A 106936-nucleotide genomic window follows, 5' to 3' on the forward strand; every position below is an offset into this window, starting at 1 on the left:
CAAGTCTTCGACTCGCACCACAGCTCACGGCAACACCAGATCCTTAACCCACTGAGCAAGGCCAGGGATCAAACCCGCAACCTCATGGTTCCTCGTCGGATTCGTTAACCCCTGGCCACGACGGGAACTCCAGAACCCAAAACATTCTTTCTGTTCAGGTAGCTGCTGACAACCTGGCGGTCTTCTCCGGCACCTGAGACTGCATTTCATGTGAGCTGTCATCTTTGTATATTAACCGTTAGGATTTAGTGATCAGGCCACAGCTGGTCGTCTGTAGGACCTGCTGGAGCTGCGCCTAATGAGGGTAGGAGCCTGCTAAGCCCTTGGGCCTGCCTCGTCCCCCTCCTCTGGTGAGAAGGGAGTGGGGCCCGGGTCTGCATTTCCCCTAACACGTGGAGCTGCTTCTGATGGGCGGTGGGCGTTTCCCTGAAACACAGATTCACGTGCTTCATTTCAGCTCCCAGCAGACCATCCTGAGCTCAAGTCCCTCACATCTTCCTGTCTCCAGACTTTCAGCCTTATTTGTGCAGAGCCCTTGTCTGGACAAGTTTTTGCCACAGCCCCGGAGGCCACTTCTCCCACAGGCATGAACAGAGGAAGAGGCATCGGTTCAGCAAAGGTAGGAGACAAGGGGGTCTGAGCCTCCTGTTTACACACCCTGTGACCTCTGGATGGCTCCGGTTGCTCGAATGACCAAATTCATATTTGATACAAATCACAGTGGTGCAGTGTATGTATCAGGGAAGGTGGGGACAGATTTTGAGTATGAGCGTTATTTTGAGAGGCACCTGCCTCGGGTGAGATCTCGGCATGGTCTCCAGGCAGAAAGAGGCTCCTGCATCAACCGGGAGGGAGATGCTTTTGTGAGGTCAGAGGGCTCTGGAGAATTGAGGGTTCCAGGCACACCCACACAAATGTCACATATCAGGATCTCAGTCATTCCCAATCAGGGCCCCAAATTTTGGCCTAAACAAGGCTTTTCATTCAGCCACGTGTACGGTCCCGCCACCTTTACGATGAAATCCTGCTCCTGATCCTCAGGCCAGTCACCTCGCACAGAAGGTGAGGTTCTGTTGAGACGCTGCCCTGGAGGACTTCCGGCTTTCAGAGCGTGCCCTGAATTGATAGTTAGCTGACTTGGGCCTATCATTTTCTTTCTTCTGACCTTGAGAGAGAGAAACTCTTCAGCCCTTAGAATTGCCACCATCCCAGCAGCGTTCAGGTTATAAACCTGCTGCATAAGCTACTGCTTCCCCTACGCCTGCACGTCACGTCTTGCCATGGGGTGGATGCCGGGGCTCATCACCACCCTGCCCTTATCACCAGGCACGTGGGTTTTTGGTTGGTTGGTTGTTTGTTTTTAACCGCCTGTTCCAGAATCCCAACCTGAGGGCTTGATTTCTAGAGCCACTTCCAGTACCAACTGTCATTGTGTGTATTTTCCCTGAAGCAGAGTCTGGGACAAGGTTGTGGAGGCAGATCGTTTATTTAGGGGGGGTGATTAAAGGGAGCAGGGGTAAGGAAGCAGGGAGAGGAGAGAGGAGGAAAAGCCGTAACAGATGCATTATTGAGCAGGTTCCTTAGGCAACTAGTGCTCAGTTCTGCTGGGAACCCTCAGACATCAGGGACAACTAGGGAAGCTGGTACACCTGAGCTCTGCTCTGCCCACCTTATGTGGTTAGGAGGCCAGTGCCTCCAAGAGAGTGGTTGAGGACCCCTGATGACTGGGAAGGACACTGTCCCCAAAGGGCTTTGAGGCTGGCTTGATCTGAAGACACTTGCGTCGCCTTATATATAACACACACACTTATACACACATACTACATACACATGTACACTGGACCCCTGGCTAGGGCTGCCAGATTTAGCAAATAAAAGCACATTTGGGGAGTTCCCATTGTGGGGCAGGGGAAATGAATCCGACTACTACCCATGAGGATGCAGGTTTGACCCCTGGCCTCGCTCAGTGGGTTGTGGATCCAGTGTTGCTGAGAGCTGTGGTGTAGGTCACAGATGCAGCTTGGATCCCACGTTGCTGTGGCTGTGGTATAGGCTGGCAGCTACAGCTCCAATTTGAACCCTAGCCTGGGAACTTACATATGCCTCAGGTCCAGCCCTAAAAAGCAAAATAAATAAATAAATAAATAAATAAAATTTGAAAAGCACATTTGGATTCCAGGTAAACTATATATTTGGAACACATTTCTTATACTTAAAAAATTACTCAATGTTTATCTGAAGTTCAGCTGTAACTGGGCGTCTTATCTGGCAATCCTACCCCCAGTGTGTGTGAGGAAGCCGTGCCTCCACCTCTCTGTCTAACCGAATACAGGTGCCAAAAGTATAAAGAACTAAAGGAAAACTAGATAAATGACATCATCAGTGCTGCAAAGGACGCCATCAAGAAAGTGAAAAGACAACCCACAGAATGGTAGAAAATTTTTGCAAATCATGTATATAGGAAACGGCAATTTTATACTGAATATATTTTACAACTGAGTAATAAAAAGAAAACCAATTAAAAGATAGCCAAAGGATCTGAATAGACATTTCTCCAAAAAAAAGATATAGAAATGGGAGTTCCCTTCATGGCGCAGCAGAAAAGGATCCGACTAGGAACCATGAGGTTTCGGGTTTGATCCCTGGCCTTGCACAATGGGTTAAGGATCTGGCGTTGCCGTGAGCTGTTGTGTAGGTCGCAAGCTCAGCTTGGATCCTGAGTTGCTGTGGCTCTGGTGCAGGCTGGCAACTACAGCTCCCATTTGAACCTCCATATGCCGAGGGTGTGGTCCTAAAAAGACAAAAGACAAAAAAGAGAAAGAGACTAGTATTCAGCCATAAAAGGGGGGATATAGTACAGATTTATATTACAACATACATAGATGAAACGTGACATCATTGCACTAAGTGGAAGAAGGCAGACACAAGAGGCCACATATTGTATGATTATGGTTCCAGTTATGTGAAATGTCTGGAATAGGCAGACTTGTAGTTGTCTAGGGCTGGGGCGTGGGTGCAGCACGGGCGGGATGGGGAGTGACTGCCCAAGGCTATGGGGGTACTTTTTAAGGTGATGAAATGTTCTCTAGTTGTGATGGTTGTTTACACAACTGTGGATGCTGAAATCCACTGGATCACCCCCTAAATAAGTGAATCGCATGGTGTATGAATTAAATCTTAGTAAAGTTGTTTTTTAAAAAACACACCCACACTGAAGCAAACAAATACTTGGGGAGCACAAGGCGCTCAGAGCCTCTGCCAAGGAGGGGGTTCATGCTGAGGACACCCCATGGGTGCCCACAGGCCACTCCTTAGTAGGAGAAGCGGCACCGGGAGTCCGATGTGGCCCAATGTAAGAACATTCATACTAGCGGTGACCCTTGCATGTAGCAAGTGTAGGGAAACTTCCCATCAGAGTTTCAACAGGATTGACAGTGGAGGATTCTGGGTGAGAAAAGCCCTCCCATCTGATGCACTGACTGTGAAAGAAAGCAGCCCTCCCTAGACGGCGGTGCCTCATTCCTCCCAGAATGTGGCAAACACAGCCCTCTCCAGAGCCCTGTGCAGCTGCTCTTCCTTCTGCTTGGAATGCTCTTTCCCTGATGGGGACAGACTAGGGTTTTAGCAACCAGAGGAAGGAGGGGAGGGCACTGCAAACAGAGGGAACAGCATGAGCATAGGCAGGGCGTTGAGAGTAAGTGGCAGCTCATGAGAGATGCTGATGGGTGCTCGGAAGGCTGGAGAGCCGAGGGGCTTTTAATGGCAGGTCATGGAGGAGGGGATGGACATCTGTGACAGGGCCGTGTGACAGTTCCTGAACAGTGTGTGACATGGAAAAAATGGGGCAGGGGGCTACCCGGGGGGGAACCATGTGCAGCTGCTGGGATGTGGGGTTTCTATGATGTAACCAGAGCAGATAAGTTTTACTAAGAAATTATATGTTTAATTCAGCATACAAGACAGGTAATGCAAACAGCTTTAAAAGCAATTGTTTTGTCATTTGTTACTGTTTATGATTCTAATGGTGCATCAGCTCCTTCCTACAGAAGAGACGATGTAAACTTTCTTTTCATGGGAACTTCTCATCTGGTGTCTGCAGTGTACTGAAGCAGACAGGGAGGGAGGGGCGATAGTCTTAGTGTTTCATGTCACAGGACAGCTTTGTCTTGACAAGGCCTGCCTGCCCCCTCCTCAAGTATCATACCACATAGAATGACACGCAGCCCCCAAGATCCTGTGTGGGGGTGGAGGTGGCACTGGCTGTAATGTCGAGATCATCTGGGGCAGGATCAAGGGAATATGTTGGAGTCTTGAGGGGAAGAGAAGTCACACACATGTGATTAAAAGGAATGGCTGGGAGTTCCCTGGTGGCGCAGTGGGTTAAGGGTCCAGCGTTGTCACTACTGTGGCTCAGGGTTCGATCCCTGGCCCGGGAACTTCCACACGCTGTGGGCGAGGCCAAAGAATAAATAAAGAGGAATGGTTGGTTGTATTTTACGATCTGTGTTCTCAATTCAGCTTTAATGCCATTTCTTCACTGAAGCCTTTTGTGACCACCACGTGCCTCATCCCTGCCCAGGCAGAACACAAGCTAGCTTTTTTTTTTTTCTTGGCAAGAAAACTTTTATTTTTTTAAATGATTTTTATTTTTTCCATTATACGTGTTTTACAGTGTTCTGTCAATTTTCTACTGTACAGCATGGTGACCCAGTCACACATACGTGTACACATTCTTTTTCTCACCTTCTCATGGTCCATCGTAAGTGACTAGGTATAGTTCCCAGTGCTGGATCTACAAGCCAGCTTTCTGTGACTTCTCCTATTTCATTTGTAGAGAGATGGTGCAGGGGTGTGATGAAGAGCCCAAGCTCTCGAGCCAGACCACTTGGGTTCGAGCCACTGCTCTAACTCTGTGTCACGGTTTTCTCGTCTCTACAAAGAGGGATGTGAATAGGCCTAAGAGTACACATGACTGTGTGAAGACAAGCTAATCTGTGTTGTGAAGGTAACACTGACTGTACAGAAGCCTCGCCCTGCTGATGTGAGCAGTCAGTAAAGGCCAGCCATGGGGAGTTCCCTGGTGGTCTAGTGGTTAGGACTCAGTGCTTTCACGGCTGCAGCCCCGGTTCAGTCCCTGGGCTGGGAAATGAGACCCCGCATCAAGCCGCTGCATGCTGCAGCCAAAAAATTAAAAGTAATAAAGGCCAGCTAGCCTTATGGTTATGTGCATGCCCCACAGCACCCACTGAGCTGCTGGCCAAGAGCTTAAGAGGATCAGGGAGAGGAAGGGGCTGGACGAGGGGCTGGGGTCCCCTGGTGCGTGGGGAGAGCGTGATGCGGGAGGTCACCCGCTGCCTGAGTCTCACGGCACCACTTACGGCGCCTGGAGATTTCCCCTCCTTCCTCCCTTTCCTCACTTCTTTCCGAAGAAAAGGGAAGAAAAGTGGGGACGATGATAGTACCTACCTCCCAAAATGGTTCTGAGGATTACACGAGTTAACACATAAAGCGATTGTGACAGTGCCTGACACATAGGAAGTGCTCCAGGGGTTTTATTTCTACTACGCTTCTCTTTGTCTTGATATATTTTTTCTGGTTATGAATGCAAGACTTATTTGTGGTTGAAAATGCAGGAAAATGCCCCACCACTGTGAGGGAGTCAGAGGTATGAATAAATAAAAGATGGAGGTGGGAGGAGATAAGCACAGGAAAGGAAGTGCGTTCAAGATCAGAAGCGGTTCAAGGAAATGAACGTGCTGGGGTGGAAGGTGGCATCCACCCCACCCTGGGAAGGCTCCACAGAAAAGGAGAGGCTTGTGTGCAAAGAGATTTTCAAGGATGAACAGGAGTTTGTTAGGTGGATGCAGAGCGGAGGCAATGAGCAGCATTTGCGCTGCTGGGACCGTGGTTCTGCGTCGGCCGGTGTGATGGACGTGGGAGGGGAGGAGGGGAGGCGTTGGGGTGAGAGGGGTGCTAGGAGGTGGGACAGAGCGGGCGGGGCAGGAAGTAAAAAGCCCTGTGTCATGAGGAAGAATCTGGACTCTGACCTAGGGGATAAGAGGCCACTGGGAGCCTTGCAGGTGCTCCCACCTAGTTAGCATTTAGGAGCGAGCGCTCAGGTGTCAGCGTGATGAAAGGAGCGGAGGAGACTCGGAGCGAAGAGGCCTTCTGGAAGGTTGGTGCTGGAGCTGGGGAGCGAGTAGGCCAGTGCGGGAGTCCCAGGAATGGGCCAGGTAGGATGGACTAGGAGACGGAGTGGAACAGTGCAGCCAGAACAACGCTCAGGTTTCAGGCTTGGCTGCCTGGGAAGTTGATGATGTCAGCAACCAAACTGGGAGATACACAAGGGACACCCTGCCTGCAGGGGAGGTTAGCAAGGATCCTGGGTCGTTCTCAGAGGAACCACTCTGGAGACCATATTTATCTGTGTATGTGGATAATAGTCCATGGGAATTTTGATTCATTTAAAAAAATCTGTTCTTCATTGTTGGTTTGTTTATTTATTTATTTATTTACTGTCTTTTTGTCTTTTCTAGGGCCGCTCCTGCGGCATATGAAGGTTCCCAGGTTAGGGGTCGAATCGGAGCTGTAGCCGCTGGCCTACACCACAGCCACAGCAACGCAGGATCCGAGCCGCATCTTCGACCGACACCACAGCTCACGGCAAGGCCAGATCCTTAACCCACTGAGCAAGGCCAGGGATCGAACCCTGGACCTCATGGTTCCTAGTCAGATTCGTTAACCACTGAGCCACAACGGGAGCTCCCATTGTTGTTATGTTTAAAATAATGCGCTTGACTAGGCTTTATTTTTTGAAGTGGAAAAAACCTTCCACTCTACAACTTATGAAAAAGAAAAAAGAAACTATCTTTGGGAGCTTTTAAAAACAATCTTTTAATTAAAAAGAAACTAAGATGCTCTTCTCCACGGAGGGGGCTCACATTTCTGTCAGCTGAAATGTTCCGGTAAAACCAGGCTTTTCCTTTACTTGGAAACATATCCCATGGTATGTGACTCAGGTGAGTTGGAGCTCAAAGAACAGGCATGGCTTGATGAGCAGGAGGCATCAGGGATTAAGCTGCTTTTGCTAGAATTGAGGGCGTCCTTGGAAACGGTTGTACCGGTGAGAAGGCAGAAGCTCACAAGGAGGCCGAATTCAGCTCAACCTCATTTCCAGCAATCAGGATGCTCAGCACTGGAATCACCTGCTTTTGCCCGGGGCAACACGGCCCCTGGTGCCTGAAGATACCGCCACGGGAACTGCTGAGGTGCTTGCGCTGAGCAGGAGGTTGAAGATGGACCTTCTAGGACTGATTTTCCTTGGCTGGAGGTAAGGCACTGGAGCAGGACGTGGGAACACTGTGCGAACACTGGCCGGCAAGAGGCAGGGTATCTGGGGCCTCGTTATCATCTTGCTATTTGATGTCACAAAGATTCTTCTCTCAAGCAAACCTTATGCAGGCTCCCAAACCTTTTCTTAGGCCCATCTCTGCGCTTCTTTGTAAAACCTAGTTTTATTTATTTTTTTGGCCAGACCTGTGGCATGCTGAAGTTCGAGGGCCAGGGACTGAACCACAGCCGTGACCCGAGCCACAGCCGTGACAATGCCAGATCCTTAACTCACTTTGCCACCAGGGAACGCCTGTAAAGTCTAGTTTCAGAAAGAGTCCCCCATCCTTCCTATCCAGTCCCCCTCAATATCTCATCAGAAACTTCATCCTGAAGCTCCCATTGTGGTGCAACGGGATCATCAGCATCTTTGAGTGCTGGCACACGGGTTCGATCCCCAGCCCGGCACAGTGGGTTAAGGATCCGGGGTTGCCGCTGCGACTCAGATCCGATCCCTGGAGCTCCATATGCCAAAGGGCAGCCACAAAAAAAAAAAAAAAAAGCTCATCCTGCACCATCTCCCCACGGTGACCTCTGATCACCTGGCCGTGGCTTCAGCAAGAATCCTGCTAAGTCAGCTTAGCCAAAACCCCTTACCCCTGATGCTTCCCCTTGGGAAATTTCTATCCACTGACCCCCATCCTGCTCCCTAGCAGTAAGTTCCCATGAGACTGTGCTTGTATTCAAAACTGAACCCAGTTCTCTACTAAGGTCTCTCTTTCCCTATCACAGTAGTTCTGAATAAAACGTTTTTACCCCTCTATCAGCCCTCGCCGGTTTTTCAAACATTTGGTTTTCAAATGTGAAGAGCAGTAAGGGAAAAGGCAATACAGATTTTACGTAGAGACCAGCTCAAGAACAGCCCTGACTGTAATAGCAAAGGAGTTTGAATTTTATCCTTTAAGAAAGGAGAAGCCACTGAAAACTTTTTGATAAAGCAGTGACAAAGATGGGTGTATTGCAGAGTTCTCACTGTGGCTCAGCAGGTTACAAATCCAACTAGTAACCATGAGGTTGTGGGTTCGATCCCTGGCCTTGCTCAGTGGGCTAAGGATCTGGTGTTCCTGTGAGCTGTGGTGTAGGTCACAGACTCGGCTCAGATCCTGAGTTGCTGTGGTGTAGGCCAGCAGCTGCAGCTCTAATTCAACCCCAAGCCTGGGAACCTCCATATGCCGTGGGTGTGGCCCTAAAAAGAAAAAAAAAAAGTAAATAAATAAATAAAGTAAAAATATAAGATGGGTGTATTGCTTTGGAGAGATTGAGAGAAAATAAAGACACTCATTCATCAGTAGAATACGTAAGCCGTGGAGAAGTGGAAGGACCTGAACTCTGGGCTTTGCAGCAACGGAAACGAAGGAGGAACTAGGAAGGATGGTAGACTCGTAATTGGCAGGACAATTGCCTGGATGAGGTTTACTCTTCGCACCTGCCTCCTCACCTCCCGTCCAAGGCATCTAGTGGTCCTGCCTCCCAGCAGCCCAGGGGTCTTCCATACTCTGACGGCAGCGTCATAGCTCACTGGGCAAGAGCAATTGTTTCTCACCTTAAGATGGGGTTATACTGACACCTGCCTCGCACACAGGCTGCTGTGAGGAGTGAATGATTTCATGTATGAAACCACTTGGGAAAGAGCCACGAAGAGGATATGCCATGTGCCAGGTGCTGCCGTCACCCTCACTTGAAAATCCCACCTCCTCCATGACCTCAGTTCTGAAACCTTCCCTTCTGACGAAAGTCTCTCCACCCCACGCTTACTGAACCTGCCCAGGACCTGACCCTGCTTAGATGCAGAATTAAAGATAATTGAGGGAGTTTCCTGGTTGCCTAGTGGTTAGAATTTGGTGCTTTCACTGCCGTGATCCGGGTTCAACCCCTGGTCTTGGAACTGAGATCTCAGAACTGAGAATCTCATATCAAGTTACTGCATGCCCCGTGGCCAAAAAGAAAAAAAAGAAAAAACTTAGGAGTTCCCATCGTGGCTCAGTGGTAATGAAGCGGACTGGTACCCATAAGGATGAGGGTTTGCTCCTTGCTCCTGCTCAGTGTGTTAAGGATCTGGCGTTGCTGTGAGTTGTGTGTAGGGTACAGGTGCGGCTTGGATCCCGCGTTGCTATGGCTGTGGTGTAGGCCAGCAGCTGTAGCTCTGATTCGACTCCTAGTCTGGGAAGCTCCATATGCGGCAGGTGCAGCCCTAAGGAAAAAAAAAAAGTATTTGGTTTGAGAGAAACCATTTGAAACTTCCACAGGGTCAAGTGTAAATGCCCCACAGTCGGCTAGAGACCAGAGACTGGAGCTTGGGAGAGATCAGTACACAGGCAAGTTTGAAACTTCCTTGAACAGAGGTAAACAGTTGAGGCCATGGAGTAAACGGGGTCCGGGGATAATGGCATAGAGACGCACTGATAGCATGACCGAACATTTAGCCTCAGGTAGGAACTGAGAAGAATCACTGAGAAAAAGGAACAGATAATCGGGAGATTTGAATGTTATAGCTGTTTCAAAGATATTTTAAAAACAAAACGTGTTTTTTATGCAATACCCTCACTCCATCTCAGGTCCCCGAGATCCTCTGAGGAGTTAACAGTCATGGTCCAACCTGTTTCTGGGGTCAGGGGTCTTTCCCAGAGCTTCACAACTGAACCTGCACACCTGAGTAGCCAGGCTCAGGCCTGCCCCAAACTGCCCTGCCTGGAACCCCCTCAACTTCAGCACACAGAATCTGTCTTCAAGTTTATCTCCTCCTAGTATTGTCTCTATTTCATTACTGTCTTTTCTTCTCAGGGTCAGTGTTTAGGCCCTACTCTCAGAAAATACTTTATAGGTCTGACTTGGGGCTCAGACACCTGCATTACTAACCAGCTGCTTAGCAGCCCTGCTATGGATAGTTCATGGGCTACCCTGGAAGAAACAAAGTCCATCTGCAAGCCTGTGGTGGGCATCAAAGAGCCAAAATGAGCTTCATTATAGTTTTAAGAAATTAAAAACATACTAGGGAGGAGTTCCGGTCGCGGCTCAGTGGTTAACGAACCAAACTATATTCCATGACGAATTGGGTTTGATCCCTGACCTCGCTCAGGGGGTTAAAGATCTGGCGTTTCTGTGAGGTGTGGTGTAGGTCGAAGACGAGGCTCAGATCCCGCATTGCTGTGGTTGTGATGTAGGCCGGTGTCTACGGCTCCAATTTGGCCCCAAGCCTGGGAACCTCCGTATGCTGGGAATGTGCCCCCCCCAAAAAAAATACTAGGGAGTTCCCTGGCAGACTAGCAGTTAAGGATCTGGTGGTGTCACTGCCATGGCTTGGGTCACTCCTGGGCGCAGGTTCAATCCTTGGCCCCAGAACTTCTGCATGCTGTAAGGTGCAGCCAAAAAACAAAACAGTAACATATCAGGGTGGTCATCACAATATATGATCCAAAATTTCTGAGAGGCCAGATTCCAGATGTTTTCTCATCTCCTCCATCAGGCTTTCATCTCAACCTTCTCCATGAGAATAACCTCGAACACCAAAGCAAGAAAACTCAATGTGCCTGTTGGGTCTCAACATACACGTCCGCTCTGGTCATGGACCCCACACTCAGAAAGCACCTGTGAGCTGCTGGTATCAAGTCTGGCGCCACAGAGAAAGACGTGCAGCACATGAGATCCTGAAGGTGGGTACGAACTTGGGAGCAACTGTGTGACTGAGACAGTCAGTGGCTGTGTGCAGAGGAAATGATGGAGCTGAGGGGCAGAGGTTCCCTGTTGGAAAGAGAATCTTCAAACAGGGCCGGCTGGAGAAAGTTTTAAAGATTACTTTTTAAAGATTCTGTTCACAGCCACTGATGTTGTTTGTTTGAACTAAAATAAATTTGGCCCCTGCACAAAAACACACTCAATCTGTCCTTCTGGAAAACTATTCTGTTTAATAGTGTACTTCATGGATGCTACAGGATGAGCATGGTTGGGAATATGTCATGAGAGGTCATCTCTTCAGATGGAAAAACTCGGGGTGCTCCATCTCAGCCCAGCAAGGAGCCCTGAGCTTCCTCCTCTGGGCTCTGCTCTCTGCATTCATACTTGGCTGCCGAAGTCAGAGGTGGGGTCAAGAGAGGTCTGGCTGCGGGGCAGATGCCATAGGTTACAGTATCAGAGGGCAGGGCAAGCTGGCTGTGCGAGCTCTGTAACAGCATCCTTAGTAACTAGGGCTTTAGATGAAATCACCTTCCATCACAGGAGTCAGAGGAGGGAGAAGGAAAGAGGACAAAGGAACCAGAGGCCAGTGCTGAAAGCTTTTGATCCTTTCCCCCATGTCGGACTCACTGATCAGCTGGATTTCCCAATTAGTCCTATCAAATCAGGAAAGAGTGAGTTCACCCAACTCGTCGGACTGCTCTTGGAAACTTGGTCTCGCTGCTCCAAGAGCCCTGAAGGGTACAGTCACCAAAAAAACCTCTCTTAGGGTCTTTCCCCACGCCCAACAAAATAACAAATGCCTCGGCAGCCAATATCCATAATTAGTGGAGTCATGAAACAAAATAGCACATTCCTTATCAAACTTTATAGCTGGATTGGAAGCAGTGGCTTTGAAATGCAGCTTCCATTTCCCCTTCCTAGCAAAAACATGACCCAGAACATTCTTTCCACTTTCTTCTGTGCTGACTATACTGACTCCAACTAGAGGAATCCTTGGAATTTTATTCCTACTGTGCTTCCATCTCCACCTTGGAAAGAAAGGCTCCTCTGGTGTGAGAAAAAATGGTCTAGTGCAAACTCCCTTCCAAAGCGGAAGGAGACTGGTCCCCGAGCTCCCCACTACTCCCGGCAGTTAATCCGCCGCCTGCATCCTAATCTCTCAAGGCTGGTGTCATTGCTGGGGAAACTGACTAGGTTACTAATCACTGCACCAGGATGATCTGCCCAATCTGCCCCATTCTCTAAGGTCAAAGGTCTGAGTCGGAAGGGACACGCCTGAAGTTGTCCGTCCTATTATGGTAAGGCAGGAGCTCTTGAGACTCAGAGGAAGTGAGGAAGATAGATGTGTGGCTCTCTTTCAGGTAGACTCGCCGATATTTAATTCAGCAGTAACTCTGAGTGAACTTTTGCTCACTCCCATTACATTCAAAGGCTTCTCTCCAGTGTGAATTCGCTGGTGGCGAACAAGAGCTGAGCTGTACCTAAAGGCTTTCCCACACTCGCTACATTCATAGGGGTTCTCCCCTGTGTGGATTCTTTGATGCTGAATAAGGCCTGAACTATAGGTAAACTTCCCTCCGCATTCCATACATTCATAGGGCTTCTCTCCAGTGTGGATCCTCTGGTGCTGATAGAGGTGTGAGCTCTGGCTGAAGGCCTTCCCACACTCGTTACATTCATAGGGCTTCTCTCCAGTGTGGATCCTCTGGTGATGAATGAGGGTGGAGCTCCTGCTGAAGGCCTTCCCACATTCATTACAAGCATACGGTTTCTCTCCAGTGTGGATTCTCTGGTGATGAGTAAGGGTGGAGCTCCAGCTGAAGGTTTTCCCACACTCGTTACATTCATAGGGTTTCTCCCCGGTGTGGATCCTCCGATGGAGGATGAGAGCGGAGCTGCAGCTGAAGGTCTTCCCACAGTCATTACACTCGTAGGGCTTCTCTCCAGTGTGGATTCTCTGATGCTGAATAAGATGCGAGCTCTGGCTGAAGGCCTTCCCACACTCACTGCATTCGTAGGGCTTCTCCCCGGTGTGGATTCTCTGATGCTGAATTAAGTCCGAAGTTCGATTAAAGCTCTTGCTACATTCATCACACTTATGGGGTCTGTCTCCCCCAGGAAGTCTCTGATGGGAAACAAGAGTGGGACTCACAGTGAAGCTGCTCCCCAAGTCACTGCATTTCTCACTTCTCCCTCCCACGGGAGTCCGCTTTTCCTCAACGGTCACTTGACCAAAATCCTGTATCTTCCTATTCAGTCTCTCTCCAGAGGAGCTCCCCAGCTGCCTCTTCAGACGGACTTCTTGTTCATAGGCTTCTTCAAACTTAAGACCCTGAGAAATATCCTTTTGGAATCTTCCCAATAGCACCCCGTGTGGTCCTGAATCTTCAGAGATTTCTGGATCATGCTCAGTTCTGGTTTCACCATCTGGCACAATACAAGACACAAATGTCACCTGCTCCTTGTGGGAGAACGAATCAAAACCAGAGGCAAGATAATCACATAATGTTCACAGGCTGAGCACAGGCCTCTTATCCATGTGCAAAGAGGGCTGCCCAGGCTGCGTGTAGCTAAGGCAGAAGAAGAGAACCAGGCCAAGGAAACAGGGAAGGAGGAAGGCAGGCAGGAAAATCGAGAAAAGAGCTGGAAGTATGGGAAGGTTGGATTTGTTAAGGAGAGGACGGAGCAGGCAGAGGCAGGGAACCAAAAACTAAAGAGGCAGGACGTGCTATTGAATGAAGTAACAAAAGTTCTACAAGTTGGACTGAAGATGAAATCGGGGATTGCGAGAGAATGAGGGGAGAGCAGGTACAAGAGACTAAACAGATGGGTGTGGGGAGAAGCGGGAAGGGGATGAGACGCAGTAGCAGAACAGGAAGGAGCGACAAGGGTGAAAGAACCATCTTGGCTGTGGTCGTGTCACGTGTGCCACGTCCATGAACAGGGAGAAAGAGGTCAGTGCCCCTAGGCCTGGGCAGCTACACTAATACACAGGATACGTCAGCAATTCCTGTGTCTGACTTTGCTATTTCCGCCGCTCTGGGGTTTCTAAAGGGAACTTCAGGCACAGAGGACAAGTGGAGAGGGTCTAGACTGTGGGCATTTCTAGTCTGTCAATGTTTGAAGGAGTAAAGGGGAGTGAGCGGTAGGGACAGAAAGAGCTGCTGCTCCCTCATCTGAACAGATACCTCTCAAGACCTCTCTCTTCTCAGTTCCCTTCAAACCCAGAACCCTCGGCTCTTCCTCTCACTCCAGCCCAGAGATTATGTCATAATTCAGAAATGGGAGACCTGGAGTTCCCACTGTCTCGCAGTGGAAACAAACCCTACTAGTGGAGTTCCTGTCGTGGTGCGGTGATTAACGAATCCGACTAGGAACCACGAGGTTGCGGGTTTGGTCCCTGGCCTTGCTCAAGGGGTTAAGGATCCAGCATTGCTGTGAGCTGTGGTGTAGGCTGCAGACGCAATTCGGATCCCGAGTTGCTGTGGCTCTGGCGTAGGCAGGTGGCTACAGCTCTAATTCGACCCCTAGCCTGGGAAACTCCACATGCTGCAGGAGCGACCCAAGAAATGGCAAAAAGACAAAAAAAAAAGAAAGAAAAAGAAAAATCCTACTAGTATCCATGAGGTTGCGGTTCCATCCCTGGCCTTGTTCAACGGGTTAAGGAACCCACGTTGCCGTAAGCTGCGGTGTAGGTCACAGACGAGGCTCGGATTTGGTGTGGCCGTGGCTGTGGCATAGGCTGGCAGCTGTAGCTCCAATTCAATCCCTAGGCCTGGGAACCTCCATATACCATGAGTGTGACCCTAAAAAAGCAAAGCAAAGCAAAACAAAACCTATGAATCCTGCTGATGAAAAGACGGGGGATGAGGTTTATCCTATTCATACCCAGCAGTCCCGGAGCTCAATCCCTAACCCTCCCTAACCTGGATCTGCAGAGCACAGAGCGGGGAGGAGGTACGGGGAGGTCTCAAATGGGAGTCAGGAAGACACCCTGGCCTTGCTCAGAAAAAGTCCTCACTGAAAGTGGGTGAGGGTAGAGGCATGACTGGTCCGCTAACTGCTGCTTAACACAAGCTGAAATTTCCACAAGAACAGCAGTTATACTAGGTTTTCCACAAAGCAACAGGTCTCTAGATAAAGTGCAACAGAGAAGGGGAGGAGACAGAGTTCCAGAATGTTCACATGGGCACAGAGCAGAACCTCACATGTTTAAGGATCCCAATATGCTAACCTTTTGGGAAAGTCTCTGGATTATTATTATTATTATTATTATTATTATTTGGCTTTTTGCCTTTTCTAGGGCTGCACCCGCGGCATATGGACGTTCCCAGGCTAGGGGTCTAATCGGAGCCATAGCCACCGGCCACAGCCACAGCAACGCTGGATCCGAGCCATGTCTGTGACCTACACCACAGCTCACAGCAATGCCAGATCGTTAACCCAATGAGCGAGGCCAGGGATCGAACCCGCAACCTCATGGTTCCTAGTCGGATTCGTTAACCACTGAGCCATGATGGGAACTCCAGGAAAGTCTCTGGATTATAATAAATGCTTAGTCCTAAGAAGAACACAGGGAAAAGTATCAGATTTAGAGCTAAAAGGCCAGGGCTCGAGTCCTGCCAGTCGCTAGCATTTGCAAAGCATTTAAGACCCCTGACCTTGCTTTCCTCACCTATAAAAGGAGGATAATTCCAGCTGCCTCAGTTGCTGCACAAATGTGAGGATTAACTGAGAGAATCTATGTCTACAAAATTCCTGTGAGTAATGGGAGTTACTATCATTGTTGTGATAATTTGCTGATGACTGTCAGTGACTCAATTGTCTTAGCAAACAAGGAAGGGAGGAAATGCCAAAGGAGCTTTCCTGAGGAAGGCCTGCTCCTTACCCAGCGAGAACACGTTCCCGTAATTCTCCAGCATCACATCCCTGTAGAGGTCCCTCTGAGCTGGCTCCAGACGCTTCCACTCCTTCCGGATGAAGTACACAGCCACATCCTCAAAGGTCACCAACTCCTGAAATGATACATTCTTGCATGCAGTTGCAGGGGGAGGGACGAGAGGGGCAGAGCCAAAAGCTAGTGCAAGGTAGGGGCGAATAATGCATGTTGGGGAGGCGGGAGAGGCGGTCAGGGCAAGAAGAGAGGTCCGAGACAGGAGGTGAAGGTCCGCTGTGCAGCAGGAAGGATGGAGGCCATCGGGGTTTAGGCACTCAACGGGATGTCGCTGCAGGAAGCATTTCTGAAAAATCGGCAGGGAAAGAAGAGGGATATGGAAATGCCCGGCTCACCTGGGCCTTGGCCTTAAGGAGCGCGGCTGCCAACATCTCATCCCCCAGGCTGTCCTTGTCAGAAAACGCGGGAACTTTTGAGGAAGGAAGAGCTGAGGACAACAAAAGGGTCTATGAGCGCATCCACCTGCTCTCTGGCCTCTCAACCTACAGACAATCACGGATCCCAGGACAAGCGAGCATCCCACCCTCTTAGATTTCTAAGTCCCCCTGCAGCTTTGAAAGATGCTTACCGCAGGCTGTCCGGCGTGGGCCTTCCCGCCGAGGAGAGGACCAGAGCCTGAGACTCGGCTCTCCCGTCTGCCCCCGGCCCCCTCCTTTCTCTCCACTCCCCCTACTCTCAAGGACACTTGTCCAGAACGACTGTGAGTGATTATGATTCTCGTCCATCCTCCCACGCTCGGCCAGCACGCAAGCTGTTCTGTCCACGTCCCCTCCATCATTCTCCACATGCCAATTCCGATCTCTCGGACAGACTTCCTGACCAGAGGAAAACTAGCTTCACCCCAGTCCTGAATGAAGACACAATGCCCAAACGCTTTCTTCTTCTCTAGCCCCAGATTAAATCTGCACCCTACCAATGGTTCCTGCTTCCATGCTTGATCATGTAGCTTTTCCTGTAATTCTTAAGTTAACATATTTATCCCTTAGAGACGCGGAACACCCAGAGATACTTGATTCGGGAGAATCACGTGGACCAAAATGTCTTTAAATGCTTTTTCCTGATACGCATGGGCACACTCCTTAGGACCAAAAACCGGCTCCAAGTCAGTAGCACAGTCTATGAAAGAAAAACACAACCACCTCCTGTACCTTCCTATCCCTTTTTCTACTCTTTTTCCTGGAACCTACAAAATAATTCCCAAGAGCTCCCTGAGGCACAGGCTCCTAAAGGGCACATCCCAGGGCTCTGAAGTTGGCTGTTACAAAGTGCCTGGAGAACGAAACTTGGTGATGGTCACAGCTTTCTTAATGCTGCATGTGGAGTCCACGGGCCTCGAACACGTCTCAACTGTAAAACCTATCAAACTGTACTTAACTAATGGCTGCAGTCAGCCTTCCCCACTAGGCTGGGAGCTACTGAAAGGCAAGGACTACGTCCTACCCACGTCTGGATCCCAGCAGTTGCTGGCCACCTGGTAGGTGAGTGCTGAATCCGAGGATGAGCGAACCCTCTTCCTTACCACTCTCCAGCAGGGCCTGAGGTTCCTGAGATACACGATCCGCCTGAGTTTCCATGGGTAGGGCTAGAAGCTCGGATTTCTGGTCTCCTATGTGCAGAGTCAGCAGGAAGCAGGTTCTGAAGGAGAATGAGGAAGCAAAAGTTCAGGGTTCAAAGATAATTTTGAAAAACCCTCCTGAATATAGAAAGAGGGGAACTGGGATTTCAGTCCAGACCAGAACAGCCAGAAGAAATGCAGCCACCGTGATTAGTCTTTTAGATGCTGGTGAATAGAGACACTCACTCCCTGTGAGCCACACAGAAGGGCCCAAGTTCCTGGACCCTTACCTTAGGCGCCCTCCCTACACTGAGTGATGTGTCTTTCTCTTTTTTTTTTTTTTTTTTTTGTGCTTTTTAGGGCCATGCCTGAGGCATATGGACGTTCCCAGGCTAGTGGTTGAATCTAAGCTGCAGCTGCTGGCAATGCCAGATCCAAGCTGCATCTGCAACCTGTACCGTCGCTTGTGGCAACGCTGGATCCTAAGGGATCAAACCTGCGTCCTCATAGAAACTAGATGCGTTCGTTACCTCTGAGCCGCAATGGGAACTGTACTCAGTGATACTTCTAACAAGCAAAAACTGGGGAACAAGGGTCCCAAATGATGCCATTAATGGAACAAAATACTGAGCAATACTGCAATAAAAAATGTCAGAGTAAAGTAAAAAAGAATTTTACACATAGACTGTAAAATGTGTAAGTATCAACATCAACTTTTAAGAATACTTGAAATAGGAGTTCCCTAGTGGCCTAATCCGTCATTGCCACTGCTGTGATGTGGGTTTGACCCCTGGCCTGGGAACTTCCACATGTGATGGTCATGACCAAAAAATAAATAAACAAAAAAAGAATATCTGTAATAATGGATAAAGCTAATGTACACAGATTTTTCTTAAAAAACAAAACAAAAACCCTCGTAAACATTAGAACTAGTAGAAGGGAAAAAAATCTTAACTTTGGTAGGTTTTTAGCTATTACATAAAATGTAGGTAGCAGAGTTCCTGTCGTGGCTCAGTGGAAATGAATCTGACTAGTATCCATGAGGATGCAGGTTCAATCCCTGGCCTCGCTCAGTGGGTTAAGGCCATGAGCTGTGGTGTAGGTCACAGATGCGGCTTGGATCTGGTGTTGCTGTGCCTGAGGCGCAGGCTGGCAGCTGTAGCTCCGATTCAACCCCTAGCCTGGGAACATCCACATGCCGCAGGTGCAGCCCTAAAAAAGAAAAAATGAAACGTAGGGGCAATCTTAGAGAAAAAGAGGCCATGAAATAGCACCCACATAACAGCTATCAGAGAAGGTTTCCATAAGTTCTCTGTCTCATTTTATTTATTTATTCATTCATTCATTTATTTTGGCCTCCCCAGTAACTCCCAGTCTAGGGGTCCAACCTGCACCACAGTAGGACCCAAGCCATAACTGTGACAATGTTGGATCCTTAACCCACTGAGCCACCAGAAAGCTCCTGTCTGTCTCATTTCAAAAAACTTGGGAGGAGTTCCAGTAGCGGGGCAGCAGAAATGAATCTGACCAGGATACATGAGGACTCAGGTTCGATCCCTGGTCTTGCTCAGTGGGTTAAGGATCCAGCGTTGCCGTGGGCTGTGGTGTAGGTCACAGACGAGGCTCAGATCTGGTGTTGCTGTGGCTCCGATTAGACCCCTAGCCTGGGAACCTCCATATGCCACAGGCACAGCCTTAAAAAGATTAAAAAAAAAAAAAAAAAAAAAAAAACCAACTTGGGAAAACCATACCTATCTCACAGAACTAGAGCAAATAGCTCAGATCTATTGAATTAAAATAAATTCTTCCTAAGATAGTTTTCTGCTTCTAGTCTCCATCAAAGGTGGGGTATTACTGAGGAATCTGGGCCCTTTTTGTGGTCCTGTGTAGTCTCACTACAGGGTGTGAGTGTGTATGTTTATCAGGCTCTAAGAGACTAGTCCCAGTTGCTGTGTTTCCTCTCTGCAGCCTTCTCGTTATCTCCCTTCTCTCAGAACAGACTTCCCTGGATCAGAATGAAGGCACTGAAGCAAGAGCAAATGCTTTTTTAAAAACATGAGATTGTTTATTTCTCTGTTTTTATCCCTATTAAGGTTCCCCGCTCCCCAGTTGCTACGACAATCAAAGGGGGTCTATTTTCTGTGGCCCTGGTAAGACATAACATTAGTACCTAGAATAAGGTTGCGATCTCAAGCACCAGGTTGTGTTTCACAGCTTAATGCTGTGGCAAGAATCAGCAGATAGAGAACAGGTGCAGCAGCCACCAGAGCATCCTTCCACTTTGACAAGAACACAAAGGCAACCCCTGGATTTTGTCTACCCCTTTCTCTTTATTCATCTGCTCATGTAACATTTATTGAATGCCAATTACACTGCAAGGCACTACTGGAAGAAGTAAAAAAAATCAGCAATGCAAAAGCCATTTGCTCCACCACTAAAGATGCTTGCATTCACATAAGGCATAAGAAGGGGAGGGGCCCCAAGAGTCACTCAGAGCTCAGAGAACTCAGAAAAGCAATGAATCAGGCAAGAGCCAGGCCACCGACAATCACAGTGACACCTTCTTGCCTCCATCACTCTCTTGGCTGGGGGCCTTCAGCGCTTTCTCAGAGCCAGCCGTCTTTTCCTTCCTATCAACCAAGTTTACCATCTTCAGGGCTGTTTATAAGCAGAAACCCCCAACAAATCAGCTCTCCGTCCAACCTCTCCATAGAAAGGAAAGTCAGAGGCTCTGACTTCAGAGAAAAAAGCAGTGCTCCCTCCTCCCAGCTGGGTAAGCCGAAGCTGGAACGCAAAGGCATATTGTTGAGAACAAGTCCCCAGTGCCTGGATCAGTAAACAATGTTTCTCCCAGAAAGAAAAACCTCCACTGTGCCCCCACAGCATCAAGTCCAAGCAGGGCCCTTCCCCTGTGCCACTGCCAGCCCCACTCCTGGGAGACTTCCTGAGGACTAGAAAAGGTGACCTGGCAGTGACAAATCATGGAAAGCTTTACCTGCTGGATCTGTTCCTTCCTTCTTTGGAATTAGTCTCTGGAAGGCCAGAGTGGCAATTACTGGGACCTTGGCAGCCTCTGTTCAAGTCCCTGGGAACTGTGACTTAATTGATGCCAGTGCTGTATGACTAAGGGGAAAAAAAGAAAAAGGAATTTTAAATGTTTATGTCAGAGTTCCCTCATGGTGCAGTGGGTTAAGGATCTGGTGTTGTCACTGCTGTGGGTCTGGTTACATCTGTGGCAGGGGGTTTGATCCCGGGCCTGGGAACCTTTGTATACAGCGAGTACAGTCAAAGAAAAAAAGAAAAAGACCACGACTGGCATTTGTGTTGTGGCTTTAGAGCTGAAACAGAAGTCAGGGTTCTCTAGGTCAACCTCCCACCCAGTGCAAGAAACATCTTCCGAAGTTCCTAACGTTCTGTCAGCTAACTTGCTGGACACACATGGCTACTTCAGCGGGGAGTCTGTTCCACTGCTGCACAGGTTCGCCACTGGAGAGGTCTTGAGATGTCAAGCTAAAAATCTGTCCCCTGGATCTTCAACTCTTCAGAGGCCTCATGCCCTACGAAGCTTTAGTGATAGAATCTTCTCCTTCCATACCACTCTCCACCAAACACTTGAAATCAAGTGATGCCTGCACCCCACGAATTTCACTTCTCCGAGAAAAGCACCTTTAGTGCCAATAATTATCCCACAGATTGCAGGCTCATCATCGTGCTTTATCCACTCCTGGAGTTTACACATACCCTTCAGAACTTAAACAACGGGCTGTGTTCGATCCCACTTTGAAAAGCGAATCAAATAGGGGATCTAATACAACTGAAAAATGGGACACAGTGGTACCACTCCCCGAAAGAGACTCGACTGACTGTGCGCCTGGGAGATTATTCCGGAATCTGAGCAGTTCTAACTGCGCACTCTTCGTAGAACTCCTCGTTCTTTGATCTTCAGATCCAGCCGGAGTAAAAACAGACCCTCCCTCCGGCCGCGGGCGCGGAGAACTGTTAACATCAAATAAAAACGTCTCGGAGAACTACCAAGTTAGGGTCGCTGTCACGAGCTGTCTGAAGGCGCGGGACGCCTCTCCGGCCATACTGGAACTTTTTAAGGGCTCGAGCTGGGCGCTGTGCAACTCACAGAACCACAACAGCTGCTCCTTTCCTCCCCGATGCAGGGCGCGCTGGGGGGCGGGGTCCCTGGGGAAGCGAGTCCTGACTGGCGCCTCCCCGCACCCTGCTCCGGGCGGGCCTGGGGACCCCGCGGGCCGCAGCGGCACAGACACCACCCCTTTCCCGGCGACCTCTGCTTCCGTCCCACCGCGAGCCCCAGGGGCGGCCGGACTCACCCTGGGGGCAGGGACGGGAGATTTGGGGGGCTGGACACCGACCAGGCCCCGCTGGACCCTGTCACAGAGCCACACACCGGGGACAGAACAAAGAACGGAAGTTCCCTGCGTTTCGCTTCCGGGTCAGTCCGAGTCACCCCCCGCTACACACACACATACACACAACGCTCCGGGTCCCCCACGTCCACTTGTTCTCTCTAGGAAAATGGGAGGTCTGCGTCTCTCTGTGGTTTGCTGACTGGGCTCCGGCCCCAGCGCGGATGCCATGCTCCGCGCCTGCTGCCCCCGCCCGCAGCGCCCCCTGCTGGCCGGGCGTGGCGGGGCGCCGCGCACCTGGTCCTCACGGCGCATGCTCGAGCGCGGCAGGCGGGGGAGCAGAAGGCGCGGTGTCTGGGGTAGAGGGTCGCTGCTGCGCTTCCACGAAGTGGAGTTTTAAGCCCTAAGGTCGCCTACAGACGGACGCTTGAAGGATTCAATGGAGAAAATGTATCTTCATCTGAAGTTTCCAAACAAATCAGGTTTTGTGTTTGTTTCATGTAAAATGCCTCCTTTAAATTACCAAAATCTTTTTTTTTTTTTGCTATGTTTTGCTGGGTCCGCTGCACCCAAGCCTCGGCAATGACAATGCCAGATCCTTAAACTCCAAATTACCAAAATGTGAAGAGAACGTTCTGGCGCAGCAGAGAATGCATGTGAGGACAAAACCTGCTGGGAGCAGAAAAGATGTGGGGAAGTTATCCATCTAGATCCATCCGGATCCGAAGAAAACAGGTGAGGCCCCATCAATGTGGAGAAAGTATGAAATAGGTGAGATGCTTGAGGAAATGAAAAGCAAGCTTCTTGGTTCACTCACTTTTATGCCCTCACAAGAGGAATCCTTGAAGTGTCAGAAACATCCTTCAGATTATATACAAAAGGAAGTTTTGTGATCTGATTCCCCTTATGGCCCTGCCTCGCATTTGATCGCAGTTTTTCTGCTTCCAGTATTTATAGTGCATCCATTCAGTTTTGCAGTGCAACAGGCCTTACTCTCCAGTGACTTCAGTCTAAGGACAGGAAATATGTGCTGGGGAAAAGGTGACAAAGAGCAGGGCCCTGTCAGGAGGTGACAAGACTTTCCAGTAGCGATGCAGGCCAGTCGGGAAGATGGAGTGTTCTCTGCAGAGTCAGCAACCAGTGCAAAGGCCCTGAGGCATGAGAGAACAATTAACAGGTAACAAAACTGGAGGGTGGCCCAAGAGGTGTGGGTGTGTGACCCATTTCCAGTCCTTCTGGACCCCAGCGAGAATTTGAGCAAATGCTTGGAATGGCCAAGCCGCTCAGCAAACTCCACTCCCCCCCAGGAAGGCATTTTTCCTTTTTCTCTTCTCAATTCCTTATAATCCCACTTGTCCCTCCAGGACAAGAACAGAGATGAAGGAGGAGGCAGTGGCAGGAGAGGAGGGAAGGGTGGAAGCAGAGTGAGGCTCCTCAGAGTGGGTTTGTGTGTTTGGTAAATGTTCACCTAATGACAGTCCTCAGAAAACAGGCCATCAATGCAATCAGCTCTAATACCCTGGGGCTGAGAAGTCAGTTTGCAGTTTACCATTAGTGTTTGCCCCAGAACCCAGCTGCCTGGTTAATTCCCAGCCAGTTCTCAAAAGCTGTGCCGTTAATGATTATTCATCTGAGTCCATGGCCTCCTCGTGCCATGAGTCACCCAGGGGCTGCCCAAGACAGCACTCTACCATGGGGAAGAAAACATTTGAATTTCCATATAGCTTTTATCTGAAAGAAAGAACAAAATAAAGTTTAAAAAAAAAAAAAAAGTAAGCCTTCGTAGGCACAGCCTCTCAGATTCCATTGGCTCTGAGTAGAAGGCTCCTAACCCAGCTGGAACCTGGGGGTCCCCACTAGCCCTGCCTTTGTCGTGTCCCATGGCCAGGATCAATGAAATGACCAGTAAGAAGTGGATGCCCAGATGCAAAACTGATGAGTCAGTTTGTCCTAAAGTGACATGCACCTGTGGCTTTTCAACTAGATTAGAAAAAAGTTGTATCTATTTTTCCAGAGAATTCCACAAGAATTCATCTCTGAAGCTATTTGAGCCTAGAATTTCTTTTGTTTTTGTTTTGTTTTGCTTTTTGTCTTTTTAGGGCCACACCTGCAGCATATGGAGGTTCCCAGGCTGGTACACCACAGCCACAGCAACGTCAGATCCGAGCTGCGTCTGCAGCCTACACCACAGCTCACGGCAACGCCGGGTCCTTAACCCACTGAGCAAGGCCAGGGATCAAACCTGAAACCTCATGGTTCCTAGTCGGATTCGTTAACCACTGAGCCACAACAGGAACTCCTAGAATTTCTTTATAGGAGGATTTTTTTGATTCCTGAAGACTTTGTATTTTTATTTCTTTTTGCTTCAGATTTGGGTTTCTTTTGTTTTGTTTTAGGGCCACATCTGAGGCATATAGAAGTTCCCAGGCTAGGGGTCGAATCAGAGCTTCAGCTGCTGGCCCACACCACAGCTCACAGCTACACCAGATCCTCGACCCACTGATGGAGGCCAGGGATTGAACCTGCAACCTCATGGTTCCTAGTTGGATTTGCTTCCACTCTGACTAACACCCCTAGCCTGGGAACCTCTGTATGCTGTGGGTGTGGCCCTAAAAAAAAAAAAAATACAAGAATGTCCTTGGAATTCCCATGTGGCTGAGCGGGTTAAGTATCCGGCCTTGTCACTGCAGTGGCTTGGGTCACTGTTGTGGCGTAGGTTTGATCCCTAGCCGGGGAACTTCCATGTGCCACAAACACAGCCAAAAACAAACAAAAAGAATATCCTGGATGAAGCAGTAGAAATATTAATTTTATTTCTAAAATGGTAAGCCTTATCAAAGATCAGCAGAAGGGAGGTGGCCTTAGGTGGGTCTTCTTTCAGACTGCAGCCTGCAAACAAGGATGTGAGGAGCCCAGGGCAAGGGAGGGTTGAGGTTTGGGGTGTTGTAAGAGGGAGAACACACACATCTTCCCAAAGAGTGTGGAGACAGCCAGTTCTGGGAGATTCAGTCCCACATCTGTTCACCTTTAAAACTGCTCTCCTGGGCAATGTCCCTGTGGCCAGCGCACCCTCTTTCTCTGTCGCCTTCCCCACCTGGAGAAGATAGGCGTCTCACAAATCTTACAGTTTGGGGTGTCAGAACTTCTGGGGTACCAAACAAAAGCACTCATTGGAAATCTTGCTGCCAGTATTGAGCAGGTGAATAAATCCTTTATGACTCAGGGGTTTCCCCTTGTGGCTCAGCAGTAATGAACCTGACTAGTATCCGTGAGGACACAAGTTCAATCCCTGGCCTTGCTCAGTGGGTCGGGGATCCGGCATTGCCCTGAGCTGTGGTGTCTGTCGCAGACGTGGCTCAGATCTGGCGTTGCTGTGGCTGTGGTGTAGGCTGGTGGCTAAAGCTCTGATTCAACCCCTAGCCTGGGGACCTCCATATGCAGCGGGTGGGGTGTGGCCCTAAAAAGACACACACAAAAAAATTCTTTGTGATTCAAGTGATTTCTTATTTCTCTTCCCCCAAAATGAGGAGGACAAGTCCATTTCCAGTGACAGATCACAGTGTGATTTTGGCAGGTGAAATTTACATTGCTATAACGGTATTCCTTTCACCTCACTATCCAATCAAAATCTCTCGAGTTCCCGTCATGGTTCAGCGGAAACGAATCTGAGAATCTGACTAGTATCCATGAGGACGCAGGTTTGCTCCCTGGCCTTGCTCACTGGGTTAAGGATCCAGCTGTGGTGTAGGTCGCAGACCAGGCTTGGATCTGGTGGTGTTGTGGATGCGGTGTAGCCCAGCAGCTGCAGCTCCAATTCGACCCCTAGCCTGGGAATTTCCATATGCTGCATGTGTGGCCCTAAAAAAACAAGAGAAAAAGATTTCTCAACATTTACATTTAAGAAAAAACATGTGGGAATAGATGTAATACTTCATTCCAGTAACAAGTAATGCCCATCGATTGAGAAAAACAAAGCAGTCTCCCCTATCTCACTGAGATAAATTCTAAAAAATAACTTTTTTCTTTTTCTTTTTTTTTTTTTTTTATGGTCACACCTGCAGCCTATGGAAGTTCCTGGGCCAAGGACTGGATCCAAGCTGCAGCTGTGACCCACGCTGCAGTCAATGCTGGATCCTTAACCCACTGTGCTGGGCTGGCAATCAGACCTACACCTCTGCAGCAACCCACACCACTGCAATCAGATTCTTTTTTTTTTTTTCCTCTGATTTTTAGGGCACATCTGTGGCATATGGAGGTTCCCAGGCTAGAGGTCGAATTGGAGCTACAGCTGCCAGCCTACACCACAGCCACAGCAATGCCAGATCCAAGCCGAGTCGGCCACCTACACCACAGCTCATGGCAACTCCACATCCTTAACCCACTGTACGGAGCCAGGGATGAACCTGCATCCTCATGGATCGTAGCTGGGTTCATAACCTGCTGAGCCACAACAGGGACTTCCATGCAGTCAGCTTCTTAATGACACTTTGCCACAGTGGGAACTCCAAAAATAACATTTTATGTTTGTTAATCATAGGTGAGATTTGTTATACATTTCTGTTTTGATCCACTGTGAAGTACTACTTATAAGGATAACCCAATCCAGGAGAAATTTTTTGCATACTTAAAGCCTTATATTCATAGAAAACAAAGTTAATTAAATTTCAGTTTATATACAGTTGTTTCTGCAGAGAATGCTAAGTCAATCAGTTATCCATAAAGTCCCAATTTTGTTTCATCTACAGCCCTGCTTATCCTCCTCCTGGTTATTTTGAAGCAAATCCCAGACATAACATCATTTTTGTGTGTAAATATTTCTTTTCTCCCCACACTTTAAAAAAAAATTGAATAGTTGAGTTACAATATATTAGTTTTGGATGTGCAATATAGTAATTCAGTATTATTTAAATATTTCTTTTACAGAATAATTACAGTATAAACAAATGTCTGTGTGATAAGGACTCACGAAAAATGGAACTATGAAACCAAATCTCTGAAGGGCAAAATCGCCCCCCAGTTGGGAACCACTGGGTTAGGGTGAGAAGGTCTCTCCCTGAAATTGGTTAGGACGGCTACCCTCCCTCAGAAAACTGGTGAGGATGGGGAAGGGCTGTTGGGCTCTGGAAGTAGCAGCTGGAGCCGAGTACCAGCAACTACGCCCACCCTCCAAGCATGGCTTCGGGGCTAGCGCTGTGACTGGTGGAGGTGTTGTGTCTCTTTTGGGAGAGATTCAACCAGGTTCCTTGGCTGCCTGACCTCAGGCTGCAGCCCCACCCCTAAGGGGACAACCCACAAGGAACCTGCCCCATCTTTGCTGCTCCAGGGCAGCCTGGCTCCCAGGATGTAGAAAAAAAATGTAGCCTATTTGTCTGAGAGCTGCCCTCACCAAGTGATACACTGCACGGAGAGAGCTGGCCTGAAAGAGCTGCTGGCCTGAGGGCAGGACCCTCACCAGCTCCAAGGCCAGACTGGGAGCAAGGTCCTGCACGCCACTCTTGTGCCTGAGAACCACTGCCACCAGGCCAGTTTCTTCCCATCACCTGGCCCCTCCTGTCCAGCATCCCAATGGGGGACCCAGAGGGCTCAAGACAGGCATCTGAGTACACGGAATCCTGGACAGGAGGAGGGAGTGGGCTTGAAGCAATGGACAGGGACAGACAGGGTGTCCAGATGTCCTTCTGTTCCAGCTCTGTGGGTGTGAGCATGCTTCGGGGATCCACCAGGACCCCAAACTGAGTTAGAACGGACACCCCCGTTCGTTTTTTAGTGGCCATTATAACGGATGCACGATTCCATAATTCTCTTTCACCAAGTGTCCCAAGATTCTGTATGAGGATGGCATCCTCTGCACCCCTGGCATAAGAGGCCTCTTAATCCCAGTCTTCCGGTCAGAACTGCAGTGCTAGTGCCTGCGGATCAGCCTTGACACCGCGCAGCCCTTGGCAGCAGCACCTCCGGGGGGCTTCCCACCTGTAAGTGCTTCCCGCTCAGTAATTGGAGGTTCTTGGCGTCGGAGAGGTGTTAGCGCTTCAGTCCGGTGCTTCATCGCGTTTATAATCTAACCTCCGCAGACTAACTCCTGAGACGTGGGGGAAGAAGGGTGATGAAGGGCCACAGACAGCTCGCAGAACCCAAAGGCAGGCGCCCCCTCAGACCTGGGGCTCTGCGAAGTTTGGGGGAAACAGCCGCTCCCTAAGGGGTTGGACCAGCCCCCTCCGCTTACTGATGCGCATGCGCACGGGCCCCCAGGCGCCCTTTGGAGGCACAATTAGGGGCTCAGCCACACCTTCTCGTCTGTAATGAAGGCTTCGCTGGGGCCGGAGGAAGGGAAGAAATGCATTGTTTTATAGCCAGGAGTGGGTCCCCTTGGTGGCCACAGGGAAGGAAGGCCTCACCTGGTGGGTGCAAAGCTCTGGCCGGGCTGGCCGGGGGAGTCAATGCGTTTGTCAGATGGTTATTTTCAGCTGTGGCCAAAAAAAAAAAGGGTTTTATGCAAATGAAGTTTTCAATTTTGGTAAATAGCCAAACTCCTGGCTGGCACATCCTGTGAACGGCTAATCTGTGCAGCAGTGGCTGAGCTGGAGCCCAGAGTCTGCTTCCTGTGGGTGGAGGGCATTGCCCACCTGCGCCCGCAGTCATCGCCTGCTCCTTCGAGCAGGTGTGCCTGTAGTCCTCGCTTCTGCAAGCTGTTCCGATGAAACTCCAGGTAAGATTCATCCTCAAACTACTGGAGTTCCCTGGTGGCTCTGTGGGTTAAGGATTTGACACGGTCACTGCAGCAGCTCGAGCTGTGTTGTGAGTTCCATCCCTGTCCCGGAATGTCCATGTGCTGTGGGCTCCGCAGAAACAAGCAAAACACTACAGGTGAGGAGATGGAGAGAGCTGTCTATACCCCGTGGGATTGGTAGAGATCAGGCAGTTGAAGTACAGCACACCAGAAAGCCTACATTTCGTGGGAAGCAAGAGGGCAGGGTGAGAGCGGAGGGGTCAGGGTTGTGGAGACCACACCTTCTGACCAGGTGCCCCAGCCTGGGTGCCTGGGATGAGTTACAGGTGAGCAGAGACATCCTCTGCCCTTGAGGTGGCCAGCAAGCTGAGTGGTTTTGGGGGTAGCATCTCCAGCAACAGGGAGGAGGAAGATGGTGTGGGAGATGTCACTGAGGTAAAAAGAAGAGCACCTGGCAACTGATGAAAGACACTGAGGACCAGAAGAGAGAGGTTTGTGTTTGGTTTTTTGTTTGTTTTTTGTTTTTTCACCGTCCCTGGAATCAGCGCAGAGTCTAGCAGTTCCTGGGACATCTGAATATACTCACTCTCCTTTTCCAGAATATATAACTCCAGGGGGGAGACATGCAGCAGGTTTATTTTTGTACCCCCACCAGAGCCTTAATCAATTAGAAAATCAGTGATGGTTTATTTCTAGATTAAATACTTCTGGTCATCTCCAGGCCTGGAGAGAGGGTGAAGGCCTTACCCCCTCTTGGCTTATCTTCCTGGATAAAGAGCTGAGGTGTGGGTGTGGGTTTGCTGTTTGCCACTGGAAAGTCGATAAAGAGACAAGTAGGAACAGAAAAGTTGCCTTAATCAGAGCACTGGCTGTCAAAAGAGAAGGCAGACTCTTGTCCCCAAACCAACCCCAGAGATTCTTTTCAGCCATGAACCGTCTTTAAAGGGAAAAGGGGGAAGTAGTCTCAGTTCATCATTGAGATAAGGGGTCAGATTCTGCTGGGTGCAGGCGTGTCACTTCCTCTTGTGATCTTTCTGTAGATCCCATCTTGATCCCATCTTGTGTGTTCGCCAGATTACTGAAGGGGAAGTTGGGGAAAAGATGTGGTCATCTGTTTATTACTTATTCTTCATTTTTTCTTTTTAGGGCCGCACCTGCGGCATATGGAAGTTCCCAGGCTAGGGGTTGAATCAGAGCTGCAGCTGCTGGCCTAGGCCACAACCATAGCAGTGCCAGATCCAAGCCATATCTGTGACCCACACCACAGCTCATGACAATGCCAGATCCTTAACCTGTTGAGCGAGGCCAGGGATCGAACCTGCATCCTCATGGATTCTAGTTGGGTTCTCAACCCACTGAGCCACAATGGAAACTCCTAGTCTTCCTTTGTATTTCTTTGATGTAAGGAAAGAACCAATGGATTAGGTGAAGCATTTTGTGATCAAAAGATTTGAAAGATGTGCTTGAGCTGGAGATTAGTTAAAATGTAGCTTTGCTAGAGATCTCTGGTAGGGCACAGGTTAAAGATCCAGTGCTGTCACTTCACCAGCTTGGGTCATTGCTGTGGCATAGGTTGGATCCCTGGCCCAGGAACTTCCACATGCCACGGATGTGGCCAAATATATATGTATACACACACGTATATAATATGTATGCACACACACATATATACATATATGTATAGTTATATATATATAGAGAGAGATATTATACTATGTATATATATACACACATACACACTTTTGCTAAAGTGACAAAAGGGGCCCTCCTGCCAAGAGCTCTTTCCTGCAAAGAGTTCTTATATCCTTCCTCAGCTGGAGGATTAGCATGCTGCTAATCCTGCTGCTGGTGGTTGTAGCCCCTGGCAAACATGTTAGATTTCTTAGTCTTTGTTCCCATAAGGGAAGAGGTGTCTGAATTCAACTGATGCTTCTACACCTCTGTATGTAGCAGGAATCCATTGCTTATATGCTTGCACTTTTCCAGTCCCTTCAATATTAGGAGGATTTTCCCATTCAGGGACTGGTGTATATAGAGGGTGACAGTGGGACACAGAGATCACCCCTCAAATTGCCTGCCTTTTGCCTCCTGGATGGTCAGTCAAAAACCATCAAGACTGCTAAGTGAGGAGTTCCCCATCGTGGCTCAGTGGTTAATGAATCCTATTAGGAACCATAAGGTTGCGGGTTCAATCCCTGGCCTCACTCAGTGGGTTATGGATCTGGCATTGCTGTGAGCTGTGGTGTAGATCGAAGACAGGGCTCAGATCTGGTGTGGCTGTGGCTGTGGCATAGGCTGGCAGCCACAGCTCTGATTGGACCCCTATCTTGGGAACAAGCTCCATATGCTGCGGATGCCAGCCCTAAAAAAATTTTAAAAAGACTGCTAAGTGAGAAAAGGAAATCACAGCTTTACTTAAAAACCAAGCTGCTTCACACACCATGCATGAAAATAAACTCAAAATGGCTTAAAGACTTAAACATAAGACAAGACACCATTAAACTCCTGGAAAAGAACAGAGGCAAAACATTTTCTGACATCAACCTTACACATGTTTTCTCATGTCAGTCTCCCAAAGCAACAGAAATAAAAGCAAAAATAAACCAATGGAACCTAATCAAACTGATAAACTTTTGCACAACAAAGGAAACCAAAAAAACCCCAAAAAGACAGCTTATAGAATGGGAGAAAATAATTTCAAATGATGTAACTGACAAGGGCTTAATCTCTAAAATATGCAAACAACTTATACAACTCATCAGCAAAAAAGCCAACAACCCAATGGAAAAATGGGCAAAAGACCTAAATAGGAAGAGATATATAGGAAGATATCCAAGGAAGATACACAGATGGCCATCAAGCACATGAAAAAATGCTCAACATCACTGATTATTAGAGAAATGCAAATCAAAACTACCATGAGATACCACCTCACACCAATCAGAATGGCCATCATTAATAAGTCTACAATTAACAAATGCTAGAGGGGTGTGGAGAAAAAGGAACCCTCCTTCACTGTTGGTGGGAATGTAAACTGGTACAACCACTGTGGAGAAGAGTATGAAGATAACTTAGAAAACTATACATAGAACTACCATATGACCCAGAAATCCCACTCCTGGGTGTATATCCAGACAAAACTTTCCTTGAAAAAAACACATGCACCTGCATGTTCATTACAGCTCTATTCACAATAGCCAAGACATGGAAACAACCAAATGTCCATTGACAGATGATTGAATTAGGAAGATGTGGTATATATACACAATGGAATATTCAGCTGTAAAAAGAACAAAATAATGCCATTTGCAGCAACATGGATGGAACTAGAGACTCTCATACTGAGTGAAGTAAGTCAGAAAGAGAAAGACAAACACCATATGATATCACTTATATCTGGAATCTAATATAAGGCACAAAAGAATCTTTCCACAGAAAAGAAAATCATGGACTTGGAGGATAGATTTGTAGTTGCCAAGGAGAAGGGGGAGGGAGTGGGATGGATTGGGATCTTGGGATTAGTAGATGCAAACTATTGCCTTTGGAATGGACTAGCAACAAATCCTGCTGTGTAGCACTGAGAACTATATCTAGTTACTTATGATGGAGCATGATAATGTGAGAAAAAAGAATGTATACATGTATGTGTAACTGGGTCACCATGCTGTACAGTAGAAAAAAAATGTATTGAGGAAATAAAAAAAAAATTAACAACAACAAACCAAGCTGCTGCCTATGCTCTCAGAGGCCACCTCTCAATGCAACAGCGCCATCTGCTGACACAGCCAGTAGGTGCATCTCCCACTGAGGAACTCCAGACACTGGAGGCTTTGTAACTCTCTAACCCGACACGCCCATTTTAGGGTGACTTTTTTTTATTTCTTGCTTTTTTAGGGCCACACCTGCAGCATATGGACATTCCCAGCCTAGGGGTTGAGTCGGAGCTACAGCTGCCGGCCTACACCACAGCCACAGCAACGCCAGATCCTTAACCCAATGAGGGATGCCAGGAATTGAACTCACATCCTCATGGATCTTAGTTGGGTTCATTACCACTGATCCACGACAGGAACTCCCATTTTGGGGTGACTTAAGTCAAACCTGACAATTAACAAGATGGAAAGAGCTTAAAATGCCTCACTAATCAAATAGAAGTTGTAGGAAGTGCTTCTTTGCCTGCCTGCTTGTAGCCTGTCTTAAAAAAATCTATTTCTTGCCTAAAAAACCAAGTTGTGTGTGTGTGTGTTTGTATTTATAATTTTATTGAAGTAGAGTTGGTTTACAATGTTATGTTAATTTCTACTGTACAGCAGTGATTCAGTTATACATTGTGTGTGTGTATATATATATATTCATTTCATACTCTTTTATCACAGGATATAGAGTATAGTTCCCTGTGCTATAAGTATAATCTTATTGTTTATCCATCCTATATATAATAGTTTGCATTTGCTAATCCCAAACCTCTACTCCATCCCTTTCCCACCCCTCTCCCCCTTGGCAACCATAAGTCTGTTCTCTATTTCGGTGAGTCTGTTTCTGTTGCATAGATATGGTCATTTGTGTTGTATTTTAGATTCCACATATAAATTATATCATATGGTATTTGTGTTTCTCTTTCTGACTTACTTAGTATGATCATCTCTAGGTCCATCCATGTTGCTGCCAATGACATTATTTCATCCTTTTTATGGCTGATTAATATTCCATTGTGTGTGTGTGTGTGTGTGTGTGTGTGTGTACACCACATCTTCTTTATTTATCTGTCAATGGACTTTTTTTTTTTTTACCACATCTTCTTTATTTATCTGTCAATGGACTTTTTTTTTTTTTAGGACTACACCAGTGGCATATGGAAGTTCCAAGGCTAGGGGTCAAATCACAGCTGCAGCTGCTGGCCTACACCACAGCCACAACCATACCAGATCCAAGCCATGTCTGCAACCTTCACCACAGCTCATGGCAATGCTGGATCCCCAATCCACTGAGCAAGGCCAGGGATTGAGCCTGCATCCTCATGGATGCTAGTCAGATTCGTTTCCGATGTGCCGCAACAGGAACTCCTGTCAATGGACATTTAAGTTGTTTCCTTATCTTCACTATTATAAATAGTGCTTCTATGAACATAGGGGTGCATATATTTTTTGGAAGTATAGTTTTGTCTGGGTATATGCCCAGAAATAGGATTGCTGGGTCATATGGCAACTCTATTTACTTTTTTGAGGACTCTCCATACTGTTTTCAGTAGTGGCTGGACCAGTTTACATTTGTACAAACAGTGTTGAGGAGTCCCTTTTCACCACACCCTCTCCAGCATTTATTATTTGTAGATTTTTTTAGTGGTGGCCATCCTGACCAGTGTGAGGTGGTACCTCATTGTCGTTCTGATTTGCATTTCTCTAGTAACTAGCAATGAGGAGCATCTTTCCATGTGCCTGTTGGCCATCTATTTTGTCTTCTTTGGAGAAATGTCTATTTAGGTCTTTTTGCCCATTTTTAGTTTTGTTTTTGTGTGTGTGTGGTTATTGAGTTGTATGCGCTGTTTATGTATTTTGGAAATTAAGCCTTTGTTGGTTGCATGATTTGCAAATATTTTCTCCCAGCCCATAGGCTAAGCTATCTTTTCATTTTGTTTATGGTTTCCTTTGCTGTACCCAAGCTTTTAACTTTGATTAGGTCCCATTTGTATGTTTTCTATTGCCTTGGGAGACTGACCCAAGAAAACATTGATATGGTTTATGTCAAAGACTGTTTTGCCTATATTCTCTTCTAGGAGTTTTATGGTGTCATGTCTTATATTTAAGTCAATCCATTTTGAGTGTGCTTTTGTGTATGGTTTGTGGCAGTGTTCTAACTTCATTGATTTACATGCAGCTGTGCAACTTTCCCACCACCACTTGCTGAAGAGACTGTCTTTTCCCTGTTGTATATTCTGGCCTCCTTTGTTGAAGTTTAATTGACCATAGGTGTGTGGGTTTATTTCTGGGCTCTCTACTCTGTTCCATTGATCCATATTCTGTTTCTGTGCCAATACCATGCTGTTTTTTTTGTTTTGTTTTGTTTTGTTTTTGTCTTTTTGCCTTTTCTAGGGCCACTCCTGCATATGGAGGTTCCCAGGCTAGGGGTCGAGTTGGAGCTGTAGCCACTGGCCTATGCCAGAGCCACAGCAACTCGGGATCCGGAGCTGCGCCTGCGACCTACACCACAGCTCAGGGCAACGCCGGATTGTTAACCCACTGAGCAAGGCCAGGGGTCAAACCTGCAACTTCATGGTTCCTAGCCGGATTCATTAACCACTGTGCCACGACAGGAACTCCTACCATGCTGTTTTGATCACTGTAGCTTTGTAGTATTGACTGAGGTCTTGGAGGGTTATGTCTCCTGCTTTCTTCTTTTTCCTCAGGACTGCTTTGGTAATTCTGGGTCTTTTATGGTTCCATATCAATTTTAGGATTATTTGTTCTAGTTCTATGAAAAATGTCCTGGGTAATTTGATAGGGATCACATTAGATCTGTATATTGCTTTGGTACTATGGCTGTTTTAATGATATTAATTGTTCCAATCCAAGAGCATGAAATAGCTTTCCAAGAAATTGTATACTTTTTTTTTAATAATTTTTTTATTTTCCCACTGTACAGCAAGGGGGTCAGGTTATCCTTACATGTATACATTACAATTACATTTAGAAATTGTATACTTAAAAGCACAGTCAGTAGTTCCCACTGTGGTGCAGTGGGTTGAGAATCCAGCTGCAGTAGCTCAGGTTGCTGCAGAGATGCAGGTTTTATCCTGGCACAGTGGAGTGGGTTAAAGAAGCCAGTGTTGCCACAGCTATGGTATAGGTCACAGCTGTGGCTTGGATTTAGTCCCTGTTCTGGGAACTTCCATATGCCGTGGGTGAAGCCATTTAAAAAAAAAAAAAAAAAAAAGCACCGTCAGGAGTTTCCATTGTGGCTCAGTGGCTTAAGAACCTGACTAGTATCCCTGAGGATGCAGGTTTGTCCTTGGCCTCGCTCAGTGGGCTAAGGATCTGGCACTGCTGTGAGCTGTGGCATAGATTGTGGATGTGGCTCAGATATGGTGTTGCTGTGGCTGTGGTGTAGGCTTGTGGCTATGCCTCCAGTTTGACTCCTAGCTTGGGAACCTCCATATGCTGCTGGTTGGGCCCTAAACAGAGACAAAAAACAAACACACACACACACACACACACACACCTCCATCAGCTTGGCCAAAAAAGTGTTTTATATGAAAAAGTGGCAGCTACCACCTGAAGCAGTCATGGACTGGTGAGGCCCTCAAGTCTCAGAGGTTCCCCTAAATGCTTGGTTCACAGATAGCTTAACCATGTGAACCCCGATGGCCTGATGGGACCACTGTGTGACTGCTGCTGTCCAGGGTCAGCTGTGTAAAACCGAAAGTGAACATCATTGCTCTGCTTAGTGGGCAGAAGTTAAGGCTGTTCTTGTCTTGAGTCTGGCCAGCACTCTACCCCCATTTGTTTTTTCATTTTTTTAAAGTTTTATTGAAGTATAGTGAATTTACAATGGTGTGATCATCTCTGCTGTGCATGGCCAGCACTCCCCTTTTTAGAGTTCACTGACTATAATCCTTGGCATAGTTCACTGACGTGGGCTGCTGGCCAATGGCCTGGCACCTTGGCTCACTTGGAAGATGACGGACGGATAGGGAAAATTAAAGACACACCCTTTGGGGCAGTGAACTGTAGAATCACTCCTTGGTTTTATCTGACACTGGGTCATTCACATGGATGTCCACAGCGGGGACCTGGTCTCTAAGACTCCCTGGCACCAAGCTGCTGATCAAGCCTGCACCACCCAGAAGCTCCCTCCTGTTCCTGGTAAAGTGACTCCTAGGGGCTCTGTTGGTGCTGGTCCAGTCCCATCGGCTGACTCGGGCACATCATTATGGCCCTTGAAAGAAAGCTGTGTCATGTGTTAGGCTTTGCAGACCTACAGTCTGACCTTGGTGCACCTTTTGTTACAAAGGCCACTCAACACAGGCCAACAGTCAAGGTGTCAGATGGACATTCCACGCTCCCTTCCACCCACAGCATCTGGGTACCAAGCCCTGGAACAGCCTCCTCCAAATCAGCTCTGCTCCCCTCACCTCCTCCTGTCCACATGCCTTAGTAAGGCAGCCTGGGCCCTGCATGCGGCTGCAGCTCTTGGGTAATGATCAGGATGAAAGTGATGGGGAGCTCTCTAGACTTATCTCAAAAATTAAGAATTCTGCCCTATTTGTTGGTGTGACACTTTTTTTGGGGGGGGGGGACCAAATAGGGCCGCACCTGAAGCATATGAAGTTTCTAAGCTAGGGGTATAATCAGAGCTACAGCTGCCAGCCTAGACCACAGTCACAGCAACACAGGATCCAAGCCACTTCTGTGACCTACACCACAACTCACAGCAACACCAGATCCTTAACCCACTGAGCAAGGCCAGGGATGGAACCCACATCCTCATGGATACTAGTCGGGTTCTTTACTGCTGAGCCATGGTGGGAACTCTTGGTATGACACTTCTTTTCTTTCCCAGCACAGTGGGTTAAAACATCTGATGTTGTTGCCACAGCTGCAACCTGTGCCTGACATTGGGTCATTCACGTGGATCGGCATAGATCGCAGCTGCCACTTGGATTCCGTCTCTGGCCTAGGAACTTCTTTATGCTGGGGCTGTGGCCATTTAAAAAAAAAAAAAAAAGGAGGTAGAGAGTTTACTGCAGAGGACAGTATGCCAGTGGGAACAGAGGGACAGAGGGGGTTTGAAGACGCTGCTAAAATACTGGATTTGAAGATGAGGAGGAGGTCAGCAACCAAGAAATGCAAGGAATGCCATTCTAGAAGCCGGAGAAGATATCAGAAAGGATTCTCCCCTGGAAGGAATGTGGCCCTACAGACACCTTGGTTTCAGACCAGTGGGAATGATTTCAGGCTGCAGAACCGTAAGCCAATAAGCGTGGGATATTTTCAGCCATGAATTTATTTCAGCAACAGTAGGAAACGAAGACATGCACCCACGTGGAGGGTGTGTGGGGTCGTCGTAAGTTCTGTAAAAATGCCTTGTCACTCACACTGGACCCTTCTGAACAAAAGTTTTGGCAATAGGCGATCACTGGAGAAGAGGAGAGGTCACGGTGAGTGCCATGTGATGTACCCATTTTTGCGGCCACAGACAGAGAACAACTCAGCACCTGGAGAGGGGACATCCCAGACCCAGGGAGGCTAAGGGAGGGGAGCGGCCCTTGGTGTTTGCTTTGTCATCTGGGTGCAGCACCGCAGCCCGGGGGGCCCTCCTCAAGGTCTCCACGAGGTAAGCAGCAGTGTGGCCCCCGCAGGGCCTGCCCATCCTGAGCTGTTCGGCTGTGCCCGGGGCTGGCACCAGGATGGAAATGCAACATGCCCGCCTGCCTCCTGTCCTGTGTGTGCAGACACTTGGGCTCACACTACCTTGGTTCATGCAAGTACCTGATAGATGCTCATGTGCTTCTCCTGAGGCCCAAACGCCCTGGAGTCGGCAACTTCTGTTAAGTCTACCTTCAGAATGTACCCTCCATCCAGGGCAGCTGGGTGAGGGGACCAGTGGGGACTAAAACCCAGCCTGAGCTCAAAAATGGACATCTTCTTCCTTTGTCTTTTTTTTTTTTTTTTTTGAGACCTGTTAAGATTTGTTCTCTTGGCAACTTTCAAATATGCAGTGCAGTTTTATTAACTATAGTCCTTCCTTCCTTCTTTTCTTTCTTTTTTTCCTTCCTCCTTCCTTCCTTTCTCTTTCTTTCGCTTTCTTTTCTTCCTTCCTTCCTTTCTTTCTCTGTCTTTCCCTTTCTCTCTTTCTCTCTGTCTTTTTTGGCTGCCCGTGGCATATGGAGATCCCAGGCCAGAGATCAAATCTAAGCAGCTAGTGACCTAAGTCGCAGCTGCAGCAACTCAGGATCCTTAACCCTCTGTGCTGAGCCAGGGGTTGAACCTTGAGTCCAATCATCTCCTGCCCCTGTTCAGGCTCCACTCAGACTGATAGCCTTTGTCCTAGTAATGGCCAAGGAGGCTTTCGGTGGTCCGAGCCTGTTTCCTCTCTGATCTCATTTCCTGTTCCTCCCTCATCTCTAGCTATTGACTTTCTTCCTGGAACACACCCCGCAGTCTCCTGCTGGACGCGCTCTGCACCATTCCCTGGGCTTGGAATCCTCTTCCCCGGTAACCTCATGCTGTGCACCTTCACTGCCTCTGAGTCTTCCCCGCCTCTGATCCTTCTTCATACCTGACTGTATGCTCTTGTCTGCTTCCTACAGCGGAAGTGTGAGCTCCATGAGGTCAGAACTATGTCTTGTTCAGTGATGTCTCCCCAGCACCTGGCATTGTACCTGCTGCATCATAGGCAATTGTAAATATCTGAAGTGAATGAATGATGGATGGATGGATAACCACTGACCTCAAAGAGGTACAATTCCTTGATGCCACAGACTCAAGGCAATCAGTGAGCCAGCCTGGGCTCTCTCCTGGCAGCCCATATTTCAGTCTTCAGTATCTTCTCTTTGCTTCTTTTTTCTTTTCTTTTTTTTTTTTTTTTTTCTTTTTTTTTTTTTTTTTGCTTTTTCTTGAGCCGCTCCCATGGCATATGGAGGTTCCCAGGCTAGAGGTCCAATCGGAGCTGTAGCCACCAGCCTACGCCAGAGCCACAGCAACGCGGGATCCGAGCCGTGTCTGAGAACTACACCACAGCTCACAGCAACGCCAGATCCTTAACCCACTGAGCAAGGCCAGGGACCGAACCCGCAACCTCATGGTTCCTAGTCGGATTCGTTAACCACTGCCCCACACAGGAACTCCTCTTTTTTCTTTTCTTATGGCCATGCCTGCAGCACATGGAAGTTCTTAGGCCAGGGACTGAATCTGAGCCACAGCTGTGACCTGCACTGCAGCTGCAGCAATGGCAGATCCTTTAACCCACTGCTCTGGGCCAGGATCGAACTCATGCCCCCGCATTGACCAGAGCCACTGCGGTCAGATTCTTAACCCACATTGGGAACTCCCTTTTCTTTCTTTTTAAATTGAAGTATAAGTGACCTATAGTATTATATTAGTTTCAGTTATCTGACATAATGATTCAATATTCATATATATTGCAAAACTGGTCCCCAGCATCAGTCTAGCTAACATCCACCCCATCCATAGTTACTTTTTCTTTTTTTTGTGATGAGAACTTTTAAGATGTACTCTTTCAGCAGCTCTCGTATGTGCAGTACAGTCCCCATGCAGTATCTTCTTTGCAGGTTCTCTGAGCAGACCCTCTGCTCTATGCCCCATCAGCCCAGTCACCTCCACCCTCTGGAAGGAAAATTGAACAAAACAACAGAGTGATGTATTGTGTTTAGTTTTGTTGGAAGGAAAAAAAAGAACAGTGGGATAGCTGCTTGAATTCCATCATTTCAACCGGAAGGTTTTGTTTTGTTGTTTTAGCCACGCCCATGGCATGCAGAGGTTCCTGGGCCAGGGATGGCCACAGCAGTGACAACCCTGGATCATCAGCTGCTAGGCCATCAGGGAACTCCCAACCTGAGGTTTTGGTGGTAGTTTTCATGCATGTATAAACCACTGATTCAATTTCAGCGTTATCTTTAAATTTCACAGTAACCACTGTTTTATGGGTTGTTATCTGAAAAATGTTTCAAAAGCGAAGGAATTCTTTAACAATTGAAACAGCAACACAGACGATCAACTTTAACACCAGCGTAATTCTTTTTTTAGCCTTCAAATCTGGCTGAGAAGCATTACACTCCTTAGCAGCTGCCTATTATTTAAAAGAGACACATATTTCTGACCTTATTTTTCCTAAGAGAAGTGAGCCGTATATAGAGAAGTGAGGTTCTTCCATAACCCTCTCAGTTGCCTGGGAGTTTTTTCACTCGTTGGGGATTAGAATGAGAGCTCCTCTTTCTTTATTCTTTCCTTTGTTTTTTGTGTTTGCTTGTTGCTTTGGAGAGGAACGCTTTCTTAACTTCCCTTTGGCCAGGAGATCTCCCTCCCTGCAGGATTTCTCAGGCCTTTACTTTGAGAGTTGCTGGTCGTTTAATTTCCCTTTATGCAGGCTCTTAAATGGAGAGATAGCTTAATTCGCACCAGTCACTATTATCACCAGAAAACATCTCTGGGCAGCAGAGTAGGCTCCGCAGGTAAAGGTACAGGTCTCTACCTGCTTTTTAGGAGCTAACACTTGGGTGTGTTACAGACACACCTAAAGAACCAGCCAAATTGTAGGGGCGACAAGACAGGGTAAAGGCAGTGTACACAACTTGCTCGGGTGTAGGGGTGGGGAGAGGGCTGGAGTGGGCTAGGTTTGCCGGAGGTGGTTTTTTGTTTTTTCTTTTTAGGGCCGCACCCTTGGCATATGGAAGTTCCCAAGCAAGGGGTCGAATCCGAGCTGCAGCTGCTGGCCTATGCCACAGCCAATGTCAGATCTGAGCCCAATCCGTGACCTCTGTTGCAGCTTGTGGCAACGTTGTATCCTTAACCCACTGAGCAAGTCCAGGTATCGAACCCACATCCTCATTGATACTAGTTGGGTTCTTAACCTGCTGACCACAACGGGAACTCCCAGAAGTGAGTTTTGAAAGACTAACGGAGACGGAGGGTAGAGGGAAGTTGGGAGGGGTTAGAAAATGCCAGGGATGTTCTCAGTGCTGTAGGTAATGAGGTGGAAGGAGGAAAGAAAGGATGTGTAGACCAAGGCACTCAGGACCAGGCTCCACTGGCAAACCATTCATTCACTCAAAAATCATTTATGGAGTTCCCCTGTGGCTCAGCGGGATTTGAACTTTTGTGGCTCTGATTACAGCTGTGGCGTGAGTTCCGTCCCTGGTGCGAGTACTCCTGCATGCTGTGAATGCGGCCCGAAAAAGAAATCATTTAGGTGCCCATATGTCAGGTAGTTTTGATCACGTGTTACAGTGATAAAGGCGACAGAACGCCCTTCGGTGGGGATGAGTGAGACGTGTGCAAGGAACAGACACGAGAGCCAATGTGGCTGAAGCACGGCGATCAAAGGGCAGAAAAGCAGAGGCCAGGGCTGGCTGGCGGGCAGGGGTCTGATCTTACAGGGTCTTGCAGGTGGTTAGGAGTGTGGCTTTTACTCTGAGGGCAACAACATGAAGTTTCATTCATGCTGCAGCAGCCTTACAAAGTAGGCAGTCTAATCCCAGTATACTTTAGGACGATCAGGGTGCGGTTAAGTAAGTTGTTCAAGGTCAGAGGCAGGCGAGAGGGCTACTAAGACCTGCCGGCTCTCCCCGACCCAGGGCTGCCTGCGCGGGTCTGGGCAGGCGCGCGCCACGGCCGCACTGAGCATGCGCTGCTGCCTACGGAAGCCGGCAGGGAGGGGGCGGGGCCGACACTGGCGGGCGCGGGGGAAATGGCGGCGGCGGCTGCGGCGAACGGGACCGGAGGGAGCAGCGGGATGGAGGTGGATGCAGCAGGTAACCGACCGGGAGGGAGCGGCTTCTGGAGACGCCCTTGGGGCGCGTCAAGGCCTTCCTGGACTCCCGGGGAAGTCGGGAGGGCGGGTCAGCGGCGCGTTCCCTGGGATAACTTGCGGGAGGGATGTATGGCCCGGCTCTGCTGGCTTCCCCTCCCATCTCCCGGGGGGAACGTGGGACCCGGACTCTCACCCTCTCTTCCAACTGCTTAGTCGTCCCCAGCGTGATGGCCTCCGGAGTGACTGGCAGTGTTTCAGTCGCCCTTCACCCCCTCGTCATTCTCAACATCTCAGACCATTGGATTCGCATGCGCTCCCAGGAGGGGCGGCCTATGCAGGGTGAGTGTTCGGCGTAATTCTCTGGCCTTCTTTTCCTGGTCATCTCCCCCAAACGGTGGTCCTTCCCTTTCCTTTGCTGAAGCCAATTCTTCCGCCGCAAACCACCCGTTTCCCTAGTACTGGGTTCACTTGACCTCAGACCCTCAGGCTATACTGATTTAACTAAGTTTCAGGATTCTTTACCCTCACCTCTTGTGTCCTCTCCTCCAGTGATTGGGGCTCTGATCGGGAAGCAGGAGGGCCGAAATATCGAGGTGATGAACTCCTTTGAGCTGCTGTCCCACACCGTGGAAGAGAAGATTATCATTGACAAGGAATATTATTACACCAAGGAGGAGCAGTGTGAGAGGGGAATAGAGGTGGGGGAGAGGAGTGGGAGTTAAAAAAAGAAAGAAAATCAGAATAGGGAAGGTGGAGAGGGTTGGGGGGAAAAAAATAAACAGGAGATGAGCAGAATGGAGGCCAAGTGACGAGAAGGTAGCTGTAGAGATCTTTAAAAAAGAACATATTTGGGAGTTCCCGTCGTGGCTCAGTGGTTAACGAATCCGACTAGGAACCATGAGGTTGCGGGTTCGATCCCTGGCCTTGTTCAATGGGTTAAGGATCCAGTGTTGCCATGAACAGTGGTGTAGGTCGCAGGTGCAGCTCGGATCCTGCATTGCTGTGGCTGTGGTGTAGGCCGACGGACACAGCTCCAATTGGACCCCTAGCCTGGGAACCTCCATGTGCTGCGGGAGCGGCCCTAGAAATGGAAAAAAGACCAAAAAAAAAAAAAAAAAAGAACATATTTGGTTACTTCCCACAAAGTAAGGAGAAGATAGAAGAGATGACTTACTCTAAACTGAGCCGGGATGGGATGGGGAGAAGCTGGTTAAAATCCACCAGGAGCTTCAAATTAAAGAAGCGATATTTAAAAAAAAAAAAAAAATACTCTGTGCTCTGGCCCTTTCCTCCTCAGTTAAACAGGTGTTCAAGGAGCTGGAGTTTCTGGGTTGGTATACCACAGGGGGACCGCCTGACCCCTCTGATATCCACGTCCATAAGCAGGTATACACACTTCCGTTTGCACGTTGGGGCGGAGGACAGAGGATGAGCGGGAGAAAAATGGGCCCTGGCACTCAGGTGCATCTGCCCCCTCTTCCAGGTGTGCGAGATAATTGAGAGCCCTTTGTTTCTTAAGTTGAACCCTATGACTAAGCACACAGATGTGAGTAATACTGAGCCCGTGGCTACTTTGTCCTGCTTGTCCATTGCTATGCCTACCCAGATTTTAATTCTCATCCTGTTTTTTACTGTATCGCCTCTGTTGAATTGACTCTCCCTTCTCTTTACCAGCTGAGACTTTGGGTGTCATTTAACCTCTAAACTGCATTTCCCCCATGTACTAAAATGGGATAATTCCTACTTGTAACTTGGGGACATAGAAAAACGGAATGCGAAAGGGCCAAGCCTGGTTTGGGGCCCTTCAGGTACGTGTGCTGTTACTAAGAGCTCTTCGCCCATCTCCTCTTTACAGCTTCCGGTCAGCGTCTTTGAGTCTGTTATAGATATCATCAATGGAGAGGTAATGCCATACCCTTCAACTCTCAGACCCTGCTCCCGGTGTTTCCTGCTTTTGACTCTCTCTCTGTGCCCTGTAGGCCACGATGCTTTTTGCTGAGCTGACCTATACCCTGGCCACAGAGGAGGCTGAACGCATTGGTGTAGATCATGTGGCCCGAATGACAGCAACAGGCAGCGGAGAGAACTCCACTGGTAATGCAGGCTGGAGGGGTTTCCTTCGCAGCGGGGGGTGGGACGTGTTGGCCCCATGCCTTCTCAGCCTTGGCCTGACCCTGTGTAGTGGCGGAACACCTGATTGCGCAGCACAGCGCCATCAAGATGCTGCACAGCCGCGTCAAGCTCATCTTGGAGTATGTCAAGGCCTCTGAAGCAGGTAGGACAGGTGTCCCCCTGACACTTGAACCACTTTTTCTCTCCTTCCTGGGGAAGCAACAGTATCACATTAATGCAGCCCTTTGCTGTGCCTTTAGGAGAGGTCCCCTTTAACCATGAGATCCTGCGGGAGGCTTATGCTCTGTGTCACTGCCTCCCAGTGCTCAGCACTGATAAGTTCAAGACAGACTTTTATGATGTGAGTATAAAGCCCAGGATCAGGAGGGTGGGGCTCATGCCACCATTTCTGCATGCAGGACATTGGAGCCAGAGCCCCTGGGAAACTGGTTCTTTGTTTCCTTGCAGCAATGCAATGACGTGGGACTCATGGCCTACCTAGGCACCATCACCAAAACGTGCAATACCATGAACCAGTTCGTGAACAAGTTCAACGTCCTCTATGACCGACAAGGCATCGGCAGGCGGATGCGGGGGCTCTTCTTCTGACAAGAGGGTACTTGAAGGGGTGATGCACCAGGGTCGGACAACTGTCAAGGGGAGGGGTGCTCTACTCCCTTTAGAGAAACCAGTCACTAATAAAGGGGAGCAGCCCCTCAGCACCCCTTCTGGTGGCTCTGTCCTCTCTGTTAGGTACCACACAGGTCTCTCATCTTGGATCTTGAGGCCTTGACCCTGCGGGCACCGTATTGCCAAGGGGTGGCTTCTCTCTTACTGCAGCCTTGTGTGCTCCCTACAGTGTGATACATGCCTGAACCCTAGGAGGCAGAGGTACTAGTGGCCATACCTTTTTTTGAGACTAAGTGGCTGGGTAAGACAACTATGAGTAAGGTGAATCTTGAAAACTTGCAAAATTCTGTTTTAACAGAAGGCAGCAAATCTACACACTTTATTAGCAAAAGGAATGAATACAAGTGCAGCTGGGCCTCTCCCCACCCCCCAGGGCATCATTAGGCCTTTAAAGGAAGGGGGGTTAGCACGGTAAGCCCAGTAGACAGACCCCAGTGTCTCAAGAGGTCGGAATCAGACAAAAGTGATCCGGGTCCGGGCGGTATTGACCTGCCAGACGTTTAGCTCCTCATACTCATCTAGGGCTGCCTGGAACTGAGCAGGTGTGAAGCCCCGAGATATGCAGCGCTGCTCTGCCTCAGAAAATCGGACACTTCGGCCCTCTGAAACCAACTCACGGACAGTGGCAAATATCACATCTGCCGGTCTCTGAGTCCTGGAGGAAACAAGCATGGGTGTGTAAGGCCAGGGTGTAACCAGAACAGCCAGTATCTGAACAGCGGTGGTCAGTGTTAGGGGTCTAAAGACCTGAGACCAGCATCACAGATATGGGATGCAGAAGTCACAGGATAACTGTTCTACTCAAGGTCAAGGCAACTCCGGACATCCTGCACTAAGCCACTCACCTAGCTGTCTGGCCCTTGTCACCCAGAAGCGAGTCCTTGGACATCTCCATCAGCCTTATGGCTTCGTTCACGTCTTCCTTCTCCACAGTGTCCACCATCCGCAGACGCGCCTAAGGGGAAGGTAGGGAGAGATGGGAACGGAGGAGGTGATGGAACAAAGTCAGGGACACCCCCCCCCGACTCCAGTTTTAAGATTGGCAACCCACATGTTCCCGCTCATAAATGCGTAGAGGCTCTGCCCCTCCCGCCAAACATCCGCAGTGTGGGGCCGGCACTGTCAGACCGAGACAAGTGCAATGCCCAGGGCAGCGTCCAGCAATTGCCCAAGTCTCCGCCTCTCAACACTGGCCAGTCCCGGTGTTCAGCTGTCCTGTGAGGGAGACCAGACCCTTCGGAACTCCACTGGGCTCCCCACCATGACAGATGGAGCTTGGGAGCTCAGCCAAGAAGGCGATGGGCAGAGGTTGCGCCCCTGGGGCTCGGGAAGTGCTAGCTCAGCAGTAGGTTAGGTTATCACACTACCTGCACGAACAGCACTTTGGAGCCCCCAGGACTAAGGTCCAAGGTGAGGGTGGGTTTCTAGCACAGGATCTAGGACACAGGGAGTGAAGTGAACCCCACCCGCCTCCTCGGTGAGGTCTGAGAAGCAGGGAGAAGGCCTTTCCCTCCAGGACGCTGTGCGTGCCCTGCTGGAGCAGCAAGTACCCACAGTGCGGTAGCACGGAGAGGACCACTATCTGCACTGTCAGCACTTTAGCCCCGGCAGGGCCTGGGAGGGAGGGAGGAGGCAGCGAGGGTGCGTTAAGGCAGGCTGCCCAGTAAGAGCCCAAACAGACCATCCTCCAGTGCAAGAGAGACGGCACTCACCAGCGCCGTGGACAGTCGCAGGATAGCCAGCAGGGTCCGGGCGGAAGTGTACGTGGCATCCTTACTAGCCCAGGCCTCTCGCCGCATCTCCACGTATGCGGCGGTGATGTAGTCAGCCAGGGACTCGGGCACGGTGGGCTGCTTCTCCCGGCACATGGCTATGTAACGCCTGTGGGAAAGGAGAGATGGCAGGGTGTGTTTTTTCCGTATTAAGTTTTACCTTTAAGAAAACTCTTGGGGGTAGATGTACTTATAAGTAGGAAAAACAAATTAATGTTGCTTGCTTAAAAATCACTCGTTTCTCCAAGTGTCACATTTCAAATTACTCCCAACTTAAAATTAGGCCCTGCCCCTCCTGCCAAACATCCGCAGTGTGGGGCTGGCACTGTCAGCCAGAGACAAAAGTCAGGAAGGGCCCAAAGGAAAATGGTTTTTGCGTAAGACAAATCCACCTGTCTTAAGAGATGGTGAAGTCCTCTCCTTTAGCCATGTCACATGTTAACTTCAGGAAAATAGATAAAATACCTAGAGCTCTTGGGCAGACTCTGTGGAGAAAACAGTGCTATCAAGTATCCCAAGTTCCCACAGTGGTGCAGCAGGTGAAATGATCTGTTGTGTCTGTGGAGACACAGGTCTGATTCCCAGCCCCTTGCGGTGTGTTGCCACAGCTGTGGCTTGGGATTTGGTCTCAAGCACTTCCATATACTATGGGTGTGGCTCCCAAAAGAAAAATATCCATGCAGCAGGATCCAGCTTTGCCTAAAATCTGAACCCCTCTCAGCCCTGAGACAGGTAGGTGATGCAAGTGGTAGGAAAGGCAAGCTCTATGCGATGGTCTCCTGTGGCCAAGCAGGGGAACCCCAGGACAGAGAGAGATGCACACACTGCCACACACACAGCGAGTGGGGAACGACACCAGTCCTCACCCAGCTCTCCTACCTCATAAGCTTCATATCCAAAGGTTCAAACTGGGCAGGGGGCTGCCGGCTGTGCTGGTGCACGTAGGTGATGTGCTGGGCCAACCTGGAAGAGGGGAGGCAAGTATGAACACTTTTTTCGGTGATCCGCACTGTACCCCAAGCCTACATCTTACTCTCTCAGCTCTGTGTGTCACAGCCCAGCAGAGACAAACTTTCTCAGAAAATGATCATCTGCATTTCAACCCTGACCCACCCTGAGAACTGGACCAGCCCCTTCTGCAAGAGGGAAATGCTCCAGTTTCCATGGGCTGACGAGGAGGTTTCCAATCCCCCGCCCCCAGAGGGTGTAACTGAGGGGTGGCTCCTTGGCTGTTGTGCTGCGAATATTCCCCCGCCCCCAGAGGGTGTAACTGAGGGGTGGCTCCTTGGCTGTTGTGCTGCGAATATTCACCTCAAGTCATTGTCTCGGTCAGGCCGGTCCTGGATTAGCCAGAGGAGGTCAAATCGGGAGAGCAGAGCCGCAGGAAGCTGTATGTTCTGCTCCAGGCTCCGGCGAGGGTTGTAGCGTCCGTAGGCAGGGTTGGCAGCAGCCAGGATAGAGCAGCGGGCATTAAGTGTTGTGAGAATGCCTGCCTTGGCAATGGAGATGGTTTGCTGCTCCATGACCTCGTGGATGGCTGTGCGGTCAGCTTCCGCCATCTTGTCAAACTCATCAATGCAGCAGACGCCCTGGTCGGCCAGCACGAGGGCGCCACCCTCCAAGGTCAGCTCTCCACTCACGGAGTCTCTCAGCACGGCGGCCGTGAGCCCCACTCCCGAGGAACCTCGGCCTGTTGTGTACTGGCCTGAACAAAAGGGGCAGGAAGAGAGGAAGTTAGCAGCTGTGTTTAAGAAGAGGGCAAAGGAAAGAAGGAAGGGGGCCAGTGAGGCGAGGCCTGCCCGACCGCTCCGCTGACCCAGCCAGGCCTGCCCGAGGCAGCTGCAGATCCGCGACGTGGTGGCGCTGATCACATCTCCACCCCCCAACCCCTCCCAGAAGAGCACAAACACGGAACGAGGTGGTCCTACTCCTGTCCTCGGGCTTGCCTCCCAGGGTCTGAGAACTCACTGCGGGGGGCCAGGCGATCAATGTAAGACAGGAGCTGAGACTTGGCCACTCCAGGATCCCCCATCAGACAGATGTTGATGTTGCCTGGAGGAAGGAGGCCCCCGAGTGACTTTTCTTTCAATCCAAGTTGTCCGAAAACAACACTTTCAAGGTCTGCCCCCCATGCCCCCCGTGCCCGTGAAGCCGAGGCAGGCTTATTCTATGGCCTGTGGACGCTGGAAGGTCCTTACCCTTCTTCCTCCCAAATGCCTCCACTCACCCCTGATCTTCATGCCTCGAGGAGACTGGTCCACCCCTCCCACCAGCAGGAGCAGCAGTGCCTTCTTCACGTCTTCATGGCCGTATATTTCCGGGGCAATGGAGGCTGCCAGCTTTTCATAGAAATCCTCCTCTGTGGGAAAAAGAAGACTAAGTATTTTCTGGGAGAAAAAAACTGCTAGGGAGAAATTTGGATCCCAGTCTTTCCCCTGACCCCTCACCTGCGATTTGTCTCAGTTCTTCCCTGCTCAACTCTCCAGCCCCAGACTCATCATCCTCACTCTTACTCATCTTCACAATCCGATGGGCTTCCAGGTAAGTTTCTGAGAGTAAACCCTTGAGCAGGAAAACACCAGGGTATGAATGAAGCGCCTTTAACTTGCCCTTCCATGTGAGTCCCTGAGGAGTTCCTGACAGAACCCTCTGTTCTGCTTTGTTTGGTATTCTGTTGCTTGCTGTCACTCTTCTCTGTGGGGCTGTTAAAGAGTGAGGAGATGAGAAAAAAGGAACCACCACCTCATTTTCAACTTTCTCACCTGGACCACCTGTCGGAACCCGGTGCGCAGGATCGGCAAGAAGATACCGGTGACACTGACATGATCCCCAGGCTGGGCGATCCTCGTGTTCTCTCCTTCCACCAGCACTGTGATGCTGCGAGGGATGTTTCCCACGGGCACTTGGTCACTCTGGGGAAGAAGGGTCCATGAGGCCTGCCTTTCTCTCCTTATACACACTATGGCCACTTCTTGGTCTGCTTAGCCTCAAGCAAGCTGACAAGAGGAAAACTAGGCTTTTTTTTAAAACTCTTCCCAACTCAGAAAGTTCCAGTTAAACCCCGTCCTGCTCTCACTGACTTCTCTGCCTCGACTCTCCCCTTTTGTTCTACTTTCTTTCTTATGCTTCTGAACGACTACAAGAATCAAACGGACTCCCAAGCTCCCCCTTCCCTGAGCCCCAGACCACATCCCCCAAACTCACATGTTCTTGCATCTTCATCTCCTGGAATTTGATGAATTTGGAGCCACGTGTCTGAAGATACAGTCGCCCTCCTGAGCGGTTGGTCTGGCACTCCTGGCTTGGGCACATGATCAGAGGCATGAAAGTGGGAGACTGGATCTAGGATACAAAAAACAAAGCACCAGAGGAAATGAGAAAAAAAAGGGCTCCTTAGAGTTAGTCACCTAAATGACGTTTCTTCTCTGTGATAGAAAACATGGGATTGCTGAGTACACCAAGAACACAGAATGGATGGAAAGGCCATCCCATGCTGGAAAAAGAATGAAAACACACAGGTGTGTTTTACAATTAACAGACCAGTAATGACAACATATAATCATCACAAAACAAATTAATTCATACAAAAACCGCTGACAAAAGTAAACACATTCCCATTCTTTGCTCTATACATACCGGCTGGTAGGTCTCTGCCCCACACTGGTCACAAGTGTAAGTGGCCACCACCATTCTGGGTTTGACTTCAGAAACGCGAGTGACAATTCCACGCACAGTTACCAATTTCCCCACAGAGTCAGCCCGTACTTCACGGATCACACGAGGTTTGCTACTGCTCGGGCCTTGAAAATACAGCTCGCTAAAGGGGGAAGAAAGTGATGAGCAAGGTGCTGGGGATCAAACCCCCACATACTTCCCCCTGAGCCCACTCACAATCTGCGCATCAGTTCAGGAGGGTACTGGTTTTGGGGACTCCGGGCTGCCCCTGGGTCCCGGCTGCGCTGCTCCATCATCAGCCGGTGCTCAATGTAAACATCCAGGACATCTTTATTTACCACCTGAAAGGATAGGAAAATAAGAAAACTAAGTGGTAAGATAGGGAAAGGAGACAGCATAAAAGGCTCCAGGCAGCAATCACCACCCTTTTTGCCAGCTCAGAAAATACCTGAGTTCTCTTGTGGCACAATGGGTTAAGGATTCAGCGTTGCTGCTGCTGTGGCTCAGGTTGGATGCCTGGCATGGGAACTTCCACATGCTGTGTCAGGGCCTAACAACAGCAATAGAAGAAAATACCCGAGTAGCTTCTCAACAGAAACCTAAGTTTCTTGCCCTGCATTTTCCTCACCTCCCTCTCCTTGTACTGAGGCAGCAGCTCTTGCACAGCATCAGCGAAGAGCCTGGCATAGCGCTTGGTGTTCTCACAAATGGAGTCCACCAACTCAGGATCATCCTCAGTGACGTCGTCTAGGTCTATGTACATTGCCACTTGCTCCCGATGAGCCAATCGAACCTGGGGGTGGGGGGAGACGGCAACAGAGCCAAGTTCACAGGCAAGAACCCATCACTGTGGCTCAACACACAAGTTACCAAGCCTCCAAAGGACAGAAAGAGCACTGTGAGACAGAAAAAATACTCACCTCTCAGTTAACTCCTAAAAATACCTTAATTATTGTGAATATAGTACTGTTAACAGGTATGATGCTAAACTTGTCACTTAAAGAGAAAAACAGCCTTGCTAAAACAAGTCAGGCCACTTCTTAGTAGCTCCTTAAGCCACCATCCCATTTCTTCTACCTAACCTTAGACTTACCAACTGGTTCCCATACTTGAACTGCTTCTTGCCAAGTTCGTCATCTTGGTAAAACTCCTGTAGAAACTTCTTCACTTTTTCTACAAGGAAAGTGTAAAATCGTGACGATCAATCTTTCTTCAGATACCTTACTCCAAACTCCTCTGATTCACTTTCACTTAAAATGAGATCTCTGAACTAATTAGATAAATGAAGATTTATTTAAACAAACCTACAAACTCCTTTTCCAAGTCCGTTTTTATCTGGGGGAGCAGAGGGACCCCTGGCAGTTGCGAATATTACCCAACACCCACCCCCCAAGGGAATTCCACTCTCAGCCTTAGTTAGAAATCTCGGAACCCTTTTCCAAGGGCCTCCCACACCTGGCAACACACCCAGATCTCAAGACTCTCAGCTTTTCTTCCGCGCGAACGCTTCCCCTTTTCTTTCTGTCTCCTAAATCGCCGCTCTCACCGGGACCTCCGCCACCAGGCCCGTCCTCCGCCCCACCCCCTCTCCCGCCACTGCTTCCGCTCTTAGTAAACAAAGAAGCACATGGGCCCAGATGATGCCGCCGCCTCACAGCCCGGGATTCCTCCGCTCAGGGCGGGAGACCGTCCAGCGATTGGCCAGCTCCTCGAGGGCCACTCCGTCCCACCCCACCACTTCTTCCCTCGGTCTTCCTCTAAACTCCCCCATCCCAGGCACGCCCCCATCCTCAGTAGTTCTCTCCGCGGCCACCGCGCGGAAGGACACTGTTTACACACGACACCCTCCAGCGGTGTCGCGCAACTTCCGCTCGCCTTCACTTCCGCTTGGAGGTTAGCCTGACGCGACCAATCCCGGCGCGCAGCGGCTCAGGCCTGCCCGCCCCCGGGGCTTCGGCGCGTCGCGGGAGGACGCGGCTACTCTTGAGTGCCTAAGACCGTGGAAGGAAGCGGGCCCGCGGGTGCCAGACCCTGAACCTTACGGCCCCTGGAAGCCTTGGTCTAAGGCGCGACCGTTCCTTCTGGAGCCTCCAGCCGGGGTGTCCGCCCCCCACCCCACGATACCCACTCCTTTCCCGGACCCGGTTACCAGCTCTTCCCCGACCCTGGCGCCTCGTACGCCTCCCAGTTACCGTAGGCCTCAGCCCCGACGCTTCCCGACCCTACCGTTGACCTTGCGCTCCGGGCCAGGCCCCTCAGGAACCCAACCCACCACCAACAGGTGTTGGTCAGGAACCTTTCCGCGCAGGACGCCCCTCCCACGCTTGCAGACCCTCACCTTTCTCGAGAGCGTAGTCCTTAAGTGCCATTGCTGCCCAGGGCTGCGCGGCAGCAGTTGGCGGGCTCAGACCTCTCACTGCCTGGGCAGCAAAAACCGTCTGCGCCGTGGTCCGCAGCCGACCAACCGAAATTGGCGCGAAACGTCGCCCCCCATGTGACCAGCGCCGCTGTGTGCGGGCCAATCAGAGAGGAGGTCCTCCGCCCCGCCCACTCGCCACAGGCCCCAGCGTCAACCAATCACCGGGAGAACCTGGGGTGACTGACGGGGAAATGGCGCGGGTACTGAGAGGGAAAGGCTGAGCGAGGCGGGGCAGGCGCCAGGTTTCCCGCGGTCGGAGGAGAAGCCCTCTTAAAGGGCCAGCCCATTCCCGTCCTTTTGTTCCGGGGCCGCAGGGCGGGGCAGGCCCAACTTTTCGCTGCCTCCTGGTCTACCCTCCAGAACGGCCATGATTTCCCAGTTCTTCATTCTGTCCTCCAAGGGGGACCCGCTCATCTACAAGGACTGTATCCTTGGCTTGCGGGGCGGGGTTGGGGCTGGGTGGGACTGGTGCCTCCGAGCTAGCCAGTGTCGCTGGCTCCTTAGCTGTTCTTCTATCCCGTCAGTCCGCGGAGACAGCGGCGGCCGGGATGTGGCAGAGCTCTTCTACCGGAAGCTGACGGGACTGCCCGGAGACGAGTCTCCTGTTGTCATGGTAACCACTGGCGGGGGTGGGGGGTGGTGGTGGAAGGGATGCGCTCAGCGCTCCGAGGCGGCGGGGGCTGGGGTGGGGAGGGCAGTGCGGGGATCTTCCCAGGGCTCTTTCCCTGAGAGCTTCTACTTGGGAAGTGCAGTAGTCCAAATGTTAATGGCAGTTTATTGAGCAGCAACCGTGTTCCAGGCACAGTTCCTTACACATCTCTGTCCTCAGCTACTCAGTTAGTTGGTACTGTTATTAATACCATTTACACAATAGGAAGCTGGGCTCTAGGGAGGTTTCATATGTGGCCCCAAATCACGTTGCTAGTAAGTAGGGGAATCCGGATACTAGCCTGTCTCACAGGCCAGGAATCATTACAACTCTCGTTTCCTAATGCTTTTCCCCCTGCCTCTACCTCAGCACCACGATGACCGTCATTTTATTCACATCAGACACAACGGCCTCTATTTGGTGGCCACGACTTCAGAGAACATTTCTCCCTTCAGCCTCCTAGAGCTGCTCTCCCGGTGAGGAGGACAGGGCTGGGCACATGGGCGTGGGGGTGGGAGAGGAGGCCGATATGCACACTCCATTGTGTTTCTGCAGGCTAGCCACTCTCCTGGGAGATTACTGTGGCTCCCTGGGCGAGGGGACCATCTCCCGCAACGTGGCTCTGGTCTACGAACTCCTGGATGAAGTGCTGGTGAGGTCTGAGAACGTCCTTCCCTGTCCCCTATTCTCTGAAGATACATCCCGTGGTTGGGAGACCAAGTCCACTCATTTTCACCCCTTCGCCCCACTGACCACCCAAAAAATGTCCTTCCTCTGCCCGCAGGACTATGGCTACGTACAGACCACATCCATGGAGATGCTGAGGAACTTCATCCAGACGGAGGCCGTGGTCAGCAAGCCCTTCAGCCTCTTTGACCTCAGCAGTGTTGGCTTGGTCAGTCAAGGGACAGAGGAGGCCAGCATGGATGAGGGTTGGTGGGGAGTGTCGGACCTGAGGATTGATTGCTTTGGGTGCTTTCCAGTTTGGGGCCGAGACACAACAGAGCAAAGTGGCCCCCAGCAGTGCAGCCAGCCGCCCTGTCCTGTCCAGCCGCTCTGACCAGGTAAGGGTGGGGTTGACGGGTGCAGATCAGAGTCCCGGAGCCCAGCTTGTCTTTCCATCTCCTCTAGACATAGGTGATCTCGTCCCTTCCCTTTCCTGTGTCCCCATCCCAGAGCTCCAGCCTCTAGTGACCTGTCCTTTTTTGCCTGTCTGTGTTAGAATAATAGCCAGTCAATCGCCACCCACCAAATCCCCCTCTCTTCCTCAGAGCCAAAAGAACGAAGTGTTCTTGGACGTGGTCGAGAGACTGTCCGTACTGATAGCCTCTAACGTAAGTGTGGGCCCCCAGCCTTGCTGCTGAGGACAGGTGACGTTTGGGAGACATGTCGGGGAGGTCCCTTCTGCACATGAACCTTCCTGGCGCTTTCAGGGCTCGCTGCTGAAGGTGGACGTGCAGGGAGAGATCCGACTCAAGAGCTTTCTGCCCAGCGGCTCCGGTGAGCAGCCTGCAGGCTAGACCAGGGTGGCGTTTGGGATTGGCTCCTTGGTGATGTGCGTGGTGTTCTTTGGCGGCTTTTTCTGATGTTCTTTTCTCTGACAGAGATGCGCATTGGCTTGACGGAAGAGTTTTGTGTGGGGAAGTCAGAACTGAGAGGTGAGGGTCTTTCCAAGGCAGTGGTCACTGCCACAGGTTTCATGGAGGCAAGTTAAGAGTCAGATCCCCTCCCTGCCCTTTTCCCTCAAAATATGGGTTAGGAGAGGAGTCTTTCTCTTTTTCCAGGTTATGGGCCAGGAATTCGGGTGGATGAGGTCTCATTTCACAGCTCAGTGCATCTGGATGAGTTTGAATCTCATCGAATCCTCCGCCTGCAGCCCCCTCAGGGTGAGGTCAGGATCGGGCCAGCCTAGCATGTTCCATCTCCCGAGGGGAAGGGAGGCAGTTCGAGTGGGAGGAGACCAAACTCGTCTCCGTTGCTCTCTGCTCTCAGCTGACGGTGATGCGCTACCAGCTCTCAGATGACCTCCCCTCCCCGCTCCCATTCCGGCTCTTTCCCTCTGTGCAGTGGGACCGAGGCTCTGGCAGGTGAGACCATTTCTCTTCTTTAGAACTTCCCTGGGGGCCCCAGTTAATATAATTGCACACATGTGTTTTATACACACATCTCAAGACTGATTACATAGGAGGGTGGTAGTCACAGGCTCCAAGTTGCAGAAGGCATACCCCCCCACAAGTGGCATGTCGTAGCTCACAGAGTTGGGTGGATTTCAGCCCTTCTCTCCTTCTTGGGGCACAGCTGACACAGCCACACCTGGCGGCCCTGCATGGGGGATGGTGCGATGCCAGCAGGCTAGGGCCTGAGTAACAGTATTGTTCCCTCTTACCCAGGCTCCAGGTTTATCTGAAGTTACGTTGTGACCTGCCCCCAAAGAGGTACGAGTCGGGGTAGCCAAGCCTGGTTTATCTCCATAAGCCAAGATACCTGCCATTTCCACCTTCAGGTGCAGGCACCAGCCTCAGAATCCAGTCTGGCGGCTCTAGAGTTTGGCAGGGGGTTGGGGTGGCACTTGTGCGGAACTCCAGTTGTGACATTAACGAAGTCAGACACGTCACTGCCTTCCCTGGGCTGACTCTGCCCCTTTCTCCCTTGCAGCCAGGCTCTCAACGTCAGGCTGCACCTTCCGCTGCCGCGAGGGGTGGTCAGGTGAGCGTGTGGGCACCATGAACCCTCACAGAGTGGCTTTACCTGCTTCGCTGGACAACAGGATGGCACTGGGGGAGGAGAGTGGGCTGGCACTGGCCTGCCCCACCCCAGGAGACCAGGGGCTGGTCTTAGCGCCTTTCCTCTCCGGCCTCCAGCCTCTCTCAGGAGCTGAGCAGCCCAGAGCAGAAGGCAGAACTGAGGGAGGGAGCCCTTCGCTGGGACCTGCCCCGGGTGCAGGGAGGCTCGCAGCTCTCAGGCCTCTTCCAGGTATCAGCCGCTGGTTTTCGGAGGCCCTCTCCTTCCACTTCCATTTCCAGCCCCTGGCGCTTGCCTCTGAGTGCGGTGGGTCAGCGTGATTGGCTTCCTGGCCCCTCGGCTCCCCCGCCCTCCTTCCTCTCTGGGCCTTCAGCACCCTCCCCTACCTCTGCCCCTCACAGATGGATGTCCCGGGCATTCCTGGGCCTCCCGGCCCAGGGCCCTCCGGCGCGGCTCCTCTGGGGCTGGGCCCTGCCAGCCTCTCCTTCGAACTTCCCCGGCACACGTGCTCCGGCCTCCAGGTTCGCTTCCTCAGGCTGCCGTTCAGACCCTGCGGCAACGCCAACCCCCACAAGTGGGTGCGACACCTAAGCCACAGTGATGCCTACGTCATTCGGATCTGAGGCTCCCGAATAAGGACTCAGGCGGCAAGAGCGGGTCTGTGTAGCAGAAGGACGATGTTTTCTCCTCCAGTGTCCTGGCCTCTTGCTGTGGGTGTGGCTCGAAGAGTCCTGTGTCCTAGAGACTAAGGGAGCTCGGTGGGTTCAACCCTCCTGTGGGATCTGCCCTGGGAAGGACTGGGGGACCACACCTTAAAAATGAAACTTTTATTCTGAGGAGCTGGCTGTACAGTATCTAAAGAGAAGGTCACGCGGAGGAAGCTACGCCTTCCTTCCATCTAGCGTGCGCGAGCCTGTGTGTGTATGAGTGTGAGTCCGGGGCAGAGAAGGTGGGCAGGCCTGTGACAGCATCAAGGCGCAGGCTGAGGGGAGCCAGATCCGGGGGGCTGGGAGCCATTAGCCTTTGGAGTCCCCGGGGCGGGAGGGGGGCTCTCCCCCGCTTCGGGCTTCCCCCCACAGAGGGCGCTGCCCCCAAGCGGGGAGGGGGCGGAGGGCAGGGAAGGGGCTGGAGAAGGATGGGAGGTGGCGCCTCCCTTGCCCTCCCCTGTGGGGGGAAGAGAGACCACAATGTACTTCTGGACACTGCCGGGACCAGAGGGGGCAGTGCTGGGGGGCGCGGCCGTGGCGGTGGAAACCAGCTTGACGATGGGCTGCACGCTCGGGACGGTGGTGGTGACGGGCGAGGTTGTGGTAGAGCCTGAGCCGGGGGCCGAGGTGCTGAGGGACAGGACCTGGGCGGGAAGACAGGCAGTGCGTGTTCCCTCCCCACACCCCAGGCCTGGGAGATACTCCCCTCGCTCCAACCAAACAATCAGTGACACGGCGACACTGCCCACGGTCTCTGCTTCCCCATGCTCCGCTTACCTGCTGGGTGGATGAGGCGCTGGAGGACGATGACATTACAATAAACTTGGTTGGGGGAGGGGAAGGCTGAGGTGGGGCAGCAGCTCGTGCAGACACCAGTGTCTGGACAGGCAGTGCGATGGAGCCAGGGACCTTCAGCAAGCCAGGGGTCCGAGGGCCAGGCTGGGGGGCCTGTGAGAGGGTCAGCGTGGGCCGGGGCTATAACAAGAAGAAGCAGGAAGAGAATGTTGCCAAGAGTTCCCACTGTGGTGCCATACATTAAGACTCCAACTGCGTTGGCTCAGGTCCCCAGTTTGGTCCCCGGCCCAGCACAATGGGTTAAGGATCGGGCGTTGCTGCAGCTGTTGGCGTAGGTCACAGCTGCCACTGAGATTCCAGCCCTGCCTGGGAACTTCCATAAGAAAATGTCTCCATCTATGAAAAACATTCACCAGCTACAGAAAGAAGGGCTCCTTTTGCTCCTCAGTGGGTCTCACTGGGGTTCGGCCATTGTCAGCAAGGGGGCCTAGACTCCCCCAAGACTGCTGGCTCGGGGGCCCTGTGTCTTGTGCTAGTGAGCGTGTGCTTGTGTGTCTGTGCCAGGACGAGAACCACCCTGGGTTCTCCACTTCGCCTCACCCTCGTCTCCCCCTGCTCACCCCCGCCCCACACCGCACCGACCTGGGTGATGGTCAGGGTGGTCCTGTTGACCTGCTGAGCCTGCAGAGCAGCCTGGGCCCGGGCCTTGACCACATGGGAGCAGAGGAGGGGCCCGAGGGACCCAAATTCTGCCCGATAGGCATCTTGGTTGTCAGGTGGCGGGCGCAGCTTTGCCAGAACCGGGGCACAGTGTTTCTGCAGAAAGAAGGCAAAAAACAGCCAGGTAGAGGGAGGGCTGGGACTCAGAACCTTGACGGGGAAGGGGCGGCAAAGGAGGCCACCCACTGTTTCAGTGTGTTCCTGCTGGAGGCCAGTTGGCACTGGGGTATCAGTGTGTGTAGAGAACACGGGCGCCAGCTGGTGTGAGAGAAGAACATGCTGACTACACTGGTATCATCTAGGGCCCAGCTGGTCCACTGGGCGTAGGCCTTGTGCAGAATAGGCTAGGGCGACACAGAAGCATCAGGGGCCATGCAGTTTCCAAGTCACAGGCTGAGTCTTAAGACCTTATTTCTCTGCCTTTTTTTTTTTTTTTTTCTTTTTCTTTTCACAGCTGCACCTGCAGCATATGGAAGTTCCTGGGCCAGGGGCTGAATCGGAGGAGACCTCGTATTTCTTTCTTGACTCCTCAGTGCCTCAGTCTTTCCATGTGTAAAACGATATGGGACTCGGAGGTGTGCTCTGAATGTATGAGGGAAGACTGGCAAAGGGAACAGAAGATGCTATATATACCCTTGCTAAACCCTGTTGTGTGTGTGGCGGGGGCGGAGGGGAGATTTGTGGGAAGAAGTGGGGGAGGGCAGGGGCGGGGCTTTGTCACCAGGAGGAGGCTCTGCACGTGGTCAGCCCCGATGCGGTCAATATTGCTCAGCACCGGGCCATCCAGGACCCCGCGGATCCGCTCCCCCTCCTGCTGTAGCCTTGGCAGAATTAGAGTCTTAATCACCTGTTGGAAAGAAAGGGGAGAAGCCAGGGCCCTGGGGTCACCACAGGGTTTCCTGGGTCCGGGGGTGGTGGCCCGCTATGACCTCCCAATCCCTCCCCTCCCCCAGTGCTCCCCCCAGCGTCTAACATCGTGTCCCAGCTCTGCCAGGCCTGCGATGGAGCCGTAGCGCGTTGTCCACGGGGTCTTCTCATCCACCCAGCTCTGTAAGGGGCCAGAAAATAAACCCAAATAAAGGGGCATGAAAAGCTAACTGGTAAGGACCCCAGTCTGTCATAAACACGCTTTCTTTGTAAATCATTAAGACACGACAGATGTGGCTCAGGTCCCAGTTCCTATCCCCCTGCCCGCTGCCCCTGGTTTTCCATGTTGTTTACCGCAGCCGCACGGGTTTGGGTGAAGCTCTCGTCGTTCTGGTGACGACCCCCGGCAGTGACGTGAGAGGGCCCCTGCACCTCCAGCTCACCTTGGTAAAGGTCTTGGTGATTCGAGACTGGATGTTGTTCGTGGTTGTGCTGAAGTGCTTGCAGATCTGGGCCACCAGGCGGGCGGCAAAGTCCCGGAGCGCCCAGTGATTGTCCACGTCTGGCCGCAGGCACAGCTGTCTGCTCACGATGCAGGTCATCACAGCTGGGATCAACTCGTGCACCTAGGGGAGAAGCCTGGAGTCAGCCGGTGCTGACAAGTGGTCCCCTGTTGGTGGCGGCAGGGTCCCCAAGGACGGGGATGGCGGCAGGGCAGGCAGGTCCACTCACATATTTCTCTAGATACAGAGTGGGGTTGTCCATCAGCGCCTTCACCATGCGCATCAGGTAAATGAGCAGGGCCAGGTTGTTCTGCACGACATTCACGCGCACCTGGGGGGCGGGGCAGGGAGAAGGGATCGGGGATGGGACCCCTCACACGAGCTGCCTCTTCCACCGCCTCCCCCCTGAACCCCGGCGTAGGTCCTGCGTCCCCCTCCCCCGCGTCCTCTCACCCCTTCCGAGATGAAGGTGCTGAAGCGTGGGAGCATCTGGTAGAGCCCGGGGTCCGTGGCGATGCTCTGCAGAGCCTCCTGTGGTGGGGCGGGGCGGGGGGGGGCAAGTGAGGAGGTGTCTGTTGTCTCGGGGCCTCTAGTGGGGTGGGGGGGGAGCCCAGGGCTGTGGGGCCTCACCGCTCTCTTGGCCTCACACGACCCTACACAGGCTTCTGTGATCTCTTTGTAGTACAGCTGCTGCTCCACAGACAGCTCGTGGATGCTTCGAGGCTTCAGGCGCAGAGGGGCCCCCTCCAGCAGGGGCGGCGCCTTCTTCTCTTTCCCTGTGTGAATCAAGTTTGGAAAAGAAAGCTCTAGAGGAGGCCGCAGCACCGCACCGTACAAACCCTGACCCAACCCTCCCTGCCCCAGGGAGACCCAGTCTCCTTTAGGCTTCCTGATCCTTCTTGGGGCTCCTGGCCTGAGGTCCTGCCCCTTGCCCTGACCTCACCCGCTTCACAAATGAGCATCTGGCTTTGGGGCAAGAGCAGGAGAGGCCTGGCCCAGCAGGACTGACCTTTGCCGTCAGCTGGAGTGGCCCCCTGACCTTTGCCTTTCAAGGGGCCGTCTTCCTCCTGGCCCGGCTTGGCTGACTTCAGGGGCTCTGTGGCCTCAGCCTTCTGCTGCTCTTTGGGAGCTGGCGGGAAAGCAATCAGGGCAGCAGACGTGAAGGGAGGAGGAGGGGGAATGGGGGCAGGGTGGGCACTGGGCATGGAGGTTACCTGGAGGGGGGTTCTCTGGTATAGCCGGCTGGCAGCCTTCGATGCTCAACCAATGAGCTGCAAGGAGGGAAGGCATCGAGGTGACCGGGTGTGGACGTCAGGAAGTGACTCCACCCTGACTCTCTCACAGTGAGGGCTCCTTCACTCCTGCGGTTCCTCGAACCCAGAAGCATCGCTCCTCCTTTCCCTCCTGCTAGGCCCCGGCCTCCCCTCCCCAGCTCCAACCTTTGAGGCAGACGTCCAGGGGCACCCTGGGCAGAGGCGTGTTGATGATGTCACTCAGATCAACCTCTTTCTCCTCGTAGAAGTAGAGCTCCCGGCCACCGCCAGAGGCAAAGCGGAAAGGGATGAACTCCTGAGCGTGGAAGCCATACAGTGGCTACAACAGGAGGGAGAGAAACACTGGGATGAGAAAGGAGCCTGTGCAGGCGTGGCGGAAGCAGGTACAGTATCCAGGAGGTCTCGGCACCCTGCCCCCTCTTAGTCCTGTGCGTCCCCATCACCTCCACGTTCTTTAGCTTCAGTGCATAGTCAATGTCACTGGTGGTGAGCTTCTGCCGCTTCCCCATGTGCATGAACTTCAAGGCATCCTGGGAATGGGAGGACAGACGTCAACCCGAGACCCTGGGGAAGAAGGTGGCCTGGGCAGCACCCTCCCTACAACGCGGGGCTGGGCAGCGGGGCCAGGGTACCTGTGCAATCTCCTTGATGCGGTAGCTGACCTCATCTGTCAGCAGCTGGCAGGTCTCCTCCTGAATCTGAGCGATGCCCATGGACTCGGCCACCACCTTCATGGACTCCGAGGGCAGCACGGTGTTGCTCAGCTTCAGCTTCTTCTCCTCGGCCATTCTGGAGCCCCTCTTCCCCTCCCCTGAAGGATGAGGCTCCAGGGAGGAGAGATGGAGACCCTGGCTGGGGGGGTGGGGTGAGGAGGAAGCGTGAGCACGACACCCAAAGAAGAGGAGCTGTGTGGTCAGGAGAGGCCACAACAAAGGGAGGACAGTGGAGATGTTGGGAGGAAGAGGCTGTGGGGTGTCCTGTCCATCCCTATGGGAGTCAGTCGCGGCTCAACAGGAGGAGGGAGCACTCGGATGCAATCCGACAGTTTCCTGAGCTCTGATTCTAAGCCAGGTACCATACAAGTGAGATCTAGTAGGAGGAGGATCTCAGCTCTCAGTTTCCTTTTTTTTTGGCTGCACCTGAGGCATATGGAAGTTCCTGGGCCAGGGATCGAACCCGAGCCATGGCAGCAACCTGAGCAGCTGTGGTGGGATTCTTAACCTACTGTGCCATGGCAGGAACTCCAGCTCTCAGTTTAAACCCCAGCCCTAGCGCTTCCTAGCTATGTTACCTGGGCAAGTACTTAAACTTTCCCCGCTTTGGGTTCCTTCTCTGTAAAATGTGGAAAGTGTCTTTTTTCCCCTAAGGTTGTTAATGTGCCTGCCTTCATCTTTCTTGCCCTTTCTTGCATCATTATTCATGCTTGACAAAGATACAGTATTGGTTCAGTACAACCCTCCCTCTGAGCCTATATGCCTATACAATTGAATGTGATGAGAAAATGCAGTCATTTCTCCCACCTTAAAAAAAACGAAACGGTGGTCCTTCCATATGGTGGAATATTATCCCTTTTTAAAAAGGAAGGAGGGAGTTCCCCTCGTGGTTCAGTGATAGCGAGCCTGACTAGTATCCATGAGGACACGGGTTTGATCCCTGGCCCCACCCAGCGGGTTAAGGATCTGGCATTGCTGTGGCTGTGATATAGGCTGGCAGCTACAGCTGCAAAGTGAACCTCTAGCCTGGGAACTTCCATATGCTGCAGGTAAGGACCTAAAAATAAGTAAATAAATAAAAAGGAAGGAAATTCCTACACACACTGCAACACGAATAAAACTTGAGAACATCAGGCTCAGTGAGATAAGCCAGTCACAGCAGGATAACTACTATGTGATTCCAATTACATGAGGCTCATAGAGTCGTCAAATTCAGAGATAGAAAGCAGAGGGGTGGCTGTCAGAAGCTGGGGAGGGGAGGAGGGGCAGTTACTGTTTAACAGGAACAGAGTTTCTCTTTTACAACATGAAAGGAGTCCTGGAGATGGATGGTGGGGAGGGTTGCACAACGATGTGAATGTACTTAATGCCACAGAACTTAAAAGTGATTCACTCAAAAATGGTTAAGAGGGGAGTTCCCGACGTGAAGCAGTGGGCTAAGGAGACTGCAGCTGCTTGGGTTGCTGCAGAGGCATGGATTCGATCCCTGGCCTGGCACAGTGGGTTAAAGGGCCCGGTGTTGCTGCAGCTGTGGCACAGGTCACAGCTGTGGCTCAGATTCAATCCCTGCCCAGAGAACTTCCATGTACCGTGGGCGTGGCCATAAAAAGAAAAAAAAAGAAAGATGGTAAGTTTTATATGTATTTCACAATTAAAAATTAAGGAAAAAACTTTTTATTCCACTTTTCTGCTAGTGATACTCTGGTTTTCTTTGGTTCCTTGCAACAAAACTCCCTGAAAGACTGTCTTATCTCTCTTTCTAATTCCTCTCCTTTTCTCTTGAACCTACTCCAAGCAGGATTTTGACTCCTCTAGGTCCTTGAAAGCACTCATCAGGTCACCGTGGGAGTTCCCTGGTGGCGTAGTGGTTAAGGATATAGTATTGTCACTAGAACTTTCACATGCTGAGGCCACAGCCAAAAGAAAAGTCGCAGAGACTCCACACTGTCAAATCCAAAGTCCTCTCAAATTTCCCCATCTTATTCTACCTCTTAGTGGCACAGAGCATAGTTGCCTGCTCCCTTCTGAAAACACTGTCTTTACACCACTGCCACCCCACCTTCTCTTGGTTCTTCCTCCTACCTCATGGGCCACTCTCTCTCCCTTTCCTTTACTGGTTCTTCCTCTTCTTATCTGCTTGACGTTGGAGTCTGCTGGGCTCAGTCCTTGTATAGTTATGAGCTATACTTATTACCTTGGTGACCTCAACCACTCATAGCTTTCAGTATCATAGGCTGAGGATAGTAAAAAAAATTCTTTTGGCCTCACCCGCAGCATGTGGGAGTTCCCAGGGCAGGGACTGAACCCACACCATAGTAGTGACCCCAGCCACAGCAGTGACAACGTGGGACCTTAACCTGCTAAGCCATAAGAGAACTCAAAGAAGACAGCATATTTATATTCCCAGCCCAGAGTTTTCTTCCTAACTCCGGACTTCTATATCAAACTGTCTCCTTAAGGAGCTCCTGTTGTGGCTCAGCAGGTTAGGAACCCAACTAGTATCCATGAGGGTGTGGGATTGATCCCTGGCCCTGCTTAGGGGTTAAGGATCTGGCATTGCCATGAGCTGTGGTGTAGGTCACAGATGCGGCTTGGATCCCAAGCTGCTGTGGCACAGGCCGGCAGCTGTGGCTCTGAATGGACCTCTAGCCTGGGAACTTCCACATGCCGCAAGTGCAGCCCTAAAAACAAAACAAAACAACCACACACAAAAAAACCTACTAAAAACCTCTTCTAAAAATGAACTCCTGATCTCCCCATCTCCATCTCTTCCAGCCTCAGCTTTCCTCATCTTCACAGCAATGCCATTGGTCCAGGTGCTCATTCTTTATGTGAGTCCTCATATCAAATCCATCAGGTGATCCAGCCTGATCTCTCCATTCCCACTGCATGGCCAGGTCACTCTCATCTGTTTCCCAGGGAACTTCACTAGCCTCCTGACAAGGTCTTCTTCCATTCTTACTCCCTCTATCTATGCCCAACATAGCAGCCAGAGTGATTCTGTAAAAATATAAGTCAGATTGGGTCATTTCTCTGCTCAAAACCCTATAATGGCTCCCAATGTGCCAGAGTAAATCCCAAATCCTCGTTACCATCTACAAGGTCCTTGGTGATCTGCTCTCCCCCCATCACATCTCTGACCTCCTTTCCTTCCTTTCACACTGATCCAGCCCCACTGTCCTCCTTGCTGTGATGGCCTTTGCTCTGTTCCCTCTGCTTGGAATGCTCTTCCCCAGATGTCCCTGGCTGCTGATTTCTATCACCCTATTCACTACTGCACCCCACCTCCACTCTGCTTTAAAAAAATTCCCATGGAATTTAATATCTGCTAGTACACATTGTATTACTTCTTATGACTACATCTCCCTTTTCCTCACCGTGTCCACAGAGATGTTCGGTGTTATGTTCACTGATGTATTCTGAGACCCTAGAATGGAGCCTGAGACACACTAGATACTCAGTAATAAACATTTGTTGAATAAATGAATGAGTTGTAATACTTAAACATGTACGTGCTCAATAAATACTCGGTACCACTATTATCGAATCAACAAGACATAGGTCCAAGCTCGGAATCTACTTTTGTGGCCAAAAGGAAAGTGGCTCGCTTGAAGTTGGCATTAGGAAAGCTAATGTCAAAAGTGTTTAGGACTCACTGTGGGGTGTAGGTGGGGGGCGGGTGTGGGCCTACTGGAGGGGGCGGGAAGATGAAGGTGAAAGACAATTTAGTTCTCAAACTATCCCAAGTCTCCTCCCCCCTTTTACAAGCCTTATCTGCAGGGAACACACTTATTCAACACATACTCTGTGTCTGGAGCCGGGTATATAGGAGGCGATGGTGTCCCAGTTCCCTGGCGAACTCCCATTAATCCTGCAATACCCTGCGGTACCCTCTGCCAGTAAAGGCTCACAAAACACGCTACGGCCTTAAGAAACCTCAGGCCAGTGGAGTCGGCAGGAAGGCTTCACTGAGGGTTAACTTGACCTAGATCCATGTGGCAGTCTCCCCAACAGGGAAGCGGTTCGAAGGTCCCCGGGCAACGGGGACAGCGCGAAAGAAGGCGTAGAGAGCCCCCCTCATCCCCCCAACATCCCTCCAGTGCACACACACAGAGTCCCAAAGCGCAAGGACACACAACCAACCGTCCTCCTGCAGTCCCCACTCGGGCCCTTCAAAGGGCCTAATCCCGGGTACCACTCAGACCCGCCCCCGCCAGCCGAGCTCCCCGCGCAGGAAAAGCCTCTCACCGCCGCCAAAGCGCCGCTCACCCGGCGCTCGGCGCCATGTTGGCCCCGCCCCCTCCGGGCGCAGGTCCTGGCAGCGACCGAGAACAGATTACGGCCCCTTCCCCAAGCCGGAATAAGCCCTCTGGGCTCACGGCCTGAAACAATATAAAAATGGTGTCTCTGTGCCTACGTGTAAGGAGCACACCCTCTTGATGTAATTACTTCAGTTTATTCCTTCACTATCCGGCGGCCAGGACCTTCGGGAGGCGCCACAAAACCTAGGCGGGGAAGCCCGGAGCGCAACGAGGCCCCGCCCGCTATGGGGTCGGCACTGCGCGTGCGCCTCCTGCCTTGCGTTGGATTAATGCTGCAGCAGACACCTTCGGGATTTAAAGGGCCCGCTGCCTGTCCGGAGTTGCTTTGAAGGCAAGGGGGTGGTTGGTTGTGGACGACCCTTGATCATGGGACCTGTGCCGTTGGGAATGTTGCTTTTCATTTTGACTATGTACGGTGCTTGCGCTGGGACAATGAAGGAGGAAGACGATGACACAGAACGCTTGCCCAGCAAATGCGAAGGTATCTAAAGGGAGTAGCCCCTATTCGCATCTCTCTGCCCCACTTCCTTCGTCTGGGCCAGACCAAATGGACTATGATGGGTGGGTCACTCGACCTCCTTAAGGACCCGAGGGAGATGCTTGTGGAGCCTGATGGAATTCGAATGGGGTCAAGGGAAAGAATGCATAGCGCTCCTCCCAAACTATGGTACTACAATTCCCATGAGAAATTCAGAGGGAGCCTGCTTGTTCTTGCTGGTTTGGGTCCCAATGGTTTGTGGGAATTGTAGTTCAGAGACTATCGGTCCAGGACCGCCCACTCTACTGAGCATCTTCAATGTGTGTCTGTATGAGTGTGTGTGTATGTGTTTTCCGTATGCCACCAGACCTAAATCTGGGGAGCCTGCAGGAATGGGGTGTCAGGCTCAATACCTTGTGGACATCCTCTGCTCCACCCTGGCAGAGACTGTCCCAAATTACAGGCCTCATGCTCTCCTGAGAGGATATAGGAGTGAGTAAATCAGCCCTTGAAGCTCATAAAAGAAAGAAGAGGCCACACAGCTGGGAGAGGTTCCCCATAATTGTAAGGCTTTGAAGAGGGTGTGCGCTGAATGGATTTTACAGTGAGCAACATCTTCTGTGGCTGCATCACTTTTGGGGCCTAGCTGGGAGAAGACATTTCAGATCTGGACCATCGAGTGCCCTGGTTTCTTAGTTTGTTGCCTTCCTGGCTTTAATTTCTTCCTGAATTCTTTTCCCCTTTGCCTCACTGCACACTGCACTTCAATATCAGTGTTCCTCACTACTTAGTCCTAATCTCTCCTCTCCTTTCATTTGTGTCTCCATTCATACCCTCTTACACCTGTCAGTTTTTCTAAACATAGTCTTAATTGTGGTCTTTGCTTTAACACCTCTTCAGGCCTCCTGCTGTGATTAGATTACAGCCAAAGTCTTGGCCATAACATCCAAGTCTCTTTGTTGTCTGGCCTCCATCTCTCTTACATTTCCACACCCCACCTCCCATCCCCAAAGTGCCCATGTTTCAGCCATCTTAAACTTCTCAGTGCAACTGAGACTGCCTCATCCTTTTGCACGTCTGTGCTTTGCACGTTTTTCTTTTTCTTTTTTTTTTCCTTAGCCTGGAATGATCCTCTTCCTTCTGAATTTCATTCTTTAAGACCCATTTTAAATGTCACCTCCTTTGGAAGCCTCCTTCCTTATTTGTCACCTCCCACTGAATTGGAGAGAAGGAGAATACCTGTGTTTCCCTGGTCCTAGGATAGTGCCATAGACATGCTTTAGACACCTGTGTCACCTGTCCATTTTTAGCTTGCCTGGCACATAGTGGGCCCCTCCCTTTCTTGGGGCCCACTGTGGGCCAGGTCACATGCTGGAAAGACTGGTGGAGGAGACACAATGCTCACCCTTAAGGAAACTGTGAGCTAGAAGGAAGTCATTGAATGAAGTTTGCATTTCCTAGTGAAATTAAGCTTCTTGGTCTTAACCCCCATTATAGGGTCCATCATTACACAATATTATCATCTTTTTAATCTGTCCCCAGTGACAATGGCAATATCCAGGGGATAGGGATTATGGATCTTATTGCTCTCTGTATTGCTGTTGTTCATCTAGGAGCTCAGTAAACAACTACAAAAAATAGCCAACTGTGGCTCAGTGGGTTAAGAATCCGGTGTTGTCAACTGCTGTGGCTTGGGTCACTGCTGTGGCATGGGTTCGATCCCTGGCTTCGGAACTTTTGCCAGGCACTATTCCAGGGGCTTTACGTAAATGGATTTAATCCTCACCAATTTAGAGGTAAAGAAGCTAAGGTACAGCAGGACTGTCACACAGCCAAATGGCTGAGTCAGGATTCCAACCTTGTCAGGCCGGCTCCAGGGTTTACACCTATAACCATCATGCTCTGCTGCCTTTGCTCATCTGCAAAATGAGTTGCTGGTATGTTTGTCTTTCACGTCCCCTTGGACATCTAGTGTGTAAACTGCTGAGCCTGGAGCTACAGGAAGAGCTGAGTCGCACTGGCCGATCTCGAGAGGTATTAGAGCTGGGGCAGGTGCTGGACACGGGCAAGAGGAAGAGACACATCCCTTATAGCGTTTCGTGAGTCCTTCTCGGTGTTCCTCCACCTTCCAATCCCCAAAGAAGCCCTGGGAACACTCGCAGCATCCAGGGAGTCTTTGTTTCCCCTCTTCCTACAGAGAGACAAGGCTGGAAGAGGCCTTGGAGAATTTATGTGAGCGGATCCTGGATTACAGTGTGCATGCTGAGCGCAAGGGCTCACTGAGATATGCCAAGGTCAGACTCTTCCCCTGGGCAGGAGCCCACTTTTCAGAAACTACAACCTGTATCCACTGTGGTCCTTGCGATGTCTGCCCATCTCCTCCTGGATCTGGAATATCCCCTCCCCATCGTAGACTCCCTCATCTCATCCCTATGGAACTCGCCTGAGTCTCCAAAAGTTGACAAAGCTGATATGGCAAAAAGGGGAGGAGGCAGGGTAGGGGCTAAGGACTGATCTCAGTTCCCATCTTTCAGGGGCAGAGTCAGACCATGGCGACGCTGAAAGGCCTGGTGCAGAAGGGGGTGAAGGTGGATCTGGGCATCCCTCTGGAGCTGTGGGACGAGCCCAGCGTGGAGGTCACATTCCTCAAGAAGCAGGTAGGATAGCATACTGTACTGCTCAGGAAGGTGAGAAGGGAACCTGGGAGAGGGGCTAGATCCTAGGGAGGTCCATCATTAAGCAGAGTGAGGACTCTGTCATCTATTGAAGTGGGCTGGGACTATATCAAGGAGTATAATGGAGGCTAATAATATATACTACCACTTGCTAAACACCAGCTGTGTGCCAGATTTGGGGTCATGTACTTTGCAGCTGCTGCCTCATTTTACCCTTAGAACAACCCATTTTACAGGAAAGGAACTGAGACTCAGAGTTTAATAACTTACTTGGCAGAGTAGGTGCTAGTAAGTATCCATTGAATGAATGAGGATCACACATCTGATAAGCCAAGTTTAACCTCGTGGCTCCCTGCCTCTCCAGAGCGGGTTGGGGAGTCAGGGAGTGAGGAGCAGAGAGGAGGGTCTGCAAAGCCCAGCAAAATAGACACCCTTCTGACCCTTCCACCTGACCAGTGTGAGACGATGCTGGAGGAGTTTGAAGATGTCGTGGGAGACTGGTATTTTCACCATCAGGAGCAGCCCCTACAGCGTTTTCTCTGTGAAGCTCATGTGCTCCCAGCTGCTGAAACTGGTAAGTGTGTGGGCTGGCCCCTTTCTTGCCAGGCCATAACCTCCCCTCTCGCCAGGCCCAATATCTAAATAGTTTTCTATTCTGCAACATAGCATGTCTACAGGAAACCTGGACTGGAAACGAGAAGATCGCAGATGGGCAAGAGAAGACAGCAGGAGAGGAGGAGCAAGATCAGGAGGAGGAAGAGGAGATGACTGACTCACCAGGCCACCCCAAGCATGACCCAGAGGATCTTTGAACCTTGCTTTTGAGCCCCAAGGAGGGACAGGGGTCATGGAGAGGAACCCTCTGAAGGCTGAGCTCTCCCTGCTCCACAGCTTTAAGAGTGTGTGTGTCCCCACCTTAGAGCTTATAGCTGTTCTCTCCCATCTGATCTCAGGCAGGATCCTGGTGGTGCAGTATGGCATGGTTTTGGGGAGAAAGGTGGCAGCAGCAGATGGAAACGAAGTCCCAAAAGATGAGTCTGCTACCTGCCATTTAGCCCCTTAATTGTCAGGTGTGTGTGGTAACAGAAGTGAGATATTTAAAATAGCTCTACTTTTCTCCAGCTTTCCTCTGGACCCAGAGGTTAGCAGGTCATAGAAGCTTTGAACCTTGGGAAACTCGCTTTTCCCCTTGAGGGCGCTTTTAGACTTTGAACGTCGTGGACATTTTTTTTTCCTCCTTGCTTTTTTTTAGGGCGTCGCGTGGGGCATATGGAAGTCCCCACTCCAATCCGAGCTGCAGCTGCTGGCCTATGCCACAGCCACAGCAACCCTGGAACAGAGCATTGTCTGCGAAGTATATCACAGCTCAAGGCAACGCCCCCCCCCAACCCCCTCATTCTTAACCCACTGAGTGAGGCTAGGGATTGGACCTCCGCATCCTCATGGATACTAGTGGGATCTGTTACTGCTGAGCCACAATGGCAATGCTTTTGCTTTTTTTTTTTTTTTTTTTTTTTTTTTTTAAGAGCCACCAGGCCAGGGGTCCAATTGAATGTCCTGGATATTCTCTACGATCTACATATACTGCCGGCGTCAAGGAGGCTACTGAATGAAAAGAGGACACTGGAAGGGGGTGGTGCAATTAGGTGAGGTGGACACTTGGTCTACACCGAGGGCCCATCATGTAATTTCAAAGGTGCCAAATTTTCTATACGGCTAGTAAACTTTTAAAAAAAATGTATCACCCGGGCCCCGCCCCAAATTTCAAACTGCCGTGCACATATCATAGCTGGACGATATGGCAGCGCCCAGGGCCGTTGGCTGCCGTCCTCTTAGAAGCAAACGGTGCTTTGTAATTCTACAGCGGGAAGGAGCTGGCAGGCGGTCCACCGCCCGAAACGACTTTCAGGTTGGGGGTTGGGGTGGAGGTCGGGGGGTGGCGGTGTTAATCCGTGCCGCCCGCTTCTGCGCATGCCTGAAAACGCGCCGGAATTAAATTCAGTGCGCGCCGCCGCCTGAGCCGCCATACTTCCGTTACGGGAGCTCGCAGAGGACAAGCTTCAGCACGCTTTTCCGGTGTCTCTTCTTCCTCGGTCTGAGGCAAGAGGAATAAAGAGGTGATAAAATTAGGTCCAAGATAGAGAGCAGCTCTGGTTAGAGTGAGAGAAATAACAAGGATATCCCCGGAGGGTGGTGGGTGGGAACCTAGAACGCGAGCCGGGAAGAGGCCTCAAACGCTGAGAGACCGGCAGATTCCTGCAGAAGTGAAGGTTGGGTGATACCATTTTCGCAAAGGGTTGAGGACTATTCGATCTTAAGGGTGCGAAGAGGGTGGCAAGGAACTGAGACTTGGAAGGTAGCACTTGACGGAGTCTGGGCGAGTGTGGGAATCGGAGGGGAGCACAGAGTCGCTTACAGTCCCACTTCCTTTCCCCAGCCCGCCCCTCTCCGTCCATGAGCGGTCTAGTGCGCACCGAGCCGCTGCGCGGAGACACCCCTCTGCTGGTGCCCGGTGACCCCTACTCCGTGGTGGTTCTGCTACAGGGCTACGCGGAGCCCGAGGGGGTCGGCGAGGCCTTACGTGCCGATGGCTCCGTGACCCTTGTCTTGCCTCAGGCCTGGGGTCCTGCCTCCAGCCACCGAGAGCCCTCGCCCGAGAGCCACGAGGTGAAGACCGCCCTGGAGGAGGCGGCCCGTGGCCCCATCCTCGTGGACACTGCGGGCCCGTGGGCTCGGGAGGCACTCTTGGGGGCTCTGGCGGGGCAGGGCCTATCCCCGGGTGATGTGACTCTTGTGGTGGGGACCCACGGGCATTCGGACCACATCGGGAATCTGGGGCTCTTTCCCCGGGCAGCTCTGCTGGTCTCGCACGACTTCTGCCTTCCCGGAGGCCTCTATCTCCCTCACGGGCTGGCTGAGGAGCGGCCTCTGCGGTTGGGGCCTGGACTCGAGGTGTGGGCTACGCCGGGCCATGGTGGCCAGCGGGACGTGAGCGTGGTGGTGGCTGGCACAACCCTGGGCACTGTAATGGTAGTGGGCGATGTGTTTGAACGTGATGGGGACGAGGACTCGTGGCAGGCGCTGAGTGAAGACCCCGTAGCCCAGAAGCGCAGCCGGAAGAGGATCTTAGGCACTGCCGATGTGATTGTGCCTGGTCATGGCGCTCCCTTTAGGGTGATCAGGGAAGCCTCGCCTTCAGAGACAGAGGGTCAGAGGAACAGCCAGCCAGAACTCGTGATTGGAGACAAGGAGCCCACGGTTCACCGATAAACTCGTCTTGACTCCTGTTCAGGACACCATACCCCCACCCCCAAGCCAAGGAACTGACATCCAGGACACAAGAGGACATGACAGGAGTCACGAGTAGTCCCTTCTAGCCCTTCCAGGAGGCCAGTTTTCCCAAGGACAGTGCTTTGGCCATTGCTGTCATGAATACCTGTTTCTGTGATCAAACTAGGACCAAAGACTGACTCCACTGTGTGCCACCTGTCACCTCTCAGGCTTCATTAGTAAAATGGGAGAATGTTCTTGGGAGAGTCTTCTGAAATAAAAGTAGGAAGATGCATTGAAAAATCATATTGCCCGAATGTAAATGTGAAGCATTCCTGGTGATAATCATGCGAGTGTAATCCAGCAGCTGCAGCAGGGGGACACTTTGGTGATAGATCACCTGTTTCTCAGAGAATGCAGGTTGCTGAGAGAAGGTGCAGGCAGAGCGGTAACATCTTAGTCATCTGACTTTAAGTTATTCATTCACTCATTCAGTGAATATTTGTTAACACACCCGCAGTGTCTCAAGCGTGGCTGGAGGTCACAAGGATACAGCAGTGAGCAAGCTAAACACACTTCCTGTCCCTCTTGGAGATGACAGGAGAGACAGGTAAATAACCACAATAGTAGTAGTAGACCAAATAATTACCAGTTCTGGTTAGTGAAATGAAAAAAGCAGAGAGAGGAGTTCCTGTTGTGGTTCAATGGGTTAAGGACTCGATGTCTCTGTGAGGATGTGGCCTTGCTCAGTGGATTTTGGATTTGGTGTTGCCGTGACTGTGTCATGGTCCCCAGCTGCAGCTCCAATTCAACCCCTGGGCCAGGAACTTCCGTATGCCAGAAGCATGGCTATAAAAAGAAAAAAACAAAACAAAACAAAAAAAAAACTAGGGTGAAATGGGGATAGAATGCTGGAATGCTGGCTTGGGAGAGTGATCAGGAAAAGCCTCTAAGGCGGTGATGTTTAATCGGAGAACTGAATGAGAAAAAGCTAGTCACTTGAGAATTGGGAGAAAGGCATTCCAGATGCAGAAACAGCAGGTATAAAGCCCCTAAAGGCAGGACAGCTTGACCTGCTTAAGCAGCAAGAAGACCATGGAGTTGGACTGCAGAGCACCAGGGAAGAACAGCAATAAATGAGGCTGCAGAGTCATGCAGGGCATGGTGGGGAGTTTGGGTTTGTACTGAGATGGGAGGCTTTGGCTTTGGTTATACCGATTACATAAGATCAGGCTGATGACCTGGTCTCGTTTATGTTTTAAAATAATCACTCTTGTTCTGAGTAGAGAAAGGGCTGGAGTGGGGCAACAGTAGAATGGGCTGGACTAGGTAGGAAGCCATCGTAGTCTTCTAGAAGTTGATGGCACTTGCCCTTATCGCAGAAGCCTTCCTATGGCTGTGCTCCTCTTTACAACTGTGTCCCAGTGCCCAGGCCTTCCATCCACATGGTCCAGGGGGGGCAGAAGCGCTCAGGTGGGGCAGAGGAGGCAAAGGAGGAAGTCTACCTTATTGCAGATGATGAACTTCCCTGGGTGGATGCTGTCAGGCGGGGCCAGACTGAGGGTCATTTCCTGGGTGTGCACAAAGGCCACACAGAGGTCAGCAAAGGCAGTTCAGTCGCTGCCGTACATGGACTTGTACCCGGTGTTGTCCAGTTTGATGACCACAAGAACGTGGTGCTCCCAAGTCAGCAGCGTAGCCACGGCTGCCCGGATCCCCACCTGTCCTTGCACAATGATGAACAGGGGGAAAGTGGTGAGGCGGGCACCCAGGCCAAGCACCACCATGGTGTGGGGGCCCCCAGCCAGGCCTCCCAGTTCTTGGGCCACCAAGTATAAAGAAGCCACTGATGAGTGGAGGGAGCTGGAACCAGCTGTGTGCGTGCCAGTGCAGCACTATGCCCCGAGTCGTGCCACCAGAGCCCCATCTGACATGTGGCCTGTAGATCCATAGGTTTCAGGGCTGTGCGGAGCATGAGAGAGGAGAGGATGGGTTATTTAGAGCTATGCATTCTCGAGTTGTACAGACAAAATTTCTAGTCTCAGCTGACTTTCCAGAACATAGGTTTTCTGCCCATGACTTAGGGCTGGTTACCCAGAGCAATACACTGCTTTGGCCACACTGATTGTCTCCAGAATGGACAGGTCACCTAAGCTAGTACAGTCTTGGTAATATTAGTTTTGTTTGTTTGTTTGTTTGTTTTCCTGGCATAGGGGAAAAAAAGTCTTGTTCGTTCCTGCAGGACTGACCTGGGAGGTTGGGTCACCTTGCCCCTTTGTTGGAAGAGCCCACTGCTGCTGGGGCCACCAAATGGGGACTGAGAATGAACCTGAGCAGCAGGGTCAGAAATGGGCAGTGAAGAGAAACAGACCATGTGTCAGGTATGTGAGCAGTAGAAGCCAGATCCACTGCCTAACTCCTCAGTCACCTGTGCTACTCAGCTCCTTTCCTGCCCAAGCTGCTTTGACTGTGTTTTGAGTCGTTTACAAGCTAAATCCCGAGTGGATACAAACACTGGTAGAAATGATCCCTTAGGGACAGGCAGTGAGGACGGCATGGGGAGAGGGCTAATAACAGAGGGAAAACAGTGCTTAAAATATTAGGCATTTGGGCCCAGAGTGATTGTACTCTTAGAAGTTTCTTTCCAACTTTTTTTTTTGGGGGGGGGGTGTACTTACAAGGAGATCAGCATTTTCTCAGTTTTTTAAAAAATAAGTTTTATTAGAGTATAGCTGACTTAGAAAGTTAGGTTAGTTTCAAACTTCTTTTTTTGTGAAAACTTGACTTATATGATCAGCTTCCTCTACTCACGAATCGCTGACAGACACTGGCTGCAGGATAACCTGAACTATCTTGCCCAGTTCTCTCCAAGAATAGCTCTCTGCTGCGGTTTGGCTGACTGCCTGCTGCCTTCCAGACACCCGCATCCTCCTTTCCTGCCCCCCCGCAGCCAGCCTCTCTTCCCCACCTCTCAAGTCACCCAGGCTCAGCTCTCTCATCTCCTGCAGAAAACCACCCCTGAATTTGCTAACCTTAATTTAGGCTCTAGTAATGCATTCTCTGTATTGTTCACTCAGCATTAGGTAACGTGTGTTGGTAATTATTTCCGGAAAGTCCTCTCCTCTCTGTGCCCCTTGAGAGCAGACGCTACAAGGCCACTTGAGGTCTAGGCTCAGAAATTGCACAGTATCACTTAGCTCACATCTGTTGGACATAGGGCCAGCCCAGTTTCAAGCGTGTGGAAATAGCCTCTCCATCTTTTTTTTTTTTGACTGCCCTGTGGTATATGGAGTTCCTAGGCCAGGGATTAGATTGGAGCTACAGTTGTAACCTAGCTGTAGCTGTGGCAACGCTTGATCTGTATACTTGTGATTTAGTACTTTTTTAGGTTTTTTTTGTTTGTTTTTTAGGCCTGCGCCCGAGACATATGGAGGTTCCCAGGCTAGGGGTCTAATTGGAGCTGTAGCCACCGGCCTACACCACAGCCACAGCAATGTCAGATCCCAGCCACATCTGCAACCTACACCACAGCTCACGGCAATGCAGGATCCTTAACCCACTGAGCGAGGCCAGAGAGTGAACCCGCAACCTCATGGTTCCTAGTCTGATTCATTAACCACTGAGCCACCGTGGGAACTCCTAAAATTTTTAAATTTTAGTCTGTACCCATGGCATGTGGAGGTTTCTGGGCCAGGCATTGAACCCACGACAAAGCAGTGACCCAAGCCATTGCAGTGACATGGCCAGATTCTTAATCCCCTGTGCTACAAGAGAACTCCAATCTATGCTTTTCTAAGTGCAGTCCTTTGTGCTGACTCCCATTCCCCAAAGCTGCTGTCAATCACATCACATCGTTCCCTCCTCATTTCCAGAAGGGGGCAGCACTTCACAGGGAAAGCAAGGACTGTTGTCCCTGCTATTTCTGCTTCAAGCCAGAAGCAGAAATCTCATCAGCATCTTCACCGAAGCTCACCTCCAGAAGAGGGGTGGTTCCTCCCCACCCCCACCAGACATTTTCTTTATATCCTTGCTGATTCTTCATCAGTTTCTATTCCGTACCCTGCTCAGACCAGCTCCCACCCTGACCACTCCACTGGATAGCATAGCTCATGAACGTCACAACTGCCAAATCCAGGGGACACTTAGTGCTTGTATTACTTGACCACCAGCAGCACTTGACATTCCTACTTGAAACTTGTATGCCCTCTTGGCTTTCTGGACTGCGCAGTGCTCTGTTCTCCACTTATCTCACCACATACTTTTTCTCAGTCTCCTTTGTGGGCTCCTGTTTCTCTTCATGCACCTTAAATAGTCTAAAAGTGATTTTAATTGGTTAAAAATTAAGTAATTACAAGAACACCTCAAATGTACAGGAATGGCACAGCAGGTGAAGGATCTAGCATTGCTGCAGCACAGGTTGCAACTGCAGTGCATGTTCAATCCCTGATCTGGGAACTTCCACAGGCCTCAGGTGCAGCCAAAACAAAACAAAACAAAACCCAAATAAAATAAAAGTTACAAAGAACAATAATGCAACAAATACCTATATACTCAGCACCCAGTTTAAGAAAAATACATTGTCATTACTTGGAATTCTCCTTTATATTTTTCTCTAATCCCATCCCTTTCCTGACCCCCTTTCCTATCTTGAAAGGAGTGTTTATCATTTTGTTGATTTTCTTTTTGGTAGTCTTACTATATATAGATTAACATTTACACAAGGGATGTTTTTAAACATTTTATAAATGAGATCGTATTGTAAGTATTATATATTTGCTTTTTTCACTCAATATCATTACCTTGAGAATTATTCATTTATAGCGAGTAGCTATGTTCATTCATTTTCACATATGTAGTATTTAATTTTATGAATGATGACATAGTGTTGGGAAAACTGGGTAAAAGAATTTCATTCATGCAAAAGAATGAAATCAGACCCTTATACTATACACAAAAATTAACTTGGAGCAGATTAAAGACTTAAATGTAAGAACTGTGACAACAGAATCCTAGAAGATGGGGAGCTTCTGTCGTGGCTCAGTGGTTAACAAACCCAACTAGTATCCATGAGGACGCGTGTTCGATCCCTGGCCTTGCTCAGTGGGTTAAGGATCCGGCGTTGCTGTGAGCTGTGTAGGTTGCAGATGCACCTTGGATCCCGTGTTGCTGTGGCTGTGGTGTAGGCTGGCAGCTGTGGCTCTGATTTGACCCCTAGCCTGGGAACCTCCATGTGCTTCAGGTGCAGCCCCGGAAAAAAAAAGACACCTAGAAGAAAACATAGGGAAAAAGCTCCTTGATATTGATCTTGGTTGTGACTTTTTTTTGTGGCAGCAAGAGCAAAAACAAGTGGGACTGGGGAGTTCCTGTCGTGACTCAGTGGCAACAAATCTGACCAGTATCCATGAGGATGCAGGTTCAATCCCTGGCCTTGCTCAGTGTGTTGGGGATCTGGCGTCGTGAGCTGTGGTGTAAGTCGAAGACGCATCTTGGACATGGTGTTTCTGTGGCTGTTGCGCAGGCCTGCGGCTATAGCTCCGATTTGACCCCTAGCATGGGAACCTCCATATGCCTCAGGGGCAGCCCTAAACAAACAAACAAACAAACAAAAAACGTAAGTGGGACTACCTCAAACTAAAAATCTTCACGACAAAGGAAACAACAAAATGAAAAGATTACCTGCAGAATGGGAGAAAATATTTGCAAACTATGTCTGATCATTGGTTAATTTCTAAAATATATAAGAAATTCATACAACTCAATAGCACAGAAGCAACCCAGTTTAAATATTGGCAAAAGACATGAATAGACATTTTTCCAAAGGAGACAAACACATGGCCAACAGGTTTAAGAAAATGTGCTTGGCATCACTAATTGTTATGGAAATGCAAATCAAAACCACAGTGAGATACCACTTCACACCTGTTAGGATGGCTAGAACTGAAAAGGTAACAGGTGTTGGTGAGATTATGGTAAAAAGGGAACTCTTGTGTACTGACTGTTAATGGGAAAGTAAATTGATACAGCCATTGTGGAAAACAGTATGGAATTTACTCAAAAAATAAAAATAGAATCACTGTATGATCCTGATCCCATTTCGGGGTATCCAACTGAAATGAATTCAATATGTCAAAGAGATACTGGCATTCCCATGTTCATTGTAGCATAATCCACGATAGCCAAGATATGGGAGCAACCTAAGAGCTCAATTATGGATGGATGGATGAAGAAAATGTGAGTGAAACATATGTATCTACATACAGAGAGGAGTATTATTCAGCCTTAAAGAAAAGGGCCATTTTTGACAACATGGTTGAAACTGAAGGACATTTTCTTTTCTTTTTTTGGTGTTTTTGTCTTTCCTAAGGCCACACCCATGGCATATGGAGGTTCCCAGTCTAGGGAAACACAGCCACAGCAACGCAGGATCTGAGCCATATCTGTGACCTACACCACTGCTCACAGCAACCCCGATCCTTAACCCACTGAGCAAGGCCAGGGATCAAACCCGCAACCTCATGGTTACTAGTTGGATTCGTTAACCACTGAGCCACGACAGGAACTCCAGTAAAATGTATTCTTGTAAGCATCATAACCATACATTTTGATAGGTGATCACAAATGCAATCAAACATTTTCATGACCCTAAAAACTTCCCTGTGATCCTTTGTAGTCACCTCCCTATGACACCCGTTGATCTGTTTCCTTTTAAAATACCCTTTTTCCACCTAGAATGTCATAAAAAAAGAGATCATAGAGTGTATAGCCTTCTGAATTTGGTTTCTTAGTATAATGTATTTAAGATCACTTAGCATAATGTATCTAAGACGTATCCATATTGTTAAACATGAAAGTAGTTTGTTCCTTGTTATTCCAGAGTAGTAGTACGTTGCAAGGATGTACCAGTTTGAGGTTGTTGTATTTGAAGGCTATTTGGGTTATTTCCGGTTTGGGGTAATTAAGAAAAATCTACCTTAAACATTCATGCATAGGTTTCTGTGTGTGAATGTAAGGTTTCATTTGTTTGGTATAAGTATCTAGGAGTGTGATTTCTGGGATGTATAGTATAAAATATTAGTTTTGTAAGAAACTGTCAAACTGTTTGCAGAATGCTGTACCATTTTGCATTCCCATCAGCAATATTTGAGAATTCCAGTTACTTCACATCCTCACCAGCACTGGTTTGTCAGAGAAAGTCATTTTGTCAGAATTCCCTGGTGGCTCAGCAGGTTAAGAATCCAGCATTGTCACTGCTGTGGCTGGGGTCACTGCTGTGGTACAGGTTCAATCCCTTGACAAAAAAAAAAGTCATTTTCCACCATTTTTGAAAGTTATTTTTGCTGGGTATAGAATTCTGGATTGGGTCCCCCCCCCCCCGCCCAGTACTTCAAAGATGCCATTTTATTTTCCTCTAGCTTATAACATGATGAAGCTGGGTATAATTCTTATTTTTTTCTCTTTGTGTAAGATGCCATATTTTTTCTCTGGTTGCCTTGTATTTTTCTCTTTGTCTTTGGTTTTCATTGGTTTAAATATGACCTGTTTAGCTGTGTGTGTTTCCTTTTTAGAGTTTTCTGAGCTTCTTGGATCTGTGGGTTAATGTGTTTTTAGTTGTTTTTGAAAAAAATTAGGCATTGTCTCTTGAGGTATTTCTTCTGCACTATTCTTCTCCCTCTTCCCGTTCTGATATGCCAAATACCAGTATGTTAAGCCTTGGGATGTTAACCAACAGCTCTTGCATTCTCTGTTCTTTCTTTTTGTCCTCTTGTGTTTCACTTTTGGTGTTTTCTAATTAACTTGTTTTCAAATTCCATGGAAATACCCTGTGAAATCCACTGTGGTCCCTTGCTTCCTTCAGATTTTTATCCCAAGACCCAACTACTTTGTTGGAGTAGATCAGCTACACTTACACTTGGGTGATCCCAGCCCAGAGCAGGGGGAAGGGCGGCAGGTATGTGCCATTTACAGATCCTGTACACCCCAAGGGACCCTTGCCTTTCAGTCAGGACCCAAAATAGATCCCCAGTGTGGGCCATGGACCTGCTCTATCGGTGGTCTCCAGTCACAAGGATGGCCAGATAGCCTCCCAGGGCAGAGCTGTCCTGGGCAGGACCCCTCAGGTAGTAGATAGAGGTTTAGAGGCTCATTGAGGCCAAAAATTCCCTCCTCATCTCCCAAGGCTGGAGGCTAGTACAGAAAATGGGTCAGGTCCAAGAGCTCCTGGGGGAGAAAGTGCAAGAAGGAGGGAGATTCTGAGGACTTGAAGGCAGATTTAGAGGCAGCACAGGGTCCAGGGGGCTGAGGGATGGTGCTGTCAGGCCAGGACATCTTGAAATAGAGGGTCTGTGGGTAGTGAAAAAGGATTCTGTCAGTGGTTTGTGTTTCCCTCATTTTCTCATGGGAAGTTTTCCAGTCACCAACTAGGACCCAGGAGTCCTGTCCCACCTGTGCCAGTGTATCTCTCAATAGACCACCACATTTACTTGAAGGTAGCAGCTATTCTTTATGGAGGATAAATTTATGTCCATTGTTTTTTTCCAAATAAAAGAAAAAAAAATAGCAATGGTATCACCTCTGCTTTCTTGCAAAAATAGCCTCCTGGCTTTCAAATACCTCCATCTCCCCTGCAGAAAACATTAACAGAAAGATAATGAGAAAAAGTCGTTTAGGGAAGTCAGGAAATACAGTTCTAAAAGTGTATAGATCAAAGAAGAAGTAAAAATGGATACAAGATATCATTTCTGACCACATAGTTACTTGTGGAATACAATTAAAACAGGACATAGAGGGAATTTTTTATCCTTAATACTTCTTTTTGAAGAGAAAAATTGCTGAAATGGATGGAGCTATAGATTTGTTCAAAAAGTTAGACAAAGAAGAAAAATCATCCAAAAAATGAAAGGATATCAGTAATAAATATATGGAGGTTCCCAGGCTAGGAATCAAATCACAGTTGTAGCTGCTGGCCTACATCACAGCCATAGCAATGCTGGATCCAAGCCAAGTCTGTGACCTACACCACAGCTCATGGCAACGCCAGATCCTTAACCCACTGAGCGAGGCCAGGGGTTGAACTGTGCTGTCCTCATGGATGCTAGTCAGATTTGTTTCCGCTGAGCCATGATGGGAACGCCCTGTGCTCTAAATCTTATTCTTTTATTCCGTTTACTTCGAATTAAATTGTTCTTTTTTTTCTCATTTCCTGAGATCTAATCTTAGATTATTGATTTTACGTCTTTCTTCTTTTCTAATAAATTCAATGCCATAGATCTTCTAAGCACTGCTTTTGCTCCATCCCACACTTTTGATAAGTTGTATTTTCATGTTCATTTAATTCAAAATATTTAAAAATTTCGGAGTTCCCATTGTGGCTCAGTGGTCAGTGAGCCTGACTGTCATCCATGAGGACGCAGGTTCGATCCCTGGCCTTGCTCAGTGGGTTAAGGATCCGGTGCTGCCATGAGCTGTGGTATAGGTTGCAGATGTGGCTTGGATCCAGCATTGTTGTGGCTGTGGTGTAGGCTAGCGGCTTCAGCTCTGATTGGACCCCTAGCCTGGAACCTCCATATGCCGCAGGTGCAGCCCTAAGAAAAAAAAAGACCAAAAACCCCTAACAAGAACAAAATGTTTAAAAATTTCTCTGGAGATTTCTTCTTTGATCCATATGTATTTAGAAGTGTGCTCTCGGCCACACGAGATGTGACCTGCATCTGTGACCTCCACTGCAGCTTGTGGCAACGCTGGGTCCTTAACCCACTGAGCAAGGCCGAGGATCGAACCCACTTCCTTACAGAGACAACAGTGTGTCCTTAACCGGCTGAGGCGAGATGGGAGTCCCTATTTTTATTTAATTTTATTATTATTGTTTTGGCCGGACCCTCAGCATGTGGAACAACAGTTGCAGCCTGCCCCACAGCTATAGCAACGCTGTGTCCTTAACCTTGAGCCACAAGGGAACTGCCAATCTTTGTCTTTTAATTGGTGCACTTAGACCATTGGCATTCAGTGTGGTTATCGATACAGTTAGAGTGATACGTATAGTATTCTCTGCTGTTTTTGTTTCCCTTGTTCTTTGTTCCTATTTTTGCCTTGCACTTTTTCTGCCTTTTGTGATCCTAAGGAAGCATTTTTCATGAATGCAACACATGTTCTAGAAACATGATGGTTATTGACTTTATTTATTCTAGGGACAGGCGAGGTGGGAACTGACGTTTATTAGCACTTCTGTGGGCTGGCTAGATAGCTACATCTATGCTTATTCCCTTTATTTGTTTGATTCATTCGATGAATGGATATGTGGCATTTTAGAGAGAAAGAGACTGAGCTCAAAGGGTTTAAAATGTGTTGCTTCAGACCAGTGTAGCATATGGCTTTTCCATGGCTTAAATCTAGGTCTTTCTGACTCCAAAGCCACCTAGTTTCTTTCAACTGAAAATGTCATTATTATTATTATTTTTTTTTTGCTCTTTAGGGCCACACCTGTGGCATATGGAAGTTCCCTCTAGGGGTTGAGTTGGAGTGTAGCCTCCGGCCTACAGCACAGCCACAGCAATATGGGATCCAAGCAATGCCTGCAACCTACACCACAGGTCACGGCAATGCTAGATTCTTAACCCACTGAGCAAGGCCAGGGATTGAATCCGCATCCTCATGGCTACTAGTTGGGTTTGTTACTGCTGAGCCACAATGGGAACTGCCCGTGAAAAATGTCATCTTTTTCAGAGATTGTTTTGGGATGAGAAAATCAGGAGTTTGACTTGTAGAACGTAAGAACTCTTAGTTTTGTCACGTTTTCAGTTAGGCCCTAAGAAAAACTTCAAAGCTCCCCAAAGCAAGGTCTCACTAAGCAGCTCGTCTGAGGAAAAAGAAGGTAGAATAGCGCCTGAGGGGCTGACTCCACCAGCTCCTTGTGGGGCCTGTCCCGTGGTGGGGAAAGAGGGGCCTGAACCCCAGGAGGCACGGCCTCTGGGGGCTGGAAGTGTCCCCTCTGACGATGAAGCCTCCAGGGACCTGGACCTGGAGCAGCTCATGGAGGATGTTGGAAAAGAGCCGGAGCCGAGGGAGGAGCTGCAGCACAGAGACGCCGCAGGGGAGCTGTCATGGCCTTCTTTGAGGAATAGCGGTGTGCTCGTACCTCCTCCCTGCGCTCTCACCCCTTCCCCGGAAGCAGGAGGGCCGGCTCTCCCAGGGTCCCCGAGAACCTGAGAAGTGTTGGGGTTGTTCGTTCACAATGAGGTTAAATGGCGAAAGGCAGAGTTGTCCAGTTGATGTGTTAATAAACCAGGTGCCTGGAGTTCCCGTCGTGGCTCAGTGGTTAACGAATCCGACTAGGAACCATGAGGTTGCGGGTTCGATCCCTGGCCTTGCTCAGTGGGTTAAGGACCTGGCTGTGAGCTGTGGTATAGGTCGCAGAAGTGGCTCGGATCCTGAGTTGCTGTGGCTGTGGTGTAGGCCGGTGGCTAAGCTCTGATTCGACCCTTGGCCTGGGAACCTCCATATGCCAAGGGAGCGGCCCTAGAAATGGCAAAAAGACCAATAACATAAAATAAACCAGGTTACTAGTTGATGTATATAATGTGTATATATATATATATATATATATATGCAATGCATGATATATACATGATAGATACAATTATATACATAATAAGCCTGGATTAGTGGGTTGGGTTCACCTCTAACCACATGCTTTCTCTTGGCTTCTTCCCGTCCTCCTCCGTGTCACTGTAGCCCACCTCGCTTTCTAATGGGAGGCCTGTCAGTATGGGGACCTGGGAAGGTGATGACACCCGAGTCCCGGGAGAAGGACATTGAGAGGGCGGCTCTGGGGTCCCATCCTGGCTCAGCCACTTACTAGCTGCGTGGCCTTGGGAAAGGCCCTGTACCTGTTCAGGTTCTTGTTATCCTGCCTCCAAGGGCACATCCAGTACCATATGAGGCTGTCGATGATGCTTACGTGGGCCGATGCTTGTAAAACACAGTACATGCTGGTTGTTATCATAAGGGAAGTAGAATGGTCAGATCAGGAGGGCAGATGTGGGTCCCAGACGGGCTACTAGTGCTGGGGACGTACTGGTCCCTGGCCTGAGCAGTCACTGAGCAGACATACAAGGGCAGGGGTCTGGGTGTGAGCTGTATATTATGGTTCCTTTTTGGACAGAGGGACAGAAGTTATGGGTGACACCACTTTCTCCTTAGATGCAGTCGGGCAAATCGCACAGGTACTTTTATTCATGTGGTCAAGGGCTGGGCAGTCGAAGAGGAATTGGAGCAGGTAGGTGCTCAGGTCCTCGGTGGCCTTCGGCACCTGCTGGCTTCGGAGCGGTCTGTGTGTGGCTGTGATTATGGGGAAGTGAGATCCCCGTGCACGGCTGACCCTAAGGAGGTCATCACTCGTCCCAGTCCTTAGGTCTTCAGGGCAGAGAACAGGGTCTCTTCCTGGGGGCCCCCGTGGGCGGGAGGGCACGGAGGTGCGGCCGGTGAGGGCAGGTTGTGGAGGGTGAGGGAGGCATAGAGGATGCCATCATTCTGGGTGAGAATGGAGAGGGAAGGGGGTTAGACGGGGGGTGGGGGCTGTCCACTCTCAGAGCAGGGATCCTATGCTGAGTGCCCTGCCCACACCACAGTCCCTCTGTTCCTTCCACCCCACCTTCTCCAAACTTCCCTGTAATATTTCAGGCCAGGTCTGAGCTGCTTCTCTTATGACACTCCTTGGGGTCTGTCTGTTGCTCTAAAACCAGTCAAGAAGCTCCAGGTCAGGTGGGCTGGCAGGCAGGGTAGAGAAATGGGCAGGGGGTTCCAGGGGTGAGGTCGTCTGGGGGAAGGTGGGTGAGGCAGGGGAGAGAGGAGGATGCTGAGGGCAGGTGTGTGGGGAGGGGGTGTGGGGAGGAAGGAAGGCCCAGGTGGAGAGCAGGAACCATGGTGGCGGGACTTACCTTTGTTCCCAATGTTCTCGTATTTCTCCTCCAGATTCTGGAAGGATCCTCTGCATGGGAACAGGAGGGTGGGCGATGGGTTAGAGGCTGGGCAGGACAGAGTTCACACCCACCTGGGGCTGGTTCTCCTTGTGGGGGGCTCTGTGACCTCCTGGACTGACTGAGAAGATGAGGGCAGAGGTTTGAGGCCGGGGTTGAGGGGCCATTTGCGGTGTAGCCCCGTCCCTGTGAGCTGACTGAAGGTGGATTGTTCTAGGGAAATGGCTTTATCTGAGGGGCACAGGGAGGAGAAATGGGGTGGGGGGAGCTGCTGTCCTCTCTGCTGCAGCGCCTCGGTTCCAAGTGGAGGATGAAACCCAGGAAGCTAATCCGGGTCTGTGGGCGGTGCTCAGGCCAGGGTCCCTGGAGGAGGCAGCATCCTGGGAGGAGGGCAGCTGGCAAGAGTCAGGAGGGAGAGGAGGAGGGAGGGGCTGTGAGAAGGAAGAGAGTGGAGGTGGAGGGCGGGGGCAGAGAGGAGAAGGGCGGGTGGGCGAGGAGGGCGCGTGCTCGGGAAAGGAAGGGGCCCTTTGCCACGACACAGGGGGAAAGGACAGGTTAGAAGAGGTGCAGGAGGGAGGAACCAGAGTGGGAGGAGTGGAAGTGGTGTGTCCAGGCGGGGTGACGTTCAAGGCTGAGAGAACCAGGATGGAAAGGGAGGAAAGCTGAGAAACGGGGACCAGAGGAGGACAAGGGGAGCCATTCCGGGACAGCACCAGTGACAGTGCTGGCCCACTGCTCTTGATTTCTTTTTTTTTTTTTTTTCTTTTTTGTCTTTTGGTCTGTTGTTGTTGTTGTTGCTATTTCTTGGGCCGCTCCCGCGGCATATGGAGGTTCCCAGGCTAGGGGTTGAATCGGAGCCACAGCCACCGCCCTACCACAGCCACCGCCCTACGCCAGAGCCACAGCAACGTGGGATCCGAGCCCCGTCTGCAACCTACACCACAACTCACGGCAACGCCGGATCGTTAACCCACTGAGTAAGGGGCAGGGACCGAACCCGCAACCTCATGGTTCCTAGTCGGATTTGTTAACCACTGCGCCACGACGGGAACTCCTGCTCTTGATTTCTTAAGGAGGTGGCAGCTCAGGAAGGGGAGGGCCTGGCCGGTCAGGGGATGGAGTGGCCAGGAGGGCAGCGGCTGCGAGAGGCTCCCGAAATCAGACCCCCCGCCCCCACCCCTTGGAGGACAAGTGCTCACCTGGCGGGGGTTCTGGCTTTAGTCTGCAGACCTGCAGGGGGACGGACAGCCTGTCAGTGTGCCATCCACGGAGGCCTGTGCCCTCCCTGCCTGCCCTGCCCCGTCCCACTCTGAGTCCATCCTTGGAGGGACCAGAGCTGCTGAAACCCACCTGGGAAGGACCTGGGACTCAGAGCCGGACCCAGCTGGCACCCTAAGGCCACCCATACCTGTCCTGCCTTGTCCTTGGCAGCAATCGGGAGAGCAGCCCTCCCTGCACCCTGAGCCCCTTCACCTGCTCTCTCCTGAGCTTTCCCGTTGCTTCCTCTCCCTTCCTTGGAGTCCAGGGCATCCCCCAACCTGGTCCTTCCTCTGCTGAGACCTGCCCCTGCCCCCTTGTCACAGGCACCACTGCTCCCTCCTGTCCTCATAAGCCAGCTTCTTTGGCTGCCCTTCTGAGTGGCGGCTGTTGTGCTTATCCATTTTGTGATCCTCTTGGCTGGAATCCGTGTTGGCCCTGCAGCCCATTCCTCTGTACCCTTTGAAACCTGTGCTGTCTCCCCGCAGCCCTCTCCCTCTACATCCTTCTCAAGTCTCCGCAGCATTTCCCAAAGGTTTGGCCCCTGGTTCACACACCTCTTCTCCACCAGTCAGCACCACCCTGGGAGATCGCATCATTCATGGGCATGACCCTCTGAACACACTGGACTCTCCTGTCTCCCCACCCTGCCAACTCCAGAGACCTCCACTCCACAATTAGGCTTAAAAAAAAAAATCACCGAGCCTGAGAACTCTGACTTAGTAAATACTAGCATCATTTTTAGGCTCCACTGTCTTTCCTTCCAGCTGATTTTTGTCACCATCCCTCTGTAGCTGTGCTTTGACCTCACTGAACTCTTGTCCCTTGAGGATCTACTTTCTTTCAGATGATCCACACTCCCTGCTGAGCCCTCTACTCTCCATCTGGGCCCTCTCACTGGCTCCTTGACCTTCTGTGTTCCCCTGTCCTTCTGTCACACTTACTTGACGCATCTCCAGTCCTGGATGGGAATGCGCTTTGCTTACCCAATACCCATTCACTTCTTTTCCAGTTGCGGAACCTTGACTTGACTGGGAATGTCAGAGTGCCCCTCTGTAGGGTGATGTGGGACCTATGACTGAATCTAGCCAGTAAGAAGTAAGGTGAAGTTGTGGGTAGGATTGGAGAGAGGCTGTTGAACAGGACAGACAGCTGGGGCATAGTCTTTTTGACCATGCCTCCTTCTTCCATTTCCCCACTTAGATTCTCAAATAACAGCGGGAGTCCCAGCAGCTTTTTTGAGCCGTGGGGCAACCTTCAGGGTAGAAGCCGGTATCTGGCCCAGTGAGCAGAAAGGTAGGAGCCTGCGTGCTTAAGTGGCCTCTGCTGTCTGGCTCCAGTCCTTTTATTTTTAAGTTTTTTGGGCCATACCCACAACATGTGGATGTTCCTGAGCCAGAGAAGGAACCCAGGCCACTGCAGTGCCAATGCTGGGTCCTTAACCTGCTGAGCCACATGAGAACTCTGTCCGGATCCTTTTCGGTGAGGAAGGAAAAGCCCTCTGTGTTGTTTACCACACTGTTACCTTCTGATGCTAGCAGCTGAATACAACCTCCGACAAACAATTTCTAAAGGTTTCTAAACCTGCATGGTGGAATACTGCTGGGAAAAAACATAACCACGTGAATAATGCCTTTACAGTTCTATGGCTTCTCATTCGTGTTGATCGTCAAATACCATTTTGTATTTCCTCAGTGCCTTTGTCACATTTTCTCTTCCTCTTTTAACCCTCATCCTCTCTCTCAGGAGACAAGCCCTGTAGTTTTTGCCCTGCAGAGCTAAAAGAACCATTTTAGACTGACTCCAGCCTGGCTCATCTTTGGCCCCTGCATCGCTGACTGGCATATATCTGCAAGGCCAAGCCAAGTTTGCCACTTTGCTTCTTCGCGTTGCCTCTGGGAGCAGAGGCTTTCAGATGTGATTCACAAGCTCTTCTGTCATCTCCTGCCTCCGACACAGCAATAAGTTACTCAAAGTTCCCAGAATGGTGTCCTTCCTGTTGAAGGACAGTGACTTCTATGCCACCCATACAACCTGGCTAATTCTTTTTCATCCTTTGAGAGTTTCTGCAGATGTCTGTTCCTCTCGAAGTCCTCCTGGATTATCCTTCCTTCCTCCCAGCCTACTGTATCTCTTTCCAAGCGAGTCAGTCAGCCCTTGAGGCAGTTGTCCCCCTACTCCCACCCTACCCCCGGTCTCCCTCTGAGTTTCCTGAAAGCAGGAATAAAGCAGTGCTTTACATACTTTTGTACCTCCAGTTATAAGCCAGGCTCTGGAAAATGGGCACCCAACCAGTGTTCTTTGAGTGTTTCCAACTTCCTATTCCCTTCTGCTCTCTCCTGCCTTTTTCCAGGGCGCAGACCCTGCCCTTCCCATGAACCAAAATGCAGGTTCCCAAGCCCAGACCTTAAGCCCAGCAGGGATCTGCATTTTTATTTAAGTGCACCTGATTCATTCTGAGGCATGTAGGTTCTGAGCAACTCCCAGCTGGGAATCTCAGGGAGAGATTAGGGGTCCTGGACCACTTACCTTTCCTCTTCTTCCATCAGAGGCACAAAATCAGTCCCGCAATTGCTATTATAAGCTCATTGGCTGCTATCCCCACTGCAGCTTCCGTACTCGGGGAATGCCTTTGGTCCTCTGAGGTCCCGAGGCCAGCTGTGGCGGCAGCAGTGGTGGTGGAGCCCAGGATGGTTGTCTGGTCTGGGAAGACATGAGAAATAATAAAATTATCCATTTAAAGACTGGAGGTATCTGGGTGTGACAGCTGTTTGCTAGTTTGGAGGGGAGCAAGTCTCTGAGGCTTTCCCACAAGGAGAAATGCTGGAAGCTTGGGATCTACCTCACTCTGTTTAAATCCTGACTCTAGGAGTTCCCGTCGTGGCGCAGTGGTTAACGAATCTGACTAGGAACCATGAGGTTGTGGGTTCGATCCCCGCCCTTGCTCAGTGGGTTAAGGATCTGGCGTTGCCGTGAGGTGTGGTGTAGGTCACAGACGCGGCTCGTATCCTGCGTTGCTGTGGCTCTGGCGTAGGCTGGTGGCTACAGCTCCCATTAGACCCCTAGCCTGGGAAACTCCATATGCCACAGGAGCGGCCCAAGAAATAGCAAAAAGACAAAAAAAAAAAAAAAATCCTGACTCTACCACTAGCCAGCGCTGTGACCTCAGAACCTCATTTCATCACCTACAAATAGGGAGCAGCCATCACAGAATCAAAAAACAATTTTAATTGTAAAATATGCATAAGATAAAATTTACCATTTTAATCACATTTACGTGTATAGTTCAGTGACATGACGTGCATTCACATTATTGTGCAGCCATCACCACCGTCCCATCTTCAGAACTTTTTCATCTTTCCAAACTGAAATTCTATCCTCATTAAACACTAACTCCCCGTTCCCCTTCCCAAGCCCCTGGAAGCCACCATTCTTTCTGAAACTTAAAAATTTGACTTCCCTAGGTACCTCATAGCAGTGGCTTCAAATAGTGTTTGTCCTTTACATGTTTTATTTATTTATTTATTTATCCTTTTGCCATTTCTTGGGCCGCTTCCATGGCATATGGAGGTTCCCAGGCTAGGGGTTGAATCGGAGCTGTAGCCACCGGCCACCGCCAGAGCCATAGCAACACGGGATCCGAGCTGCATCTGCAACCCACATCACAGCTCACAGCAACGCCAGATCCCCAACCCACTGAGCAAGGCCAGGGATTGAACCCACAACCTCATGATTCCTAGTCGGATTCGTTAACCACTGCGCCACGATGGGAATTCCTATATGTTTTTTTCAAAATACAGAAGTTACTTTATTATGGGTTTACATTGTAAGATAAAATTGATTTCCCAGAAAATTAAAATATAAAACACCTCGATAACAGAACATGTAGTTCATTATTTACAAACTGACTTTAAAAACTTAAAATTTAAGATTGTGCCATTTTCTCTAAATCTAATTCGCTTGGATCTTGAAATCTTTGATTATGTTGGAAGTATTTTCTCTTGCATGAACTATTAATACAAAGTTTCCTCATTAAAATATAGTTTGTTCAGACAAGGTCACAACATAAATTTGTGCTTTATAACCTTAAATATGATGAACATTTGAAAAGTACATGTTTAATATTCTTAGCACTCAGAACTCTGTATGTAACAGGCCGGGGGAGTTCCCGTCATGGCTCAGTGGTTAACAAACTCGACTAGCATCCATGAGGATGCAGGTTCAATCCCTGGCCTCACTCAGTGGGTTAAGGATCCCGCGTTGCGGTGAGCTGTGGTGTAGGTCACAGATGTGGCTCAGATCCTGTGTTGCTGTGGGCCGGCCACTACAGCTCCGATTCGACCCCTGACCTGGGAACCTCCATATGCTACTGGTGTGGCCCTAAAAAAGACAAAAAAATAAAAGGGTAATAGGCAGTGGTTTCCATCAGATTTACTCTGGTAGTTGTTTCTTAAACGTCTTTTAACTTTTTTCCCTCCACACAGAGGGAGAAATGATACCCCTACTCCCTCATGTCTCTGCTTCCGAAAGACTTTGAAACTGCAGCAACCAAAATGATATAGTACTGAGAAAAAAAAACCCACTGAAATTGATAGGTTCTAAATTCATTAAGTCTCAGCTCTCTTAAACTAATTTTAGGTGTGAATAGTTCATAAATGGTCTTCTTTCACTCAAAATAATATGTCTGTGGTTTTTTTAAAAAACAATTGCTGTAAACATGGGAAATAGATAGCCTTTGTAACAGGCTCTAATAGAATAACTGAGTGAATTTCCCACTTTGCCCCATTAAATTACACATTAACTTCTGCATAATATGGTGATGAATCTGGTGTTCATTTGAAAAGGAAGACTTTGGTAATCACATGAGCGTTTGTTTCGAAGACTGTTAGGGAATGGAATAAGAAATCAACCTAGTGGCACTTTTGTTTTTTTTTTTTTTTTTTTTTTTGGCTCTGCCACAGAAAAGATGGATGTAGTGAGAAAGTTGGAGAGAGGGAGAGGGGGAGTTCATTTCAGGGACAGAGACAGGGACCTAGTAGTCATCAACTAAAAAAGAGAAGAAAAGTGATTTTTTTAAAGGAAAAAAAATTTTTTTAATAGAATAAAAGTTCCAGATTAAAAGAGTGATTAATTCTTACTTTCAGTGGTAGGAATACAGGTATCAGCTGCAGAGCCTTTATTGTTCACTGCTTTGCGTATTTAATCTCCTCCTTCTGGGACAGTTTCTGGTAAATAGAGGCAGTAAGTTTCTCTTTCAATAAACCTCTCCATCCTGTACTGTCTCTCCTTCAAAGCAGCAAGGAATTTCTGGTTTGGGTTTTCCTGTTACTTTAACAGTAAATCTCACTGGCTCACTGTCTACAGTCCTTGTGTGTTTTAGAGATTTCTTAAGCCACAGAGTTCCTCCTCTGGTTTGCTCGTCATCTTCGTCATCTTCGGTAGTGGAGCCATTCATGGTGCTACCCTCTTCTTCCTCCTCTTTTCTTTTGTAGTGCTGCAGCAGTTTCCTTTTGTTCAAACTGCATGCATAGTAACGTTTGCTCTTCAATCCTTCTTTGTTCTTCTTTCTTGCCTTAGCCATTCATTCAAGTCCAGCTGTCATCCTCACTTTATGAGTAAATGGAGCCTCACTTTTTTTTTTTTTTTCAGGCTTAATAGCAACATCTTCATCTTGAAATAGCAACATCTTGGTTTTGAAAGTTTTCTGCTCCGCCCCCTCCCCCGCTTTCTTTCTTTTTTAAGGCCGCAACTGCGACATATGGAATTACCCAGGCTAGGGGTTGAGTCAGAGCTGTGTCTACCACACAAGATCTGAGCTCAGTCTCAACCTATACCAAAGCTCTTGGCAACAATGCCGGATCCTTAACCCACTGAGCGAGATCAGGGATTGAACCTGCAACCTCATGGATACTAGTCGGGTTTGTTACAGCTGAGCCACACTGGGAACTCCACTGCTTCTCATTTTTTAATTTCAAGGTCAGTCACTCTTCTTGCTTGTTCTTCTATTGCTGTATTTCTTTTTCAGACAATGGTTTCAGTTTTTTCAAACTTGCTTTTTAGATTTTTAGATTGAATAGAGCCACTCCTTTTTAATTCTTCATATTCCCTGCTCAGTTCATAAGTTTCATTTTCTTCCTCTTTTCTCACCTATTTCTTGCCTCAGTTGTTCATACTCCTGTTTTTCCATCACTAGTTTATGCTTCTGTTCCTACTCTGTTCAACTTCTTTCTACTTGCTTTTTTTTCTTTTTTTTTTCTTTTTAGGGCCGCACCCACAGCATATAGAGGTTCCCAGGCTAGGGGTCAAATTGGAGCTAGGCTGCTGGCCAACGCCACAGCCACAGCAACACAGGATCCAAGCCACGTCTTTGACCTACAGCACAGTTCATGGCAACACCAGATCCTTAACCCATTGAGCAAGGCCAGGAATCCGAACCCAAAACCTCATGGTTTCTAGTCGGATTCATTTACACTGCGCCATGATGGGAGCTCCCCATTTTTGTTTTAATAGTTCGTCAAAATTAATTTCCAGGTTTCCCGGTGTAAGAGGTTCTTGAGAGATAATGTTTTCTATCTCTGGGGAGTCATCATCTACTCCCCTGCTTCTCCTTGCTTCAGCAAATGCCTTCTTTTCTTCCTCTGTTCTGCTTTTGGCTTCTTCTTCTGCTTTCCTTTTTTCATTTTCCCTCCTTTGTCTATTTCTTCAGAACGGAGTCTGAGTGTACCATTGTGGTACCCTTTGAAAATGTTTTCTGTGTCTTGGTTTTCTTCCTCTTCATTTACCATTTGCCTCCCTGCTTCTTCAAAAGCACACCTCTCTTCTAAAGGTTTTCTTGCTTCCTCCTCAGCTTGCTTCCTTCGGTTTTCTTATCTTTGTCTTTCTGATTCTTCAAAGTCATTTTCAATTTTCCAGGAGAAAACGATTCTTTTTTTTTTTTTTTTTTTTTTTGCCTCATATTCCAGTTCTTCATCCATGACCAGTGAAAGAGACTTGGCTTCTTTGAGAGATCAGTGTTGTTCTTCGTATATTATTCTTTTATCTTCTTCATATTGACCTTTTCCTTTTCTTCTAGCTCTCTTTCTAGATCTTGGAAATTCCTTTTTGTTTTTACAGATGTTTTGTGTGACTTGACAGGTACCACTGTTAGGAGTAGTGAATCATCTCCTTCCTCTGGTGCTGAATCAGTTCCGTATCGTTCAGCTTGGTCCTTTTTGCTAATTCATGTTGAGTCTTCCTCTTTTCTAACACATCCTGCTCAATTCTGCCTTTTCCTTTCTCCTCCATTCTCTTCGTTTCTCCTGTCTTTGTTTCTCCATTTCAGCAAATTTACCTTTAACAGTTCCTGTTAGCCTTGGGACATAAGCCTTTTCTACTTTAGAAGATACCTGTTCCTCATTGTCAGAAGCAGGCATTTCTTTAATCTCACTCAGCCTTTTGGGAAATAACATTCATATTTGCTCTCTGTGGCCTTGGGGTGATTATGAAGCTTTGTAATTTTTTGCACCCGCCCTGAGGTGGTGACGGAGGTCCGGAGTGCGTGAGGGGAGGCTGCGTGCATCGGGCGCCGGTGTGTGGGCAGGGGTGGGCCTGCTGCTCTGGCTGCCACCGCTCCATCCACTGCGAACCCTCTGGCAGCTGCCACCGTCTCCAGCAGCAAGTTTCCATAAAAGTCCTGGTGCACAGCCTGTTCCTGCATTCCAGGTGGGCCCAGTGCCAGCTGCAGCTATTCTACGTGATTGTTTTAGTAAGTGAGAAGACATTTGTGAAGCACCTAGTATAAGTTGCAAGTATATTACTAAGGTTAAATGACTATATATTGAACTTTATGTCCTGCAAGAAAAATTATCTTTGTAGATGTTTAAGGCATCATTAAAAAATTGACTTAATGCTAAGCCACATACCGAAAAACCAACTCCAATAAAATCCTCAGGTTTAGTGTGGACCAAATTCTGTCCATTCTTACTAGAAATTAGTAATTGTGAATTATTATCTCTCAATCAGATAAACATTTTAAATTCTTAGTCAGAGAAATGTATATAATAATATGCTATTTGGAAAATAAAACAAGGAGTTCCTGTCGTGGCTCAGTGGTAACCAACCCAACTAGTATCCATGAGGATGTGGGTTCAATCTCTGGCCTTGCTTAGTGGGTTAAGGATCCGGCATTGCTGTAGCTGTGGTGTAGGTCACAGACATGGCTCAGATCCTGCGTTGCTGAGGCTGTGGCATAGGCCAGCAGTTGTAACTCTGATTCGACCGCTAGCCTGGGAACTTCCAAATGCTGTGGGTGTAGCCCTAAAAAGCCAAAAAAAGAAAAAAGAAAACAGGTGCATTGCGTGTAAAAAAAAACTTGTGGAATTTGACTGAAGATACACTCTAAGCTAAATTCATAGTATTAAATGCTTTTATTATTTAAAATGGGAAGAAATTTTTTAAATGAATGAAATAGTGAATTTCCAAAAAAAAAAAAAGGCCAAACAGAGAGGAACCAGCTTTAAATAAACCCATAGTTTGAAAGTATTGAAATCCTGTGTAGGAATAAGTTTTTTAGAAATGAAAAAGCAGAAGGAATAATAAATGCAGGAAGTGGTTATTTATAGAAAAAACCAAACAAGCAAGAAAGCAAAGTTCTTATAAACCTAACAAGGATAAAGAGTCTGTTGAAATCGGGAGTGTGTGCTCAATAACACGTTGCTAAACTTAAAAACCTCTGTGAAATGGATGATTTTCTGATACTAAGAAAAAAATTTTTTAATGGATTTAAGACATTGTAAACTTTAACCGATAGGTAGACTGAGAAGTGAGAACATTATTTTAAAGAAATACCTTTCATAAAGAGCCTAAGCTCAGGGTAGTTAAAGATAAATTCTTGTAAAAATTTAAGGAACAAGTAATTCTCAGAAGATTTTAGAAGAGAAATATACAAAAAACACTGCAAATCTGATTCATTTCATAAAGTGATGACATAACTCGGATGCTAATATCTGTTCATAATTTTTAGAAATGAAGATTAAAACAACAAAAGTCTGTTTCTTTCTATGATCTGAGTGGAGGAAAATACCCAGTGTTGGCACAAGGGAAGCATAAGTTGGCACAACTTGGGGGATGCATTTGGGAATATCTATCAAAAGTTAAAAAAGTCATCCCTGCCCTTTGACCCAGTGATTTCTGTGCTAGGAAATACTGGCCCCTATATTCAAAGGCCAGTGCCAGTGCCTTTTTTTTGTTTGTTTCTTTGTTTTTGGTCTTTTTCCCTTTTCTAGGCCTGCTCCTGGGGCATATGGAAGGTCCCAGGCTAGGGGTCCAATCAGAGCTGCAGCCACCAGCCTATGCCAGAGCCACCTCAACGCCAGATCCGAGCTGCACCTGTGACCTACACCACAGATCATGGCAACGCCAAATCCTTAACCCACTGAGCAAGGCCAGGGTTCGAACCCGCAACCTCATGGTTCCTAGTCAGGCTGGTTAACCACTGAACCACGACAGTGGGGACTCCCCAGTGCCTTTGAATTTAATATTTAACTGTGCTCTCTGCAGCTTTGTGATGTGGCAACAACCTAAATATTTTTTAAAAAGGAGACTGATGAAATAGACTATGATACATTGTTACAGTGGGAGACCATGCTGTCATTTAAAAAGAAAGGCATAGATATGTGTGTCCTGAAGGGGAAAGACAGTTGAAGTTTAGGAAGTAAAAATAGCAATTTGAGGAACAAAAAAGTATGCAGTTTGATTTTATGTGATCTGTGTCTGGATATCTGTATCTACATCTGTATCTGTAAAGAGAACGTTTTTGCAGAAAGAGATGGTGGCTGAGAGATAAAGTGGAGAGAGAGGAGTGAACTTTTCATCTGACTCCCATCTGCATTTTTGACCATTTTTTGGACTATGTGCAAGAATGTATTTCCTATACCTTTATTATTTTTAAAACATAGCATGTGTTTTTAGATGAGTTGTATGGGCACAGATTCAAAGAAGTATCGAATTCCACACAGCTTATAAAAGCAGCCTTTCAGAAGCCTCCTCACTTCGTTCTCACTCCCCAGAGGCAACTGTTTTCAGGCCCTTTGGCTGTTTCTTTGGCATTAACCTCATATTTCTTGATCACAGGCATTTCCTGCTGTTCCGTGATTCTGCTGCTTTAGGTAGTACCTGGTCATTTCTTACTACGGAAATCCAGGATTTGGGTCTCTTACACCCCTTGTCTTCAACTTGCTCAATGTCTCAGCGTTTGATACTCTCCCTTTCATGAGAGGGGCTGCTCACATGGCATCTGGACCACTGTCTCTCTTGGCTCTTGTCCTGCCTCACTAGCAGCTCCTTCTCAGTCTTCTTTGTTGATTCCTTCTCATCCTCCCACCTGTAACCATCAGGGTTCAGTCCTGGGACCTCCTCTCTCTACACTCACTTCCCAGGTAATCTTATCCGCTCCTATGGCATCAACCACCAGCGATAAGCAGAAAACCGCCAAAGGTACACATCTGGCCGGCTCTCCCCCAGCCCTCAGACTGTCATGTGTCACTGCCTACTCACGCCTCCTTTTGTCTGTCTGGTAACCTCTCAGATGGAAGACGTCCTGAACAGAACTCTGGATTTCTTCCCAAACCTGTTCCTCCCCCATCTCCCCCTTTCAGTAAGTGGAACCCTCTCCTTCAGGATGCCCTTCTCCCATCATGTGCACATCTTGTCTGCCCTGTCCTCAGAATATTACCAAGCCTCTGGTGACCTCTCATCCAGCCGCACCATCTCTCACTGGTCTGCCTGCTGTGACCTGGCTCACCTGTGTGGTCTTATTTTTCACACAACAGCCAGAGGGACACAGTTAGGACATAAATCGCATGACGGGGCTCCTCTGCAGGAAAGCCTCACCAGCCCCATCATCCTCAGAGGGCAAGTTCTCTCCTTGGCTGTCAAAGCCACACTGGACTTGCCTGTCCTGCCCTCACCTCCTGTCACCTGAGTTTCTTCCTCTGCTCAGCCACACCTGTCCCACCTCACGGCCTTGGCCCTTGCTGCTACCTCTTGACTGGGACTTCTTTTTCAGAACTTTCTCTCACTTCCTACACATCTGTGCCTCGGCTGGACTTTTCTGCTGGCTTTTGCAGGTCCCCTCCCAGCTCTTCTCCATCGTGCTCTGTGCCCGTGGAGGCAGGTCTTGGTGGAGTCCAGCTGTGGGCTTTCTGGCTTTGCTGGCCAGTGGGAGTCACCAGCCGGAGATGAAGGGAGATGCAGGTCAGAGCCTAGCCCTTGCATGCTTCCTTGATGGGCGTTGTATTAGTCAGGGTTCTCCAGAGAAACAAGAACCAATACCATATGTACAGATGGAGAAATAGGGTTTTCTTGTGAGGGATTGGCTCTCGTGACTCTGAGAGCTGAGCTGTCTCAACGTCTGCATCTGCAGGGGGGAGGTGGGTGGTGTAGTTCTAGTCCAAACCCAAAGATCCGAGAACCAGGAGGGCCAGGGTGTAAATCCCTGTCTTATTCCCAAAGCCTGAGAACCAGGAGCGCTGAGGTCTGGGCCAGGCGAGGCTGGCTATCCCAGCTCAAGGGGGGAGCAGCCGTGCCCTTTCTCTCCATTATTGTTCTGTCCAGGCCCTCAAGGGACCAGACGGTGCCCACCTACTGCTCATCTCTTCTGGAAACAGTCTCACAGACCTACTCAGAAATAATGTCTTACCAGCGATCTGGGGGTCCCTTAGCTCAACTGAGTGGACACATAAAACTAGCTGTCACAGGCATGCGGACTCTCTCTCCTCAGAGGCCACGGCTCCTTTCTGGGCTCCAGGACCTACTTCTTCCCCTGCTCCTTAGGCTTGTGGCTGCTTCCAGGTGTCTCCCTGTCCCTGACTGGTTTCCGTACCCTGCATCCCCTCAAAACTCTCCTCATTTACCCTGTTTGAGCAGCTGTCCCAGAGGCCCTCCCGGTTCCATCTGAACAAAGCGGCACCCCCAGCACCTCTCTCCACTGATTCTGTTCCCCTCCTTTTCTCTTTTCACCGCCACATGACACACAGACAGATGCTCAATTAATTGACAACTTATTGATGGAAAAACTCATAGTAAATGTGATTGAAACAGAGAAATGAGAAAAGGAAGGAAGAATTAGGCAAGGAAGAGGAGGGATTTAAGGAGAACCAGAGTCGCCCAAAAAATGTTACTTAAGGAAATATGGAGGGGGTGCAGGAAATACTAATGCACGTCTGTCTTGCTTCACGTACGTTGTGAGTCACTGTCTCTTTGCTCTAAAACCAGCATGGTGGCCAAGACGGGGCAGGGGTTTTCCAAGGAGGAGACAGGGAGAGGGTCTCTCCTGGCCAGGAGCAGTAATCCAGCGTGATGCTGTTTAAACTTGCCAGCACGAGTGATTGATTATAAAAATCAAACCAACTTAATCAATTTTTAATTTTCAAAGAAATTTATCAAGAGAAAACACACCTGGTTATTGCCTGTGCCTGGGAGAAACCCCCTGCCCCCTGCTCTGGAGACAGATAAACTGAGGTTCAGGTTCTGATAGCCCACTGAGTGACAGAGGAAGATCTATTGATGCTACACATCCATTATCAGGTTAAAAATAGTTAAGATAAGAAGCTGATCAGGTCAGTAGGTGAGGCTGAGCAGTCAGTGGTTAAGAGAGGAGGCTCTGGGGTTAAAGGGGGGGGTCAGGAGTGACCTTGGGTAGGAGTTTGCTCTGCGGGCGTCACTTTCCCTTCCCGTAACAGGAGGGTGGCAGCAGTGCCGACTGTCACTGGGGGGTCGTGGGGAAGGCTAGCTGGGGCGATGCCCCCTGTTGTCCAGCCGGGACGCAGAGCGCAGTCGGCGGGAGCTGTCGTTACTGCTGCTGCTGCCGCTTCATGACCAGGACAGAGGAGCAAGGCCAGGCTGGACGGGGGGGACAGTGTGACTAGAACAACCCAGGGAGAGGTGGGGGGAGTGAGAGGCAAGGAGGGTAGAGAGGACGGAGGTGGGGAAGAGGAGATGGGGAGGAGAGGGGGGCTGGGAGTGGAGCGCTGAGGGCCGGTTCTGGGGGGCAGAGCGGGGGGAGGTTGGGAAGGCAGGTGATGGGGAGTGGCCAGGAGATGGGGCTCCTCAGGCCACTGGTGGGTACCTACTCTGTGTGCCAGGCTGAGCTCAGGGCTGTGGGGGAGACACAGACATGGGGTAACTGGGCCTCCACATAGGAACTCGTGACGGGGGAGGCAGCCGCATCCTGAAGGTGTCCTGTCCACTGGGAGGACTGGGGCAAGGACAGGGGCAGCAGGAGGGAGGAGAGCTGGGGGCCTGGAAGGTGCTGGGGACTGGGGCTGGGGGAGGGGCTGGATCTGGAGGGGCTGGGGGGGGGCTGGGCAAGGAAGGCAGCCCTGCTTGGGGAAGATGCAGGGGAAAAGGGGAAGGTTGGCGGAGGCCTAGAGAGGAGCTGGAGGGGCAGGGAGAGGAGTTTTTGAGAAGAGCCAGGAAGAGGGGCCAGGCCTGGGGTTGAGGCACCCGTGGCCTCCAGGAGCCTCAGGCAGGACAGCTGGACTCACTGTGTGTGATCGTGAGCTCGGTCCCCTGGATGGACTGCCACTCCTGTTCACCGTATTTCTCTGTGATCATCTCCACTTGGCAGAAGTACAAACCCTCGTCCTCCCTCCGCAGGTTCGAGATCTGGAGGGAGCCGTTCTTCATACCCTCTTCCCAGTTCAGGAGGAGCCGGTTCTTGAAGTTATTATGGATGAGTCGGGGGGTCGTTTTGTAGATGAAATCCCCATGGAAGTGTTTCCATCTCCAGGATATTATCACATTGGAAACGCTGCCTGAGTCCTGGGAGTAGTAGAAGAAGAAGGGGATGCGGATGGAGCCACCCTCAGGGGCTGAGAGTTGTGTTGGCTGGTTCATCCCATAGTCAAAGCGTGCTTTGAGTTGTGCCCAGTGATCTAGAGGAGGGAGAGGGAGAGACTCTGAAGCTACCAGGAGAGACAGTGAAGGTGACCCCAGACCATCTGGCACCTGCACCAGGGGCATTAGTGTGACAGATGGTAGGACTGGCCCTCCGGCCTGGATGTGCCCCTCTCCAGGCTTGGGGCAGGGAGGTGGGTGAGGGGTTGGGGGCCCCAGCACTGTGGGACCAGCTCTTTATTTGTTGGGGGTGGGAGGCCTGGCCGGCTTCCCCAGGGGACCCCTTCCACAGCCAGCTGGCCACAGCCCCTCCCCAGGTCCTGGGCAGAGCCGGGCAGTTCTGGCCACTCACCACCCTGCAGAGATGCCGGTGGCAGCAGCAGCAGCAGCGGCAGCAGCAGGGGCAGCAGCAGGGGCAGCCCCATGGCCTTGCTCTCCTCCCGGGGATGAGAAGTCAAGCAGAGCCCTCAAGGCGGAGGAGAGGCCTCTAGGGGTGCCGCCAGGGAGAGTGTGGGCCCCAGGAGAGGGAGGACCAGGACTCCTTCAGAGGACCGAGGGGGGTGGCAGCCTTCCCCAAACTCGCCTACCCCCATCCATGGCGACCGTCACTTCCTTTATCAGTCTTGCTTCTTCTTTTCTTGTATTTCAAAAGGTCCTCCCTGTGGTCAGTGCAAAGGGAGCCGTGACCCAGGGCTCTCAGCCCCCATCCTCCCACTGAGGGGCGTGTCCTCTGTCCCCTCAGCCCCCTGCTTCTGCCACCCCTCGGCGTCACCTTAGGAGTCAGTCTCTGTGTCTCTCCTCCCAGGGGAAGGACTGGCAGCAGGACCAGCTCAGGCTCTTTGAGGGAGGGGTTGGCAGCCATGAGTCTCTGCCCAGCTCCTGCCCCTCAGAGAGGAGGAGGAGGGGGCTGCTGGTGGTCCGAGCCCCAGCCCCCAGCCCAGGCCTAGGGGCACCCAGTCTGCTCCCGGTCCCTTTCCCTTCAGGCAGGGGCTCCCCTGAAGTCCCCCCATTGCAGTCCCCAGGCAGAACCAAGGCCGGCCAGCCCCCCTCCCGCCCTGGTCTGCTCCCTCTGTGCAGTCTCACCCCCTCCCTGAGGTTAGGAGGGGGGGATGTGCCGGAGGCCAGCTCCGGCAGCCAGGAGTGCACACTTTTTCCCAATTGGAGATGGATGGCGTCGGCGAAAATGTACATATTGAGACAGCCTCTTCGTCCCTTCTTTCACGGCGCTAGACTGCTCAAATTTTATTGGCATAAGTGGTTGATTATATAGACAGCTTTTTGCTACAGATTACATCACAGTGTTAAAAGTACATTGGTTAACTATTGCATGGTATAGCAGCTATACATCATGTTTTGAGATCTTTATCTTAACTAAACTTAGTGGGTACAATTTGGGGGCAATTAGGTACAATACATCATGTTTTAAGATCTCTACCTTAACTAAACTTAGTGAGTACAATTTAAGGGCGGTTAGGTACAATACATCATGTGGAAAGGAGGAGACTCAGTACAAATCATCCCATGGCCAGCCAGTCTTTACAATTTGAAGAGTTCACAGACGCAAGAATTTGGCATTCACAAATCTTGTTTTTAGACTGGTGCTTATCTTTAAAGGGTTATGGCAGGGAGACAGTGTAAGAAAATATAAACCAACTTAACTAAACTAGCTATCACTTAAAAGCTTTTAAAATCAAGGACAAAAATCACAGCTAGGTTTCTTGGATACTATATGTCTAACTTTTATGAACCTCATTAAAATCCTAACTCTAAAGTTTACTATATAACTAGTTAATAGGTAAACACTATGTTTTAACTAAGTTGGATTTAAATAGGGGAAAGTCCTTCAGGATGAAATTCTTATTATATTATTGTTGTAACTTTGTTAAATCACAAATCACCACAGGAAAATAAGAATAATAAGCAAATAACCAGGAAAGACTGAGGAAAACTGAATAACAAATAAAACAACAGGAAAGATTAGGTCACCCGAGAAATAATCCATGTTCTCCAGTGCAAACATGGAAATTGCTTTCCCAGAAAAGCCCCAATTCTTCCCCATCAACATCAAAATGAGAGCCGTGTAACCTGAGGCCTGCCCTTGGCTTGTACTGTGAAAGCAGGCTTTCATCCTGACCAGAGGCCCACCTTTGGCTTGTACCATTTTAGGTGCGCTCCCTTCCTTGCGTAGGAACCTGTCTTCAGGCCCCCCCTTTTTTTTTTTGGCCATCAGGCAAGATCCTTGTTTTGAGTCCATGCATTTTCTTGGCTCCCTGCAGGGCTGGGCTCCCATGCCCACCTCCCCAGCCAGTGGGCCTTCTGGCGGCCACGCCTCCACCCCCAGATGCAAGACTGGATCTGCAGGGCCCTCTGTCCTCACACTTCTCTATTCAGAGAAGTGGTCGCCACATCTTGGGCTCTGAAGTGGCAGGTCCAGGACTCGAACTCCAGGCTGCTGAGCCCACAGAGCCTTCTGGTTCTTCTGGATGCTTCCTGCTGGTTGCACCCCAGAATCTCTGGGCCTCCCCCTCTAAGTGCAGAGCTCTGGGGAGTGAGCCCCATGAGGCTGTATTTATTAATGCTCCTCAGGGAATTTCATCCACAGCTGAGACCCTGGCTCATCCAGAGCCTTCTTTGGACAGAGGGGATGAAGGCTCAGAGCAGTTGTGTGTTGTCCTGGTGACGGTCCCTGGGACCGGCTGTGATGGAGGCACTGCCAGCCTGTGACTGGTGGTAGATGGGGTGAAAGTTGGGGGACTGGGACCTGTGGTGCTCCACAGAGCTGGCTGCGAGCCGGGGTTGGCCTTGGCTTCTTGAGTGGACCATGCAGTGGTGGAGGTGCTGGTGGTGGTGGGGAGGCCATAATTGCATCAGAAGAAGTGGCCTCATTTCTAGAGGCGGAAGCAAGTCCACTGACAACTTCCTTTGGCCTTTTCTCAGTTTTTTCCCCCCAATTCTAATAGTTTTTTCCCCGTGATTTTCCCATGGCCAGCCAGGCATCCTCCCCTGCCTCCCACCCACCGCCCACCGCCCTGCCCTCTCAGCCTCACCTTTTCTCACCTGTCCTCCCAGGCCCAAGAAGGGAGTTTCCATATTTTCGTGGAATCTTTTTATCTGAGTCAGGTTTCAAACATCCATTTTCTCATTGTCAGCTTTCCAGGTTTCTGCGGTGGATGTATCTTTATCTCCATTTTCTCCTGAGGAAACTGAAGGCCAGATCCTTAATATCGTGGAGTCCTTTGGGCTGTGCAAAAATGCTTGGGTCGAATGGGTAAGAGCTGGCAAGTAGGGCAGCCACGTGGGCAAGGGACCTGCTTGTTTCCTGGCAGGGCCTCCGGGGGCCCCTGCCCTGCGTGTGTGGTGACATCGGTGTTCCTCTCCTGCCTCTCTCCACTAGCTCGGGACCTGGAACGTCTCCTTGCCTGGCCTCCAGAGGAGGGGCCGGACCCCACCTGGGGCAACATCGCCCGTTTTCTTGGGCAGCACAGCACTTTTACGAAACAAGCTCTGGGTAACCTTCTCAGAGCACCTGCTGTCCAAGTGCCCGTAGCCCCCGCTGCTTCCACAGAAGGCCTCCCTAAACACAAGGGGCACGTTTCATGTCATATTCAGGCCCCTGGACCCGACCAGCTCCCCCTGAGGCTAGGAACTGTGAAGTGTAGTTTCTGCTCAGGGGTGGCATGTGGTCTCCTGGTTTGTTCATTCTTCCTTCCCCTGGAAAGAATGGGAAGGCTTGGAAATCTGCCTGGTGCTATGGCTGTACTCACAGAGGAGGCTTCTTGGAGGACGATGGCCTGGATTTCAGTGATTTAAACATGAGCAGAGGAGTTCCCGTCGTGGCGCAGTGGTTAACGAATCCGACTAGGAACCATGAGGTTGTGGGTTCGATCCCTGCCCTTGCTCAGTGGGTTAACTGCCGTGAGCTGTGGTGTAGGTTGCAGACGTGGCTCGGATCCCACGTTGCTGTGGCTGTGGCACAGGCTGGCAGCTACAGCTCTGATTCGACCCCTAGCCTGGGAAACTCCATATGCCACGGGAGCGGCCCAAGAAATGGTAAAAAGACAAAATAAATAAATAAAAAACATGAGCTGAGGGAGTTCCTGTCGTGGTGAGATGGAAACAAATCCGAGTAGGAACCGTGAGGTTGTGGGTTCAATCCCTGGCCTTGCTCAGTGGGTTAAGGACCCAGCATTGCCATGAGCTGTGGTGTAGGTTGTAACAAGTGGCTCGGATCTGGCGTTGCTGTGGCTGTGGTGTAGGCCCGCAGCTACAGCTCCAATTGGACCCCTGGCTTGGGAACCTCCATGTGCTGCGGGTGCGCCCCTAAAAAGCCAAAAAAATAAAATAAAATAAGCATGAGCAGAATGGAACTGCTGCTCTCTAGCCCAGCAGGTGGCCATGGTGGAAGGGTGGTGATGTGATCAGGAGCTTGGACAGAGTGAGAGCTGTGAGCCATGCACCACGCTGTGAGAACCAGCTCCCTAGATCTTCTCCACCTTCTCCCAAGCTTCCATTCTCCCTTCCTCATGGACCACATCCATCACTGCCTCAGCCCCTTGCCCCTCCATGGCACCTTCTGTCCCCACAATCCCCCCCACCCCCAGCTGAGAGATAAGGCCAGGACCTCCATTCATTATGCTGGAAGGTTCTGGCTCATACAATAAGGCAAGACAAAGAAATGAAAGCATTCTAAGGGTACTTTCTTAGATTTTGCATTTATCTGTTTGGCACCCATTCATCACAGGGCCAGTTGTACTACCTCTGTTTTATTTTCTGAGTTCTTGGTGCTCTGGCCTGATGGGAGAGACTGCCCCACCCAGGACTCACCAGTTCTCAGAGGTAACAAAGGGCTCTCCTGGGAGCATGCCTTTCATATGCAAAGCAACAAATCTAGGGCCCATACTCTAACCACCTCCTCTCTCTAACTCCCAACCCTATATTTCCCTACCCAAAATGAACCCCGGGTCAAGTACCAGGCCCTGAGGGCAGCATCTACAGCCCAAAGTCCATGAGCACTTTTCAAATTAAGCCATCCTGAGCTGTTTCCCCTGCCCTGCCTTGATCTTCCTGAGGAAAACACAGGCGGCCTCTACTTTGCCCTTGTCCTTCCTGACTCCTTAGTGACCCTGGTGCTTCCCCATGTAGCCCCATAAGCGGTAGTGTGCCCCATCCCCTTGGGATATGTAAGTAGTAAAAACTTCTTTACTGGAATCAGCCTCTCTGAGTCATCACTGTTGCCTCTATAAATTGAAATCCTGTGAGTACAACAGTTGAGACCAAAGCCGTCCAGATTGTACAGGAAGGAGAAACCATCTTTGTTCACGGATGACTTGATTGTTCATGGAGAAGGTACAATAGAATCCCCCAAGCAGGGAGTTCCCATTGTGGCTCAGTGGTTAACAAATCCTACTGGTAACCATGAGGTTGCGGGTTCGATCCCTGGCCTCGCTCAGTGGGTTAATGATCCAGCGTTGCCGAGAGCTGTGGTGTAAGTCACAGATGTGGCTCGGATCCTGCATTGCTGGGGCTCTGGCGTAGGCTGGTGGCTACAGCTCCGATTGGACCCCTAGCCTGGGAACCTCCATGTGACACAGGTGTGGCCCTAGCAAAAGACCAAAAAAAAAAAAAAAAAAAATCTACCAAGCAGGTACTAGACCCTTAAGTGAGTTAAGTGGGGTGCACAATACCAGGTCAGTATACAAAAATCAATTGTATTTCTATGTACAGATGACTCTTGAGTGACGTGGGTTTGAACTCCTTGGGTCCACTCTAAGAGGATTTTTTATATTCTATGGATAGAACCCTACTGCATAATCCATAGTTGGTTGCACCTGCAAAGGCAGACCTGTGGGTATGGAGGGCCAACCGTGAACTCTATCCAGGTTTTAGACTTTGCATGAGGTTGGCATCCTCATACCCCTATGTTGTTCCAGGACCGACTGCACTAACAGAAGAAACTGTAAATCGAAATGAAACCAATAGCATCAAAAACGCAATACTTAGGAGGACCTATGACAAGATTGTCCACCGAAAAACTACAAAACAGTACTGACAGAAATTTTAAAAGGATATGCATTGTTACATGAGAGGACTCAATACTGTGAAGATGTCACATTTTCCCTAATTAATCTGTAGATTTAATACAATCTTACCCCAAATCCCAGTACACTTTTTTTTTTTTTTTTTTTTTTTTACGAAATTGGCAGGCCAATTGTAGAATTCCTATGGAAATTCAAAAGAGCAACCAAAACAACTTTGAACATGAAGAACAAAATTGAAGGATTTTTCAAGAACA

At 49.9% G+C, this 106936-nt stretch overlaps 8 protein-coding genes, 1 long non-coding RNA gene and 1 pseudogene across 23 annotated transcripts; 5 read left to right on the forward strand and 5 right to left on the reverse strand.

Annotated features, from left to right (window-relative positions):
- Positions 11272–22048, reverse strand: ZNF3 (zinc finger protein 3). Its single transcript, XM_021086192.1, has 6 exons — positions 21911–22048; positions 20566–20693; positions 17535–17650; positions 16351–16442; positions 15950–16076; positions 11272–13488 (listed from the first exon to the last, which is right to left on the reverse strand). Exons 3-6 carry the CDS (start codon positions 17587–17589, stop codon positions 12419–12421), a joined length of 1344 nt encoding a protein of 447 aa, XP_020941851.1. The 5' UTR covers positions 17590–17650; positions 20566–20693; positions 21911–22048; the 3' UTR covers positions 11272–12418.
- Positions 22196–39250, forward strand: LOC110259870. Its single transcript, XR_002342273.1, has 4 exons — positions 22196–22681; positions 27760–28652; positions 38798–38884; positions 38980–39250. It is a non-coding gene; the product is annotated as an uncharacterized LOC110259870 (long non-coding RNA).
- Positions 42057–44900, forward strand: COPS6 (COP9 constitutive photomorphogenic homolog subunit 6 (Arabidopsis); the record flags this gene model as incomplete). Its single annotated transcript, NM_001105299.1, is given in 10 exon segments — positions 42057–42159; positions 42372–42497; positions 42708–42839; positions 43456–43544; positions 43642–43704; positions 44014–44061; positions 44138–44252; positions 44341–44433; positions 44531–44631; positions 44739–44900. Coding segments are annotated over 10 exon segments (972 nt in total). The 3' UTR covers positions 44880–44900.
- On the reverse strand, positions 45245–53402 carry MCM7 (minichromosome maintenance complex component 7). Of its 3 annotated transcripts, none has more exons than XM_021086193.1 (15): positions 52746–53402; positions 51501–51580; positions 51036–51200; positions 50624–50748; positions 50369–50549; positions 49937–50074; positions 49495–49644; positions 49180–49294; positions 48960–49091; positions 48701–48784; positions 48044–48437; positions 47612–47695; positions 46673–46841; positions 45806–45915; positions 45245–45615 (listed from the first exon to the last, which is right to left on the reverse strand). In XM_021086193.1, the coding sequence occupies exons 1-15, from the start codon at positions 52774–52776 to the stop codon at positions 45414–45416; spliced, it is 2160 nt and encodes a 719-aa protein (XP_020941852.1). In that variant the 5' UTR covers positions 52777–53402; the 3' UTR covers positions 45245–45413. The 3 variants fall into 3 exon arrangements, with proteins under 3 accessions (XP_020941852.1, XP_020941853.1, XP_020941854.1); XM_021086194.1 differs by lacking the exon at positions 52746–53402 and adding an exon at positions 51875–52234; XM_021086195.1 differs by lacking the exon at positions 52746–53402 and adding an exon at positions 51863–52234.
- Positions 53056–57056, forward strand: AP4M1 (adaptor related protein complex 4 mu 1 subunit). 2 transcript variants are annotated; one of them, XM_021086202.1, is made up of 15 exons: positions 53056–53251; positions 53351–53439; positions 53845–53951; positions 54031–54127; positions 54260–54370; positions 54459–54539; positions 54747–54809; positions 54909–54975; positions 55080–55133; positions 55260–55366; positions 55468–55562; positions 55866–55910; positions 56131–56181; positions 56337–56448; positions 56619–57056. In XM_021086202.1, the coding sequence occupies exons 1-15, from the start codon at positions 53194–53196 to the stop codon at positions 56838–56840; spliced, it is 1359 nt and encodes a 452-aa protein (XP_020941861.1). In that variant the 5' UTR covers positions 53056–53193; the 3' UTR covers positions 56841–57056. The 2 variants fall into 2 exon arrangements, with proteins under 2 accessions (XP_020941861.1, XP_020941860.1); XM_021086201.1 differs by having other exon boundaries at positions 53116–53251; positions 54031–54370.
- Positions 57030–66337, reverse strand: TAF6 (TATA-box binding protein associated factor 6). Of its 5 annotated transcripts, none has more exons than XM_021086197.1 (15): positions 66045–66337; positions 61716–61935; positions 61527–61613; positions 61249–61402; positions 61024–61080; positions 60819–60938; positions 60440–60585; positions 60263–60340; positions 60039–60140; positions 59750–59932; positions 59413–59487; positions 59161–59286; positions 58362–58535; positions 57702–57899; positions 57030–57568 (listed from the first exon to the last, which is right to left on the reverse strand). In XM_021086197.1, exons 2-15 carry the CDS (start codon positions 61869–61871, stop codon positions 57188–57190), a joined length of 2037 nt encoding a protein of 678 aa, XP_020941856.1. In that variant the 5' UTR covers positions 61872–61935; positions 66045–66337; the 3' UTR covers positions 57030–57187. The 5 variants fall into 5 exon arrangements, with proteins under 5 accessions (XP_020941856.1, XP_020941859.1, XP_020941858.1 ...); XM_021086200.1 differs by having other exon boundaries at positions 57054–57568; positions 66246–66298; XM_021086199.1 differs by having other exon boundaries at positions 57054–57568; positions 66214–66229.
- CNPY4 (canopy FGF signaling regulator 4) lies at positions 66352–71040 on the forward strand. Its single transcript, XM_021086210.1, has 6 exons — positions 66352–66599; positions 68569–68695; positions 68794–68890; positions 69131–69253; positions 69728–69845; positions 69938–71040. Exons 1-6 carry the CDS (start codon positions 66485–66487, stop codon positions 70081–70083), a joined length of 726 nt encoding a protein of 241 aa, XP_020941869.1. The 5' UTR covers positions 66352–66484; the 3' UTR covers positions 70084–71040.
- On the forward strand, positions 69131–72847 carry MBLAC1 (metallo-beta-lactamase domain containing 1). 2 transcript variants are annotated; one of them, XM_021086206.1, is made up of 3 exons: positions 69131–69253; positions 69728–69845; positions 69938–72845. In XM_021086206.1, exon 3 carries the CDS (start codon positions 71726–71728, stop codon positions 72539–72541), a length of 816 nt encoding a protein of 271 aa, XP_020941865.1. In that variant the 5' UTR covers positions 69131–69253; positions 69728–69845; positions 69938–71725; the 3' UTR covers positions 72542–72845. The 2 variants fall into 2 exon arrangements, with proteins under 2 accessions (XP_020941865.1, XP_020941866.1); XM_021086207.1 differs by lacking the exons at positions 69131–69253; positions 69728–69845 and having other exon boundaries at positions 71276–71388; positions 71709–72847.
- Positions 84659–101257, reverse strand: LOC100514951 (paired immunoglobulin-like type 2 receptor beta). Of its 7 annotated transcripts, none has more exons than XR_002342277.1 (6): positions 100997–101257; positions 100293–100682; positions 89299–89472; positions 85474–85523; positions 85188–85268; positions 84659–85066 (listed from the first exon to the last, which is right to left on the reverse strand). XR_002342277.1 is itself a non-coding variant. In XM_021086211.1 (5 exons), the coding sequence occupies exons 1-3, from the start codon at positions 101067–101069 to the stop codon at positions 89315–89317; spliced, it is 621 nt and encodes a 206-aa protein (XP_020941870.1). In that variant the 5' UTR covers positions 101070–101257; the 3' UTR covers positions 84659–85066; positions 86712–86742; positions 89299–89314. The 7 variants fall into 7 exon arrangements, 3 of the variants coding, with proteins under 3 accessions (XP_020941870.1, XP_020941872.1, XP_020941871.1); XR_002342279.1 differs by having other exon boundaries at positions 85188–85302; XR_002342276.1 differs by lacking the exon at positions 85188–85268 and adding an exon at positions 86712–86742.
- LOC100627617 lies at positions 91690–94880 on the reverse strand (annotated as a pseudogene).

This window comes from Sus scrofa, chromosome 3 (assembly GCF_000003025.6).
Source record: "Sus scrofa isolate TJ Tabasco breed Duroc chromosome 3, Sscrofa11.1, whole genome shotgun sequence".
NCBI lineage: Eukaryota > Metazoa > Chordata > Mammalia > Artiodactyla > Suidae > Sus > Sus scrofa.

Excerpts from the sequence above, each read along its gene's own strand:
- MBLAC1 (XM_021086206.1), top strand. The coding sequence starts at position 71,726 with ATGAGCGGTCTAGTGCGCACCGAGCCGCTGCGCGGAGACACCCCTCTG.
- MCM7 (XM_021086193.1), bottom strand. The coding sequence starts at position 52,776 with ATGGCACTTAAGGACTACGCTCTCGAGAAAG. Across the intron at positions 46,842-47,611 it reads TTGGATATGAAGCTTATGAG|GCGTTACATAGCCATGTGCC; the intron begins GTAGGAGAGCTG and ends CCTTTCCCACAG. Across the intron at positions 45,916-46,672 it reads TGCGACTGTCCACGGCGCTG|GCGCGTCTGCGGATGGTGGA; the intron begins GTGAGTGCCGTC and ends CCTTCCCCTTAG.
- LOC100514951 (XM_021086213.1), bottom strand. The coding sequence starts at position 101,069 with ATGGGGCTGCCCCTGCTGCTGCCCCTGCTGCTGCCGCTGCTGCTGCTG. Across the intron at positions 100,683-100,996 it reads ACCGGCATCTCTGCAGGGTG|ATCACTGGGCACAACTCAAA; the intron begins GTGAGTGGCCAG and ends TCCCTCCTCTAG. Across the intron at positions 89,473-100,292 it reads CGAGCTCACGATCACACACA|ACCAGACAACCATCCTGGGC; the intron begins GTGAGTCCAGCT and ends ATGTCTTCCCAG.
- TAF6 (XM_021086196.1), bottom strand. Across the intron at positions 57,900-58,361 it reads CCACCCTGACCATCACCCAG|CCCCGGCCCACGCTGACCCT; the intron begins GTCGGTGCGGTG and ends TTCTTGTTATAG. Across the intron at positions 57,569-57,701 it reads GCGCCTCATCCACCCAGCAG|GTCCTGTCCCTCAGCACCTC; the intron begins GTAAGCGGAGCA and ends CTTCCCGCCCAG.
- ZNF3 (XM_021086192.1), bottom strand. The coding sequence starts at position 17,589 with ATGGAAACTCAGGCGGATCGTGTATCTCAGGAACCTCAGGCCCTGCTG. Across the intron at positions 16,443-17,534 it reads TCAGGCCCTGCTGGAGAGTG|CTCTTCCTTCCTCAAAAGTT; the intron begins GTAAGGAAGAGG and ends TGTTGTCCTCAG. Across the intron at positions 16,077-16,350 it reads TCCTTAAGGCCAAGGCCCAG|GAGTTGGTGACCTTTGAGGA; the intron begins GTGAGCCGGGCA and ends GTATCATTTCAG.
- AP4M1 (XM_021086201.1), top strand. The coding sequence starts at position 53,194 with ATGATTTCCCAGTTCTTCATTCTGTCCTCCAAGGGGGACCCGCTCATC. Across the intron at positions 56,182-56,336 it reads CTGCCGCGAGGGGTGGTCAG|CCTCTCTCAGGAGCTGAGCA; the intron begins GTGAGCGTGTGG and ends TCCGGCCTCCAG. Across the intron at positions 56,449-56,618 it reads AGCTCTCAGGCCTCTTCCAG|ATGGATGTCCCGGGCATTCC; the intron begins GTATCAGCCGCT and ends TGCCCCTCACAG.
- CNPY4 (XM_021086210.1), top strand. The coding sequence starts at position 66,485 with ATGGGACCTGTGCCGTTGGGAATGTTGCTTTTCATTTTGACTATGTAC. Across the intron at positions 66,600-68,568 it reads CTTGCCCAGCAAATGCGAAG|TGTGTAAACTGCTGAGCCTG; the intron begins GTATCTAAAGGG and ends TTGGACATCTAG. Across the intron at positions 68,891-69,130 it reads GCTCACTGAGATATGCCAAG|GGGCAGAGTCAGACCATGGC; the intron begins GTCAGACTCTTC and ends CCCATCTTTCAG.